The sequence below is a fragment of the Neovison vison genome, chromosome 4 (assembly GCF_020171115.1).
Source record: "Neovison vison isolate M4711 chromosome 4, ASM_NN_V1, whole genome shotgun sequence".
NCBI lineage: Eukaryota > Metazoa > Chordata > Mammalia > Carnivora > Mustelidae > Neogale > Neogale vison.
The window spans coordinates 39,164,583-39,308,761 of record NC_058094.1 but is presented as its reverse complement, the minus strand read 5'-3'; the positions used below and the strand labels follow the sequence as shown (position 1 = coordinate 39,308,761).

General features: G+C 40.0%; 1 protein-coding gene across 7 annotated transcripts; it reads left to right on the top strand.

The window, feature by feature from the left end:
• Positions 1–84,479: 84,479 nt before the first annotated feature.
• On the top strand, positions 84,480–143,851 carry MTDH (metadherin). Of its 7 annotated transcripts, XM_044245238.1 has the most exons (13): positions 84,494–85,186; positions 97,491–97,592; positions 111,428–111,512; positions 112,224–112,400; positions 113,796–113,861; positions 115,225–115,461; positions 118,038–118,124; positions 120,303–120,401; positions 126,509–126,633; positions 133,643–133,750; positions 137,231–137,368; positions 139,930–140,086; positions 140,738–143,851. In XM_044245238.1, the coding sequence occupies exons 1-13, from the start codon at positions 84,806–84,808 to the stop codon at positions 140,806–140,808; spliced, it is 1,833 nt and encodes a 610-aa protein (XP_044101173.1). In that variant the 5' UTR covers positions 84,494–84,805; the 3' UTR covers positions 140,809–143,851. The 7 variants fall into 7 exon arrangements, with proteins under 7 accessions (XP_044101177.1, XP_044101175.1, XP_044101173.1 ...); XM_044245242.1 differs by lacking the exon at positions 137,231–137,368 and having other exon boundaries at positions 84,480–85,186; XM_044245240.1 differs by lacking the exon at positions 113,796–113,861 and having other exon boundaries at positions 84,493–85,186.
• Positions 143,852–144,179: the final 328 nt, after the last annotated feature.

The window sequence follows — 144,179 nt, the reverse complement described above, 5'->3', positions numbered from 1 at the left end:
CTCGCCAGCATCTGTCATTTCCTGACTTGTTAATTTTAGTCATTCTGCCTGGTGTGAGGTGATATCTCATTGTGGTTTTGATTTGTATTTCCCTGATGCCAAGTGATATGGAGCACTTTTTCATGTGTCTGTTGGCCATCTGGATGTCTTCTTTGCAGAAATGTCTGTTCATTTCCTCTACTCATTTTTTGATTGGAAAAAATTTAGTTATTTTACTTAAATCCAATTAACATATAATGTATAATTGGCTTCAGAGGTGAAGTTCAGTGATTCATCAGTCTTACAGAACACCCAGTGCTCACTATATCACGTGCCCTCCTTAATGTCCATCACCCATGACCCCATCCCACCACCCTTCTCCCTTCTAGCAACCCTCAGTTTGTGTCCTATGCTAAAGAGTCTCTTATGGTTTGGTGATACTTTTCATATATACATTTTAAAGCAAAAGACCAAAAGTTGATTGTCTCCATTCTCCTTTCTTGTTTTTCAAAGCCTGGAATGTGTGATAAGCTTTAAAGTTTGAAAGGAAGGGATTCATGAGATCTCTTCCACCACTTCCCAATTTTCCTCACCTCCTGCATCTTGCCTCCTCCTGACCCCTACTGGCTCTCTTTCCTCCTTATTCTTTTTCTTTCTTTCTTTCTTTCTTTCTTTCTTTTTTTTTAAGAGAGAGAGAGTGCCAGTGAGCTGGGCAGGGGAAGGGTGGTGATGCGGAGGAGAGGAAGAGGAAGAGGGAGAGAAAGAATCTTAAACAGGCTCCACACCCAGCATGGAGCCCAATGCAAGGCTCGATCCCATGACCCTAAGATCATGACCTGAGCCAAAATCAAGAATCAGACGCTTAACTGACTGAGCCACTCAGGTACTCTTCCTCTTTATTCTTAAGTGGCTGGTGTCCTGAGATTACCAACTCATCCCATTTTCCTTTGACTTCTGTGGTTTTAGCATTAAAAATCCCACATCCTGGGTGCCTGGGTGACTCAGTGGGTTGGGCCTCTGCCTTCAGCTCAGATCATGATCCCAGGGTCCTGGGATCGAGCCCCGAGTCAGGCTCTCTGCTCAGCGGGGAGCCTGCTTCCCCCTCTCCCTCTGCCCGCCTCTCTGCCCACTTGTGCTCTCTATCTCTCTGTTGAATGAATAATAAAAAAAATTTTTTTTAAATCCCACATCCCTTGACACCTTTTTCCTACAACCCAGTCCCAGTCAAACTGGGACAATTTGTCATCCTTCTAATAAGAACTCCCCTTTAGGCTGGGAACATTCTGAAGACAATGGAACACTTCACTCACTTTCATGGTAGTTATTAGTGGAGTTATTAGTTGGAGGAGAATTTCCAAAGCCTTGATTTGAGTCTAGAAAGAAGAGCACAAATGTGCCAGGTGAAGAAGGCAGGAAAAGGGCATTCGAAGAAGGAACATCATATACAAAGGCATGGAGTTCACTCCCTCTGAGTGAAATGGAAGGCCAAAGAGCAGCAGGAGGACAGAAGTAGGGAAACAGAGAGATTTCTAATTCTGGAGACAGATTTTTTTTTCATTAACAAAATAGCAGATCACAGTCATATTCATCTGCAGCTCACAGTTGCTGAAAAAGAAACCCTTTTGCCTGCCAATTTAGATTAGCTGTGCTCTTGCTCCCATCCATCGCTGTGAATGATCAAGAGTTTGCAGAACTTTCTGCTATTCCCAAAGGAGAATATGGTCTGGATCCAGTCCTACCTATTATACTCATCCTGTGAGTTCCTACTGTTAACACGGATACATAGGAAATCTGATGTGACTAAACCCCACCATGGGCTGCTTGACATAGCAAAAGGCTAATTTATTTTCGACCTACTACTTGAGTGTAAACATCTGACTCAGAGCATCTTGCCTTCTCTCCAAGGACTCAAGCAGCTAAGTCGATGAAACACCTGAACATTATGCAGCAGAACTTGGATCCGTTTCTTCTCTCTTCCAACTCTTTGCTCTAAACAGCTGTTTTCCCTGCGGAAGCCTGACTTCATCAGCAGAACAACAACAGAGCCATCTATATATAACTGTGTTCTTAACTATGAAACTTCAGCGCATATGAAGTATGCTCCTACTCACCATGGCTTCCATAACCATCTTGATAATCAAGTAACGAACACAAGGGTTTCTTTGTGTCACCACAGTTCACCAAAATAACTACCTACCATCTTCCCCATATTGAATCGTGCTGGTTTTATGTGGTGGACGCCATTGGTTGCCTACCAAACACCCATCCTCCCCTCTTTTTTCTACTAGAACCATAATACTGCTCAGGTGTAACACAGCCAAGCGTCTCAGGGAAGATGACAGCACCCCCACACCACACCCTGCACACCCACACCCCCACTAGCAGCAATCCCACTGAGGGGGGCTGCCTCTCCTTTGCAGTGATTGGCCAGTGATAGCTGAGGAGAAGCAAGTCAGCTAGGAACTGTGTCTATTCTTTTTTTTTTTTTTAAGTTTTTATTTAAATTCCAGTTAGTTAACTGGGTCTTAATAAAGAGCCACTGAAAGCCCTTTTTAGGAGGCTCTGTGCAGCCATTTTGCTGACAGCCTGAAGCTCTGGCCACTGCTGATAGTGGAGAGACAAAGATGGAAGGAACCAGACACCAGATTGTAAGTTTCTGGCCAGTGCTCTTATTCTTTTTTTTTTTTTAAGATTTTATTTATTTGATAGACAAAGATTACAAGTGGGCAGAGAGGCAAGCAGAGAGAGAGAGGAAGAAGCAGGTTCCTCGCTGAGCAGAAAGCCCGATGCGGGGCTCGATCCCAGGACCCTGAGACCATGACCTGAGCTGAAGGCAGAGGTTTCAACCTACTAAGCCACCCAGGTGCCCCCAGTGCTCTTATTCTAAAGTACACTATTCCTAGACGCTTTCATGATGGATGATTCTTGGGGGGTGTTGGTAGTAGGAGGCAAATGTCTTAGACATTTTTTCCTGGAATGAATTTTTCCCAGAAATTTTCACAGGATTCACTCCTTCACTCATTTAGGTTTCTGTTGAAATATTACCCACTTCACAGAAACCACATTCCCTGAAAGAGAGACACCTGCCTCCCCGATGTTCTCCATCTCCTTATTCTGCTCTTCTGATTCATGGCAAGACTGATGTCTTACACTGTTTTACACTTTTATTTGTTTAATATCACTCTTTCCCCACTGGGATTTCAGCTTCATGGAGGCGTTTTGTTCACTAAAAAAATCTTCAGTAAAAGAAGCTGGCATATACTAGGTACCCCCTGCCATATATTTATTTAATAAGTCAGGCTTGAATCCTAAGGTCAAGAAATACTCAAATAAAAAAAAAAAAAGAAATACTCAAATAGCAATATTACTTTTAGCCAAAAAAGAACTTAATCCACGGGCTTACCAGAAACTGAAAGCAGGAACATCGTGGCCATTGCTACAAGTGACGTAGTTGCCTTTGGTTTTGAAGATGATGCATCGCCCATCCCTGACACCTTTGTCTAGGATCCAGTCCTAGGCCACTGACACACTCAGAAGCTAGAGACCCTGAAAAGACAGAAAGTGATCTAGGAAAACCAAAACTCACTACTTCTCGAAGTGAGTGCCTTTGGCCATATGCTGTCAGTTTGAAGAGCTTCCCTGACTCCTAGCCATCCTGCAGGGAAATTATAGAAACAAACACAGTTACAAAGCAATAAAAAAGGGGCACCTGGGTGGCTCAGTAGGTTAAGTCTCTGCCTTCAGCTCAGGTCATGATCTCAGGGTCCTGGGATCAAGCCCTGCATCAGGCTCTCTGCTCAGCAAGGAGCCTGCTTCCCTTCCTCTCTCTCTGCCTGCCTCTCTGCCTGCTTGTGATCTCTGTCTGTCAAATAAATAAATAAAACCTTTTTTTAAAAAAAAGCAATAAAAGGCTCTATCGAGAGATCCAATTCCTTTAAGTCATTCATTCTTTTACTCATATATCCCATTCATTCAGAAAATTTCCATGGAGGAAATACAAGATACCAGACACTCCTAAGCTAAAATTCTTTCTGGAATAAATAGTGTTTGCCTGGGAACCGAAAGAAAGTTATCCCCATTCTGCTGACTTATTTTTCCTACTGTGGGGAAAGAGACAATGACGTTTATCAAACAGTCTCACCTCTACCTCCCAGCAAATGGTTTTTATTTTAAGAATTTATCTATCTTGGGGCCAGAATATCTAAGTTACCCGAGTTGTGTGGGTAAGGTTAGGGGACATTAAGGCTTATTTCAGAGATGCAACTCCATTCCCCTACTTTGGCAACATTTTCCCAGTTACAATTTAATCCTCAGAATCTTTTAAGAACCTTCTAAGTGGTTTCTGTCACATCATGATATACTTGGGAAGATGATGTGAAAAGTTAAGAACTGGTGGCCTCCCAGATCATACTTTTAGAAGAAATATGAGGATTTAATGCACTGTAGCCATTCACTTAGGACCTAACAAGACACCAACCACGGTTCCATGCATTTAGAAAGAGTCCATTGATGACACCAGAGAAATTAGATGGTTAACTTCCGCAGTATTTTCTAAAGACCTTCAAGGAGGACTAATACCTTGAAAGATAAATGAGGGGGGAAAAAAGAAGGATTTGCCTGTGCTAAAATTTTGGCAAAGAAACAACTAGGATCTATCTCTGAACTCATTCAACCAGCCCGTTCTGTCTCATCCTCACCAAGGACTCCCTATATCTCCTTGGCATCTTGACCTCTTTCCAAGTATCTGTAGGACTTCCCTTCTTTCCCCAAGTGGGCCTGTTGTCACTAGGAAGTTGTCAACATGATGCATTGGTTTCCTTGGGCTGTTGTAACAAATTACAGCAAACTGGATGACTTAAAACAGCAGAAATTTATTCTCTCAAGTCTTAAAGACCAGAGTACGAAATGAAGGCCCCAGTAGGACCGCGTTCTCTTTGGAGCCTTGAGGGGAGAATCCTTCCTTGCTTTTCTAGGTTCTGGGGGTTGCCAGCAATCCTGGGCCTTCATTGGCTCAGAGCTGCATCTCTCCCATTTCTGCCTGGTTTTCACATGGTCCTCCTCCCTCTGTGTATCTCTGTGTCCAAACCTCCTTCTCCTTGTAAGGACAGGTCTTTAAAGTTAGGCCCATTCCAGTTTAGTGTGTGGCCTCATCTTAACTTGACTACATCTGTGAAGACCCTATTTCCAAATAAGGTCACATTCACAGGTACCAGGGCTTAGGACTCCAACATATCATTTTGGAGAACAGAGGTCAACCCACAAAAGTAACCCAAATCTGAACCTTTTAATCTGAGAAAATTCTACCAAATGGCATTATAACTTGAGCCAACACTTAGACTCTCTGCCCCGCCCCTGTGAAACTAGAAGAATTCCTGTTTTCCTCAAAAAACCTGTTGCAAATTATAATGAAACAATTTTCTTCCATCTTTCCCCCTTACTTCCTTCAATCCTTCCTTCCTTTTCTTCCCCTTCCTTCTCTCCCTCCTCTTTCTTTCCTTCATTTCTTCCCTTCCTTACTCTTTATAAATACTTAGGAGTACTTACTATGGGATACACCAATGTTGGTGCTATGGAAGATAGAAAGATAAAATGAGATCCCTACATTCAAAAAATCTGGACTTCGTAGGAAGATTCAACTGTACATAAGAATCGTAATGTAAGTAATCACCATAACAAGTCATAGACACACTGATGCAAAAATACGGAGAAATAGATCAACTCCTGCTGTGGAGAATCAAGCAAGACATAAGAGCTTGATCTTGAAAAATATCTAGGATTTGGATTTTCAGAGATTAAGAAAAAGAATTTCCAGTCGAGCTGGGTGAGCAGAGCTCCAGAGACAAGAAAACACAGGATGTATGTACATTTCTCAGTGTGTCAAGGACCCTTCGTGTGTCATTGCTACCAACACAATTCAGAAGTTTTTATGGAACAGAGATTGGAAGGAAAAGCACCAAAGAGCCAATTACCAGTGGTAATCTCTGGGAGGCAAAAATTTCCTTTGTCCTTTTATACCTTTTTCTAATGTCCTTGAAGCTCATGAATTATTTTTAATAAAGAAAAAATGTACTTTTTTCAAGAAAGATTTTCAGATCACATCAAAATAGTCATCAACAGAAAAAAAAAAAAATCATTCCAGATACAGAATAATTGACTGAGCCGACTTCAGTGACTCAGCCATGGCAGGGAGGAGGAGAATGACCAGGAAAAGCAGTTGATCAATCAGCTGGTCCCTGCAGACCCTGGCATTTCAGTCTGCACTTGAATGTAGAGTGAGCTAGGGTTTTTCCTTTAGGTAAGCAACGTCTGCCCTCTGCTGGTGATTCAAAAGTTACCAAAGGCAAGCGTGTATGTTCCTTTCCCATCTTCGTGAGACAAAGTGATACGAGATACGTAAAAATCATTTGGATCTCAGAGGCATTCATCTTGCACCTTTGGCCAGGTTTTCCAACTGATTTAAGCATGCTTCCTCATTAGAGAGAAAAATCTACTTGTTCACTTCCCCTTTGGGGCCAGTAGCAAAGCCTAACCTCAGGATGACTCCAAAGCATCTTGTCCCCAAGTCAGAGGAATCAATTGGCGGGAAGGCGGGTTTGGTCCAGGCTGCAGGGTAGGTGGGAGCAATCCCTGAACAGTATCTAGAGGTGGGGTTTGCACAAAGTCCATGCCCTAAAGGAATCAGAGGCCTCTCCTAATTCAAGAGAGCAGATGGTGGATTTTTTCTGAATCAGGCTGAACTGAGTGGTAACTTTAAACTGCAGTTTCTCAGCTTCAGCAGTATATAAACTTTCCAGACTAATTCCTGGTTATGGGACTATGCTGTGTGCTGTAGGATGCTTAGCAACCGTCCCTTGCCTCTGCCCACTAGATGCCAATAGCAACCCCGGGCAGGTTGTGACAACCAGATTATCTCCAGACAGTGAGTTGTCCCCCAGGCAGCCTGCAAAGAGAGGGAGAAAAGTTTTCCCCTGCTAAGAACAACTACCTCAGATTAGACCCAGCTTCTTTTCAAAACCTGGGTGTATGACCATCATTCCTATTACATGCAAACAATAAGGATGGTGAGGACGAAGCATCCGGAGTTCAAGAATGTCTCGTCATCTTCGGCCCAGCCCCTTACCTCCTAGGACTTGGTTTTATCAATGTAATATACTGTTACCATCAACTTTTAATTTGCCAGACTGTTACTTGGTTTGCTAACAGAAACTCACTAAGTTAGGCTAGCTGGCCTGTAGTGAGGACTGCGGGACAGACAAGTCAGAACTTGACCTTACTGTGCCAAGCATAAAGCCCTAGACAGTGTGCTTCTGGGACCAAGTGAATGCGGGCTCTTTGGAAAACGGCATTTTAAATAAGACTGAATAGAGGCCGACTACCCAATTCATCTGGCTGAGATTTTTTTTAAAACTTTGAAAACTTTTTTCTTCTCTTTTCTTTTTTTCCTTTCTTCCTTTTCTTTCTTTCTTTCTTTCATTTTCTTTCTTTCTTCCTTCCTTCCTTCCTTCTTTCCTTCTTTCTTTCTTTCCTTCCCTCTTTCCTTCTTTCTTTCTTTGTAATGCATTTGACGTCAAAATCTTTTTGGTGGCAAAACCTTCCCTGACATGAACAAGGTTACTTATAATCTTCATTGGTCCTACTGAGTGTGAATATTCACATTTTTCTGCACAAATTTTAATGTGTTTGGTCAAGAGGTACTTCCCCAGACTGTGCTGGGGAATTAAATTATATATGACATCACTTTACCTTTCTATACCCCAGTACAATCTGAAAGCCAAAATACATATGGCCCCAGGAGATTTGGATAAGGGACTGTAGACCTTGTATCCGCAAATTAGCAGGGAAATAAGCAACACAGAAGCTAACAGTTTCCCACCAGAAACATTAATTCTAATTTGTATCTTGTACTGTGCCCAGCAAAGCGTGAACTTCTCCTATGAGATCAATGGGGAAAGATGGCTATGTGAGATTGCACGTGAGATATGGGAGTTTGGGCCCTGAATCAGCAGAAGTTGCCCCGTCCAAAAACACTGCGCACTATTTTCATCCATCACCCAGGAAGGGAAGGGACAAAGCCTTTTCTCCAATGGACTCCTGGTCCAGAGGTGGCCCAGTGTCCCTCTGCGGCCACCAGCCACTCGAGTCTGTAAAAATCATCATTCAGATGATGCTGCTGTGCAACAACAACTCACCACCTCCTGAAAATGGTGTTTGCTTCAGGCTCCATGTAGCAGGGACTCACTTCAGCTCACCAAGGTGGCCAGCCCTGGAACATCCTGTCTTCATGCCCTTCTCACCCTGCAACCTCCTCCTCCGTCCTTGGGACCTAGGCTCTCCTCCAAGTGTGTGTGGGCATTGAAAGGGATGCTTTCATCTGTTGATCGATGTGCAAAAGATTTTATAGGGGACACAGATTAATCTGCTCAGAAAAGAAGAAGAGAAATTTATGGTAAATTCAGGATTCAAAACCCCTAAAGGGCTTTCGCTTTAAAAAATGTTTAGTTGAGGAGCACCTGAGTGGCTCACTTAAGCTTCTGTCTCCAACTCAGGTCATGATCCCAGGGTCCTGAGATGGAGCCCCAGGGCAGGCTCCTTGCTCCTCAGGGAGAAGCAGGCTGCTGAGCAGGGAGCCTGCTTCTGCCTCTGTCCCTCCCCTCTGCTTGTGCTGTCTCTCAAATAAATAAATAAAACCTTAAAAAAAGATGTGTTTTGTTTCGTTGAAACCAGAACCCGCTCTCTCACCCCCACCAGCTTCAATCTCTCAGCCTTCGAAGGACTCATTGCCTCCTTGACTCATGCTTTCCACTCATTTATTTGAAAATATATGCTGAATCGCTATTGTGTGCTAAATGCTATGCGGGGTGATGGGAATACACACATGCCTAAAACATGGCCCCTGCCTCAGAAAACTCATAGACCAAGAAGGGAGACATCCTTGGACAATGGGGTTAACCCCAAACACTTTGTGAACAAAAGTTGTTTTTCATTTCCCCTGTTTGTGAACTAAAAGTGTGTGGTCAGCAGCCTAGGGCCTGCAGGCAGCTGCACAGGCTTATAAATAAAGTTTTACTGGAACATCACCACACCCCTTTGCTGATGAGGGGCCTGTCACTGCTTGCTCACTAAAGCTGCAGATCGAGTTTGCTCTCAGCAGGCAACAGGCAGTGGATGACTCGCACAGCCTACACCATTGGCCATACGGCCCTTAAAGCAAATAGCTTCTCAATGCCCAACGTTGGGGATAGGTGGAGGGGTTGCCCAGAGGAAAGCTATGAGAGGAGATAAAAGGCAATTGCTGGCTCAAGGCCCTGACAAGCACAGCAAAATGGCGGTGTTTAAGTAGGCGTTTGGTTCAGGTGTGTATCACAGAAAATCCGATGTTAGACTTAAACTGAATAAAGGTTTCACTTCTCCCACATAAAAGAACTCAAGAGCCTGACAGTCCAAGACTGGCTTGATGGCTCCATCACCATCTGGGACCTGGTTTCCTTTTCCTTCCGCTCCGCGTCTTCTTTAGTGGGAGATTCCCCCCCCCCCAATGTTGTCTCATGATTCAGCATGGTTCCTGAAGCTCCAGCAAGTCCACCTACGTTTCAGACAAACAAAGAGTAGGACAAAGGAGTCTACCCCTGTCTAATTCAACTCCCTATCCTTCCATTTCCAAATCACTGCCCACCCCCCTAGCTACAAGGAAGATGGAAATGGAATCTTCACAGTTTCCCCACTGAATCATCATCACAGAAAGGTATATAGAGGTTAACACGTTCGTAGCTAGAATGCAAGAGCAAAATGGACATTCTGAACAATGCTCACATAGGAAATAGGAAAACCCCTTCCGTCTTCTTGCTATTCATATATTTGTTCATTTCTCAAATATTCTTGAGCCTCTACTATGTGCTAGACATTGTGCTTGCTACCGAAGTCTTCCGGTTTTCTTCTCTTCTTTCTTTTTTTTTTTTTTTATATTTGTCAAGGTTCTTTTTTATCTCAGAAAACACTGGGATGGATTTAAGGTGTCCTCTAAAGCAATAAATTTTTCCATGATTAATAGAGGTAGGTCATTTTCTTTCATGTAATATAAATGTGTAACTGCTACCAAATGATCTATGTCTTTAAACAGTATGTCTAAATCGTATGGGTGAAAGTGGCTTTGTGTTATTGTGAATATAAAGGGAATTTAAGCCTTATAAAAGCCCTCATATGCTGTAACTGTTTGTTTATGTTTTTCTCTCCCCCACCAGACTATCTATTCCTGACTGCAGGTGCTTACTAAATGTTTGATGAGGGAATGAAAGAATGATCTTTCAACCTTCTGGTTGAGGATTCTCTGCCTTTATAACTGAATTTAATGACTGTTTCCCGTTCTCTTGAGACAGACAACAGAGATGCAGATGATACTTAGGTATGTGCAGGGTTTTACAATTTAAGCCTCTCACATACATTAAAAAGTAATTTTAGGGCTTAGTGGGTTAAGCCTCTGCCTTCGACTCAGGTCATGATCTCAGGGTCCTGGGATCAAGGCCCGCATCGGGCTCCCTGCTCAGCAGGGAGGCTGCTTCCCCTCTCTCTCTGCCTGCTTCTCCGCCTACTTGTGATCTCTCTCTGTCTGTCAAACAAATAAATAAATAAAAATCTTTTTTTTAAAAAAAGGTAATTTTAAAGTTAGATCAATCCAAAAAATACACTTTGGTGTGTTAGGGAGTCCCCCTTTTACACTGAATGAAATTAGGAGAAGCTGTCTCCTTCCTTCTAACTGTTCCACTAGATATTAGTCTTTAAATGCAGGGTTTGAAAGTATACATTTTGGGTGGTAGAATTAGCAGCACTACCTGCTAAAACTGAAGAAAAATCAAGAGTTTAAACAGCATCAAAAGAAATGCAAGTTGTGACTTAGTAAAATTTTGTTGAACATAGAATATGTGAAGCAGTAGAATGCTCTCCTAAAAGAGGGACAAAATCATTACAAAAACAGTGGTTCCAAAGTTATTTCACTCATGAAGTGTGAGTTCCATATTCCTGCAGAAACACCTGCAGGAAAAATTTTGGGCCACCTGAGGGTGCTCCACCAAAATCCAGAGGAACTGCCTCAATGAGCTCTCTAGAGATCACTCAGATTTTTTAAGACTACTATGGGCCAGTCTCAAAGCTCTCGTGGTTTTTTGCCCCAACCAATTCTCTGTAAATTGTGCTCCAGGGAAAAGTACTGTATCTTCAGCTCTAGATTTCCAGGTCAGATCACCATTTCTTACAGACGGAGCTGCGTGAGTTCAGTATGGCCTCAGACTGGAGTTCTATGTCAGTTATAATCTTTTTGCAGTAGTGGGACCTGTCCTATTCTTGCATCTGCTCATGAATATAGAAATTTACATATGGTTAATTTATGTTTTCCACTTCTCTTAAGTACACTGATGATGAATAAATTAGAACAATATGAGAATATATGAGGCTGTAGCATTTAATTTAGCAATTAATAATTAAGATTAAGAGAACTGTTGTCATTTAGAAACACCAGGATTAATTCTTTTAATTACCATCTGGATTTCTTTTAAATTATCTGATTTGTTTAATCCTTGTTTACTTTCATTTAAAACCCTCAAATTTCCCTAATTTAGCACACCAGATACTCAGCTAATCGCCTTAGTAGAAAACAGAGCAAAAGATGAAGGAACTTAGCCCTGGAAGTGGTCTAGTGGAAAAAGCATGGAGGGTGGGAGAGACCTACTCTTCAATCCACATTAGCCCCCCCATTACCTGCAGGATCCTGGGCAAATCCTGGGACCTCCTGTCCTCCCTCAATTTCATTCCCTTCCTTTGTAAAATGAGAGAGTGTTGGAATGCAGCAGCAGATTTTACTTTTTATTTTTAAGGGAACCCATTCTTCTGTAATGAAGAAGAATATTTTATCAATGTCCTGGCTCTGGAGAGATGGAAAATGGGTTCCATTTGGTTTCACTCAAGCGCTGGAGGTTCCCCTTCCTCACTGCACCCCCTCTTCAGGTCTCCAGAAACTTGTCCCCCAATAATCTTGGGGATTGGACTCATGTATGTGAGACGAGTGTTCTGATCTAAGTTGTCCACGTGGAGTAAGACTCATGGGACGTGTCCCAGGTGTGCTCAGCTACCTGTTTCAGAAGCTAAATAGTGGACTAAGTGAGGGATTTATTTCTTTCACTTAACAAGAAAACTGAGTAGCAGGTAAGCCAGCCTGAGTGCGGCTGCCCAAGGACTGAGCTCCTACATCCCTGCTCTGCCCTCCTTAGCAAGGAGTCAGAGTGTTTGAATCAGAGCATCTCCAGGCATCCTCTCTCCATTTCAGGCAGGAAGGAGAAGGAAGGAGAGGGCAAAGAGTTCGTGCCAGCTGATTTTCTCCATTTTTATGAGTAAAGCAATGGTTTTCCTCGAAGCCACATCCAGTGGAACATGGAAGCCTTTCATTTACATCTCATTGACCAAAAACTGTCCACATGACCTTGAAGGAAGCCTAGGAATTTTTTATGAACACATGACCACCCTGAACCAAACTGGAGATATAAAAGCAAGGGGAAAGAAGCAAATGGAAACTAAGGAGGCTACTAGCTATATGTGCCACAGGAATGAGAAGGTACTAGAACAGAGATGGAGGTTCTCGTACTAGTCATGAGATGATACACAGATGGCTGTCTAAGTGGGAGTCTTCACCACACACCAAGAAATCCATTGCCAAACTCCTCCTTGTGGGGGACAGAGTGCTCACTCCGATGAATACTTGGCTTCCTCTGACATCCAACATAGGGGAACCATTCATCAGTTGCTTAGATGTTAGGGAGCTTAGCAGGCTCTAGATGCTGACTCTGGTCCCTCACCCACACCCCACTGGCCTCCTTTCCTATTCACTTCCCCCATATCTTTCCCTCTCTCCCATCTCTGAGAGTCTTTCCCAAGACAGGATCCTTTGCCTTTCCTCACTTCCCAAATCTCTATCCTACACACAGAAATTTGCCCCCCTCAGGAACCCAGGTTTTTGCCATTTACAACCCAAGAAAGCCTTCCCATTTTTTGTCCCTCTGGGTCATCTTTCTCCTAAGGGACATAAAATGCCATGATCACTGAATGGGTCAAGGACCCAGGGTACAATGAAATATCAGAAACAAAAACAACTTAAGTGTTAAAATATCATTCCTCTGCTCTTCATGTGAAATCTTACCCCAAAACCCAAAGTGTAAAATGGATAAAAACTAGAGCTAATATGGTTAAGGGGTGGATGGGACCTGGGAGGGCCTCAAGGCCCTCCTCATGAGGCCTGAGAGAAGTCAGTCAAGGAAGTTTGAAATTTTACCAAATTGTAAAATCTCTTCCATCTTGAATGTTCCACAGCTCAATTTTAAAGAGCAAACTTTCAATCTCTTTTCCCAGCACTTGGTAGTTCTGTGTGACAGATGGAGTAAATGATGATCTAGATGGATGTGGTTCCAGCCTTTCCTTTACTCTGACCAGACTTCTTGACCCATTTCTGGCTTTCCAACTTCCCCAAGCGGGGATTTGTGATGAAGAATGAACATGGAAGAATGAGAAGCAAGAGATGACAGATCAAAAAGTTAAACATAGAAATAATATATGACCCCCCCAAAAAAAGAAAGAAGAAATAATATATGAGCCAGCAATTCCATACCTAGGAATATACCCAAAAGAATTGAAAAGAGATACTCAGATGCACTTGTACATTCATGTTCACAACAACACTATTCACATTAGGTTAAAAAAAAAAGTTTAAAAAAATGTCCATCAACAGACAAATGGATAAACAAATTGTGGTGTAGACATACAATGGTATAGACATATAATTCAGGCATCAAAAGGAATAAAGTACTGATACATGCTGGATGAACCTTGTTTTCAAGGTTTCATGATCATTGGAAGAAACCAAACATGAAAGGTCACATATTGTGTGATATCATTGATATGAAATGTCAGAGCCAGTGAATCCAATGATACAGAAAGCAGGTGGATCAGTGGTGGCCAGGGGCTGGGGGAAAGGCAAAGGGGGAGTGACTGCTTCATAGACACAGGCTTTTATTGGGAGGGGGGGATGAAATGTTTTAGAACTAGAAGTCATGGCTGCAACACATTATGAAGTTATTAAATGCCACTAAGTTTTCTCTTTCAAGTGGTTAATTTTAGGTTTTGTAAACTTCACCTAAATTTTTTTAAAAGGAAAGAAGTAGCACCAGGGAGTATTCGCAGGGAGAGTGTTTGTGGGCTGTAGCTGACAGGAGGGAACACTTCTGGTGACTTATGTCCCCCGCCCCCCTAAGGGCCAAGGAGAGGACTCCAGCACAGTCGCAGTGAAGAACACAGGCTCTGGAACCAGGCTGCCTGCTTTTAAATCCCAACCCTGTGATGTACTCACCGTGACCCTGAGCCGTATCACCGTTTCCTCATCTGTAACAAGGAGATAATAATACCTAACTCCCAGAAGGTGTTAAAAGGGTGAATTAATTAATCCATATAGAACACCTAGAAGGGTGTGGGCCACCACAAGCCTTATGTGAATGTGACCCCATGTTCTTCCTCATTTTGGACTGATGAACCTGCTCCTTTGGCCAGACCATTTCAGAAATGAGCCATGTCATGTTGTGCTTTCTAAGTCATAGACCGATGTTTCCTTATTCTGTGATTTTTTTCTTAAATGCAAACTGTAAATAACATCACCTTCCAAAACAGCTGTTTAGATTCCTAGGGCTAATGTAACAAAGTAGCACAATCGGGTTGGCTTAGAAAAACAGAAATTGATTCTCTCAGAGTTCTAGAGGCTGGAAGGTAGAATCAAGGTGTCGGCAGGGCCATGTTCCCTCCAAAGTCTCTAGGGAATGATCTTTCCTCACTTCTTGCAGCTTCTGGTAGTCCCAGGCATCCTTGGCTTGTGACAGCATAACTCGATCTCCACCTGCCTCTTCATATGGCCAATTTCCTGTGTGTCTTCCCGTCAACATCCCTCTCTATGTGAGTCTGTGTCCAAATTCTCCTCTTCTTATAAGGCCCTGGGTAGGGTGAGCCTTACTCTAGTATGACTTCATCTTAACTAATTATGTCTGCAATGACACTATCTCCAAATAAGGTCATTCTGATGTTCTGACAGTTAGAACTTCAATATATTTCTTGGGGTACACAATTCAACCCCTAACTCATCATTATTGCTCTTCTAATGTGTTCATAAACTCCACTGCCACCCTTCTGTGATCCCTCCCAGGCCAGTGAGCTGCTGGAACAATCTTGAGGTACAAAAAGCTTTCCTCCTGTGACATATCTTGCATTTGATACGCTGCATTTTGTCCACTCTGTATAATAATTGGTCACATTTGATTCCTCCACTAGTCTATGAACTCCCTAAGTGTTGGCACTAGATCATATTCAACTCTGAAGAGTACTAAAAGAGCATGTAGTACTTGCATGGAGACTTCAACAGTTGAGGAAAGAAAGGAAGAAAGTAAAGTAGGAAAGCAAGATTCAAATGTCTAGGGCTCCACAGCCTCTACCTGTGACTGACACCAGGCCCTCAGGTCTCCATTCTCTGTTCCACCTCTTGTTTCTCCCACAGGGGCCCCCTTCTTTGCCTCCATCCAGGCTCTACTCTGAAACATCAGGAGCTACTCCAACCGCAGGCTGGAGGTAAGAATTCTCTGCGGTTCCTAAATGACATGAACCCTCTGACCACTACAACCAAATGTGTGATGGCCTTCAGGTCTCAGTACCCTCCCTGACAAAGCCAGGACATGGAGGACACTAGCCTTTCCATGATCACCAACAGTTCAACCTAATGCCCACATAAATCATAGTTGCCAAGATTTATGGAGAACTATGCCAGGTGATCATATTCCATTCTCTTCTCCTCGAACAGGTCAGCTCATTGTAAACTCATAGTAATCCAATGTGGTAGAAACTATTGCTAACTCTACTTTACCGATGAGGAAACTGAGACTTCAAGAAGTTAAATAACTTGGCCACAGTGACCATTAGTGTGGGGACCAGAATTTGACTCTAAGCAACCTAATGGCAGTTAAGACAAAAGTATCCCAAACGTGGAAGTAGCTGCCTTTTCTGTATCATCCTGGAACATGCTATAGACCCACGCCAGGATTCTCCTGTCCTCCAGGGTGTTGAACCCTAATGACTCAGTCTTTACTTTTGATTAGGGTCTTCTTCAACTTCACAAGGGTGCATGTTAACGTGTCCCAAGTTGAGGGTGACTCAAATGATCTATGGTCTGCAGCAATGCAAGGGGTTCCTCTCCAGTGGAAAAGCTCACTCCAAAGGTGACTGTTCTATTGTCCCCTAGGAATTTAGCCAGTTTCAAGCCAATGCAACAATCTTCTTTCAGCATTCTTGCTTTCAGTGACTAAAAATCCTCTCCTCTCCACCGTAATCCTTTGAACCAGGCTTACCATCCCTCCAGTTCCCTCATTACTGAGTTAATTAAATCTGTGATGTGTTCATTCAATACTAATATGAAAGTTACATTTTTAATTTATTGAAATTTTTGTCTGGCATACCAAAACCGATAAGCTTAACCACTAAACTAGAATGAATGAATGAATGAATGAGTTAAATTAGAAGATATATGTTGAACCTTAAAAAATTAAAAACAAATAATAAAATAATTTTAAAAATAAATTTTTTAAAAAGAGGATATATGCTGATGATGTTTAATAAGGGAGTACAAACCACAGTGAGAACCCACCAGTCCCTGAAAGAGTAATGAGTAAACTGGTACAAGAGAGTATTGTTACTCTACATGCTAATTCCTTGCAAAAACCGAATCTAGCATAGAACCACAGACGCTGCCCTGGGTTTCCTAGCTGTTGGTTACATTGGGAATTAGGTGAAACTGAGAAAGACCTCTGAGACCAAGATTGGAACTTATCAAAGCCAGCTACTCCCCCCAAGAGACTGAACTGGGTGTCTCTCAAAGTTTGTAACCTCCTGGGGATTCTGGAAAGGAAAAACAATTAATGTTTTTACCAGTAGCCTGGCTCAGCAAAAACTAAGAACCCCAATTAAAAACTGCTAACAGAAGTTAATAAATGAAATAACTACAATACGGTGCATGATGTTGTCGCTTGGAATATAAAAGGCGCTTAATAAACATTTAGCAAGTCAAAAATTTGATCCCCAATGTAGAGAAATCACTTCTGTGAAAAATAAAACCAAGTTGAACTAATTCCATTGAAGATATCTTTCAGAGCTATTAAAGTTATTTTCTTTATTTGGGGAAGGATTATGACACACATACTTAGTTCCAAGTCACTGCTAATAACTTGCTAATAGTGCTAATGGAGTTCTTAATTATATGGGAAAGACCATGAATGACCTATTTTTCAAGTGTTCAAAAATGGAAGGATACATTAAAAACCCATTGCATCTTCCTGTATTTCTTTTCTCGGGTGGTTATGGGTATTTATGGTTTCGATTTATGGAAGGATTCCACCAGTACACCTCTGGATAAGGAAGACTCGAGGCAATTTATAGGGATGACATGATAAAATATCGATAAGCTTCCTGAAATGAGCCATGGGTTAAGAACATACTTACTAATTGATTCAAGGCATTCTTCCAAGCGGTAGGGATACAGCAATAAACAAAATGCACAACATGTCTTGTCGTCTTGGAGTTCAGCTGCCAGTAGGGAAAAACAAGACATGAAAAAATAAAACAGAAATGTACCTTGGAAGACAGAGGGTGATGCATGCTATGGAGAAAAGTAGCACAGGAACAGGGAAGAGGGAATTCCAAATGGGAACCGGGGAAGGAGCTTGTGATTTAAAATAGGATGGTCAAGGATGGCCTCACCAAATGCGGTTAAGGACCTGAGAGAGAACATGATAACGTAGCTGGGGAAAGATCATTCTAAGAAAATAGCAGGGACAACAAGCATCTCGAGACAGGAACATGCCTGGTGTGTCTGAGGGACAGTAAGGAAGTTCCTGGGGCAAACGGCCTGAGTGAGACCAAAGTAGCAGGAGTTGGGGACTGAGTGGGAGGGTAGATTGGGTAGAGTTTGGGGTAGAGGACTGATCTGACCCACTGAGGTCTTCCCAGGATCACCTGGCCACTGGATGGAGAACAAATTGAAAGGGTCAGGGAAAAACAGGAAAATGCATTAAGAACTACTGCCTTGTGGTTGGAAGCTACTCTTCCCAATACCTTCACCTCCAAAGCTCAGGCCACTTCAAAATGCATCCAGCCTGCCGTACAATGTCACCTTGCAGTGATCAGTTTTAATCCCTGCTGTGTGAGAATATCAAAATGGAGAGATGAGGAAATGGAGCTGGACATAAGAGTATAGTTTTCCAGGAAATAAGAAAAAAATTAAATTGCAATCTGCATTTTTGACAGGGAAATTGAGTGGACTCAACTCGTCTTAGGAAGAAAAAAAGCTAATGTTAGTAAGTTAAAAATAACAATACAATCCAGAGTGTGCTGGAATAATTAGCCTTGAAAAGGGGTTGCCCCAGTGATCTCATTACATTTCCTCAGATGACTTTCCCAAGCAGTGGCAGGTGAGTAATAGGAAACTGCTGGGTGGCCAGGCACTATGGTCTTCTTTTAAAAACCTATAATTTAATGTTGAAATAAATGGCAGAGCCCCAAAACATCAAGATCAATTAGACAATAGTTAAAGAAAATGACTAGTGTCCTGTAAACAGCTCTCCTGGGATGTACCATCACTCTGTCTTTTCCTATAAGTCAAGACTACGAGCCGCTGGTATCCTTGGACACCTGCCAAATGCATATGGGGGGAGTTTCCTATACACTAAAATTGTACAACACTGTTGAGATTTTTTTTTTTCTTTTCAGTTTAGATGCAGAAGGTTTGTAGAGTGGTTTCCTGAACTGCACTTATGGAAGCCAAGACCCATGCTGGGAAGGCTAATGCTTTGTTGCAGGTCAGTGCTTTTTCCGCCCTGCCTGCTGACTTCTATGAACTGAAACAAAAACCAATTATTCTCCAAGATCAAACTCTTCAGATGCCTCAAGACCAGTTTTAATTTAGTTTTAGAATTATGGGCTGGCTTTATCCCTTGCTTGTTAGTGTCAGGTACAACCAAATTAAAAACATTGCCAAGCTATGGAAAGTTACTTAAATCTTTCTCTTATGACTGTTGCCTGTTTCCAACCATTATGAGCATTTTCTGGCTGGCCACAAACAATTCTTTTTAAATGGAATGCCCCGTGGCTCATTTTGAGCTATTTTTCTAACCCCCCCCCCTTTATTGACCTCTGTCCTTTTCTCTCATTCCCTTGGAAGGCTGAACCTCAATTCCACAAATACCTTAGAAATAAAAACTGATCCCATTTGGAATGATATCATGTCATTGAATTTATTCTCATATCCCATCATGACTTAAACAATTCTTGTTTGCTCTATAATATGATTAGAATACAGATGTGGCCATCTTCAACTTCTTGACATTCATAGTGATCAGAAGGGAGCACTCAAGTTGTACTATTCCCTCCTCATCCTAGCTGATCTGAACTTTGGCCCTGCCTGTGTTTCAGGATAAACCATCCTGCCATCTCTTAGGAGGTGGGCTGAACACTACCCAGCTAGTGTCTACAAGGAGTCACCAAATAGGATACTCCTCCCTGCCCATAACATCATATAACTCAACATCCCAACCTCAACTGACACTTTAGTGTTACTCAAGAATCTTCCTAATGTGTCCATTCATTAATTCAACTTATTTTACTGAGCACCTACTATATACAAAACATTGGGCCAGACACAAGAGAGTCAATGTCTTCTGACAGTTCCATCTTCTGTTCCTCCTGCAGCTATTTCTAACCTAGGCTGTTCTCCTAGAGCCTCCATCCACAACACTTCATTCATTCCTTTTAGCACTGACCTAGCCAATTTTAGAGAAGGACTCCCTCTACTTTCCACACCATCCTGACCTCTAAATACATATCAGTCCCTTATCTATCCTTCCTTCTCTTCTTCCCGCCTCAGTGGAAAAAGTATGACATGGTTCCACCAGTTTCTATTTCCTTAGGGGTCTTGCTTCATCAACTTTCCCTTCTCTCATCTTCATTTTTTTTCTTATTTTATTTTTTTATTAACATATAATATATTATTTGCTTCAGGGGTACAGGTCTGTGAATCATCAGTCTTACACATTTCACAGCACTCACCATAGCACATACCCTCCCCAGTGTCCATCACCCAGCCACAGTATCCCTCCCTCAACCCCCCAGGAACCCTCAGTTTATTTCCTGAGATTAAGAGTCTCTTGCGGTTTGTCTCCCTCCCCAGCCCCATCTTGTTTCATTTTTTCCCTCCCCACCCCACACACCATAGCCCTGCCTCTCAGGTTCCTCATATCAGGGAGATCATATGATAATTGTCTTTCTCTGATTGACTTATTTTGCTTATCATAATACCCTCTAGTTCCATCCATTTCGTTGCAAATAGCAAGATTTCATTTATTTTGATGGCTGCATATTATTCCAGGGTGTGTGTGTGTGTGTGTGTGTGTGTATCACCTTTTCTTTATCCATTCATTTGTTGATGGACATCTAGGTTCTTTACATAGTTTGGCTATTGTGGATATTCAGATCACTACATTTGTGTCTTTAGGGTAAATATGCAGGAGTGCAATTGCTGGGTCATAGGGTAGCTCTATTTTCAACTTTTTGAGGAACCTCCATGCGGTTTTCCAGAGTGACTGTACCAGCTTGCAATCCCACCAACAGTATAGGAGGGTTCCCCTTTCTCCGCATCCTTGCCAAATCTGTTGTTTCATGACTTGTTAATTTTAGCCATTCTGACTGGTGTGTGGTGGTATCTCACTGTGGTTTTGATTTGTATTTCCCTGTTGCCGAGTGATGTGGAGCACTTTTTCATGCGTCTGTTGGCCATCTGGATGTCTTCTTTGCAGAAATATCTGTCCATGTCCTCTGCCCATTTCTTGATTGGATTATTTGTTCTTTGGATGTTGAGTTTGATAAGTTCTTTAGAGATTTTGGATGCTAGCCCTTTATCTGATATGTCATTTGCTAATATCTTCTCCCATTCTGTCTGTTGTCTTTCAGTTTTGTTAACTGTTTCCTTTGCTGTGCAAAATCTTTTGATCTTGATGAAATCCTAATAGTTCATTTTTGCCCTTGTTTCCCTTGTCTTTGGCAATGTTTCTAGGAAGAAGTTGCTATGGCTGAGGTTGAAGAGGTTGCTGCCTGTGTTCTCCTCAAAGACTTTGATGGATTCCTGTCTCACATTGAGGTCTTTCATCCATTTTGAGTCTATTCTTGTGTGTGATGTAAGGAAATGGTCCAATTCCTTCATTTCATTCTTCTGCATGTGGCTGTCCAATTTTCCCAACATTATTTGTTGAAGAGACTGTCTTTTTTCCATTGGACATTCTTTCCTGCTTTGTCGAAGATGAGTTGGCCATAGAGTTGAGGGTCTAGTTCTGGGCCGTCTATTCTGTTCCATTGATCTATGTGTCTGTTTTTGTGCCAGTAACATACTGTCTTGATGATTGTAATAGAGCTTGAAGTCTGGAATAGTGATGCCACCAACTTTGGTTTTCCTTTTCAACATTACTCTGGCTGTTTGGGGTCTTTTCTCATTCCATATAGATTTTAGGATTATTTGTTCCAGTTCTTTGAAAAAACATCGATGGTATTTTGATAGGGATTGCATTAAATGTGTAGATTGCTTTAGGTAGCCTAGACATTTTCACAATATTTGTTGTACCAATCCATGAGCATGGAACGTTTTTCCACTTCTTTGTGTCTTCCTTAATTTCTTTCATGAGTATTTTATAGTTTTCTGAGTACAGATTCTTTGCCTCTTTGGTTAGGTTTATTCCTAAGTATTTTATGGTTTTGGGTGCAATTGTAAATGGGATTGACTCATTAATTTCTCTTTCTTCTGTCTTGCTGTTGGTGTATAGAAATGCAACTGATTCTGTGCATTGATTTTATAATCCTGACACTTTACTGAATTCTTATATGAGTTCTAGCAGTTTTGGGGTGGAGTCTTCTGGGTTTTCTACATAAAGTATCATATCATCTGCAAAGAGTGAGAGTTTGACTTCTTCTTTGCCAGTTCAGATGTCTTTTATTTATTTATTTATTTATTTATTTATTTATTTATTTTGCTGTCTGATTTCTGAGGCTAGAACATCTAGTATTGTGTTGAATAGCAGTGGTGATTAGTGGACATCTGTGTGGTGTTCCTGACCTTAGGGGGAAAGCTCTCAGTTTTTCCCCTCTCAGAATGATATTTGCTGTAGGTTTTTCATAGGTAGCCTTGATGATATTGAGGTATGTACCCTCTATCCCTACACTGTAAAGAGTTTTGATCAAGAAATGATATTGTACTTTGTCAAATGCTTTTTCAGCACCTATTGAGAGTATCATATGGCTCTTGTGCTTTCTTATATTAATGTATTGTATCATATTTTTTTAAGGATTTTATTTATTTATTTGATAGACAGAGATCACAAGTAGGCAGAGAGGCAGGCAGAGAGACAGGAGGAAGCAGGCTCCCTGCTGAGCAGAGAGTCCGATGCGGGGCTCGATCCCAGGACCCTGAGATCATGACCTAAGCTAAAGGCAGAGGTGTAACCCACTAAGCCACCCAGGCGCCCCTAATGTATTGTATCATATTGATTAACTTGCAGATGTCGTATCAAACTTGAAGCCCAGGAATAAATCCCACTTGGTCGTGGTGAATAATCCTTTTAATGTACTGTTGGATCCTATTGGCTAGTATTTTGGTGAGAATATTTGCAGCCATGTTCATCAAGGATATTGGTCTATAATTCTCCTTTTTGATGAGGTCTTTGTCTAGTTTTGGGATCAAGGTATTGCTGGCCTCATAATATGAGTTTGGAAGTTTTCCTTCCATTTCTATTTTTTGGAACAGTTTCAGGAGAATAGGAATTAATTCTTCTTTAAATGTTTGATAGAAGGGCGCCTCGGTGTCTCAGTGGGTTAAAGCCTCTGCCTTCAGCTCAGGTCATGATCCCAAGGTCCTGGGATCAAACCCCACATCGGGCTCTCTGCTCGGCAGGGAGCCTGCTTCCTCCTCTCTCTCTCTGCCTGCCTTTCTGCCTATTTGTGATCTCTGTCAAATAAATAAATAAATAAATAATCTTTAAATGTTTGGTAGAATTCCCCCGGGAAGCTGTCTGGCCCTGGGCTCTTGTTTTTTGGGAGATTTTTGATAACTGTTTCAATCACATACTGGTTATGGTTCTGTTCAGGTTTTCTTTCTTTCTGGTTCATTTTTAGTAGTTTGTATGTCTCTAGGAGTGCATCAATTTCTTCCAGATTGTCAAATTTGCTGGTATATAGTTGTTCATAATATGCTCTTGTAATTTTTTGTATTTCTTTGGTGTTGGTTGTGATCTCACCTCTTTCATTCATGATTTTAATAATTTGGGTCCTTTCTTTTGTCTTTTTGATAAGTCTGGCCAGGGGTTTACCAATCTTATTAATTCTTTCAAAGAACCAACTCCTAGTTTCATTGACTTGTTCTACTGTTCTTTTGGTTTCTATTTCATTGATTTTTGCTCTGATCTTTATCATTTCTCTTCTCCTGCTGGGTTTAGGTTTTCTTTGCTGTTCTTTCTCCAGCTCTTAGGTGTAGGGTTAGGTTGTGTACTTGAGACCTCTCTTGTTCCTTGAGAAAGGCTTGTATCACCATATATTTTCCTCTTAGGACTGTCTTTGCTGTATCCCACAGATTTTGAACTGTTGTGTTTTTGTTTTCACATGTTTCCATGAATTCTTTTAATTCTTCTTTAATTTCCTGGTTGACCCATTCATTCTTTAGTAGAATGCTGTTTAGCTTCCATGTATTTAAGTTCTTTCCAACTTTCTTCTTGTGATTTGAGTTCTGGCTTCCAGAACATTGTGGTCTGAAAATATGCAGGGAATAATCCGAATCTTTTGGTACTGTTTGAGACCTGATTTGTGATCCAGGATGTGATCTATTCTGGAGACTGTTCATGTGCACTAGAGAAGAATGTGTATTCTGTTGATTTGGGATGGAATATTCTGAATATATCTGTGATGCCCACCTGATCCAGTGTGTCATTTAAAGTCTTTATTTCCTTGTTGATCTTTTGCTTAGATGATCTGTCCATTTTGGTGAGAAGGATGTTAAAGTCCCCTACTATTACTGTATTATTGTTGATGTGTTTCTTTGATTTTGTTATTAATTGGTTTATATAATTTGCTGCTCCCATGTTGGGGCCTAGATATTTAAAATTGTTAGATCTTCTTGTTGGACAGACCCTTTAAGTATGATATGGCATCCTTCCTCATCTCTTATTATAGTCTTTGGCTTAAAATCTAATTTATCTGATATAAGGATTGCCACCCCAGCTTTCTTTTGACGTCCATTAGCATGGTAAATTGTTCTCCAGCCCCTCACATTAAATCTGGAGGTGTCTTTGGGTCTAAAATGGGTTTCTTACATACAGCATATTGATGGGTTTTGGTTTTTTATCCATTATTATGCCCTGTGTCTTTTGATTGGGACATTTAACGCATTTACATTCAGGGTAACTATTGAAAGATATGAATTTAGTGCATTGTGTTGCCTATAAGGTTGTAAGGTGACTGTTACTGTATATTGTCTCTGTTCCTTTTGAGTCTGTTACTTTTAGGCTCTCTTTGCTTAGAGGACCCTTTTCAACATTTCCTGTAGGGCTGGTTTGGTGTTTGCAAATTCCTTCAGTTTTTGTTTGTCCTGGAAGCTTTTTATCTCTCCTTCTATTTTCAATGACAGCCTAACTGGATATAATATTCTTGGCTGCATATTTTTCTCGTTTAGTGCTCTGAATATATCATGCCAGTCCTCTGGCCTGTCAGGTCTCTGTGGACAGGTCTACTGTCAATCTAATATTTCTATCGTTGTATGTTACACACCTCTTGTCCCAAGCTGCTTTCAGGATTTTCTGTTTGTCACTGAGACTTGTAAGTTTTACTATTAGATGAAAAGGTGTGGACCTATTTTTATTGATTTTGAGGGGGCTTCTCTGTGCTTTCTGGATTTTGATGCTTGTTCCCTTTGCCAAATTAGGGAAATTCTCTACTATAATTTGCTTCAATATACCTTCTGCCCCTCTCTCTTTCTTCTTCTGGGATCCCAATTATTCTAATATTATTTCATCTTGTGTTATCACTTATTTCTCGAATTCTCCCCTTGTGGTCCAGTAGTTATTTGTCTCTCTTTTGCTCAGCTTCTTTATTCTCTGTCATTTGGTCTTCTATATCACTAATTCTCTCTTCTACCTCATTTATCCTAGCAGTAAGAGCCTCCCTTTTTGATTGCCCCTCATTAATAGCTTTTTTTTATTTCAACTTGTTTAGATTTTGGTTCTTTTGTTTCTCCAAAAAGAGATTTTATTTCTCCAGAAAGAAATATACTAGATTCTCTACTATCTTCCAGCTAGCACCTTGATAATCATCATTCTGAACTCCAGTTCTGATGTATTACTGATGTCCGTATTGATTAGGTCCCTAACCGCTGGTACTGCCTCTTATTCTTCTTTTCTGTGATGAGTTTTTCCACCTTGTCATTTTATCCAAATAAGAATAGATGAATGAGAGAACAAAATACTAAAAGGGTAGCAATGACCCCAGAAAAATATACACTAACCAAATCAAAAGAGACCTGAATCTGGGGGAAAAAGAGGGGGAGAGAAAAAAATTGAATATATATATATATACATATATATATATATATATACATACATACATACATACATATATAGTAGACTGGTAGAACAAAGCCACACACTTGATTTTGGGTGTATTTTGGTCTGTTAGAAGAAACTACCTCCCAAAATTTTAAAGAAAAAAATATATATATACAAAAATAAGGGTAAACATGATGAAGGGATGGAATATGACTGTAAAGATGAAAATTTAAAAAAAAAAAAAGAATTGATAAGAAGTTGGTTGAAAAAAGAAAAAAAAAAAAGGAAAGAACGTGATCAGGCTGGAGACTAGAAAAAAGCCATGCACTAGATTTAGGGTATATTTTGATCTATTAGAAGAAATTGTATCCCAAAAAAAAATTTTTTTAAGATTTTATTTATTTATTTATTTATTTATTATTAGGCAGAGAGGCAGGCAGAGAGAGAGAAGGAAGCAGGCTCCCTGCTGAGCAGAGAGCCCGATGCGGGACTCGACCCCAGGACCCTGAGATCATGACCTGAGCCGAAGGCAGCGGCTTAACCCACTGAGCCACCCAGGCGCCCATCCCAAAATTTTAAAGAAAAAATACCGATATGTATACAAAAAATAATAAATACAATGAAGGGATAGAATATGACTATAACAATGAAAATTTTAAAAGATTTTTTTAAAGTGTTGATAAGATAAAATGTTTTAAAAACATTAAAATAGGAAAGAGGAAAATTTTTTAAATAGAATACAAAAAAATAAAATTTAAAATATTTAACTTTGAGGGGCACCTGTGTGACTCAGTGGATTAAATCCTCTGCCTTCAGCTCTGGTCATGATCCCAGGATCCTGGGATTGAGCCCCACATCAGGCTCTCTGCTCAGCAGGGAGCCTGTTCCCTCTCCCCCGACTGCCTCTCTATTTGTGATCTCTGTCTGTCAAATTAATAAATAAAATCTTTTAAAAAAAATTTAACTTCGAACGACTAAAGAATCATAGGGGGAAAGCCATGAATTCTATATGCTGTATTCCCAGAGCTCTAAAGTCTTGCAGTTCTCATTGATCAGTAAACTTGGTCTTGGCTGGATGTCCTTGCTGATCTTCTGGGGAAGAGGTCTGTTGCAGTTATTCTCAAATGTCTGCCCAAGGTGGAACTGCACCGCCCTTGCTGGGGCCAGGCTAAGCAATCTGCTGGCATTTGCTGTCAGTACCTTTTGTTCCCTGAACACTTTCTGTACAGTTTTGGAAGATGGGAATGAAAATTGCAGACTCCCAAGATCCAGCCTGGAGGAGCCAAGAGCTCAGGGCCCCACTTCTCAGTGCACCCTCAGAGACAAGCAGTCAATCCCTCCTGACTCCCTGGTCTCCAGCCATGCTCCCAGCTCACCCGGCCTGTGACCAAGCATTTCTCTCTCTGGTGCTCAGCCCCATTTGGAGCCCCCAAACCCAGCAGATTCCTGCTGCATGCTCCAGTGCTGCTCCTCCCAGAAAAGGAAGGAGAGCGTCTCCCCAGATCTGCCACCTGTGGTGTCCCAGCTCAAAGAGCAGTGGCCCAACTGTGCCTCAGATCACAGTTTAAGGTAACCTTGAGCTGAGAGCGCACTTCTCAGCTCCATCTCTGCAGCCAGCTTCCCTGCTCCAATACCTGGCAGCTCTGCTGCACTCAGATGCCCCCGATCCTTCTGTGACCTCACAGGACCTGAGACCACACTGTCCCCTCAAGGGCTCCACTATCCTCCCACCCCACCCCACTTAGCCTCTGGGGCGATGTCCTTCAGTGGAGCAGACTTCTAGAAGTTCCAATTTTGTGCTCTGCTGCTCCACTGCTTATTGGGAACCTGCCTCTCCCCGCGTGGTCTCTCTTCCCGTATATCGCCTCAGATTCACTTCTCCGCACTTCCTATCTTCCAGAAAGTGGTCGATTTTCTGTTCCTAGAATTGCTGCTCTCCTTCTCTTCAATCTCCTGTTGAGTTTGTAGGTTTTCAGAACGGTTTGATAACTACCTAGCCGAACTCCTAGGACCTGATGATATTTAGGTCTCCTCCTCCTCTGCCATCTTGCTCCTCCCCTTGCAGGTGTCTGTGGGTCTGTCCATAGGAATGTGGGCGGCAGGGGAGGGGGAGGGTGTGGGGGAGGGGGAGGGTGTGGGGGGAGGGTAGGGGCGGCCTGCAGGCAGCCCAGGCTAGATGGGGCAAGACACAGGGGAGGGAGGAAACGCAGCCAGAGGCCGGGGAGCAAAGGTAAGAAGAGCAGGAAAGGCACTGGGCAGGCAGCAGACCTCTCTTCTTCATCTTTATTCTCATCCTTCCTAGTGGTTCTTTGTCTCTGTCTCTCCATAGCCATGCCTCTAGAATGAGGAATCTACCCATTCTATTACCACTTCACCATCTCAGCAACAACAGTAACATAATTGGTTACCAAATATGAATCTATGCCCTAGGTTCCTTCATATGTGATCAAATACCTACTGTATATATTAACAAGACACCTCAAACCTCATATGCCAAAAACTGAACTCATGGACTTATCTAGACTATAATAGAGTTTGGGTCCCACCTCCAGCACTTACTGGCCAAATGACTCTGAGCAAGTTATTGAGCCATTTTGTCTTTCCATTTACTTGCTCATGAGCCTGAAGAAGTATGAAAAGTCTGAGATGTTATCTACTAACTTGCAAACAAGCAAGCTCATTTGCTTTCATTCCATGGATGCTGGTGGAAGATTAAAAAAACCCTGGGTCAGAGATGAAGGACAGTTTATTACTGACAACAATCATAGTAGCCAGAGTATCAGCATTTATTGCTCTGATTCCTGGAATCCTGTTTCCCACAGGGAGATGCAGAAAGGGCCAGATGGCATCTGCACATGCAGCCTGGTTACAGGAAAGCAACTCTGAATTTAGGGAAACTGCTTTTTGTTCCAAAGGGAGACGATACATCTCCCAAGGTCCTTTGCTTATATGTTCAATAAAATGCAGGCTATGTTGGTTATAGTAGCTAACCTATGAAGTGGTCATGAATATTGTGTTTAAAAAAAAAAAAAGAAAGAAAGAAAGCTTTTAGGATAAGACTAGGCACAGAGTAAGCCCTATTATTATTTCATAGCCCTATCTCGAAGTAGTTAAGTGGTTGAGGGTGTGCTTTTCCCCTCTGTAAGCCCATACCAAGCACAATAGGTCCCATACGGTAGTCGTAGGATGTCTGCTAATACTGGCTGTCAGATAATTGAAGATCTTGAAATATCATGGGACTATTTTATTATTTTATTATTCAGGCTAGATTAAGTGCTGTGATGGTAGAAATCTTAAATACTGACTCATCTTAGGTTTAACAAGTAAATTATGATATTAATGCTAATTGTGGAAGCTGTCAAGTTAACGTGAGCTGTGTAGAACAAAATCCACCTAATATCTTGCTCTTTAGAGATTTAATAATGTCTAAAGGGTTGTTTTATGTTCCAGGGAAACTACCTTTATTCTTTTAAATAAGGCATAGGTTAATGGGCAACTTCAACACCAACAATAACAAAAGTGCATTTGCTCTTATCATTTGTTTGACCTACAGCACAGTGAATCTCTGAGGAATCCCCTCAGAGTTCACAGGCTATTGTATTTTAACATGAAAATTGTCTAGTAAATAAAGATTTACTGGGTCTATTTTTGTGCCAAGCCCTACCTGAGGTGATAGGGATATGGTATGCAGAGAAAAAGGCCAACACCTTTCTAATCCTGGAGGATTCACATTCAGAAGGGAAAAGAAGCACCAAAAACTCAAACACAGTAATGTTGAAGGAGTTGATACCAATAAATAGCATTCTGAGCCAGTTAAGAAATAAGAAGAGCATCTGCATGTAGAGACCAAAATATTACTTTTAATACTGACACAACTGACACAGAGAGCTTGGCATTGGATGCAGGAGCCATGTGAGCTTTCAATGCCCAGTGCCCCTGGAGACTTATCCACAGAAGTCACAGAAGTGCTGGGACACCACAGGCAGAACTCCCCACACCATAAGCCCTTACTGTTTCTACAGGGCTGAACATGGGAACAAGTACTCTCAGCAGTCAGGCAGATCCCAAAAAGAGAAGGCAGTATAAGGGTCCCTGTTACTCCTGTCCTGTTCCTCCTCAGATTTACTTCTCAGACAACTGCTTCCCATTTGTAGGGAGGAGAAAGGAGTGAAGCAAAAACCCAGGAGTGTTGGGGGAAATGGCTTCCACCTGAAAGTCAGAAGAGCAGAGAAAAAGTGTTCCTCTTTAGCAATGAGTCAGTTACTTTGGGGAACAAGTAAAACTATGGAGAACATAACATAGGGCAATATAAGAAAGGGAAGTAGGGGAAGAACCTTCTCTACCTGGGATGTTCAGGGAAGGCCTCTCCAAGAACTGAGTTGGACTCAGCCAGCTGGGAGGACGTCTAAGCAAAAGGAGTGGCAAGGGCAAAGGCCCTGAGATAGGCATAAATTGGATGGAACCAGGGACAGAAGGAAGGCCAGGGAGCGTCACCTGTGTGGCTCAGTCATCTGAAGTTCTGACTCTTGGTTTCAGCTCAGGTCATGATCTCAGGGTCCTGGGATCAAGCCCCAAGTTGGGCTCTGCTCTCAGCTTAGAATCTGCTTGAGATTCTCGCTCTTCCCTTCTACCAATCCCTCTGCTCACATGTGAGCTCTCTGGCTCTCAATAAGAGAAGAAAAGGGAAAGGAAGGGAAAGGGAAGGGAGAGGAGGAAGAAAAGAAGAAAAAAGAAAGGAAAGCCAATGGGTTCAGAGTTGTGAGGTAAGATGAATAATGAATAATGCCTTCTGCCAGAGATGCCCATATCCTAATCCCTGAAATCTGTGAACATATTACCTTAATGGCAATAGGGACTTTGTAGGTGTGATTAATTGAAGGCTCTTGAACTAGGGAGAGTATCCTGAATGATCCAGCTGGGCCCAGTGTAATCACAGGAGTTCTTAGAAAAGGGAGGCAGAAGGGTGAGAGAGTCAGACAATGGAAAATGCCACCACACTGCTCACTTTGAAGATGGAATCATGGCCCAAGGAATATAAATGGCCTCTGGAAACTAGACAAAGCAGAGAAACAGATTCTTACTTGGAGCTGCTTCCAGCAAGAACGCGGCCCTGCCAGCACCTTGACTTTAGGACTTCTGACCTCCACAACTGTAGAATAGATGTGTATTGTTTGGGCCTCGAAACCTCATGGTAATTTGTTCCAGCAGCAACAGGAAACTAATACAGTCCACATGAACAAGGGCATTGTGCTAAAGGCCCAATTATGTAGGCCCTTTTAGGTCAGAATAGAGCTGGCTTTTATTCTGGTTGCTGTGGGAAGTCTTGGGAGTGTTAAGTAGAGGAATGATATTTTCTAGATTATGTGCTGGCCACTGTGGACACAAAGATGGCAGGCCAAAAGACCAGTTGAGAGGGTGTTACGATGGTCTAGAGGTCTTGAACCAGGGTTGTGACACGGGAGAGCAAGAATGACTCTAACAGACTGACTGAATTGTGAGGGAGAAAAAGAGAATCAAGCTGGTCTGCTTCCTGGCATGCACAACCACCTTAACTCCTTCAGGTTCCCCTCCTTGGGTCATGGACACCTCCTCCTGAAACCAGATCACTGGCCTGCCCAGCCCTGCCTCATGGCTTTTGCTTTGCTTCTGAAAATGCTCAATAATGTTTCAGTGCTGTTTCTAAAAATATTCTGTGGGAAAGTAGGTGTCCTTTTTAAGAAGTGTCATTTCACAAGCTGTAGATGAGTGGAGACAGCTCAAATATTAAGCGAAATGCTCTCCTATGAAAATTTAGCAAGATGTGAGAAGCTCGAGATGCAGTAGTGGCTGAGAACAGAAATGTTTCCCTCTTTTTAGAGAAAGTGGGAATTGAGTTCTTGTTGTTCAGGAAAATGAGCTTTTGTCATTGTCATAGTGAACGTGAGGTTCATTGTCTACTGTCTCCTTTTCTGCTTTAAAGAGATGTAGGGGAATCAGGTGGCAGGGAGTGCAGCAAACTTCCAAGGCAATAAGGAAGCTAGAAGGATAAACTGAGGCTCACCTTTCATTACCTGAGTAATGCCACATCCAGGTGGGAACGTGGGTGACTGGGAAAAGCAGAGGAGCCCCCAACTGGCCTGAGTCCCAGAAGTGTGAACCTTTGTCAGGAGGGCTCTGACTCCAAGATAAACCTTCAGAGTGAATAATAAAGATAAAGACTGGCTGTATTACCAAGGTTACTTGGAGTTGGGGGGGCTGGGAGGAGGCTTGCCTTCCAAGGAGATATTGCATTTTATTTTTTTATTTAAATTAAATTAATTAATATATAGTGTATTATTAGTTTCAGGGTTACTTTAAATCAGAACTCCTAGATTAAAGACTGAACTCAACTATTAGGAAAAGTACCCAATTGTACATAGGCATTTTCTTTTTTATGATGGATATATGTTGTGTAAGTAGAAGATCAGTAAGCATTTCTGCTTTCAGCCATGATGGACTAGGTTATACTCAACCAACTCTTTTACCAAAAACAACTAGAAAAGTTGGATAGAATTCACCATGCAGGGGCACCTGGGTGGTTCAGTCGTTAATCATCTGCCTTTAGCTCAGGGCATGATCCTGGGTCCGGGGATCCAGCCCCGCATCTGGCTACCTGCTTGATGGGAAGCCTGCTCCTCCCTTTCCCACTCCCTCCGCTTGTGTTCCCTCTCTCACTGTGAATCTCTCTGTCAAATAAATAAAATCTTAAAAAAAAAAAAAAGAAAGAAAGAATTCACCACGAATTTGTTTTAAGCTCCAAAACCATCAGGAATTGAGAGCCCACAATCCTTAGTTTATGTTTCTTCCAGAGGCAGATTCGAAGAGAATGATTTGAGTATAAGGAGGTGATTAGAGGAAACATTAGTAGGATAGTGGGGAAGTGAGACAAGGAAGGGAAGGCAGCCAAAAAAGAGCTCGTTATAACACAATTTGCCATTGTGGTTACCCAAAGCCTGAGTCCACAGCAGAAATCTGGTCTACCTCATGTCTCCAAGATCTCTTACCCAAACAGCAAGAGCACTGGGGTATGTATACTCCAACTGGACTTTTTCAGGCCTTTATGACCATAATACCCACAGCAGACAACAATATTACAAGAAAGAAAAATTATAGACCAACCTTTCTTATGAACATAGACACCAAAATCCAAAACAAAATATTAGTAACCACATCTAGCTCTAAGAGGATAATATATCACATCCAAGTTGGGTTTATTCCAAGAATACAAGACTGGTTTATATTTGAAAATCAATCCATGTAATTCATCCCACAGAACAGAGTAAAGGAGAAAATTATATAACCATTTATAAAAAATGTTATTTAATATTCAGTTTGGATATTTATTAAACATATTTTTATTTTGAAAAAGTGCAAAGAAAGTGCAATACTAAAAAGTGGAAAATTAATTTCCACTCGGCTAATTACCTGGCTTATTTAAAATCTTATACTTAGGCCAAATAACCAGGGCAGAAGAGAGGCTTACAGTAATTATAGGATCAGGTTTAAAGGGACTGGAGGAACCTTAAATGGGCATAGCTATATCAAGAGTAATGGTAATGATCATTAAAGAAAATATGTATATCTTATAAATCAGTGAGGAAAAACCAATTCTTCAGAGGTGGCAGGTTTGAAAAGATTGAAAGAAGGCAAGACTCAGGCCACATGTTGGTACACTTTCGATATAGGTTAAAATAGTGCTGTATATACATGAAGTCAGAAGATATAACTATAAAGGTTAGCATATAGAAGCAAGAGCCAGAAGATAAACCAACATATCAGCCCAAAGACAGAGATGACTACCTTAAGTAATGGTCCAAGTTAAGCCTTAGATGTGAATCTAGGGAGAGATAGGAAAGTGGAAAGTGAGTGGTTATTCCAGAAAAGCCAACTACATCAGTAGAAATTCAACAGGAATGACGTGAGTCTAGAAGAACCTCAACTCTAGTCGGTGGTCTGCAGGTAAAGGGCCATTCAAGCAACCAAGCCTCCAGGGAGAGGGCTAAGAGGCAGACACTGGTGCTGGAAAGATCCAGCATATTCACACATTCAGCAGTGTTTATTGAGGTCTACCATGTTGCAAGCCTGTTCCTTTCCCTCAGTAAGGGCAACATCTAGTGGGGAGAGGCAGGCAAAGAAAAACAACAAATCTGACATAACAGGGTAAATAAAAAGTTAGAGCAATACGAAATATACTGAATGAACACAAAAAGAGGCACCCACAACAATATTGAGTTGCACCACCCAATATGGTAGCCATTAAGCACATATGGCTACTTAAATTTATATTAATTAAAATTAACTAAAATTTAAAATTCACTCCCTTAACCACATTTCCAGTGCTCTAAAGCCATATGTGGCTAATGGCTACCATATGAGACAGTGTAAATACAGAATATTTCCACTGTTGCAGAATGTTCTACTGGACAGCGTTAAGTTCTAAGAATTCAGAGAAGGTTCTAGTGTTCTTTTTAAGTGACATATACTTAGGTATATTCCCAGCTGAAGGTTTAATATTTATGATATTTTTGGTTTATTGGACTTAAAGAGGTCTAAGGTTCAAAGTGATGCTTTGGTCCCAAGATCTGTCTGAGGATTCTGTAGATGTGAAATGCCACAGAATATAGAGAACCCAGAAGAAAAGAAGGTCACCACTGGGACCACTGAGGAGAAGTCCTTGCAAATGGGGGCAAGGTATGATTTACAAACCCTCAGAGTGCACTTAGCTACTCCCCCCTCCACCCCTGGCACTGGGGGGTTTGTGATTACACTATGGGGAGGAAGTCCCAGCAGAGGAGCAAGCTTAATGCCAAAGCAAGAGGCCACACTGTTCTATGTCCTTCTCCAACAATTTCCAACCATAAGTCTATAGGAAGAGAGGAGGCCGATTGGTTTAGGGTTTGAATTATGTGGGTGAATGATGGAGGGGTCAGTGGGCAGAGGAACTGGTAGAGCAGTTCAGGGGAAGATGCATGAAATGGCCAGTAGTGAATGAAGCATCAAGGGTCAGAAAAGTGGAGAAGAGGGGGAGACAGAGGCTGAATGGGAGGGAGGCCATGGGAAAGAGAAAATGACAGAGGTTTTTTGGGGCAGGGGGGAAGGGTAGAAAACCAAGGCTAAATATAGGAGCTGTTTCCAACAACAAACAATTGCAGATATGACCCAGGAAGCAGATGGCTACAAAGGACTAGAAGGGAAAGTCAGGGGAAGTTCAGGAGCAAGGCCAAGTTTGGGACAGGAAAGCTACAAGACCTCAAAATATCTCTGATTGTGCTGGGCTGCTTCTTTAACAGGAGGAGTAAGCTCCATTTCAGTCTCCAGTGAGTAGGGCAGGTGTGCTCCAGCTGACCAGTGAGTGGGTCACTCTGAGAAGGAGAGGGAGGCCCATCTGGATACCTGAGCCTCAAAGGGAAACGTCCTTTCACATGACAACAGGAAACCAGCAACCAAGGATTGGCCCGTGGAGTCAAGAGGAAGCCAGGAGTCCTCCCGCCCCCCCCCCACCACCACCAGTGGTCCTCAGGTGGGAGACGGTGAGGATGGCAGAAGCAGTCTCTTTGGACACTGAGCCAGATTTTCATGAGGACCAGGACTCGGAACAACAAGTCTGAAAACACATGAGATGTCAAAGAGTTTGCAAACGATGAATTAAACCCCATGAAGTGTGTGCCAGGAAGGAGGACCAGTGCGGGAGGATCCAGGGCTGAGCAGGCACAGAACAAGGAGATCGGGCAGGGAAGTCAAGAAAGCAGAGGTGCACCGCAGTGAGGGGAGGAGGTGGGTTTGGCTTTGATGGCGTTAAAGGACCACAGAGAAGAGAGACCCGGCTGCAAGTGACGGACAGGGCTGGGAATAGGACAAAAGCGACTGAAGCATCAGCCTGAAGCTCAGAATTTAAGGGGGTGCCCAAAACCCTCATTAACCAAAAATAAAACTTCAATGCAAATTTTTTTAATTTTTAATTTGAAATTTTTTTTTAATTTTTAGAAACGCCCCAGATCCAGATAGACTGAACACAGACCAATAACAATGAGGGTGGGCGGCTAACAAGAAAAGAACTCAACTCCTCAAAATCAGGGTTCCCAGACTGGGTTACCTAGGACAGAAACATGCCCTCAAGATGGGGCCACCAGGGTCAGGGCCTTGCCAACAGCAAGGTGACTTGATGCCAAGGTCAGGAGCTCAGGGCCCGAGAGTCCCTGTCCCGACTTCCCCAAGTGGCATCTGGGTTCAGGTGACGCAGAGAAGCTGCGGCTCTGGGTGTGGAGTGAAAGCAGCCAGAGGCTCCTGAAGAGAAGAGAAGATTTGGGCTGACCTGACCCAACCTCGTATGGGAAGCCACCAAGTGCCCTGTAAGACTGTCTCCGTTGGGTTGGAATCTCAGAATCCAAGTGTTGCTGTCCTCATTTCATAAACCCGCTCTGCAGTGCTGGCAGAGAATCCCATGAGGACTCAAGGACTCGCCACTTTCTCGAAGTTTGATGTTGGGCAGGTGACTGGGTTTCAGTTGCCTTTTCTGTCAAATGACATTGAGGATACCCATCGGGCCACCTGTTGTACCAGTGTCAGGATTGGCAGCATGTGATGTTCGTGAAAGAACCTGGCAAAAGGGAAGCTGCTCCGAAATTCCCAGAGGTCCTTATTTTTCTGTAAAGTATATTTATATCTGCCCTGCCCAAGTCAGCCCTCAAACTCACTCTGTCACTCATCCAGGAGGCAATTAAGAGCAGACCCTGTGCAAACAAAACCATACCAGCTGCTCTATTTGTTGGCTGATCTTTGGGTTTATAGAAGAAATGAGGAGTTTTGCAGCTCTGGGCCTCTGGTAGGAAATCCTTTCTCATTTCCCTCCCTTATTTCTTCAGTAGCCCCATGAGGAGTTGCCAGGCTGCGGGCAGATTCTGTCTGGGGTACACAGCTATGTCTTTCGAAGATGGTAATAGAATAATCGAATGTCCCTCATGAGCTTTATTTATCTAAATTAATATTTACAAATCCAACTCCCCTTTACCAAAGAAATCAACAGATAATCTACTCAGCTATCGAATCCAGAAGTTTGAACCCTGTGAAATAACACCACGAAAGAGCCCCAAGGAGAAGAGGTGGAAGGGAATACTGTGTGGCATGAATTCCTTTTTAACTGATTGTATACATTGCATGGTTTTTTTCCCACTGCCCTTCCATTCCTCATATTTGCTTGAGTCACAAGGAAAATACAAATCAGTTCTCATTTCTGAAGCTGCTTCTATTTTACCATATTGACATCCATTGACGGGCAAGAAATTTCCTGTTCAACTGATAAAATTCCAACCAAAAAATAGGAAATATGGTTGCCCTTTCTGCACCAAATAAAATGTATACCAGAGGTTGCTAATGTACAATGATGATGAATATTGGCTAACATTAACTGAGCACTTACTATGTCCCAAGCACTGTGCTAAGTGCTTTGCACGCTTTATTTTGTTTATTCAGTAGGGAAACACATTATAAAGATTTATTTATTTATTTATTTATTTATTTATTTATTTATTTTTCTGACAGACAGAGATCACAAATAGGCAGAGAGGCAGGCAGAGAGAGGTGGTGGGGGGTGGGGGGAGCAGGTTCCCTGCTGAGCAGAGAGCCCGGTGTGGGGCTCGATCCCAGGACACTGAGATCATGACTGAGCTGAAGGCAGAGGCTTAACCCACTGAGTCATCCAGGAGCCCCGGAAACCCATTATAAGTACTATTATGACCTACATTTTATAGATGAGGACAAAGGCTGTAGGGACACCCAATACCTTGTTGAGATGGTATAGGGAGACCCTCCCAGGCTTCCTGTGTTTCTGCCATCGCCCCTGCCACCTGGTCCCCTGGACTCAAACCTGCTTAAAGGCAGGGACTGTGCTCCGTTCACTGTTGTCCCTCGGAGTTTAACCCTGGCCTACCGTAAAAGAGACACCCACCAAATAACTCCCTCCATTTAACATGTCGCTCAAGTTAAAAACCTTGGAATCCTCCTTTGTTCCTCTCTTCCTATCACATCCCACATCCCATCCATTATTAGCAAAATCCCATCAGTTTGACCTTTAAACATATGCAGAATCTGACTACTTTTTGCCCCTTCCACCATCACCAACCTGATCCGAGCCACCGTTGCCTCTCCTGAATGACGACAACAGCCTCTGCTGGTCTCTGCACTTTCAGGCCTTGTCCTCACACTGATCCTGTAAAAACTTACAGCAGATGTTTTTATTAGCTATTTAAAACAGTCCAATAGCATCTTTTCTCAAAGGAAAAGCCCGGTGCCCAGAAGGACCCTCCAGGTTCCTATAACCAGTCTGTCATCTCCACCTCACACCTCTGCTCCAGCCACACTGGCCTTCTTGGTGTTTCTTAAACTTGCCATGTGTGCTTCTGCCTCAGGACCTTTGCACTACTCCTTTGCCTGGCATATCCAGCCTCAAATGTCTGCACTGTTCACTCTCTAAACCTCATTCAAGCCTTTAACCAAATGTCACCTTCTCAGTAATGCCCTCCCTAGACACGGTAGCAATTATTACAACCAGCCCACACCCTGCCTTTCCCAAAGCATTCTCTCTACTATTTCCCAAAGTCTGTCATCACCATATGCTATATAATGTACTTTTAAATTTTGGTATTGTCTGTGCCTTCATTCCTCTAGAGTGTAAGCTCCATTAGGGCAAAAATTTGTGTGTGTGTTTTTCATGGCAGTAATCCTAGCACAGAAGTAGGCACTCAGTAAAAACGTATGACATCACTGAACAAATAAATAAAGTGAACGAATGGATACTTTCCCAACTATACCCAATGTCTGATAGCACTTGGTGGCTAAGCCCTACTCTCCAGCTAACTGGGTCTGTCTTGAGAGCCCCCCACCCCAGGGGAATCAGGCTGCCTACTGGTCTCTGGTTCCCCAGCCTGATACTGAGCCCCAGAAGTGAAGCAATGTCCCCTTGCTGACAGTGGCTCCTCACAGATGCCCTCAGAAAGAGGGGCCCCAGCGCATCCCCCATGATCTTAGGACCTGGGTCTCCGGAGAGTCTTAGACATGCCGAAGTCTTGCCAAGAACATTCATGCTGTACTGAGGGAAACCCTCAGCGCCTGCCTGCCCCCTTTGGTGTTCCATAATACTTCAAGGAAGCTCATTAAGTGACCATTCCCTAGGTTAGCTCTCTCCAGCAGAGAAATGTTATAATCCCCATTTATTAATAGAAAGTTTGATTGGCTTAGAATCATATAATCACAGAATATTAAAAGTGGACCTTATAAATCAAGGGCTCTTAATCTTTATGTGTCCCAGAGCCCTTTAGAAGTCTAATGAAGCATAAAAACCCCTTCTGAGACTCATGCTTTTAACGGTATAATCGAAAAAAGCAGAATCACAGGGAAACCTAGGACATTAGTATGTAGCTATCAAGCTATTTCTAAAACTCGGTGAGGGGTGTGAAACAGTGTAAACATAATTAACATCACTAAATTGAACACTTAAAAATGGTTAAAAATGGCAACTTCTGTGTTCTATATTTTTAGCATGATAACAAAATACTGTGAATTCTGTGATGTAGTAATATGCATTAAGTAACAAGATCTAGCCATGAATCTCTTTACTATAATTTCAAAGCAGTAAAGGGGATAAGTGGTATTTGGAAATATCTATAACTCCCATCATGTGAAATGAAAATACCTGCGATTTCATTGATAAGAAAGTCACAGATAGGGGTGCCTGGGTGGCTCAGTGGGTTAAAGCCTCTGCCTTCGGCTCAGGTCGTGATCCCAGGATCCTGGGATCGAGCCCCGCATCGGGCTCTCTGCTCAGCAGGGAGCCTGCTTCCCCCTCTTTCTGTCTCTCTGCCTGCCTGCCTCTCTGCCTACTTGTGATCTCTGTCTGTCAAATAAATAAATAAAATCTTTAAAAAAAAAAAAAGAAGAAAGAAAGAAAGTCACAGATACTGCAAACAAGACTGTGGTTTATTGCTTCTGTTTATAAATGAGGGAAATACTAAATTTCAGTTAGAGGTTAGTGAAAAGAAAAACAGAATGAAAAATTCCTGTTGCATAGACCCTGTTGCTCTGCCTGTTCCCTTTCGAGATGAGAAGTCTCAGAAGTTTAAGTCCCAGGCCCCCAACTCCAGACAGGATGCTTAGTGTCGCAGGGCAGCTCTGGATAGAGGAGGACCTTGAAGTCTCGAGTCATTTTGTTTACGTTCAGGAAGGAGTCAAGTAAGGGGACGTTAGCTGTCTCTCTGTGCCCGTAAGGATCACCCTCAAAAACCTCTCTGCGTATTGATTCCACTACCGAGACCTAAGACATATTTTTGTCTTCGTATTTGAGTTTCCTCATGTGTAAACTGAGACCAGTAATCTGCGTTTACCACCCTGGGTTGTCATGGGTGTTACATGAAATAGTACATTTAAAGCTCCTCTCGGGGCACCTGGCATGCTGTTTAAGATGGATAAATCCGTATTAAATTCCTTCCTGGTACCTTGGCCCTCAGTTCTTTCTCATGCTAACAGGTAAGCTGTCCATTCAGCTAGGAGGATTCAAGGTCTGGGATTCTGGTAGAGGCAACTGCCTACACTTAGCAATTATATTGTATTTCACTAGAGGCTTGCTTTTACTACCGTGGCCTGACCTCCATGGCCTCCCTCCCCATCAAAGGAGGGGCTGCCGCAGACTCTGGGAAGAATGCCTTTGGAGGGGCGCCTGGATGGCTCAACCGGCTGAGCGTGGGGCTCTTGGTTTCAGCTAGGATCATGATCTCAGGGTCCTGGGATTGAGCCCACATGGGGCTCCAGGATGAGCAGGGAGTCTGCCTCTCTCCCTCTTTCTGCCCCTCTCCCCATCCATGCATGCACTCTCTCTAAAATAAATAAATCTTTCTTTAAAAAAAATGTATTTGGATTCTCATGGCTTTTTTTGTTGGGGAAGACAGAGGAAAACCCGAGTTGGGTAAGGGTGGCCACTCACGACTCTCGCCCAAGGGGCACACCCTGGACAGATGATCTCTCTCGTTCTGTCTTAATCAGCAGGTCACTGCAGAAGGGTCAGGGCAAATTAGACATGAGCCTGCCTCTGGAAATACTCAGTGTACTAAGGTGAAACTTTTACTGAATTCACAAAAAAAAAAACAAAACTAAGCCGACTAGATAAATTATCTGTGAAGGGGGAGAGCAGTAGATACCGGAAGTGTGTCCATTTTGCACCTGGTGAGATATGTGAAGGAGGCTCTGATGGGGACCCCGGCACTCAAGTAGTGGGTGGAGCATTCAGTGGGGACTTGGGGGCCCAACAGCACGAGGTAAGAGAGGGCCAGAGCCCCTTCTCTTCACAGCCTGCTCTTTCTTCCATCTACGCCACTTCCATCCTCCCACCTCCATCCTCTTCCCGATCCAGGACCACTGAATCCTGTGGCACCCCAGGCAAAGTGAAAATGTGAGATCAGAAATTGTTCAACAAAAATTACTGAAAATGTTCAAGATGGCAAAAGCAGAGCACTGAACCAAGCGCAGGGCCTTCGTGAGAGAGCCGTGGGACCAGGTGCCCCTTCATAGGGTCCCCCATGCACACAGCGCCCCCTGTCTCTCCCTCTCTGCCGGTGCCTCATTTCTCATGCATCTGCCTCTCTCTTGAAGATGACACTTCCCCCGATCTCCCCGATACGGACATTATTAGGACTCTAAACTCGAGGATGATTGGGCTGCAGAAGACCCTAGAGGCCAGGCACTCCGTTTTCCACCCCCAAGAAACCAAGGGGTTGGCTAAGGGATGACCACAGGGACATAAGGATTCCGCCTTGTTTTTCTGCCCTTTACTGCCCCTTTTCTGCCCTTTTTCTGCCCCTTACTACTCCCTTAAGGGAGGCCCTTACTCCTCGCTTTCAGCAAGTTTTCTAATTAAACCCATCTAGGGGTTCCTTTTGCCTCACTGCACCAGACTAAACAAAGAACTAAGGGAAAAGAAGACAAAGCCCGAAGATAAAAATAGTCTTAAACAATCAGTAAATTACCCTATTGAAACTCTTTCCCCTTAAGGTAGAATCAGGAGTTGCATAGTCGCCTTGAAAGAAAAAAAAAAAAGCATGCAATTACAATTCAGCTCTTGCAAAATTTTGTTTGGTCAACCAATATTTGTCAGACATTGTTGGGTGTGTTAATGATACAGCAATAAATAAGGCAAAGCTTCTGATCTTAAGGGCCCCTGGAGAAAGTCAGATTGTAGAACAAAAAAGTTCTACAAAAAGTTCAACAAAAACGTATTTTTTTAATAAAGCAGGCTATTAAACTGTGTATACCTGTGTCATTAATTTTTTTTTTAAAGATATTGCGATGAAATTCACCTAAGTCATCCCTAAAAAGTGATTTCACTGGCTAATAAAATTGTAGGTCCCTCTGTTTTTCTCAGATTTTAATGTAATTTTCATTCTTTTTTTTTTTTTAAAGATTTTATTTATTTATTTGAGAGAGAGAGACAGTGAGAGAGAGCATGAGCGAGGAGAAGGTCAGAGAGCGAAGCAGACTCCCCATGGAGCTGGGAGCCTGATGTGGGACTCGATCCCGGGACTCCAGGATCACGCCCTGAGCCGAAGGCAGTCGTCCAACCAACTGAGCCACCCAGGCGTCCCTGTAATTTTCATTCTTTATTGTATTTGTAATACATATTATATTTATGAGACAAAATTTTTTTGTTTTAAACTTTCTTATTTATATCACTAACAAACCATTCTCTGATTTTTGGCCATACCTTTGTTTATTTCTTTATTTTACTCATTCATTCATTTATATAATCAAGAAACATTATTATTTTCAAGCATACAACACAGTGATTCAACCTTCGTATACATTGCAAAATGATCACCTCAGTAAGTCTAGTTGCCATCTATCCTCGTGCAAAGTTAATACAATATTATCGACCATGTTCTCCCAGCTGCACATTACATCCCCATGACTTGTTTTAAAACTGAAAGTTTGGGGGCGCCTGGGTGGCTCAGTAGGTTAAGCCTCTGCCTTTGGCTCAGGTCATGATCCTGGGCTCCTGGGATCGAGCCCCGCATCGGACTCTCTGCTCAGTGGGGAGCTTGCTTCCCTTCCTCTCTCTCTGCCTGCCTCTCTGTCTACTTGTGATCTCTCTCTGTCAAATAAATAAATAAAAATCTTTAAAACAAAAAAACAAAAAACTGAAAGTTTGTACTTCTTGATCCCCTTCGTCCATTTTGCCCACACCCCCCAAAGGCCCCTCCTCTCTGGCAAACACCAATCTATTTCCTGTATTATGAGTCTGGTTTTGTTCTGTTTGATTTGTTTTTTAGATTCCACATATAAGTGAAATTGTATGTTAGTGAGACCAAAAAAAATAATGTTTATTTTGACAATGTATAGAGAGTTTTTATGACCACATTCGCTAAAGAAGTGATCTTAAATATGAATAAATTTTGATAATGACAGTATTATTATAATAGTGGAAAATGGGCAACATTTGTTTAAAATCCTTCCTGGAGTGTTCTTGAATGATCTCAAAATGCAGCTACTACAATTTAGAGATAGAACCACTAGGTGGCACTAGGGAATCTCTGACTTGTGAGTTCAACTCCAAGATTACTAGGCAAGTCTTCAGAGGCCAGTGCTGGTGGAAGGTCATTGAGAATCTTCCTCACAGTGAAGTCACAATGTTACTCCTCCCCAGCCCTGTAAAAAAAAAAAACAAAACAAAAAACCCACTTTTAAAAATAAGTCATCTTTTTAAAAGATTTTATTTATTTGACAGAGAGATCACAAGTAGAGAGGCAGGCAAAGAGAGAGGGGAAAGCAGGCTCCCCATTGAGCAGAGAGCCTGATGCGGAGCTCTGTCCCAGGACCCTGAGATCATGACCCAGGCCGAAGGCAGAGGCTTAAGCCACTGAGCCACCCAGGTGCCCTGAAATAAATCATTTTAAAAAGTAAAAGAGCAAAGATGTATGTACACAGTAGCAAAAAATGTGAAACAACCCAAAAGTCCATCTGAAGGGGGTTGGTTACATACATTTGATATTAATGGTGAAGATCTGCATTGACATGGAAAGATGTTCATTATAGATCATTTTTAAATGAAAAGAAAGCAGACTGCAGAGCACTAATATGAATGATAATTTGTTAAAAAAAAAAAACACATCTAGAGGGGTGCCTGGGTGGCTCAGTTGGTTGGGCATCTGCCTTTGGCTGGGATCTCTTGGGGTCCTGGGATGGAGCCCCACATTGGGTTCCCTGCTCGGTGGGGAGTCTGCTTCCTCTTCCTCTGTCCCTCCACCCCCACTCATGCTCTCTTGCTCTCTTTCTCAAATAAATACGTAACTTATCTTCTAAAAAATTATTTTAAATAGAAGCACATCTAGAGTCAGATGGTCTGGAGTCGAATCCCAGCTATTAGCTGTGTGATCCTGAGCAAGTTTCTCAGCCTCCTGGACTTCATTCGTCAAGTGGGAATGATAGTACTACCTCGCTGAATTTTTGTGAGGATGAAATTCAGCAGGACAGGGAAAGCCCTGAGAACAGGACCTGGCATATACTAAGCTCCTGGCAGGTGTTTGTGACTATTATTAATTACAGTGGTCCCACTGCCTTTTTACATGTCCATTATATCTATATGTGGACACAGGTATTTTCTAGAAGGATAAGTATCAAAATGTTACAATGGCTCTAATATCTGGGTAGTGAAATTATAGGTGATATTTTAATTAAAGCTCTCAATAGCTTGGGGGAAAAATTCTGATGGTGGCTCTCTATGCTCAAATACAAGAGATCTCAAATGACAACCTCCCATACCATATTTCTAAAACAAACTGAAAGTTTTTTTAATTTTTTTCATTTAGTAACAAATAAATCACTGTTTTAAAGTAGATGCTACAAGGTAACCCTCTAAAAATTTCCCATTCTTGTTTTACTAAAATTTGATCCCACCTTTCCTCTTATCAGAGCTTTTGTTGACAGTTTCTTCATACCCACTCTTTTTTTTTTTTTTTTTTTTAAGATTTTTTGGTAGGGGGGCACCTGGGTGGCTCAGTGGGTTAAGCCTCTGCCTTCGACTCAGCTCATGATCCCAGGGTCTGGGGATCAAGCCTTGCATCGGGCTCTTTGCTCGGCAGGGAGACTGCTTCCCTTCCTCTCTCTCTGCCTGCCTCTCTGCCTACTTGTGAGCTCGGTCTGTCAAATTAAAAAAAAAAACAAATAAATAAATAAATAAACTTTTTTTTTTTTTAAAGATCTTATTTATTTATTTGACAGACAGAGATCACAAGTAGGCAGAGAGGCAGGCAGAGAGAGAGAAGGGAAGCAGAGACCTGAGATCATGACCTAAGCCCAAGGCAGAAGAAGCTTTAACCCACTGAGCCACCCAGGCGCCCCACATACCTACTCTTAATTCTAGCTTGTCACTGTTGGGCACTCCCTTCCAGCCAGGATGACTCCAGAACCAGCAGCTACACTTCTTTCTTCTCTGCACCCCTTCCAGCCCTCCAGCTGGGCTACACAGGGTTCCTCCAGCTCTGTTCCTACTGCCTTTCTTCCTACCACAGGCCCCAAGCTACTCCTCATTTGAAAAGTCCCCCAATTAGGTTCCCGCCAGTCACACCATTTCTCCCCCCTTTTACCACCACTTCCCTTTTGGCTCCTTTTAGATAAAAAAAAAAAAAAAACTGCTCCTCCTCCTCCTTTGCCCGCCCATTCTTCAAACCACCTTCCTTTTTTTTCCTTTTTTCTTTTCTTTTTTTTTTTTTTGGTCTCTTTGCCTAGTGTCCTCATCCCAAGGACGAAGCACTTCTCAGCCCCTTGCCCCTTGGGGTTTTTTCTTGGCAACCTTGCCAATTCTTTCAAAACCCAAGATTAAAATGTCAAAACCCGGATGTACACCAGAACATTCTGTTTGAAGAATGAAGAGCAAATTAAACTGCTTTCATAACCACAATTTGTGGTACTGGCCTTCATTGCACACCACTCCATTGTTAACATAACACCTGATACTGGTGATTGAATTCGTTAGCGTCTTACCTCTAAGCCCACATCGTCCATACTAAGAACAACTAAATGGCCTTCAGAGAGTAGCGTCTCCATCTGAACCTTTAGAAGTCAGCTCATTCTTAGCCGCAAAGAGAAGTCCAAACTGAAGTTCGCTCCCTCTGATGATTCGAAAGGGCCCACATTTTGCTGACACAGAATATGACGCGGCAGATGGTGATTCTGGCATAAGGCAATTGTCTGCGGTGGCTTTGTGATTAAAGTGACCGGAAGCAACTACTACTACAATTTTTTTTTTATATGACGCAAAAAGCAGGTACAAAATTTAATTAACAAAAATGTATATTGCAGGTCAGATTATGGTACAATTTTGTAAAAAGAAAATGCAGTAAATAACTTCTGATTGTACTCTAATCAGCCTTAACAATTGTGACTGGTTTTATAAAATGATTTTAGAATCAGCTTTTTTTTTTTTTTTTTAGATTTTATTTATTTATTTGACAGACAGAGATCACAAGTAGGCAGAGCGGCAGGCAGAGAGAGAGGAGCAGAGAGCTGAGCAGAGAGCCTGATGCGGGGCTCAATCCCAGTACCCTGGGATCCTGACCAGAGCCGAAGGCAGAGACTTTAACCAACTGAGCCATCCAGGCACCCCTAAAATCAGCTTTACTGTGTTTCATGTTTAAATCAAAAATTTGTCTCAAGGTTCAAGGTTGCTTTGTCTTTAACTCAAAGCTCACTGGGTGTATTCATTCATCAAACATCAGCTCAGAACTGATGGCCACTGGGGCACCTAGCTGGCTCAGTGTGCCTTCGTAGGCCTTCAGCTCAGGTCATGCATGATCCCAGGGTCCTGGAATCAAGCCAAGATATCACATCGGGCTCCCTGCTTAGTGGGAAGCCTGCTTCTCTTTCTCCCCCTCCCCCTGCTTGTGTTCCCTCTCACTGGGTCTCTTTGCCAAATAAATAAATAAAATCTTTTAAAAATTAAAAAAAAAAAAAGAAGAACTAATGACCAGCATAGTGAGGGGAGCAGGGCAGGGAGAGGGAGGAGGAGGCTACAAAAGCAGAAGGCACAGTTTCCACTCTCAAGGACTTTATAATTTACTTAGAGAGCAAACTATGCACATAAAATAACTCATGGAAAAATTTGAAAGCAACACAATTAAGTGTAATGATGTTGGGGAGGTTTTTTTTTGTTTTTTTGTTTTTTTGGTTTTTTTTTTCCCAAGACCTTTAAACATGAGTCACCAGATAAAATACAAGACCACCAGTAAAATTTGAATTTCACAAACAACAGGTAATTTTTAGTTAAACATGGCCCATGCTAAAAAGAAGAGGAAAAGGCATCTGTTATTTGTCTGAAATTCAAGTTAAGCGGGCATCCTTTATTATTGTATTACTTCTTGCCAAGACTGGCAACACTGAACTTGAGGTATGTGGGCCACAGAGAGGATCCTAACAGAGTGCAGTTGGTCAGATAAGCTTCCTACAGAATGTGAGTTTTTAGCCAACTGCTGACGGAAGCAGTGGATGGAAACAGAAGACATTCCAAATGTGGGAAGTGCGTGCTCATGGCACTGAAATAGAGATGAGCAAGTAATTCCTGGTTAGGATGGTAACCAGATTAGCTTAGCAGAAAAGATAGTTTCAAGATGAACGAGAGGACTGAAAACCACTGGTGCAAGGGGGTCCATTTTTTTTTTTAATAACTTTATCTATTTATTTGACAGAGATCACAAGTAGGCAGAGAGGCAGGCAGAGAGGGGGGTGGAGGAAGTAGGCTCCCCTCTAAGAAGAGAACCCGATGCAGGGCTCGATCCCAGGACCCTGAGATCATGACCTGAGCTGAAGGCAGAGGCCTAACCCATTGAGCCACCCAGGTGCCCTGAGTGGATCCATTCTTAACTGGATTTTTTTCTATGGAGTTTGTTTAAAGAACAGTATTTATACTTCCCAATCAATGAGAACTTTTTTTTTTTTTAAACAGGGTTGTTACAATTTGCATTTTGCAGTTACATATCTCAAAGATCAAAAATGTCTTTGAATTACATACATATATATAACATGTATATTACATATTGCATATACATATTGCATATATTTAATATATATTAAATGTGGTTCATCAAGATTACTTTCCCTTAGGAAATGGCAGGGATTTATCTATTGGGCAGATTACCTAACTAGCACCGATCAGGCCATTCCTGAATGACTGGTTTAAGATTCCATTTCTGGGACAACCGAAACTATAATTAAGTCTCAGTTTGGTGACATGGAGCTTAGCATATATCATTCCATTTTGGACCTGTTTCCTTTTTTTAAACAGATCCCAGTGGCTTCCAAGAGTAGGATTTGGGGGTGGAGGGGGGTTGTTGTGTGAGGGTTAGCAGGGTAGAGGGAGGAGAGGGATGAGTCCTAAAGAGATCTGTATAATAAAAAGAGCAAGCTAGGGAGTAGACAGACTGGAGCCTGCAGTGTACTCATTGGTGTAGGGAAACAAGTCTGGGGAGAAGAGAAATATTGGAAAAAAACCTCTTGTCCTTCCACTTTCAAACATAAAATTCTTGTACCTATCAATTCCTTTTCTAAAAATCTATTAAAAGCTCTAGAATGGGGGCACATGGGTGGCTCAGTCAGTTAAGCGTCTGCCTTCAGCTCAGGTCATGATCCCAAGGTTCTGGGATCAAGCCCCACATTGGGCTCCCAGCTCAGCGGGAAGCCTGCTTCTCCCTCTACCACTTCCCCTGCTTGTGTTCCCTCTCTCGCTGTGTCCTTTTGTCAAATAAATAAATAAAATCTTTGGCGGGGCGGGGCAGGGGGGTGGTGGGGAGACAAGCTCCAGAATGTATGGTTAAGTGAAGAAAGCAAATTTAGAAAAGTTGTATACCATGCCGCAGCTTACATGAGAACAAAGAATACAAATATATTTGCTTTTACTAAATAAACATATATGAATGTATTTTCAAACAACAGAAGAACAACCACAAAGTAAAAATAACAATACCTACCTGGGGAAGTGGAAAATGAAATAAGGAGGAGAAGAAACAAACAGAAACTAGACTTCTTTTTTTTTTTTTGAAAGGTTTTTATTTATTTACAACAGAGAGATAGCGAGAGAAGGAACACAAGCACAGGGGAGCTGGAGAGGGAGAAGCAGGCTCCCTGCTGAGCAGGAAGCCCATATGGGGCTCGATCCCAGGACTCCAGGATCATGACCCGAGACGAAGCCAGACGCTTAACTAACTGAGCCACCCAGATGCCCCGAAACTAGACTTCTTAAGATGGGCCTTGTTTGGTAGATTTAACTTTGGGATTGTGTAGATGTTTAAATAATTCATAAGGCAAAGCAATCCTTAAAATCAAAAAATGAAAGGAAACAAATCAAAGTAAATGTGTATCCAGTTGGTGGCAAAACCACCCGAGAGGAACCATTCTAAGTGACTTAAAAACAGAGTGATTTCCTTGACATCCTCTGTGAGATGCAGCCTCCGGATAAGGATGAAAGAAGCTAGTGAAAAACAAAACAAAAACAAAAACAAAAAAACTCATAAGGAACTCTTTGAAATGTTGAAGTTTATACTGTTGGTATCTGAGATTGTCATGTGTATAACCTGAGATAAAGCAAATGAGTAAAAATCCTGTAGTCGTGAATTTGAAAATGATGCATTTTAGCTACAAAACCAAAATAAAAACTGTATTTCTTAATTTTGTCTGATGGAATGTTCTAGAAACAATGGCCAAAAACGTAGCAATGAGCACGGTAGTGCCCAAGTTGTGATCTTGAAATACTAGATCACGTAGTTGAAATACTACTTCCCTAAAAGAGATAAGGGGTTCTTATAAAGAACTAATTCTAGGGGCAGGAGAAATACAAGATGAGCTTGAACATTTTGTCATATCAGACGACAGAGAAGCTATCAAAGACTACAGAATCATATCAAAAGGACTCCGGAGACAATTTAAAGGGGCTCCCACTGACCAAAAATGAGCATCTATATGAACATACCATATAATTAATATTAATAATATAATTCATCAATATGAATTAGAACAGCAAAAAATTTAAATACATCAACTACATTTTTTTCATGATTTTATAAAGATAGTGAAGCAAAATTAAACTATTAATCACTATTGAAGGATATTAGTGAGACAACTTATTATTTGGAAAATTGATAAAGAGAGATAATCAAACATTTATCCTGCCTTTCCTATATAAACTGTACACTATGTAACCAAATAGTAATCCCGCTAAGAAATGAAGAGTGAATAACAGAATTAGAAGATCACTATTCTGCAACCCCGAATAAATTAATGGATCTAGGCATGCACCGTCATTGGCTGCTGACATTACAAAGAGAGACAACTAGACATCAGGTACCTCCAGATGGAAGGACGTGACCCACAAAGGGGTCCTGCTGAAAACTCAAAGCTGCTTCGGAGAAAGATCCAGCTACCTGTTCCCAAGAACCATAGGAGATGACGGGAAAATGCTACATAGTCTCAGTGAACCACTAGCAAAATTCAGATGACCATTTTTTCCCATATTGGCAAAAGGAAAAAAAACAAAGGTAGAATGAAAATAACTGGATTAAAAAGGATTTAAGACACATACTAATAATCACAATTATGGACTTTATTTGGATCCAGATTCAAACAAGTAAATGGATTTTTTTTTAATTGTGATCTTTATGAGAAAATTAGGAAAGTGAATGGTGGTTTGATAGTTGACATTACCATATTTTCATTAAGTTTAATATGTGACAGTGATATTATAGTTATTTAAAAACATGAGGCTTCTCTTTATCTTTTAGGTACATATACCAAGATATTTATGCTCAGAACATACAAAATCTGAGACTTGCTTCAAATGAAATCTGGGGAGAGATGTAAAATATAAAATTACTTCAGATTGGCCGTAAAGTAATCATCAGTGAAGCTGGGAAATGAGCACAGGAGGGGTTCATGCAGTTTCCTCTCTGTATTTTTACATATTTGAAATATTCTTTAATAAAAAGTTTTTTAAATCTATATTGCCCACCAATAAACAACTCTTATTTATTGAACACTTAATATGAGTTTTTTTATTTGACCCAGGCAACAACTTTGGGAGGTAGGTACTATTAGCGATAAGGAAACTGAGGCAAAGAGATTAACGAAGATATTGAAGATTCCACAGCCAAGACAAAGGTTCAAATTTACCATATTAACCACCATCCTGTAAGTGGGTTTTCTGCTTCATAATGGTGCTGAGTCCTGGGTCTGGGTTTACATGAACCGAAAACAGAGGCTGTCCTTGGGGACAGCTGACATCTGGGTATCAGTCATTAAAAAAAATGTTAAATCTCCAAAATACATAACCAGAGTCATTAGGGATAACAACAGCTTGTCTAAGCCATGTCAAGGAAAAATGCATCCCCACCTCTGTTGGTAATCAAAAGCCTATTTAAACCAATACATTATCCCCAGAAAAGTATTTACTGAGCTTTCAAGGAATGAAAAAGCAGGCATAACACTTATAGACAGGCAAAATGACTAATGGTCCTTAAGGGAGTATGAATTTGAATATGAAAATCTGAATGATGGAGAGCAGTAGCCTGTCCCTTAGATCCCCCGATGTCTGAAGGTTGGTCCATTTCCAGTAGCAATCAGAAGATGCCGGCAGTGGCCAGCTGGCCCACCTGGAAGACCATCTGGAGGACAGGGACATGCTGGCCACACACTGCCCGGGCTGATCCCAGCCCTGGCTTGTCTGTTCATTTTCACAGGACCTGCGGAACCGTGACGTGAGGTTAAAGAGGAGCGACACCACTCCAACTCACCCACAACTTCAAAGAAATTTAAGGGTCTCATCGAGATAGTAAAGAGGACTTTTCAGCAACAGAATGAGTCCAACTGAGTGACTTATTACCAAGTTTTTAAAAATTTGCCTGGAGAGCATCCCTGGTCTAATTTAAGGCCAGTATTATCTTTTCCCCCGAGTGTAACTCAGGAAAGCTATCTTTATCATTCTGCTTGTATCTAACAACCCAGACATTAAGTCTCTGACGTGAATATATAGCTTTGAGGTTGAGAACCGTTATCTCCCCTAAACCTTCTGTCCTGGGAGGAAATCGCTTTTTATACAGCAAGACACCAGCCTAATGCTTTACTCTTTTCTGAGAAACAATGATACAATATTCACAAGGATCCTTCAGACACCAGAGATAAAATACTTGATCATTAAAAAAAAAAGGTGAGTTTTAAATCTTACGAGATCTGAGGGAAAAGTGAGTGTGGAATAGATTTTCAATAGCCTTTTCCCCATCTTGAAAGATATACAACCAGAGTTGTTTTATCACACTGTTACTGAATTTCCAGGCTGTCACATGGTAATAAGAGGTTTTTTAAAATAAGAGGTCTTTTAAAAAGAGAGCGTAGAGAAAATTCAGAATCAATCACTGTTTAATGCAAATCCTCTGGTAAAGAATAAAAACCTTAGGGGGAAAAAACCCCCACATAGGCTCTCTTATAAGAGGCACCTGGGGGGCGCCTGGGTGGCTCAGTGGTTTAAGCCTCTGCCTTCGGCTCAGGTCATGATCTCGGGGTCCTAGGATCGAGCCCCATGTCGGGCTCTCTGCTCGGCAGGGAGACTGCTTCCCCCTTCTCTCTCTCTGCCTGCCTCTCTGCCTGCTTGTGATCTCTCTCTATCAAATAAATAATCTATAAAAAAAAAAAAAAAGGCACCTGGGTGGCTCAGTCATTAAGCGTCTGCTTTCTGCTGGTGTCATGATCCTAGATTCCTGGGATCGAGCCCCGCATCGGGCTCCCTGCTCCCCGGCATCGGGCTCCCTGCTCCACGGGAATCCTGGCTTCTCCCTCTCCCATTCCCCCTACTTGTGTTCCCTCTTTCGCTCCTCTTATGTGTCTCTCTGTCAAATAAATAAGTAAAGTCTTTAAAAAAATACAAAACCTAAATTAAAAATGAAAAAAAATTCTCTTATAATAAGATTATATATATTATCTTGTAACAAGATTATAGATCTATAATAAACCCCAAAAGGGTGTTAAAAAGAAAGAACAACAAAAATTGAGATAATATAGAGTAATATAAATGTAGGTAAATTAGGAAATCTAAAATTGTTGCAGTAGATTTTCCATTTTAATCATTTTTTCCACTACAGAGAATATGTCAGTATTTTGTATGCAGTCTGAGGAATAATAGCTGTTGAAATGCTCGAAGGAATAAAACAAAATTCATAGATACTGAGAGCAGACTGGTGCTTGTCAGAGGTGAGGGGTGGACGGTGGACAAATTGGGTGAAGAGAGTCAAAAGGTACAAACTTCCGGTTATAAAACAAGTCCTGGGGATATAATATACAGCATGGTGACTACAGCTAATAATACTGTATTGCATATTTGAAAGTTTCTGAGAGAGTAAATCTTAAAAGTTCTCATCACAAGAAAAAATATCGTAACTGTGTGGTGTGGGACGTAAACTGGGCTTACAGTGGTGATCATTTTGCAATATGTACGAATGCCAAGTCATTATGTTGTCACCTGAAACTAACATAACATTATGGCAATTATACGTCATGAAGGAAAAGACTAAAAATGCATAAAAGTAACACGGTGATGGAAACAGTCCACAGTAGGGATAAGCATGCAGGGCATCAATAAACATTTAAGTGACATTCCTGATCCTTTCCCTCTTTGATGAGCGGAAAAGAACACTGGGAAACATGAAGGCTGCTGAGGAGGGGCAGTAGGTCAACCTCAAAGGGCTAGAATTGGACCTTTGTTTATCACCTCACCTGGACTAATAGATGTTATGAGGGTGTTTTTGGGCCGATAGTCATTCACGCTTACACCATGGCTTGAGATAACACCGTGACAATGTTGTACAACATGCGTCTTTATTTATTAACGTAATCCATAATAAAAGAGTTTTGTCTCAGAAGATCCGTGAAGCACCAAGAGGGTTATTTGCAGTAGTTATGACAAATTACCACCTCACTAAAATGTATGTGCCCAGATTTTTGTTACATTTTCTCACATTACGTTGTAATTGTTTGTATACCTGTTGGCTTCACCAAGAGAAGAGATGCTATTTTATTTATGTTTCTCTATGTGACACACAGAAGTACTTACACACAGATGGGGCTTGAAAAAAGGGTTTTGGAATAATGGGGAAATGTCATTATATCCTTTTTGTGAGATGCTCAGACCCTTACTCCAGCTTGACTCCCCTTTCTGTAGCCCCAATGGTCCTCTATTCCTCTGTTCACAGGACTCTGTCTTACCTGGCAAACAACTCAAGACAAATGTTCAAGAGGCTTTCCAAACTGCTCTCATTTACTCAGTAAATGATAGCTTTGATAGCTGCCATCCACTGGATTCACTGTTTCCTGATCCATAGCTTTTCTAAAGCAGGTATAGTCCATCCGGTGGTGTACTGGGAAATGGTTAACAGCCAGGTCTCAGGGCAGAAAAGGAGGGGAGAGACCTGATGTGTAGCATTTGCCAATTTCTGTGGCATAAATATTCTCTCTGTGGCTGATTTCAAGCCACCAGTGTGACTTCACTGAGCTCAGAATTGAGAAGAAATGCACATAATGGGCTCTCACCACCAACTTCTGCTCACCGTTGGTTTTAGGACTCATCAGTAGGCCACCGTCATCAGCATGACCTTGGTGTTGGACAGAGCTGGAATCTCTCCCCAGCTCTAGCACTGGGTGACTTTGGACAACTTATTTAACCACTCTAAGCTTCCACTTCTTTTTCCATAAGCTGGAGAGAATAACAGTAGCTACCTTATAGTTCTTGAGTGTTGGAAAGTAGGTAATGTGTATAAAGTGCTCACCATCGTGACTAGCACATAGTAGGTGCTTGTATATTACAGACTGGTGTATTAGCTACTGGAGTGTCTGGGTGGTTCTGTCGGGTAAGGGTCAGACTTCTGTTTCAGCTCAGGTCATGATCTCAGTGTGTTAAGATCGAGCCCAGAGTTGAACTCTGCTGGGTGTGGACCTGCTTAAGATTCTCTCCCTCCCTGTACCCCTCCCCCCCTCCAAAAAAAATTATTAGCTACTATCATCATCATCATCGTCGTCATCATCATCATCATCATCTTTGTTAATCTCCCTTCAGTGCCACTATTCAATGCCTGGGTAGACGATCAGCACACCACCTTTCCCACCCACTTCTCCCGCCAGTTGTCCCAGGCAACCCCTTACCTACCTGGCTTATTGTACAATAAACGACCTCAGCATCAGCATACCAAAATCCTGTTCTATCTTTGTTATTCCACTTCAGACGAGTGGGAGCTGGGTCTGGTATATTTGCCATTGAGCATGAATAGGACCAATTTTCTTCAGTAACAGGGAAAGAGAAAGGGAACCTGTATTTGCTGAAGACATACTTTGACTCCCGTGCCATGTCTTAGTCTCAAGTCAGTGGATGAGAAAACTAAGGCTCAAAGAGGTTAAGGAACCTGCCCGAGGTCACATAGCTAGGGATACAAAGCTAGCGTTCTCTGCATTATACAATGTGTTAACCTCATCAAGAATGCCCAGATGGTAGGATGACAGACCAGGCACTGGCTGCCACGACTACCCATGTGCTGGCTAGCTGAGATTAAATTTAGTCTGCATGTAACTCAGTTACAGTGGCCTATAGAAGGATTCTTTTTCTCGGGTACCAGGAAGTCCAGAAGGAAGCAGACGATTCATTCATTCCGTATATTTTGCTTGCATGTCATTCCATATATTCCATTCTGATTCTCTGGATCATTTGCAGCTGGGGGTCTCCAGGTCACGAGGCCATCCTTGGTTGCAAAGAATCCAGAAAATTATGTCTCTCCAACTGGACACAGTAATGCTCTAACACCGCTGAGTCTTTACAATGAAGGAAAGAGGAGAGACTGAACGTGAAATAAGCAAGCAGAGGTCGTGACCTCCAGTGAGCCTCAGAGCAGCCCAGTTTTTCATGGTTGCAAGGGGAAAGCAGAAGTCTCAGAGAATCTTCAAATGGAAAGAAATTTGAGATCGTGCATCTAGTCTGATTTCCTGCCTAATGAAGAAGCCACGTCTACAGCTTCCCTCACAAATGGTCATCCAGCTTCTGTGAAATCAGACAACGTAAGCAGTGTCCAGATGCTTCATTCTTACATGCACAGAAACTGGGCCAGGAGCCCTAGCAACAAATTGCCTAGAGAACCTTGGTCAAGAGCCAGAAATGAAAAATATAAAAAACAACGCACGGTCCAAGTGGACAACGAAGGTGAATATTATGACCTGGGTGAGATAGTGCAGAGTTGAGTGAGTCCCAATCATGCAGTAAAAAGATTTCCATCTTCCTAAATCAGATGATTAAGAAGTTGAAAAAAAATTAAGGAAGGATGAAATCTAGAAGTTGTATGGGGGGGGGCATGATGAAAGACATTGACCTGCCCTTCACCCCCCACTCCATTGACACAGGTGACAGTCAGCTGTGAGAGGAAGTTCAGCAAGTTAACCTGTGGCTGTGGTAGAATCATCCTGGTGTGTAGCACTCAGGTCCTGACCTGATTCTCTAACTCATTATTATCCAACACAGTGGTTTTCAAAATGTGGTCCGGGAACTCCTGGGAGCATCTCAGACCCTTTCAATGGTCAACCTATTTTCATACTAATGCTAACAAATTATTGGCCTTTTTCTTTCCCATTCTCTCACTAATATAAAGTGGAATTTGCCAGGAAGGGCTCTGCAACATTGTAAAATAATACCATCTTAATTTTTTGAAGTTTCTTTTGTTTTAGAGAAAATAGGGTCTTCTCCCATAAAAATGTATTATTTATGTTAAAATGTAATGGGTTTAATATTGTTATTTTTAAATGAATCAATGAAAATATTTTTTAAATTTCTCAGATTTAACTTCTATCACTGTAAATGTCAATTGGTATAAGGGCATTAGCAAAAGCTTTCTGTGGTTCTCCCTAATTTTTAGAAGTATAAAAGGATCCTGACACCAGTAAGTGTGAGAACCACTGATCTTAATGCATAATCCAATTGCAGGTTGAGGGTTGAGAACCAGTAACCCCAGCCCAAATGAGGTGGTAAATCTGCTCAGGGGATAAGTGACCCTGACGTTAAAAGAAGAACAAGGATGGTAGAGTAACCAAACCCGTTATTATTTTGTGTGAGGTTTGGGAATACATTTTATAAACATCAAGAAAATCTTTGTGTGCTTAAATGTAAGGTGTTTGAAATGTTTAGGAGAATCTGACATATTACCTATAGAACCCTATGATTTATTGAAATTTTCATTTTTTTCCCTTATTTTAGAATGGGTAACTGCATTTGATTACATTCTTAAATAGTATTTAAACACTTAAGATATCCTACATTTAGAAATCTGTATTGTCTTAGTCCATTCAGGCTGCTAACCCAAAAATACCATGCACTGGATAGAGCAGAGACAACAAAATGTATTTCTCGCGGTTCTAGAGGCTGGGAAGTCCAGGATCAAGTCACCAGCAAGTTCAGCGTCCGGTGAAAGCCCACTTCCTGCTCATAGATAGCTATCTTGTTGCTGTGTCCTCACATGAAGAGGTAAGGGGTCTCTCTCTCTCTAGCCTCTTTCATTAAAGCACCCATCCCATTCATTCAATCCTATTCACCTAATCACCTAACAAAGGCCCAACTAATACCATCACCTTGGGATTTAGGATTCAACATAATGAGTTATGAGGGGGATACAAATAATCATTCCATAGCACGTGTATTAATTAAAATGTGTTCAGATTTACAAGAGTTGCTTAAGTGCCTAAAAGATTTTGCTTGATACAAAACTAACAAAAGAAAATGCCCCGCATTTGGGCTGTTTGAAATATTCACGTGTATATACAGTGGTTTATAAATTCCAAGATGCACATTTTTTTTCTCATTCTGATAAATCTGCAACCTGAGTGTGTCTTACAGTCAGTGGGATAAGATACTGTTGGCAGTGTTCTCCCTTCCATGGCAGAACATAAAATAATGGTGTATCTTACAACTGATGGCATCTTAGATTTGATGCTAGGATATTAACTTAAAACATTCAAGGAAACTCAATAAACTAGTTTTAATTAGGGGAGTTTAATCTGTTGAATTTATTAATTAATGGAACACTGATTTCAAAAGCAAACGAAAACAATTTTTCTTAACCTTTACAAAAATTCACAAGATTTATTAATAACAAGTTAGACATAGGGACTGAAGAAAAACAAATATTTCCTATTTATAATTCTAATTAACTGGACGTTAATTCCATGCAACAAATGTGGGCAGTCCTTTCCATGCACAATACCACAGTCAGATAATAAAAATACGTATATTGGTCTCTGCCTCCCAGTTCCTGGCACAGAGCTCCTAAAACTCTTGTAATTTCCTCTGTGATAAAAGCACTAGGAGCACCTCTTATAATATTTGGTCCCTGACTCCAGTTCCTGACACAGAGCTCCTGAAATCCTTGTAAATTCCTAAGCGATAAGAACACTAGGAGCATCTTTTGTTCTAATGAAGTGACCCTGGGCGGCTCCTGGATAGGGGCTGGTCACCAGAAAGACCAAGCCATGATTAGAAGCTTGAAATTTTCAGTTCTACTCCCCTACACACTTCTTAGTGAGAGGAGAAGGGCTGGAAATGGAGTTAATGACTGACGATGCTTCACTGATGGGGCCTCAATATATCACGAAAGTATGGGATTCAGCGAGCTTCTAGATTGGTGAACAAATCCATGTGCCAGGAGGGTGACACGCTCTAACTCCACGAGGACAGAATCCCCTGTGCTCGGGACACTCCCAGACTTTGCCTGATGTGTTTCGGCATCTGGCTGTTCATCTCCATCCATCATATTCCTTAATAAACTGGTAAATGGTAAGTTAAGCATTTCCCTGAGCTCTGTGAACTACTCTAGCAAATAGTCAAATCCAAGAAGGAGAAAGAGATCATGGAAACCTCAAGTTGTACCACACAGCAGAAGTTATGGGTGACCTGGGGACCATCTGAAGTGGGGAGCAGCACTGGGACTAAACAGTGGGAGCCGATGCTATTTCCAGGAAAATAATGCCAGAATTAAATTAAATTGCGAGACACCTAGCTGGTGTTACAGAGAATTGCTTGATGGGAGAAAGCCCCCACACATTGGTCATCAGAGGGTCAGAAGTAAAGTACTATGTGTGAGTAGTAAAGGAAACACAGAGGAAAAGGACTGTTTTTTTTTTTTCTAGTACAACTGCCCTTGGGGACAACCAAACACCACAAAATACAACAAACTCAAAGGACATCACAGGACGGCCTGCAGACTGAGAGTAAGAGTCTCCATCCAAAAGGTTAAAAAATATCTACCCTTGGCTTTATATTTACCTGAAATATTATAGCAGCAAGCAATTTACCTTTCTCAGTACTGAACTTCGAAGTCAGTCCACGGGTTAATTGTGATCAGCTATACACAATTTTTTTATGAACTTTTTTCCATAACAAAAATATTCTGTACAAGGAGTCCATCTGCCCCAGGTAATTTGTCATGGTACTTTCAGAGGTTGTCCTAAGAGAATTGTCATGGTAAGCGCTGCAAAGACAGAGGACAGTCATCTTACTAGAGGATACACTCTGACACTGGTAGTACCTGCCAAAATGATCAGTGTGGAAGTGAGTACACCTTGCAGAAAGTGTGTAAAACCCTCCACTTGTCCATGGTTCAGGTTACCTACCATTCAAGAAATAGACCTTGATTCCTTCCCCGTGCCCGTATTCGATCAGGAAACAAACTTCATTCTCCCCTTCCTGTGGCCTGACTGTGTGAGGGTGGCCATGACAATGGGAGCAGAGGAGGTGGGTGCGGACCCTTCCCATGAGCCCATCCCCATTCTCACCGCCACGCCCATATAGCCCCGCCTTTGTTCTCTCCTACAGAAGAGGGAAATATTGACAAATGCAAAACCTAATTGCCAGAGGCCTCTCTCTCTTGATTATTGCAGGATTTCATTTAAATAAAAGTCTGATTTTGCCTTTCTTTTTTCTTTTTTCTTTTTTTTAAGATTTTATTTATTTATTTAACAGGCAGAGATCACAAGTAGGCAGAGAGGCAGGCAGAGAGAGAGGAAGGGAAGCAGGCTCCCCGCTGAGCAGAGAGGCCAATGGGGGGCTAGATCCCAGGACTTTCGGATCCCAGGACTTGAAGCCTGAGGTGAAGGCAGAGGCTTAACCCACTGAGCCACCCAGGCACCCCTAGTTTTCCCTTTCTAAGCTAGCATCTTTTGTCAACAGCAAATTTTTGAAGAACAAATGCGGTCGGTGTAGGTGGAAATAGTAATTTACGAATTCTGCAGTTCTTTTTGCCGAGCCGCATCGCTGGTCTCCTGCCGGAGTACTAGTCCTTCCAACCAATGCCCATCAGACGCTCCTCCTCTAACCATCAGAGTAGACCCTGGGGGGTGCCCACGCAGTTTTTCTTAGAATGGCCTGCTCAGCCTCTAAGGCCAGTGTCAGAACCTCCCACAGTGCCTTCCCAGCGAATCAGCTGTTTCTTCTGGCTCTGTTTCAGTCCCAGTCTGTACTCTATTTAAAGGGCTGAAAGTTAAAACGGACCTAAAGAAATAGCTAGCAGGTGACAGCAGCTAAGCCCCTGAGGCTTTAAATAGAAGAAGGCACCGCCTCCGGAGACGCTTCCCTGTAGTGTACCTCCGTGGTCAAAGGGATCTTTCAGGAAAGTCACTCTGTTAATCACTGATGACTGCAAGGGAGTCCATGCTTGGTGGCAGCCAAATTAAGCAAACAGTGGGCAGCCCTGCCTCTGTTTGCCAGGAGACAGATTTCGGTCATTATCACCTATGGGAAAATGCCATTTGTTATGCCAGAGGAAAATGCATTGCTTTTCAAAACAAATGGGAGGAGTGTATCTACTGATCAATCATTACTTCATCTCACCCTGGGAATTGAAGTTCTGATACTAGATTCTTCACAAGAGACCTTAATTCCTCAAGAGTCGTCCAAAGGCAGAGCCAGACAAACCCCTAGGAGTGTGAAATAAGTTGAAAACTAAGGGGATTGACCGTCAAGTTTACCACCACCTAAAAACATACAGATTTTAAAATATTTTAAAACCCTGAACTGGCCTTGCAAACCCCAAACACAGCTGCATGCAAATCTGGCTCACATAGGCTGCCTTGCCTTGCCGGCTCTTAGGTTAGCAAGGAGATTATAAAAATCATCAAAGCCTTGGAAATGCTGCTGCTGGTTTGCTGGTTGTTTTGTTTGTTTTGTTTTGTTTTGTTTTGTTTTGTTTTATTGTGTGTGTGTGTGTGTGTGTGTGTGTGTGTGTGTTTAACTATGTGGTTTAATCTTTTTTTTTAAGATTTTATTTATTTATTTGACAGACAGAGGTCACAAGTAGGCAGAAAGGCAGGCAGAGAGAGGGGGAAGCAGGCTCCCCACCAAGAGAGAACCTGATGCGGGCCTCGATCCCAGGACCCTGAGATCATGACCTGAGCTGAAGGCAGAGACTTAACCCACTGAGCCACCCAGGCACCCCTGTGGTTTAATTTTAGATAGCATGAACTGACTCTGGGCTATGAAAGATGAAGTGATACAATTTTGTTATTTCTCCTACCTACACGTTTCCTGCTCTATTTTTCATCGCTTATATTTTTACTTTGCTAGGTTATAAATCATCATATTGTGTTCTACAATTGGGATACTCATAGTTATTTAATCTTTGTTCTTTTTTAAAAACGGATTCAGGGCTCATTTCTGATTCTTTTACCACTCCTAAATTCTTGATCTTCATTCATTTCTTTGGCAGAATTTTAAGGTCAAATGTGTTTTTGTTTTTTGGGATTTTTTTCCCCGCACAAAAGGCTCTCAGGTTTTGTATCTCTTATACACCAGATTCTAAACACTATTTTCCCTGTGTTTTCATATTTGAAAAAGCCTACTTGATGACTTTGTAACTAAACAAATTTTGACTGGGTCACACTTTCTCATCCTCAGAAGTTTGTAATAATTGTTCCATTGTGTTCTGGCTTTGAATTTTGCTTAAAAATCTAAGGCAACCCTAATTTTCCTCCTTATAGGTGACTTACTTTTTCTTCCTGAACAGCTAAAGATTTTTCTTATCCTTTAATTTCAATAACATAACCAAAATATGTCTGTATGTTTACTGCACTGTATCAATTTTTCTAGCATGGGGACTGCCTTTATAGCTAAAGATTTAGTTTATTAATTTCAGGGAAAGTTTCTTTTATTACATATCCAACTACTTTTCCTGTTCCATTTGTTGTCTATGTTGACTGATCTTTGTTCTCCATACTGACTGCCTTCTACATGTTTTCATTTCTTTGTCCCTTTTTCTCTGCATTAAGCTGATTATTACAAGCATTTCCTCCATTCCACTAATTTTATTTCCAACCACTGTCTCCCTTGTTCCTTGCTCTTTCTAAATAATTTACTAGATCTGTAATGGTGCTCTTTGGAGTCGCAACTACTTTTCTTAGCTCTGAAATTTCCTTGTTCATTTTATTCTGTTTTTTTATTATCTCATTTTAGGGCCTAAGTTTTATAGAGCAGTCTCATAGAGCTATTCTGTGCCTTAAAGCTCTCTCGGGGAATCTTATTTGCTTGGAGAAGCTACATTTTTATTATTTTAAAACACATTCTCCCCTTTAAAACATCTGCCTTTTTGTACCATATTCTTTCTTTCTTGTTCTCATTTTTCTTTTCCTCCTCCTATTTCTCCGTCTTGTCCTAAAGGGTTTTGCTTATCACCATGCCATTTCTTTTCATTTTTCATTAGATAGCTCTGTCCTGACTTCTTATTTGGTCTGATATAGTGCTTCCACTTTATCTAGGACCAGTCTGTCTGCCCCATTTGGAGCTAATTCAGTGTGTTGGAGAAGCTTTCAATCTGGTTATCCACGGAGGGCACCGTGGGAGGCATGTGAGTGAGGGAGGCATGTGAGTGAGGGCAGGCCCACAGTAGGTCAGGGGAACCTCTGATTTCCCCCTTTGAAGTCCAGTGAAGCAACTTGCCTCAGTGCCCACCCCAGCCAGCTGTGGGGATACCCCTCTCATTCATCCTAGCCCTCCCTCCACTCCCACTCAGGGACTTGGAAGATCAGAAGCCCTTGCCTTTTTTTTTTTTTTAAAGATTTTATTTATTTATTTATTTGACAGACAGAGATCACAAGTAGGCAGAAAGGCAGGCAGAGAGAGGGGAAAGCAGGATCCCTGCTGAGTAGAGAGCCCGAATTTGGGGGGGAAGGGTTCGATCCCAGAACCCTGGGATTATGACCTGAGCCAAAGGCAGAGGCTTTAACCCACTGAGCCACCCAGGTCCCCCCAGAAGCCCTTCCTGCCTCCGGCCAGGTCCCCCTAGGGAAAAGTAGAGTCAGCTACACAACTAAAGTAGCCACAGCTCCCTGCTCTCTCCCTCAGACTGCTTCTGTCCAAAGTGGATGACATTGATAAAAATGATCAGAGTTCTCAATATTCTCCTGGTGAGTGGGTGTGAAGAAAGGGGCAACAGCAAAACTGCTGTTACTTTCCTTAGCCATCACTTTTTGAAGTTTATGATGTAAAGTTGTTCTTCGTTCATTCATGAATTGTTGCTTTTTTTTTTTTTTTCACTGCTTCTGTTCATTTCATTAGATTTGAAGGAAGATTCTTTATTCAGGCTTTGTTTTGCCATTTGTATTTAGAGGTCACTTTGCCTTTTCGATTTTCTGATCTTACGAACTTATAATAATAGGCATATAGAAAACATTTGGAGAAATATTGCCACTCCGCTCCATAATTTGTTAAAAAGTAAAAATTGTTGGGGTGCCTGGGTGGCTTGTGGGTTAAGCCTCTGCCTTTGGCTCAGGTCATGGTCTCGGGGTCCTGGGATCGAGCCCCACATCAGGCTCTCTGTTCAGTAGGGAGGTGCCTTCCCCCTTTCTCTCTCTGCCTGCTTGTGCTCTCTCTGCTTACTTGTGATCTCTCTCTCTCTCTCTCTGTCTAATAAAAAATTATTTTTTAAAAAAAGTTAAAATTGTTAATGGGACTATTTATTATTCTTGGGTAGTTAAACATTCCTCAAAACTGCTACTACATGAGAGTGAAGAAGCCCAGTCTTCAGCTTCCAAATCCTAGAGCCACACATGCCTGTGTTCAAAATCTCAACTCAACCCCTCACCAGTTGTAGGATATTAAGCAAGTTCCCTAATGCCTTAGATCTCAGTGTCTTCATCTGTAAAAAGGGGATGATAATAATACCTACCTCATGAATTGTGAGGATGAAATGAAATCATGTCCAGTAAGTGTTTACCACAGTGCCTGGCACTGAACCCATCAACTGGCCATGCTATGTGTGCGGCTTCCCTTATCCATGATGCGGACCAGGCAACAGGAATTTTTAGAATTGAAAGGAACTTTAAAGGTTGTCTTATCCAAACCTCTAACATCAGAGAAGATAAATTGAGAACATGAGAAATGACATCAGAAATAATATGATACCTATTTCTCAATACACTAATACTAGGATTAGACCCTTGGTCATTGGTCATAGATGCTGACATGACTGTTCTGATCATGGGGAAGGTGTATCTCTCATTGTAAGTTATTAACGAGGGATCTGGTTGATCAAAACACACAAAATCGTTTCGGCAGGACCTGTGGCAACAGCCTAGGGCCTGTGACTCTGGCTGTGGTGCGCTTTCCCTTGTTGACAGTCTCTCTTCCATTATCGAAGAACGATCTTTAATCCCATAAAGGCTTATAAAAATATTTATACATGAAGAAATGTAGTTATTTTTAACTTGTTTGACTTAGATGAAGAGACATAATATCATTAAAGATCTGTACTATTCTAAGATACAGATCACATCGAGACACACTAAGCTCATAGTAAGAAAAAATTTAACCCAAATTCATAATTCATCATAACATATCTATTTAAAGATCACAGTATTGAAAATGCAGTGGCACGACTAGCTAAAAGAATGTATGAATCTTTGGAGGAAAAAATATTCCACTTACTAAACCACAGTGAATTGGACAACCATAATAATGTATGTTGCTTCCAATCCAGACATTCTAAGCCTAGAAGAAGTCAGAGCAGGTGCAGCCTTGGAGGATATGTTTCCCTAGATGAAATGTGTGTGCCACTCCTACTTTTCTGGTCCATAGTCACAAGGTACCCACCTCTGAACAAAGCAATTCCCAGACCCTGCCCTCCTTAGCTTGTCCCCTTCCCCCTAAACAGCCCCTGCCCAGTCAGACTGTAGAGTCAAAGACATACTTATTTAAACTTCTCTTACTCCCAATGTGGCAACCAGTTAATCAGATAAACAGGTCAGTTATGAATGATTATGAACTGAAGAAAACTAGACATGCAACATCCACTCCCTGGCCCTCCCAGAAATATAACGGACTGTGGCTTTCAGAGACGATGTCTTCACTACTATGGCTTAACCTGAAGGACTGCTTTCAGTGGTAGAGAATTCATGCCTCTAGAGCCAGAAGGAAGCTAAGACATCTCCTATTTGTTAGAGACCTTAAGGGCTGTGGTAGACTACTAAATGAAGTGTGAAATGGCTGGGGGACACTTGGAGGACTTCTCAAAGAACCCCACGCAGATGGTTATTTAGGCCTAGTCTGGTATGAAACACCTCAAGCCATAGTGGCTCTGGTGTCAAACAAGACGGCCACCCAGGTCATTCCCTCACCACAGGCTAAGGTTCCGAGGCTCTCAAATGGACCAGAGCAGAAAAGTATCATGTGACTCTTCTCCGTACGAAGGTGGGACCCCTGACCTTTCCTGTGATCTTTTTCTCCAGGACACTGGAGCCCAGGCTGGTGCACTGGCCTCTACGCTTCCTGACACTTCACTTGTTCTCAGGCTCAGCTCCTCTTCCCTTCCCCAGGCAGGCCCACAATGCCCTCCAGAACCCTGGCCAGGATACTAGAAAACACTGCTTCCCTCCAGAGCAGCTCTGGTTAAGATGGACCCTGATAATGCCTGATGACCAAGTCTTCCTTGTACACAAACTCAAAAGCACTAAGGCTCAATAGAGAAGCTTCATCTAGAAGGTCTTGACACCCACCACATTACACTCCTGACTGAAAACTTGGATGCTCAAGGCATCTAGCTTTCTCAGTAACATCGATTCTACCCTAAAACTTCCAAACAAGGGATCAGCCAGAAATATTCATGCAGATATGTTGCTCTTAGTTTTCATACAAAGTGTGTTATTCTAAATAAATTCAAAGGCCAAATTTTTTTTAAAGTCAAACAATAAACTTGCAAATTATAAGGAGAGCTTCCACTGCTGAGACCCACAAGTTTTATAACATGGTTTTTTATACTACATCTTTTAGACTTGGTTTTTGACAACATATTTTCAACATTTCCTAATGATGCATACCTTTACCCCAGTTTTTTCCTTCACAATTGAATCCACAGCCAGCCAGCTTAATCAAAGAGCATTTATTTGAGACTGAAGGGTCGCAAAGTTTGGCATGTCACAGCTGTCTTCCCATACTCCCTCTTAAGAGACAGAATCCCAAGTTTTGGCTGGGCCTCTTTCCCACCCTCCCTTGAAGCTAAATGTGGTTATATGACTAATTCCTGACCAATAGAATGTGAGCAGAAGTGACAATTTCTGAGTTGTGCTCCTTAAATGGAAAATGTGTCTTTTTAGTCTATCTCTTCTTCTGCTATCCTAGTGTCTGGACATGGTGGGAATCCACCTAAGAACAAGCAGATGGGGCTAATATTTAAGGGACATTGCAGGATAGAATCAATATTATGTGAGAAATCAGACTATTAAATGAAAATAAAGTTCTATATTGTTTAAATCTCTGTGGGTCCTTGTTAAAGCAGATTAATCTGTATCCTAATTGAAACACCCTACAGTTTCAATTTCAATTATATTACATTCAGAATATTATTCAATTATATGGAATGTTATATATTGAATATTGAATGAATATATTCGATTGAATATATTGAATATTATTCAATTATATTACATTTAGAATTTTTGGTTTTGGTGACTCATTGTTCTTTCATGTTCACTAATGGTTAAAAGTATGACAAAGAGCAATGAAACATTCAGAGAATTACACAAAGTTCTATACAAAGAAGGCTGATAATTTGCTAAAATTGATGGACATTGACATCATGTAATAGTTCAAAATGGTCATTTTATTGGCTGATTATAAAAGCTTATATCCAGGGCGCCTGAGTGGTTCAGTGGACTAAGTGACTGCCTTCGGCTCAGGCCATGATCACAGAGTCCTGGGATCGAGTCCCCTTTCCGCATCGGGCTCCCAACACAGTGGGGAGTATGCTTCTTCCTCTGACCTTCTCCCCTCTCGTGCTCTCTCTTACTCTCTCTTTCAAATAAATAAATATAATCTTTTTTAAAAGTCCATATCTAGGGAACAAACCCTATTCTAAAAGTTATGCACAGTGTTGTTTATTCATGAGGGCAATGAACACGGGCTGGTAGGGGTGTGCACCCTCATGTTTTACTCTTGGTGCAATTAGGGCAAAAGCCAGAAGAATGGGTTTCGATTATTCGAGATAAACAATTTCCTGTTGCTAAATCCTCTTAGCCCACGTAAACAAATTACTCTAATTCTATATTTAACAACCTGTTGAGTTTCAGTTGTGAAGTTGGCTAAGATTCCTTGGTTCAGAAGAGGTAACGGGCGTGTTCAAAACGTTTCTGATGTAAACTGAGGCTGTTGTAACTACCAGAAATTTCAGAAAGTAGATTGCTATTCGATACAGATTTCTACTCTCAAATACTCAGCTAGGGAACTAGGTGAGAAAGAAGGTTATGAGTAATTTCTATTAGAATTATGCAGACAAGGAAGGAAGCAGTCAGGAAAAGAGGAGTCATCTTAAAATAAAGAGCACTCAGGACTAGAAATTTTATTTCACTGTGATGCCCAGTATGACTATAATTCCTATTTCTATTGTGGCTACCACAAATAAAAGGCAGTAAAGGGAAAAGTAGTGTTAATAAAAAGAGAAGAAATGTGTGTTTCCAGTCTTTCTGATTCTCTTTGGGCTACCAAAATGGGTGAGAGTGCTAAGTCAGAAAATAGAAGCCATAAATGTTGCTGGAAGAGAAAGGAATCACATGGCCTTCAGGGAAACCTTAGGGGACATCTGGGAGAAGCTAGAACTTTCAGTTTCATAAACCGTGTGCAAGTCCTAAGAGGCAGCTCATTTCAAAATGAGGATTCATAATAATAAAGTCTCTCAATGCCTCTATTTTCAGTAATCGGATAATCATCACCACGTCACTTAATCACAGGATGTCAGTCATCTATGAGTCTTTCCTCCCTTTTGTCCCATCTTCTTACTGTCACTGCTTATTGTCACTCGTTGTCATCCTTTCACTTAATTTCCACCACCACTAAGTTCTCGCACTGTGTACCAGACCACTGAAACAGCCTCCCTTCCACCCTACTCTCTAGTCACTATGTTCATTAATTCATTATGGAACATTTCTACTAACAGGCACTGCTGTAAATGCTAAGGGTATCACAGTACACAAGCCAAACATTCTTCCAGCCCTCGTGAGGCTTATGTTCTAGCAAAGGAAGACAGCATATCAATTTTATGATATCAGATATCAATTTTATGATATCTTGTCCTCCAAGATTCTCTAGAACAATCCCAGATCTTTTGTGTTATGCACTGAATGTTTTATCCCCCAGCCCCCACCCCATTCCAAATTCGTATTTTGAAGCTCTAACCCCCAGTGTGACTGCATTTGGAGCTAGGGCCTTTAAGGGAGTAACCGAGGTTAAATGAGGTCATAAGGGTGACCAGGATTCTGTAGAACTGGTAGGTTTATAAAAAGAGGAAGGCAGCGCCTAGCTGGCTCACTTGGTAGAGTGTGCAACTCTTGATCTCAGGGTAGTGAGTTGAAACCCCACATTGAGCATAGAGCTTACATTAAATGAATGAATGAATAAATAAAGAATAAAAAGAGGAAGAGATCAGAGCTCTCTCTCCCTCCATTCACACAGAGACAAAAGGTCATGCAAAGACACAAGGAAAAGGCAGCCATCTACAAGCCAAGGAGAGAGGCCTCAAGACAAACCAACCATGCCAGCACCTTGATCAGAGACTTCCAGTCACCGGAACTGTGAGGAAATCAATTTCTGTTGTTTAAACCATCCAGCCTGTGGCATTCTTTTATGACAGCCTGAGCTGACCAAAAACATCCTATTACTCTTGTTCCCACCACACAGGCACTGATCTCAAATGCCAGTCCTCAGCTCCAGTTATGTAAAATTCTCCAAAGACACCCCATTTTTCTATCCTAAACCTTTGTTCATGTAACTCCTCATCATCACTCTACCCGACTGTTTTAATAAAGACTTCCTTATTTCTTAAGGCACAATCGTAGGCCAAGTTCATTAATCTCTCTCTTGGTTCTTCCTGCCAGTGACTGAAGTCTATTTGGAAGAAGCCATAACTCAAGCACTAATAGGAATTTCTTACTAATAGGAAAAAGAACATGGGGAACTAAAGAACCTGTAAAGGGCAGGAATCATAAAGTAATTGCCTCCTTGGGAAATTTGCATATGTCCATCCCTTTCACAAACATAGATTTCATTCGATGCCAATAGAAGAGTAAGAGGCTGATAACTGGCCAAAGTAGATACAGCCATGAAGTAGTATTTTAAAGTAATTAGGTATTCCCTCTTATAGCTTTTTGTTTTTATTTTTCCAAGAAAACATGTCATAACATATTTATCTGAAAAAGATTTGTTATTTATCAAAAGTATTCTTTTGGGGCGCCTGGGTGGCTCAGTGGGTGAAAGCCTCTGCCTTCAGCTCGGGTCATGATCTCAGGGTCCTGGGATTGACCCCCGCATCGGGCTCTCTGCTCGACAGGGAGCCTGCTTCCCTTCCTCTCTCCCTCTGCCTGCCTCTCCGCCTACTTGTGATCTCTGTCTGTCAAATAAATAAATAAAATTTTTTTTAAAAAATTAAAAAATAATGTATCCTTTCTTTAGTGAGCACAAGAGATTGGTACAGAAGTGGTTGAAGTTGTCACATATATTCACAACATGACTCCTCAGGATTAGGGGTCACGAGATGGACAAAAGGAATTTCTCCAAACAGCAGCCATACTTCATATTTGCAATTCACCTCCACCATATTCTAAGCTTTAACAAAACATACAAACACATACACACACTGACTTCAAATAAGTCATCAAATTGAGGACTTATTAGATGTAGTTCAGACCACATTGGAGTAATAAACTTACTAACTGCTCAAATTTTTTGTTTTATGGGTGTTGGAGTTTTCTTAGATTACAATATCGGTTCCTTTGTGAGCTTTTGAGTATCTGAGATGCCTCATTTACATAAACACTTTGGTCTTTCCCAGGAAGCGCACCTGCGCCTTTCTTTTCTGCTCAGCTACCGGAATAGCTATTCCTTTTTAAGGACACGAGGTCTTAAAGGAGGTTTGAAGTATTATTTTCTTTCTCTCTTCTAGCAGAGGCTACTTTTCACCTTCTAAATAAGTTTTCCTTTAGGTAATAAACGTTTCACAGGTTCAGAAATAAATCTTGAAATTTAACTCGAACTTTAGCAGCCACTGGCTATATTAATAAATGACATGGCCTGGCATATCTTCAAATTTAGTACTGGCATTATTCAGCAAAGTGGGCCTCAATGAAATATAACACTTAAATAAATATTATAACTCTTAGGAAGCATTTCCCAAGAAGGCATTTTAAATTTAAATTACACGGCCTAATATATATTACCCAGAAAATGATTATCTTCTTGGGAGAAATTTTTCTATGCATCAATAATAAGCTTCTTTCCAATTTTTAAAAGGCAAATAAAAACTTCTTTTAGGAAGAAGGAAGAGAAGAGGTTGGCTTCTCTGAACAGGTGCCTTCAGGGACCCCACTCATGTGTGAAGCCCAAACGTGTACCATATAAAATAGTTCACTCTGCTTCAGCTCTATGTGGTAGAGAGACAATGAATAATTTTGTGTGATTAGAGTGTGTGTCCATTCTTAGTCACGGTTCAGATTTTAAAAACTCAATGGCTTCTCGGAGCATATAGACGTAGCTATGCCATTCTGGGTCTATAATTTTTGACGTTGTTTATATGATGTGATGCACAATCATTCTGTAGGTTAAGCTTCAACAAAGCAAAAAAAAAAAGAACTTATTTTATTCTGATTAAAAGGATTATGTATGTTTGTATAAAATGTGCAAACAGTTCTAAAGATTATATAGAAAAAAGTAAGAATAGGGCACCTGGATGGCTCAGCTGGTTAACTGTCTGCCTTCAGTTCACACCATGATCCCAGAGGACCAGGATTCCAGCCCCACATCAGGCTCCCCCTGGGGCCGGGAGTCCACTTCTCCCTCTCTCTCTGCCCCTCCCCCTACTCCTTGTCTCTCTCTCACTCACTCTTTCTCTCAAATAAATAAAATCTTTTTAAAAAGGGGTGGGGGAGGGCCCCTGGGTGGCTCAGTGGGTTAAGCCGCTGCCTTCGGCTCAGGTCATGATCTCAGGGTCCTGGGATCGAGTCTCTGCTGAGCAGAGAGCCTGCTTCCTCCTCTCTCTCTCTGCCTGCCTCTCTGCCTATTTGTGATCTGTCTCTGTCAAATAAATAAATAAAATCTTTAAAAAAAAAAAAAAGGGGGGGTGGGGGAGAAACACCTAAAATCTCTAGTTCCTAAATATGACTGTTATAAACTATTATAAAGGTTTAGGGGGAATATATTTCCAGATGTCTTTCTATTCATGTATACACATACACACATTCTAAAATATTAATGACCTAACAGTAAGCATGCTATTTTACAGCCTGATTTTTTTCACTTAGCAGTGTGGCTTTCCATGTGAGTGGATAATTGATATGCATAGATATATGTCATATTCTTTAATGGCTGCACAATATTCCTATCCTTGTATATGTCACAATGTATTCAAATACTCCCTTTTGGGTTTTTTTCAAATTTTTTGAGAGAATAAACTACAAGGTAATAACTCTGTGATTTCACTCTTATGGATCCGTCCAATTATTTCTTTCAGACAATTTCCTAGCAATGAAGTCTGCTCGATCAAAAATATCTACCTTTGGGGGCGCCTGGGTGGCTCAGTGGGTTAAGCCGCTGCCTTCGGCTCAGGTCATGATCTCGGAGTCCTGGGATCGAGTCCCGCATCGGGCTCTCTGCTCGGCAGGGAGCCTGCTTCCCCCTCTCTCTCTGCCTGCCTCTCTGCCTACTTGTGATTTCTCTCTGTCGGGTAAATAAATAAAATCTTTAAAAAAAAAAATATCTACCTTTTGAGCTTTTGATTTTTCTTAAATCTATATTGCTGAATTGCCTTCAGGAACGTTGTACTCTTACCAACACTGTGTGAGAATATTTGTTCCCCTGAAGCCTTGCAAACACTGAGTTTTGTCCATCTTGTCCAACTTTGGCAATACAGTAAGCGTATTTGTTCTATTTCTGTGTAACAAACTACCATAAACTTAAATACTTAAAGCATACATTATCTCTCAGGGTCTGTGAACTGGGAGTTTGGTCACGGTTTCACTGGGTCTGCTAAGTTCCCTCACAATTTTCGCGGCAATCAAGGCATGGACCAGGGCTAGGATATCATCTGAGTCTTATCTGGGGTCTTACCATTCTGATAATGAAAGATTTGCTTCTAACTTCACTGTTTGAAGTTGTTGTGGTTGTTGGCAGGATTCAGATCCTTTTGGGTTGTTGGACTGAGGGCTGCGGTTTGCAGCTGTTGGCCAGAGGCTGCCCTCATTTCCTTGCCACACATGTCACTCCAGCATGGCAAACTGCTTCATCAAAACCATCAAAGGAGTAAGTCAGCTAGCTAGATGGAACTCAGAATCTTTTGTAATCTGATCACAGAAATGATATTTCATTGGGGTGCCTGGCTGGCTCAGTGGGTTAAGGTGCCTGGCTGGCTCAGTGGGTTAAGCGTCAGACTCATGATTTTGGCTCGGGTCATGATCTCAGGGTTGTGAGATTGAGCCCCTAGTCAGGCTCCATGCTGGATGTGGAGCTTGCTTGAGATTCTTTTCTCCATCTCCCTCTCCTTCTCCTCTATGAAAGAAAGAAAGAAAGAGAGAGAAGAAAAATGACATTTCCTCAATGTTGAGGTAGTCTACTGGTTCTTAGAAGCAAGTGATTTAAGGAGATGAGATTATACAAAGCCATAAATACCAGAAGACAGAGATCGTTAGGAACCATCTTGGAAGATGCCCACCACAGTCCACCCTCTGGTCCCCGATGATTCACATCACTTCCACATGCACAATACATCATCTTCCCTGAAGAGTTTCATTCCATTATAGCATCTGCTCAAGGAACAGAATCTCATCATCTAAATCAGGTCCAGCTACAGACGAACTCCTCAGCTGCAGTTCTGCTAGGTATATCTCCTGGAACACAATTGTTTTTAGTTTGGGGAGACTGTGAGAGAAGTTGTTTTCCTCCTAGGCACCTAATGTACAATGATGTGACAGTCACAGAAAAACAGGCATGGGCATTCCCAATCAGTGTGGGGAAAATGGCAGGTACAAAGTCACGGTCCAGAGCACTCAGAAATACATCTCAGCAAATGCTGAACGTTCTTTGAGGAAGCTTCAAGGTCTAATTCTCTGGGGTTCTTGGCTCCACCCTCTAGATTCTTGGTTCCGTATTCTGAATCTCTGTTTCTTTTCATAAAGGGTAGTATAAGTTTGCAGTATACATATTTTTCTCACCCTGCGTCCTGCCGATAGAATTTTGGAAGCCCAACACCTTCTTTTCATTTTGTACTCCTCTGTCCCAGTCAGTCCAAAGTGGCAGTGTTTTGGGTGATGTGATTTTCCTTTTTTTTTTTTTTTTTTTTTTAAGATTTTATTTATTTGACAGAGAGAGAAAAATCACAAGTAGGCAGAGAGAGAGGAGGAAGCAGGCTCCCCATGGAGCAGAGAGCTAGACGTGGGGCTCGATCCCAGGACCCTGGGATCATGACCTGAGCTGAAGGCAGAGGCTTTAACCCACTGAGCCATCCAGGCATCCCTAGGGTGATGTGATTTTCTTGTAAACTTGGTGGGTCAACTATGAATTTCACTGGGGTTGAGCCCATTGGACAAAAGCCAATCCAAAATCTCTTCTAGGTAAGACCTTCTCCACTTTGGGCTCCTGTTGATTTTGCTGAGGAAAAAATGCCCTTAAACTCCCTAAAAGGCCTGTGGGTTAATTGAGAGGTTTCTTTTTTTTTTTTTTTAAAGATTTTTTATTTATTTATTTGACAGAGAGAGATTACAAGTAGGCAGAGAGGCAGGCAGAGAGAGAGGAGGAAGCAGGCTCCCTGCTGAGCAGAGAGCCCGATGCAGGACTCGATCCCAGGACCCTGAGATCATGACCTGAGCCGAAGGCAGCGGCTTAACCCACTGAGCCACCCAGGCGCCCCAATTGAGAGGTTTCTTACAGCCTACCTTTAATCTCTTTCAAGCTCCTTTGTGTGACTGAATAGTCTTATCCTTTGATCTTTCTGAGGTTTTAACAAAAGATTGTATAGTCACACTCTCAGCTTTTTCTCTATGCCACTTTCCCAGTAAGGGCTCAGAAGCCATTCCTCTGCGTTAGCGTCTTTTTCCATCTGAAGAGGCTGAAATTTTTCAAAATCATCAAGTCCTGGCTTTTTTTTATTTCACAGTTTTTCTCTCATATTTCTCCTCTTGCATTTTACTGTAAATATTAAAAAGAAACCCAGTGGCACCTTCAACGTTTTCCTTGAAATTTTTCATGACTATATATCAAAGTTTATTCCTTAGCAACATTTAGCTAACTTTTCTACCATTACAAAACAAAGATGCCCCTTCCTCCAAAGACGTCCATTCCAGAAACACGCCCCTCATTTCCTTTTAAGCCTCACTGGCGTTATCTCTGAAGTCCATATTTCTTCTCACAAACTGGCCAATGCATTTGAGCTTTCTCTTTCATGCTCCTCATAATTTTTCCAGCTTCTGACCACTACTTAGTTTCAAAGCCACTCCCACATTTTCAGGTATTTATTACAAGGGTACTCCTCTACCAGGTACCCAAATACCACAATTAGTTATCTATGGCTATAAAACAACATTACCACAAATTTAATAACTTAAAACAATACCCATATATTATCTCACTGTTCCTGCAAAGTCAAAAATATGAATGCAGCTTAATTGGCTACTCTGCCTTGGTGCCCTTAGACTGGTATTGGTCAGGACTGGAGTCTTACCTGATACTCAACCAGGGAAGATTCTGATTCCAGATTCATGTGGTTGTTGGCAGGATTTAGTTCTTTCTGGTTTTTCAGACTAAGAGTCTTGCTTGCTTTCTTGGCGGCGGCTGGGAAGAGACCAAACTTTGTTTCTTGCCCCCTGGGAAGAGCTTCCTCAGGGAAGCTCACTTCACCAAACAAGCAAGCAAAGAGAAAATAGTATCTTCTAGCAAAATGGCAACTACATCTTATGTGATATAATCATCCTTTGCCATATTCTATTGGTTAGAAGAAAGTCACAGGTTTCTTCCATGTTCAAGGGGAAGAGATTGCACAAAGATATGAATAATACCAGGAGTCAAGATGACTTGGGGGGCATCCCAATATTTTTTCTTTCATCCACAAAATATTGATGCCTTCAATTGGGGATGTATCTATATTTGCCTTGTGTATAAATGGCTATTGGGTTTTTATTCACATTAACATGAGTATGGGGGCACCTGGTGGTTCAGTTAAGTGTCTGACTCTTGATTTCAGCTCAAGTGATGATCTCAAGGTGGTGAGATCCGCCCTCACTGTGCTCCATCCTGTGTATGAATCTTGCTTAAGATTCTCTCTTGCCCTCTCCCTCTGCCCCCACGCTCCCTACCCCCACCACCCACATGCATGCCCACATGCTCTTGATCTCTGTCTCTCAAAATAAATAAACAAAACTATGAGTATCAACTATTCTTTTAAATATGTCCTGAACATTGACTATGTGCTAGGCATTATACTAGGTACAGGTTGAAGTTCAATGATGAGCAAATCCGGACACAGTTCCTGTTCTCATGGAAATTATAGTCAGAGGGAGAGAAAAAATAATCCTATGAATAAGTGTGAAATTACAATTTTGACACAGGCTATGAAAATTTGTGGTACTTTGAAAATATGCAACATGAGGAAGTGACCTGATCTGGTGGTTAGGCACAGCCTGTGGGAGGATGTCTCATTTGAGGTACAAAGAATGAACAGGAATTAACTAGGGAAAGCCCTAAGGAAGAACAAATATAAAGGGCTTGTAAGAGAAGAAAGCATCAAGTGACTGAGGAATGAAAAGTATGATTAGAGCAAAGAAACAAAGAGTTACCTTCAAATTCTCATCTGTCCTTTAGACTCTACACCTATGTATTCACCTGCTTATTTGATATTCAGTTGGATATTTTATACTACTCAAATCAATGCCTATAAAACCACGCTACTGCTTTTGGCTTGCCAAGCTTAGTTCTTTCCCAGTATTCTCTAGTTCAGTGAATGGCACCGCCATCTGTCCAGCTGGAAGTGAGAAACCTAGGAGTCATTCCATCTTCCTCAACATCTCACCAAAATCTTAAGGACTTTATCACTAGCTACAGCAGAGTTCACCATAATCCAGATATACCATATTTTCTCATGTCCCAAGCCTTTACTTTCTCTGGTCTCCATGCTTAGAAATTCGTCTCCACCCCCTCCCTTCTCTTCTTAGCAACATCCTACTCATTCTTCAAGACTTAACCTAAACATACCACACTAACGTTCCGCTACCCCATGCAGAAGTAATCTCTCCCTCCTTGATGATACCAAACACTGTATATACCTCATCATCCCTGTTATAGGTTGAGTTCTCTGGGAAGCAGGCTTTAAGATAGATCAGCATAAAGGAAGTGCTCTTGGAAACAATGTCTGTGGAAGGGAGAGAAGGAAGTAGGACTGGGCAGAGGAAAAACTGAGCTGTCACACAGTGCTAGCAATTCTCAACCAAGCCTACGTGGTGCCCTGGGGCTGAGATGGTCCTTTAAAATTGTCCCACATTAGGGCAAGCAGGCCAGGCTATTGAGTGACTGGATATGGGCTATCCCTGGAAGGAGACATGACCTTGGCTGAAGAGGTTTTCCTCGTTAATCACCCCAAAAGTCTGACACCTAATGGATGTCTTCTGCTAATACTCTCAGAGTACAGAGTGGGGGAATAAGTCTCTCATTATTGAAGTGGCATCTAGGAGATGCCTTACAGCGTCCAGTCTAATACCCCTGCTCAAATCAACTTACTATAGCAATACTCTCTTGTATTAAGGCTATTTAATAAAGGGACCATCATATTCACTAGGTTCTGAGATTTCTGAGGACAGTATGTATTTCAGAGTTATGATTTCATGGAAGTACAGTGAAGAAATGATTAAAGAAATGGTTAAAGAAATGACCAAAAGATACTGATTAACCAAAACATGAGAGCCTAGTTGATGAAACCGAATGCCAATTTCTTCCTTCACACCAGGATTTCCCAACCACTTTTTAATTATCACCCCTTTAAGTGCCTTTTTAGATATTTTTCCCTAATCACCACCTATGAAATTTTAGTGCCACAAGTATATTGCATATCTGTGCATCTAGTATATTTTATCTGTATGTTATACATTTCTAAAAGTGTTTTTTGCCCTGAGAACCAGTAATTTTCTTTATTTTATTTTATTTCACAGAGATCACAAGTAGGCAGAGAGGCAGGCAGAGGGGGGGGTGGGAAACAGGCACCCTGCTGAGCAGAGAACCCTAAGCGGGGCTCGATTCCAGGACCCGGAGAGCATGACCTGAGCTAAAGGCAGAGGCTTAACGCACTGAGCCACCCAGGCGCCCCGAGTAATTTTCATCCCCACGGGAGCAACATTGGTCCATTAAGAATGCATGATTTAGATCAATAAATGTAACTGTTAAGAGGATCAGAGTAGGGGCATCTGGGTGGCTCAGTGGGTTAAGTCTCTACCTTCCACCCAGGTGATGATCTCAGGGTCCTGGGATCAAGCCCCGTGCTCTCTGCTCAGCGGGGAGCCTACTTCTCCCTCTCTCTCTCTGCCTGCCTCTCTGCCTACTTGTGAATACTGTCAAATAAATAAAATCTTTTAAAATAAGAAAAGAGGATCAAAGTACTTAAGTCTGCTCTTCAGCCCATTCTCTGTTATGTAGTAGAGTCTACATGAGAGGCCACATGGGTGTGCCATGCTGAGCATGGAATCAGTGCAAAGGTGGCTAAATGAACTTAGCAGCTCCTTGTTGAGGAGTTGATGGTCTGAGACCCTTTTCCCCATTCTAAGATGATAGAGACCCAAGAGTTGAGTTGTCAAGGGAGCCTCCATTATTCTGTACAAACTATTGCTTTAGTCATTTAGTTTTTGTCATTTGTATTTAATTACAAGGCATTTCTGACATATAAACAGTAGAAATTATATGAGACTCCTGTACCCATAATCTAGTTTGAGATAAAGCATTATAGATACATTGGTAGCCTCCTCCCCTCCTGTATACCTCACTCCAGTCTCGTTTCTCTCTCTCTCTCTCTCTCTCCTTGGGAATAACCACTATCCTGAATTTGGTGTTCATTATTCCCCTGCATCGTTTTACATTTTTATTTATAAACCTGCTTTTTAAACTTTATATACATGATATCAGAATGTAAATTTCCTTTGCCATGTTTATTGTGGCATGGCATTCCACTGAGCGAATCTTTTGTTAATCACATTCAGTCTTCTCTGCTTCCCTGGGCCACTCCATTCATGCCCAAACCAGTTTTTACCTTCATACAGATTCTTAGCATATCCTCTGATCTTTTAAAGAGACTTAGAAATATCCTGGCCCTTTCAGCAACACATTTATAAATTATTTTTCAGTTTGGGATACTTCTGTAGATAATTTCATTATTTACTAATTCTTACTGATTTATTTTGAGGATGATCCTTTCCTGACCATAGTTCCAAAGTCTTCACACACTCAACTGTAGTTTCCTGCTTTACCGTAAAATCACCCTTCTAGGTATATGATCCCGTGGCCCAGGAGTTTATAATGGTAATAGTCTATATATTTTTTTTAAGATTTTTATTTATTTGACAGACCAAGATCTCAAGTAGGCAGATAGAGAGGAGGAAGCAGGCTCCCCGCTGAGCAGAGAGCCAGAGGTGGGGCTCTATCCAAGGACCCTGGGATCATGACCTGAGCCAAAGGCAGAGGCTTTAACCCACTGAGCCACCCAGGCACCCCAGTAATAGTCTATATTTTGAAGACCCAAGGCTATATCTTTCTTTCATCAGCCCTCAAAGATAAGTTACTTGAGTGGAAGCTTCCTCTACTGTTATGGACTGAAGGTCCCTTCAATTCAAATGTTGAAGCTTAACCCCCAATGTGACTGTAATTGGAGATAGGGCTTTTAAAGAAATAATTGAAGGTTAAGTGAAGTTATAGCTAGGGCTCTGATCTGATTAGTATCCTTATAAGACAGGAGTTCACCAGCTTTTTACCCACCTCTTGGGAAATAGCAGGAAGGTGACCATCAGCAAGAGTCCTTACCAGAAACTGACCATGATGACACCTTGATCCTGGATTTCCAGCCTCCAGAATTGTGAGAAAACAAATCTTTGTTTTAGCTCCCTAGTCTATGGAATTTTATCACGGCAGCCTGAGCAGACAAACACATATTCTAATCCCAAGAACGAATCACACAGGATACTGAAAAAGAGGGGCAGCCAACGGGCCACAGCAATGGGAAGACTGCATTCTACCCTTGAGCTTGGCCATTCAGACTCTAGGGTTTGACATCCCTCTGAAGCCTCCTTTTTCTCTTCTGTGAAATGAGAGACTTAACTTTTTCGGGTCCCTTAAGACTTCCTAATTAAAAGGGTTAGATTACACATTGTGGGCTATGACTCAGGCAATTGCATTGCCAGGATTCTATCCTTAAGAAGTAATTATGGATAGTCACAGAGATTTAGTTATAAGCATGTTCATGCCAAAATTGCAATCAATAGGAAAAAAAAAACCTAAAAGACAATAAACCCTGTAATCTAACAATCCAACAATGATGTTAAATTACAGTAGAACCAGACAATAGAATAAGTGAATATTTATTATGCAAACCTATAGAAACTGCCTTTGTTAATAAACATCAAGTATAGGGACACCTATACTTCATTCAGTTAAGCATCTGACTCTTGATCTCAGTTCAGGTCTTTTTTTTTTTTTTTAAAGATTTTATTTATTTGACAGACAGAGATCACAAGTAGGTAGAGAGGCAGGCAGAGAGAGAGAGAGAGAGAGAGAGGTGGAAGCAGACTCCCTGCTGAGCAGAGAGCCCGATGCGGGGCTCGATCCCAGGACCCTGAGACTATGACCTGAGCCGAAAGCGGAGGCTTTAACCCACTGAGCCACCCAGGCGCCCCGTCAGCTCAGGTCTTGATCTCAGGGTCGGGAGTTCAAGCCCTGAACAGGGCTCCATACTGGGCATGGAGACTATTTTTAAAAAATAATAAACATCAAGGATATAGTATTGAGAAACCTTTTTAAAATCATAGATTGGCAAAAATTTTGTTAGATATTCCCTCACTCGGGTGCCTGGGTGGCTCGGTCAGTTAAATGTCTGCCTTTGGCTCAGGTCATCATCCTGGGGTCCTAGGATGAAGCCCCATGTGGGGCTCCCTGCTCAGTAGGGAGCCTGCTTCTCTCTCTCCCCCACCCCTCTCCATACTTGTGTTCTTTCTCTCAAATAAACAGTCTTAACAAAAGGAAAAAAGAAACCCCTTCAGTAAGCATGGAACATCCTACTCTTATAAGAATCTGAGCCATGCAGATCACTTTTTAAAAACTTCTTTGAACTGCTTTTTTGAGGTGTAGCAATTTAAACTACAATATTTAAAGTACACAACTTGTTAAGTTCTCGCATACATACATACCCATATAACCAACGCAACAATGAAGATAATGAACCTATCCATAACTCCCTGAAGTTTCCTGGTACCCCTTGGTAATCCCTCCCTCCCCCTTTCCCCAAGTAACTCTAGATTTACTAACACCATAGTTTGCATTTCCTAGTTTTATATAAATGGAATCATACTGTATGTATTTTTTTTTTTGGCCTGGTTACTTTCACTCAGCATAATTATGTTGACATTTGTCTATGTTGTTGCATGTGTTTATAATTCATTCCTTTTTCTTTCTGAGTGGTATTCCGTTGTATGAGTCACTTTGACACCTAGAAAAAGCAGTTTTTAGTTCCAACCCAGGTTTCAGGTTAAGAGTTTTCAGAAACATTTCACACTTACCTTAATATTGCCATTTCTGAGGAATTAGGGTTCTGCATCTACTTGGGCCAGGCCTGGTAACTCCTTACACAGTGTGCCTGCTTTGCTTAGAGTCTTTCAAAGCATTGCTTCGTTTAAGCTTTACATACACATCATTCTGCCACAAATTAATAAACCCAACTTTGTGTTACCAAAGGTGTGTTCCTGGTTTTAAATGGCCTTTATCAATGGACATCAATGTTTATGACCACATTAAGTGCAAAACGGTAAATAGCACATGACCTTATTTCTGTTTTTAAAATATAAATACTTGGGAGGGACGCCTGGGTGGCTCAGGGGGTTGAGCCTCTGCCTTCGGCTCAGGTTATGATCTCAGGGTCCTGGCATCTGGCTCTCTTCTCAGCGGGGAGCCTGCTTCCCCCTCTCTCTCTGCCTGCCTCTCTGCTTACTTGTGATCTCTGTCAAATAAATAAAATCTTTAAATAAATACATATATATATAAATACTTGGAAGGATGATTATATAGTTATATATGAAAAATGGTACTTGTATTATAAATACACTTTACCATATTTTTAAGGTTTTTTAAAAGGCATTTTTAGGGACAGTCAGGAAAAAAAAGGTGAAATTATTTTACATAATCAATACTTGCTAGGCTGCCAAAGGAACAGACACATTGTGTTACTACTACTGTATAATAGTTTAATTCATAAATCCATAGGTGTTATCCTAGAATGGGCAGTTGAACTTCTTAAGAAAGTAATCACTGGGGTGCCTGGGTGGCTCAGTGGGTTAAGCCGCTGCCTTCGGCTCAGGTCATGATCTCAGGGTCCTGGGATCGAGTCCCACATCGGGCTCTCTGCTCAGCAGGAAGCCTGCTTCCCTTCCTCTCTCTCTGCCTGCCTCTCTGCCTACTTGTGATCTCTCTCTCTCTCTCTCTGTCAAATAAATAAATAAATAAATCTTTAAAAAAAAAAAAAGAAAGAAAGAAAGTAATCATTTTTCCCATCTCTGGAAACAAAATGTTAAATGTGAGATTAAGGGGCGCCTGGGTGGCTCAGGGGTTTAAGCCTCTGCCTTCAGCTCAGGTCATGATCTCAGGGACCTGGGATCGAGCCCCGCATCGGGCTCTCTGCTCAGCAGGGAGCCTGCTTCCCTCTCTCTCTCTCTCTGCCTGCCTCTCTGTCTACTCGTGATCTCTCTCTGTGAAATAAATAAATAAAATATTAAAATAAATAAATAAATAAATGTGAGATTAAAAATCTAATTTCTGGGGCGCCTGGGTGGCTCAGTGGGTTAAGCCGCTGCCTTCAGCTCAGGTCATGATCTCAGGGTCCTGGGATCGAGTCCCGCATTGGGCTCTCTGCTCAGCGGGGAGCCTGCTTCCCTCTCTCTCTCTCTGCCTGCCTCTCCATCTACTTGTGATTTCTGTCTGTCAAATAAATAAATAAAATCTTTTTTTAAAAAAATCTAATTTCTTTTTTTTTTTTTTCTTCAGATTTTTTGGGGCACCTGGGTGGCTCAGTGGGTTAAAGCCTCTGCCTTCGGCTCAGGTCATGATCCCAGGATCCTGGGATCGAGCCCCACATCAAGATCTCTGCTCAGCGGGATGCCTGCTTCTCTTCCTCTTTCTCTCTGCCTGCCTCTCTGCCTATTTGTGATCTCTGTCTGTCAAGTAAATAAATTTTTTTAAAATAAGATTTTTTATTTATTTATCTGACAGAGATCACAGGTAGGCAGAGGAGGCAGGCAGAGAGAGAGAGAGAAGAAGAGAAGCAGGCTCCCTGCTGAGCAGAGAGCCTGATTCAGGGCTCCATCCCAGGACCCTGGGATCATGACCCAAGCCAAAGGCAGAGGCTTGAACCCACTGAGACACCCAGGTGCCCCATAAAAATCTAATTTCATAAATACAAATGGAATTCGGAAACTTTTAGGGCTAAAGAAGATCTAATGTCATCATCAAGTTTTTGGCCTTGTAACTTACATTGTCTTTAATTATAAGTCTATATAAAGCTTAGCAAGAGTAGTAGTTCGTTTTTACTATTTACAAAACTCTCTTCCACCCACTAATCAACATGCATTACAACACTACTGAAAGTAGGTCAAAATACTCTTTAATACATTTTGAGTATTAGGTGCTTATTGATCTTACCCTCTTTTCAAATCTTTGAGAAAGTCTGTACAATTGACCCTTGACAATTGACTCGTTTCAACTGCCTGGGTCCACCAACACGTGAATTTCTTTCAGTAAACACGGTACAGTACCCTAAATGTATTTTCCTTAAGATTTTTTAAAACATTTTTTCTCTAGTTTACAGTAAGAATGTAATACACAATACATATACAAAAATATGTTAGGTGACTGTTCCTGTTCTTGGTAAGACTTCCAGTCAACAATAGACTATTAAGTTTTGAGGAAGTCAAAAGTTACATTCCACTGTCCAGGAGACAGTGCCCCTAACCCCTGAGCTGTTCAAGGGTCAACAATATTTAGTCCACTTAAGATACTTGTTTACACGCTAATTATTTAATGATTAAACAGCTTCCTTACAGCAAAGTGGAAAGAAAACCTAAGGCACCCCGCAAACATCACCTTTGTAATCAAAATCCGAAAGGGCAATTCATTTCTTCCTAACTCTACCCAGAAATGGTCAATACAGATTCTAAAAATAGAATTTTTTCAAACTCCTTTTGTGGTCTTGAATGAAAGCTTAAAATAAAACAAGGACGCGTAAACACAGTCCAATGTGCTTCTTTTGTTATTTCTCATTAAAGCTACAAATTAGTAGGAAAATAGTGCCGCCCACGGGCTTCGCAAGTTTTGAATTCTGGGGAACACCCAGAGCAGGAGTGAATGAGCGAAATTGATGCGAACCGCCCCAGTCAGGCCAGCGAATGATAGGCACGCGGTGTGCTGGTTGGCCCTGAAGAGAAAAAGCCAGTTTGTGAATGAAACCTGGGGCTTGGAAGAGGAACGTCCGGCTTCATACTCGGTTAAGCCCACTCTGGAAGAACCTAGCGGTGTGACCCAGGGAGAAAACGCTGACTCCACCTACAGCACTCCCAGAAAAAGAATGGAGAAAACCTACACCTACTAGGGCGACTTTGACCTAAACACCCGCCCGACCCGCTTTCACGCTCTTCACCCTCTCCCCTCTCCCCCCCACCCCCGACTTCCTCGAAAGCCCCTCCCCTGGACTCATCCAAAGCGCCACGTCTCCTAACGCCGAAGCACCAGCTACCCCGCGGAGGCTTCCTGCCGTTAACCCCTCCCAGACTCCCGCCCCAGGTCTGCGATCCCCAGGCTCCGAGCCTCCCCTAGGCCACGATGGGTCAACGCCAACTGCAGGAGCCGCGCCCTCGACCCAACGGCTCCCGCCCCGCCGCGCCCCTCCCGGGCCCACGTGACACCCACGACCCGCCCATGGCGCCCACGTGACCCGCGGCCATCCCCGCGCGCGGCGTGGATCGCGGCCGGAGCCGCCATTGTTCCGCCGAGGGACGACAGCGGGGCCTGGCACTGGCGCCGAGACGCCGCTTAGCGGCCGCCACTGGAGACACTCCCTCCCGCCGCCCCCCTCCTCTTGGCGGCGGCGGAGCGAGGCTGACTAGGGGGACCTGGGAGCCCCCTCTCCTGGCGGCGGCAGCTGCCGATCCCCGGCTCCGGCGCGAGGGGCGGCCGCGATGCGCTCAGCCTGAGGCAGTCCGGCCCGGCCCTTCTTCGCCTCCCCTGACTCTTGTACAGCGTCCGTGCGCCCCGCCGTCATCCTGCGAGTCTCGCTGACGGAGGGAAGATGGCTGCACAGAGCTGGCAGGACGAGCTGGCCCGGCAGGCCGAGGAAGGCTCGGCTCGGCTGCGGGAAATGCTTTCGGTTGGCCTAGGCTTTCTGCGCACCGAGCTGGGCCTCGACCTGGGGCTGGAGCCGAAGCGGTACCCGGGCTGGGTGATTCTGGTGGGCACCGGCGCGCTGGGGCTGCTGCTGCTCGTCCTGCTCTGCTACGGCTGGGCCGCGGCTTGCGCCGGCGCCCGGAAAAAGCGGAGGAGCCCGCCCCGCAAGCGGGAGGAGGCGGCGGCAGTGCCGGCCTCGGCCCCTGACGATCTAGCCCTGTTGAAGAATCTCAGGAGCGAGGAGCAGAAGAAGAAGAACCGGAAGAAATTGCCCGAGAAGCCCAAAGTGAGTAGGGGTGGAGTGGCGGTAGACGAGGGGCCAGGGGCCGGCGTGGAAAGCCTCGAGAGAGCGGGAGGCCGACCCCGGCCGAGCCCCAGCCGCCCCCAGCCGCGAGTGGAAAAGGAAAGAGTGAGGTTAGTCCAGAGCTGGGACTCTGATCTCTCTAGCTAGAGGAGGTGATCGGTGGACACGTTACTGGGGAATCGTGGAGACTGGGGAAGTGTAGGACGGGTGGGGAAGACCAGCTTCGAGGAGGGAAGTTAGACGTCGTGGGGGTACGTTTAAATTGAAGCGCCCAGAGGTCAAGCAGCTTTCGGGGACCTGGACGGCCGGAATTACATACCAGCCCTTCTCGGGGCCTACCGGGTAGGCTGCGTGTGTGGAGAGTAATGGGACCTTAAGGTGGTGTTGGGAAGTTGTGGAAAGACTGCGCCTGGAAGACAGCGTCAAGTCACATGGAAACGGTAGCCAGTGGAGGAAATACGATGACCTAAAAAATCTGGGGCTTACGGAGGATTAAAAGTACCCAGGTCTAGACGCGCTTCCATTTTAGTTAGACTGTTTAAGGGAAATGGTTGCCCACTCCTGTTCTTGTGAATGTGGCCGATGGAGGCAAGGCAGGAGGGAGTCGGTTGCCGTATATACTTTGGGGTACGTGGCCCCATGAGAGAGAGCTCAGGCACATTCAGCGGTGTGAAACCGCATTCAGGTTTTGAAATAGAGTAAAAGGGGATGACAGAGCAGAATGGTGCAGTCTGAAAGAGAGATTTAGGCACCCATTTACCGGACCACGTGTGGAAATGAGAGCATCACATCCATTTTATCATGCCTTTCTCTTTTTTTTTTTTTTTTTTTTTATTGCCGTCTCCCCATGATATCTTTTATAGTTGTTGTTGTTTTTTTTTTAAACATAGTTGAGCAGAGTTTGGAGGATGTGCAGAATTAGAAACCGCTCTTAGCCCATTTTTATATACACTGAACTAAGTTCTTTGCTTTTCAGTACAATAAATGTAACCAAGGCCATACTTTGTGAAATGCACTGTGGTCTGTGTTGGGGAGTGGGAGGTACCCACACAGGAGTTGGAATCAATCCTGAAGACTAGTGTAGGAGACGGATTCATAAGCCATGCCTGTAGTACATAGACAGGTGCTGTAGGAGCGCAAGTGGTGTTCATGAGGTCTGGAATGTGGGAGACCAGTTCTGTTGAAGGGATTGGAAGAAGTGGGATTTGAGTTCAAACTAAAGCAATGAGAGTATTGTTGGTACCAGTACAAAGAATAAGTCAGTATTGGAGAAGTGACAGGTCATAGTGCATTATTAGACCTAGGTAAATGATCCCATTTTGTCTGCTGATTAAGAGGATGTAAGATACATACAAAATCTGGGCAAGGTACAGCTTTGTCAGTATGAAGTCTGCCTTAAGTTAGAAGAGGAAATAGAACTGATTTGGAACATATGTAATTAAATTTGTTGAGCACATCAAATGTTACCAGAAAGTAATGTATGGTGAACACAGAGAAATTGGCTTCAAAATAAGCAAAGAAGGTGATCTTGAAAAAAACCGCATATATTAGTAAGCCTAAACCCTGTGTGGATGAAGCAGGTTGTGAACATTGCAAAGCCCTGTTTGGGATGTCTGGAATTTCAGATAGACTTGAGTGCAGAGACAGGTGCCCCGGGATCCCATCTGAAGTGCATCATAACATTCAGATGACCTGTCTGAAGAAGGAACAGGCTTCTGTGAAACTTGTCCTGTGAAGAAGACTCATCAAACTTAGGACTTAATGCTTCTCTTTTTCGTTTTAGTTAAGGAATGGGGAAGTGAGTGAATAAATAAATCTAATATTAATCTTTGGGGAGTGGAGAATGGGATGACTGATCAAATGGTTGAATGTTAATTGGGTGAGAAAATATCTTTGCCTACTTCATGGTACAAATGTGTTAGAGAAGCTTGTCAACATTAACAAAATTCTAGTTTTCAAACTTTTTTTGACTGCAGCTTACAGTAAGAAACACATTTTACATTGTAGTACCTGTTTCCACCCTTCCCCTACACACATACCGAACCATTCTGTTTTTCTTTAATGATATTTGTGACCCATCAGATTGGCTTCACATTTCATTGCAAGGTATGACCCACAGAAAATTACTGCTCTATGGGATTGAAAAGTGAAAGTATCCATTTGTGCAGTACTCAAACGCTTCGCACTGTGCTAAGTATTTACTTGGAGAAAAGCAGCATACTACTTGCAAATCGAAGGCAGTAAAAAGGAATACAATATTCATATGTCTCATTGTGAAGGGGATACAAAAGTAAAAGCTCAGTTACTCACTCCCCAGGGAGCTTTTTATTCCAGTTGTGGAAAAAGATACACTAAAAAAAAAAAAAAATTAACAGTGCAGACCCATTATGGGCCCAGGATGCTGTGAACGGATTTATCATATAATCTGGCTTTGAATGTGAGTAGGAGCAAGGTAGTGGAAGAGGCTGAAGCAACAGAAAAGGCCCATTAGAGGAAGACTTACTCTGTCAGCCTGGTAGGAATGGAGACTAAAGTAAGGCATTTAACCTTGCTCTGTTTAGCTTGTCTTGTATATAAATTGAGAATCTTGAGTTAAAATACTGCAAAATTCCTCAAAATGTTATCTCTGACTACTTGCAATAGAGTTACTTAGAATGTTTATTAAAATTTATGGATTCCTGAGCACCAGAAAGATCTGATCAATTCAAGATCTCTGGAACAGAGTCCAGTGAATCTGCATTTTCAAGCTGCCTTGGTAAATCCTTGCTGTTAGTTTAAAAGTCACTCATTGGTGTAGGATCATAAGATCCACAGAGTAGGAGAGGTTTCTAAGTGGAATCGTGTTTAATCTTATAATCCGTCTCTTCATTACTACATCATTCTGATACACACTTTAGGATATACCTTACTCTGATCCAACTAAACTACTATGGGTTTGTGAAAGGATATTACATATTTACTTAAATATTTTATGTTCATCATTTTATCCCATGATTTTTAGTTCTCTGTGAAGCCATTTCAAATTTTGCAAGTCAAGTTTTTAAAATTTGTTTCTAATAACTTATTTTCATCTGTAGAATAGGTGTTATTTAGCTCTTTAATATCTCCCTATAAGGACTTTTTGACATTTTTATATCACTTTGGTTTTTGTCCCCTAATAATGTCCTGGCATAGGTTTTTTTAAGGTATGAATGCAGTTTATTTCCCTATTTAAAGTGGAGGGAGTGGCACTTTTCTCTGGGCTTATTTCTTGAGATTTTTGGAAATTATTGTTATGTAGATTCCATGACATGTAGTACAATGTGAGTATTAAATAGGCACTCAGTAAGTGTTTTTAACTTGAATTATTCTGAGCAGTGCTTTAGATAGATATGAGATCTCAGATAACTGGTCTTTAACAATCATTGTTTTGAATTTCAACTGGAAGCCTATAACCCAGGATCAACTTCAATAAAAATTTATTTCAGTGAAAAGATTATTTTTATATTAGTGTAGGATTTCTCATAAAGATTTGCTGTAGTGCAGTTGTTGATATCAGTAAGCTCAATGAATAGTGTTTTGTCTTGTTTACTGCTGTGTAACCTTGCATGGTGCTTGACACTCAATTAATAATTACAGAATGCATGAAGTAGTAAGATGTCCTGCCAGTGTATTTATACAACTCATTCCCATTCTTTATGCCTGGTAAACAGCCATCTGAGCCATCTTTTTATTTTTACAGTGGATGATGGCTGTGTTTGCTTCTTCAGACTGAAATTTTGTGAGGTCTTTCATTCTACAGCCAATAAATCATTCTAATAGTATGCCGTGTCTTTTGTAGTTCTTACTTCTGTTCCAGTTTCATTGCCATTGCCCTACTTTTGGACTTCATTACCTTTTGCTTCGACTATACTAACAGCATCCTAACTGGTTTTCCTGCTTCCTGTCTCTTTGTTGCCTTTCCTTTCTACCCACTCCTGCTAGTTAAATCTTTTAAAGACTAGCTCTGATCATGACTTTCATGTTCACACCTTGTCAGTTGTTTCCCCATCACATGTTGAGTAAAATCCAATCTATGAGGTGGTCATGATGTAACCCCATCTTAGATTTATCTCTTAACCATTATCCCAAATGCATTACCATTAGCTAGGCTGCCTTATCTCTTTATTCATACTATTTTGTTCCATTAGAAAGTCTGTCTTTCTGTATCTGTCAAGTTTCAACCTATCTTTCAAGGAAGGCCTAGCTGTGGTTCTCTCTCCACTATAAAGCCTTCTCTAGCTCCCCAGGTAGAGTTAGTCTCTCTTTTTTATATATCTATTTTGTATTTTATTATGATATCTAAAGACAACAGAGCATTGCCTAGGAATGTACCTGTAGGGCAACTGAGGTTTTTTCCCCAGCTCTGTGCAACGTCCTTGAGTGATCAGGGAAGCAAAATTGATTTGGGGATTAGAAATTAATTTTAGTGAGTAGGTGAACTTGCCAATAAGGAATCCCTGAATAATGGGGATCAACTTTGTACTAGTCTGTATCTGTAATTGGACCCTTCCTTTCACCTCCTCATATCTAGGTGTCTGCTTGACTTCTCCAGTTGGAAATCTGGCATTTGTCTCAAATTTTAACATCTCCAAAAGAATTCATGATTCCTTGCTTTCTCCCGGTCTTCCTCATTTCTGTAAATGGTAAATGACTGCCACCCATTCAGTTACTCAAGTCCCAAATCTAAGAATCATTCTCGATTCTTCCCTTTCTCTCACCTTGTATCTTCCCTACCTTACGTCTAATCTTTGAGCAAATACCATCCACTTTATCACCTAAGAGGTGTATTCAGTCTGACTACTTACTCTCAGTTCTGTTGTCTGGCTCCTTAGCTCACTTTTGTAGCAATAGCTTCTGCAGGCTGCCTCCAATCCTAAAGCTAACACTTGTCTAAAACCAACACTTCAGGGGCTTTTGCATTTTAAACCTCAACTTCTTTCATATGTGGCCCAGCACCTGCGTTTCTTTCTAAGTTGATTTTGAGTTAATTTCCTCTCATTATTACCTCTAGCTATAGTGAGCTTTTTTCAGTTCCGCAAATTCCTTCACCAATACCCAATGCCTGTATGTGAACTATTATTAACACTTCTGGAGTAATCTTTTCCCCCACTATTCTAATCAGCCCGTAGATCTTACCTTAAAACCCACCGTCCTAGATAATCATTTTCTGATCACCCTATTTGACATAGGCATCCCATTCTATTTTCTGTCTCAATTTTTGATATGTGGGTATTTTTTTAATTGTAAGTATCACAGTTTGCTTATTATTTACTTATCCAGTAATTTTGGGGGGGATCCTCTGCCTCCAGTGGGGAAAGCCTCGCTGGCCTCGAAATGCAGTGGCAAAAAGTGCCCAGCACATGTAAGAGCCTTTAATAATTATTTGTTGAACTGAATTCTGAACAGAGTAACTATAATGACATCTCACAGTTTAATTGGATAGTTTATTTGGCTAAATAAATTAATCTTTTAAGATACTCCAACAGAATTACTTTTTTTTTTTTTTCAAGATTTTATTTATTTCTTTGGCAGAGACCGATCACAAGTAGGCAGAGAGACAGGCAGAGAGAGGAGGAAGCAGGCTCCCTGCCAAGCAGAGAGCCCGATGCTGGGCATGATCCCAGGACCCTGAGATCATGACCTGAACCGAAGGCAGAGGCTTTAACCCACTGAGCCACCCAGGCGCCCCAACTTTTTTTTTATTCTTAAGTAGTGGTTTTGCTAGATCAATCCCCAGGTATTAGTAAAGGTAAATTATATCACTTGCCACCTACATTATAGGATTTTCTTCTTACCTCTGTTCACTAGTCCCCTTAGTTCTAAATACTAAAAGAACAGTCATTTGAAAATGAGTAAATAAAAATAATCATTCAGTGAAAAAAATCTCAAGTCATAGTTAAAACAAATATTCCCTATTGTAGAGAAAAGGAATCTTGAGGTTCATAAAGATTAAATAACTTATTCAAGGTGATAGAGCAAAGGAGTTTCAAAAGCTAAACAGTATCCTGATCGTTAGTCTACAAACTCAACTGTTATTTCTGCTGTACCTCTCAGGTTTTCCTAGCATGTTTGCATTCAGAGAACAAATCCAGTTTTCCCAGTGAATTACAACTCTGTGTATTTCTTTTAAAATTTAGTTTTAGAATCAGAAGTTTGTACTGAAAATTGTAACGACTTTTACCGAAGCTCCAGATTTTGGCTCCATTTGCTTGGTTGTATGACAGGGCTTTTTCATCTTGTCATTTTATCCTGCCAGAGGCCTAGTAGAAAAGACCTTTAATAGTTCTGCTTATCTTAGCTACCGAGAGCAGCAGTAAACCCTCTGAACACTTGGGGTTTCTTTTGCATTTGGACATTACTGATTGATGCCGTACTTCTCAAGTTCATGAAAGCTTTGACAGTATCTTTAAATTATTATTATTCAGGCAAACTCAAGAACTCTAAGTAAGGAATTGGTGTTATTTGACCAGTTTTAAAGTTTACTTTTTTCTCTCCAGCTATGCTAGTCGTTTTCAAACTATGCCACAGAATGCCAGTATTCCAGAGGGCATCCAGCAAGCTCTGAGAAAGTACATGGCTGTGTCTCTGCTGTATCATGTATAGTTCTTACCTCAGCACCCATCAGAAGTCAAACCTTAGAAACCAGTAATACTGTATTGAATTCTTCAGAAATCCTGTTAGTGTAATTTGGCCAGGTGACAGGTATGGAGAGTCCTCTTTCTATCCTGTGAACGTAGCTCTCAGCATGCCTGATGCAGTCAACAGGTAATCTGGAATTCCTGAAAAGAGTTGAGTCTTTGGCTAGCTGCTTAGAAAGCAAAAAGAATCTTTACCACTAAAGGAAATATCTCAGGATATACAGCAAGATTTTGCAAATTTGAATTATAGGCCATGTGTGTAAGATTATTCTCTCAGTTATTAAGAATTTAAAATTGGAGTTGAATTTATTTATTTATTTATTTATTTAAGATTTTATTTATTTATTTGACAGAGAGAGATCACAAGTAGGCAGAGAGGCAGGCAGAGAGAGAGAGGAGGAAGCAGGCTCCCTGCCAAGCAGAGAGCCCGATGTGGGACTCGATTCCAGGACCCTGAGACTATGACCTGAGCCGAAGGCAAAGGTTTAACCCACTGAGCCACCCAGGCGCCCTGGAGTTGAATTTAAAAATAATTTCGTAAGTTACTATGACTGAAGCTGTAGTTTATTGTGTATTTAGTGTATGTGATTGATACATTCACATTAGGCAGAGGAAAGACACAAAATTTGTGCTTTCAAGTAAATGACAAGGAATTGTTCTATCATGAATTTCTATCAGAACTCTTCAGACTAAAACTGACTGAGGCAAGGTCTTGTTCATCAGATAAGTTAATGTGTATAAAGCATCTGGCAAGGTACTTGGCACATGGCACATACTTGGAAATTACCAGTTATTGTCAGGCTATATTCTGGTCTAATCTGTCAGCTAAAGATGATGCACCTTGAATTTCTGTAACATCTTGCCTTTTATCTTCTTTAGGAAGGGTGTAATATATACACTTGTGCTTCTTGTATGTTCAGTATAACTTTAAGCCAAGAAAATTGAAATTCCAATGAAGTAGTAACTTCTCTAGGGTGGTACACATTGGAGAATTCAACTCTGGTTTCGGCTTGCCTTCAAAACCCCTACTGTTTGCCTTCAATGGGTGGGGTTAGAGAGATAGGGAGAAGGGGGTAGAGTATACCTTTTGTCTTGTATTTTAATATGTGATGTTACCTTCTTCCTTTGTTAGGTTCTAAGCTTTTTGAAGGCAGCTTTTGGGCCTCACTTACCTTTGTTTCAAGGTTTTAAGGGTTCTACATATTACTCTACTGTGTTCACTTACTGGATGTTGAGTGAATGAACAGAAGTGCATATGATACAATTTTCTTCTCTTAGAAAATGGTGAAACTATAAGCAGTTTTTTGGGTTTTTTTAAAGAAAGATAATATTACATTGCTGTCTCTAGAGCAAGTCTGGACTATTTCTGACCTCTGAGAGGATACATTTACTTATCATTTGTATTCTGTTAACTTCCCAAAAGAATTTGTGTCTGGAGTACTGAACACGTGTACTGTTTGTTGGCCCTCTTAACCACCAAGACCTAACATTTATTTTGAGCTCACTGGTTTGAAAAGTGACCTGAATGCTAGAACATGGGGATGGGGATTTGAGCCATCATAGCCGTGTTCTCTCCTTTATTGTCATTTTAATAAGAAACTTGTATAAGACAAGTACATACTTTTATTTTTTTAAATATTACAGATGATGAAATCCAGTGTTAAGTCAAGGAAAATGCTTATAACCACAAGGAGTAAATGCAGAGATCGAGTCTTGATCCCAGTTTTGTCCAGTTCCAAAGCCCATGGTCTTTTCATATTCCTTTTTTTTTTTTTTTTTTTGTAGTTGGTAGACTACCCTTCTAGTTTTTAAACTTAAGACGTTTCCAAGTAATGTGAAGTCATGGTTTTTATATTTTATGTCTAGAAATAAAATTTACATAGCTAAGTGAAAATGGGATTCTAAATGATTTCATTTTAAAAGTCAAATGTTAGACTTCATATATGCTTATCTTAGAGGTAGATTCTTTTGCAATTTAGAATCAGTTCCACAAATATGTGCGGCTGCTCAAATGGCGTGGATGTCTGTTCAGCAGATCTTCTTATTCTGAACTTCACCATGCCTGGAGGGCAAATTCCTCTCATTTGTCCTTGTTCCTGAGGTCCCTAGCCCAGTGCCTGGTACTTAAGTACTTAATAAACGTTTATGGAATTGTATGGACTTAATAATTCGAAGGTTGACTGACATGAAGAATTTTCTTTCCTTTAAATCAGGCATTATTAAATAAGAGACCCTATTCCTCTATGTGTCCCCCTTCTGCATTTTATTTTCTTGTCAGCTAGGTATTTTCATTCTGGTTTATCCCCACCCTTCCCAACACACACACACACAATGTTCTTTTTGAAAGAATCTGGCGTGGGAGTTGGGGAATATATAATAATAAGGCAGACACAGCGATGCCTACATGGAGTTTATCCTTGTACGAAATGATTATGTCATTCTTCTGTTACTGGTTGATTTTCTTCAGATTTGGAGGATGTTCTTGTCTAATTTAAAATATAGATTGTATGCTACATATGAAATTAACCTTGGTTGGCCCTGGAAGGAACCCTCAGAGTGTTCCAGAAAATTTTATACTAGCATGCAATAAGAGGCCCATGTAGTTGCTAATCTGTGGAAACACACCACATATATTAAGGCTTCGCGATGAGAGAAGATAATACTTCTGTGTAAAACCCAGATTGGCAGTCAGGTTGTATTTAAAGTGTTGGTTTGCATTTAGTTACTTTTCATGTGAGCAGATTTACGTGATACGCTTCCATTACTGGATTTGCTGATTTAAATATGGTCAACGATTTTCCAGGATGCAGCCTTCTCCAGCTAGTGGAGTAAGAGGACAGATTAGTGTTTCTGATGCGGAGAAGAGGCATAGCCACCATAGTGTATCCTTTTCTCCTGCTGCCCAAGAGCTCATTGACTCTATTCTTGGGAAAGGAGGCTTATTGTTTCATAATATCAGGCTTTTTGGGGGGCTTGTTGCTCCTGGTAGTAGAGAGAGCGATTTAAAGCCCAAGGGTTAGTGTAACATTGGGAAATCTGCATAGACTGAGGAACAGCTACAGTCACAGCCATTGCTTAAGTTTATTCTGTTGCAGAGAAGGAAGTAAAATTGGCACAGGTCTGCCATGTGGGACCAACCTCTCTGCATGGTGGTCATTTCAGAGTCTATGAAATGGAAACTGAGTGTTCCCTTTGTAAGTCACTGACAAAGGACTTCAGACTTCCTAGTTAAGAGAAAAGGTTGTTTCATCTTTCATTTGGGAAGCTGTATCAGCAATGTTTGCAGTTGATCTCAAAGCAATTGCATTGAACTTTTTGGGTATTCTTAACCACTTAATTTCTCACCTTTTAGCAGTTAATAGATAAGCTAAAATGAGTTAGTGTAGTCATTTACATGAGTAAAATGGAAGTGCTCTCTGAGTGACTTTGATGGAAAGTTTCCTGGAGGAATTAGTTAAGTGAAGTGTTTAGAAATGTAAGCTTGTGAGCTGCCAGTTAGAGGTGGGAAATTGGAGTTGGAGCTGCAAGATGGCTCAGGTGGCCTAAGGCTTGTATAGAAAGGTAAAGCCAACCATGGGAAATCAGAAAAGGTCTGGCTAAAGAGAATAGAACTAAGAACTAGCATATGAGAATTGACAAGTAAGATGGTGATACTAGAAAGTAGAAATAAACAGTTTAATATTCCTGTTGTTGTTGTTTTTAAGATTTTATTTATTTATTTGACATACAGAAATCACAAGTAGGCAGAGAGAGGAGAGGGGGAAGCAGGCTCCTTGCTGGGCAGAGAGCCCGCAAGATCATGACTGGACCCTGGGATCATGACGTGAGCTGAAGATAGAAGCTTTAACCCACTGAGCCACCCAGGTGCCCCTATTCCTGTTGTTGTTATGGCTCTAAGTCCAAATTCCTTTCAGGATTTTCTTACCTTTCTCTTTGTAGTACTCCTGCCCCTCCACCCCAAACATACACATATACATACACAGGAAGGCAGATTAGAGGAAGCAGCAGGAAAGTGACAAAACAGCACAGGAGAAAGAAAACTGAATGAAGAATGAGGAGACCTGGTTTTGGCATCTGACTTCAATAAGTTGCTTAAGAGCCAGCTGATTAAATTGGGATTAATTGGAAATTTCATTAGCTAAAAGACAGCTTTTGTTTCGGTTTTTCTGCCATAAATCTTTGGGAAGCCTACAAATTGGGTTTTAGAATATTAATGGTCTCTTTCTCTAACTGTATGTCCCTGATAATTTTGAACAAACTCAGGGAAAGTCAAGTTGTAGAAAATTGAACATTTGTGTTGTTTTCTTGAGTTTGGCTTGGCTATAGTGAGTAATCTGGTTGGTGGAAATCTGTTCTGTAAGAATGGGAAATAAGACAACTAAAACGAATGTATATTGATTTACTAACTCACTGGTGGAATATGAGGGGACTAGCCAAGTAAAAAGTAGTAGTAGGATCCATAAAGAAGAGGTTAAAATACAGATACCTGGACTCCATTCTAAATATATTTCTGGTGATAGAGCTCAGAAATGTTTTTTGGGGGAGTAGGTGGGGTTTAACCCCAAAAATGAGTGACTCTAATTAAAAGCCAGATTTGGAATTCACAGACTTAATCTTATTCACGGGCACCTCTAAGAACTATCATTATTTCAGAGGAGTGTCAAAGCTGAGGTAGCCTTTCTTAAGCTGTAGCCGTGGACTGGTAAATTTCTTAACCCCAGAACAGTAGATCCATTAGATAATTACAGTAATTAGAATTACAAGGGACATTAGAGATAATCTAATACAGAGGCCAACAAATTATGGTCCATGGACCAGATCTGGTCCTCTACCTGTGTTTTGTAAATAAAGCTTTATTGGAACATAGCCAAACTCATTCATTTATTCATCTATGTCTGCCTTTGTACTGCAGTAGCAGAGTTTTGTAGTTGCAGCAGAGACAGTGTGGCCCACAAAGCCTAAAATACTTCCTGTTCCTTTACTGACAAAGTGTGCCGAATACTGAGTAGAGCAGATCTGTCATTCTATATATGTAGAAATAAGATTCAAAGACAATGACTGAAACATTCGGAGATGACATAACTAATTGGCAGAGTGCAAGTACAGGTTAGTCCCTTGTTTTCCTGCTTTCAGTCCATTATTTTTTGTTGGACAGAAAATATATTGTGGTACAGAGTTTTGTTTGTAGGTTCATTATTTTTTTTTTTTTTAAGATTTTATTTATTTATTTGTCAGAGAGAGAGCGAGCACAGGCAGACAGAGAGGCAGGCAGAGGCAGAGGGAGAAGCAGGCTCCCTGCCGAGCAAGGAGCCCGATGTGGGACTCGATCCCAGGACGCTGGGATCATGACCTGAGCCGAAGGCAGCTGCTTAACCAGCTGAGCCACCCAGGCGTCCCTTTTTTTTTTTTTTTTTAAGATTTTATTTGTAGGTTCATTATTAATTCTATTATGAAACACAGTTACTATGAACAGTAGGCCAGGTCTTAGATAACATGGCTATACAGAAACCTTTTAGATTTGGGTCAGGGTAGAATTTGATTGTAGTATATTCTGTTTCCTGAGTATAAATCTTTGGTTTGACCTATCGAGAAGTTTGATAACAAGATTCTTTCTGTTGCCTGTGCAGCCTAATGGACGGACTGTTGAAGTGCCTGACGAGGAAGTTGTCCGAACTCCTCGAAGTATTACAACAAAGCAGCCCATAGAGGCAGATAAGAAAAATGAAAAGGTAAGCTTGAGAACATACAAAATTATATGCAAAGCTCTTAATAAAGAGAGTAACATATAAAAATGATGATTTCCTGTTTCACAAAAGTGTACGTATACTCCCCATTTAAGGACAACTGAAAATCTGAATTTGTCATAGCAGATAGGTGGCGCAGGTCTAAGTAAGTTGTTTTATTTTTTTACTTTTAAAAGGAAGGATATCACCAAGTATTTTAAACATGCTGTGGCATTATTAAATTCATTTTGCCAAAATAATTTACTCATGTGTTGAACATCTTTTATGAGTAAGATTCCACGTATGTAACATCCCTCTTATTTGAAAACCGAATTGCGTTAACTTTCTTAACAGTGCACTTCTAACATGAAGAGCTTACCAAAATGTTCTGTGGTGTTAAGGGTTGAAACAAATTTCTGTTCTGATGGAGATACAATTCTTATTAGGCAGTTTGACTTTGTTTAACAAAAGAGAATGTTCTATATTCATTATTATTATAATTAGTAAAAGGTTTAGATGTGCACTCTTAAGTTTTCAAATAAGACAACCTATCATACCCCATAAATGGTACATTCCTGGGATTTTATTCAGTTTTCAGATTTCAGTGTTAGAACTGACCCAATTTTTATTTGACTCAGTTTAGTTTGCAAGTAGGCAAAATATAAAAAACTGTTAATAGTGGGTTGTTCTGCTATGGGGGAGGAACTTTGATTTAAGTCCTTTTGGTATATTAATTACTTGTCCACCCCCTTCCCCTTTTAAAACCCTACACATGCATACTCCTTTTCAAGAAAGACAAAACAAAAAATATTCAGAGGTAGGCAAATGGTTTCTAGGAATTAGCATGCAACATTCCAGTCCTATAGAATAGTAGTATGAAATGGTTGCTGCAGTTTCTTAATGCTTGCAGTTTCAAAATGTCTAAAAAACTGGCAAGATCAATTCTCCCCTTTAACCCGATACAATTGGTCTAGGGCCATGATAGCTACAGGTAGGATGGCTTAAAATGAAGGATATTTGTAGAAAAGAGTTAAATTTATGCCTGATTTTGCCTTTGGCCGAAAAATAAATAGTAAGTGACTTATATTAGCAAATAAGGATACAGTTTCAGGAATGTGAATTTACAGAATGAGTAGTTCATATGTCTAATATGGATTTATACTTCTTCCATCTAAAGTTTCTTTATTTCTGGGTTTTCTCTCTACTAGTGAGTATTTTATGCTTGTTCTTGCTTCTAGTTCCTGAATTACCCTGAAAAATTTGTAGTTAGAATGATAGATGAACTACCATCCATTTCTGATTGATGAATCATATAGTGACTGGGTGTATGAGGATATAAAACTACAGTTTAGAGTTTATAATCATTCTGAAATTAGTGATAGAAAATGATTACAGCAATGGATATTTGTTAAGTATCTGTGATAGGGCAGACACTATGCAAGGTGAGGTATGTGTATGAGTATATTTATATGTATCTAGTAGAGACAAGTTACTGAGTACCCACTGGGTATACTTTTAAGACTTACAGAAAATTTATATGCTACTTTATGCTCACAAGAGCACTGAGGAGGTGGTATTATACCTATCTTACAAATAAGAAACCTGAGGCATAACTTAACCAAAGCTACTAAAAATAGTTCTATCTTCCACCCATCTGACTTCAAAGTCTGTGATTTTTACTGCTCTGTATGATTTCTGATCCTTTCATAAACTCTGCAAGGCTGATAAGGGCTCTGAGGCATGGAGGGATTTTACAGTTTCACTCATTTCATAGTTTGTGAAGTAGGATTTGAATCTAGCTCATTCTGGTGCCAAAGCCCGTGCACTTGTGAATCACTTGATGGTACCGCCTCCTTTCAGTTGCTGTTGCTTTTTTCAGGACAGAGCTTCTGCCTTTGGTTTGCTGCCTTTTCGATTTGACTTTTGGCATAATAGTAAATGCTGCAACTCGTGGCTAGTGTTTCTTTTTGCCATCTGCATCTTGGAATTTACGCTTTTTAACTTGTTTCAGTCCAAGAGACCTCATTTCAGTTAATTTTTTATGCTCTTGCACTGTGTATGTTTTTGTGTGTTTTAAACATATTTTTTAAGACTTTCTATTTTTTTGTAAGATGCTTGTCGTAGATCTACTTATAAACCTTTATATGCATTGTTGTGTATTTGTTTTCCTCTCAGAGCCGTATCTTGGGCAATTTGAGAGGTACAGTTTGCCTGTAGAATAATTGCCCTCTCAGCTGTGATATTGAATATCTTGCCCTGTCACTTGAGTAAACCTCACAGAGAAAAACATTGCTAAAAACCATATATGACAAGAGTTACAGACCTTCGTCTATAAAGCAAGTTAAAGTACAGTAGTTTTCTAGGTCTTTATTCAGCTGTGAAGGTCAGTGCTTCATTGATCCTGGTCTCTAGCAGAATCTGTACAGGACCATTAGCTAGGCTGAATGCGTTGTGCTACTAGATGCTGAAGGGAATAAGAAGAATGGAAGACATACTTAACCCTTAGAGAGATTGCAGTCTAGTTAGGAAATGCAAGCACAAGAAAAGATAGCAGGTAACAAGTCTCTGAGTGCCAGATATTCAGAGGAATAAGATTATCCTATTTGGGAGGCTAGAAAAGATTGATTTAATAGGACTTTCAAGGTTGGGGGTGGTATTTCAGTAACTGGAAGTGAGGAGGCCATTTCTGGCAGGTGAGAGGAACAAATGAACAACAATCACACACTTCAGCTGGAGCAAAAGAACATATTCAGACATACTCAACAGAAAGCCCTAGACAAGTTTGGTCAGGATAGGTGGGGGTATGATAAAAATAGATGTGTTCAGCTGGCAGCAACATTTGTGAAAACAAATCAGGCTTGCATCAGTGATTATGAGGGTCTGAATTAAGATAGAAGGTTAAAAGATTGTCAGTAAGAGAGACAATAAAAACAAAAATGTGTGAAATTTGGTCACTGTCAGGTTTTTCAGGACAAAGTCAGTGGAGTCCTCTGAAGTAGTAGTGTCACTCATTATAAGTAATAATAAGCTCTTGCATTTTATGATGCTACAATAATACAAATATTTGCACATCTCTTAATCCTGTTGAATAACTCTTGGTTGGGGATGGAGGAGAATATAATCATTTCTTCAAATCCGGCTCATTAAAGAGTTCAGTGGATTGCCCAGCAATACATAGCTAGTAAACAACGATCCCTCAATTTTGTGCAGGCAACATTTCTCAAAGTGTGGTTCATGGACCCCTGGGTATCAGGGACCTTTTGTGGGGTCCTGGAAGACAAAACTGTTTTCATAGTAATAGAGACATTATTTGCCTTTTTTGCTGTGTTGAATTTGCATTAATGGTACAAAAACAATAGCAGGTATTGCTAGCACAAATCATGACGGTGACACCAAACCACTAGTGGCTGATTCTTTATTGCAGTCCACTCACAATTAAAAAGAAAAAGAATGCTAGTTTCACTTAAGAGTATCCTTAAGCTGTAAAAATGATCATTATTAGTTTTATTAAATCATGACCTTTGCACACTTGCTTTTTAATTATTTTATATGATGAAATGGGAAGTATAAGTGTGCTGTGTAGTGAAGAACAGGGGTTGTCCTGAGGAAAAACACCCATACAGTTGAGCTACAGTCTGGACTAGTCACTTCATCCATTTTAACTTGAAAGAAGAGCTGATAGAGAGGCCATGGTGATTTAGACTTGGGTATTGGCAGACATTTTCTCAAAAACCGTCAAGATGATCCTGTCACTTCAAGGAAAACTACATTTATTATTTATTGCAAATGACACAATGATTTATTTCCAAGTGTAAATTAGAAATTTGGAAAAGTTGTATCTGCCACCACGAACTTGACAGCATCCCAGTGCCTAAAGACTTTCTGATGAGATCAGTTGTGATGTTAACAAATGTGGTTTTTAAAAATACTGTATATAATGGAATATTTTAACATTTTAGAAGATGTATGTAACTCACTGAACCCATATTTTCCAAATGACTGACGTTTGCATGTTACAAAGCAAGTGTAAAAGATTCATTCAAAGTGCAAGATAGACCAATAGAGTATGGGAAAGCTCATTGATACAGATTTCATGTTGCAACAATTTTTAAGAAACTACCACTTGAGAAGTTTTGGCGTAACATTTTTTCCTTCCTCTGCTTAAAGCTCCTCACAACTTCCCATTGCTTTTACTCCACAGCCTTGAACATACCCTAAAGGCCCTGCCCGTCTGTCATCCTACTCCTGAGCCTCCCTAAGCCCACACATGTTGGTTTTTTGTCTTTCTTTTTTGTTAAACAGCTTTATTCTGGATATACTGTAAAATTTATTTTTTTGAAAGTGTAAGATTTCAGTGTTTCTGCAGAGTTGTACAGCTCTCACCATGTAGTTTTTTAACTTCTTCCTCTTCCCAAAAAGAAATCTTCTGCTCATTACCAGTCATGCCTCATTTTTCCCTTTTCCCCTTAGCCCCAGCCCCTGTCGACCACAAATCTTTGGTGTAATAGCAAAGAAGAATGCAATTATCTGAAAAACCTCTGAAGACAATCCTTCTTTTTCCAATTACATTTCTATGTGTTTGTAGCCAGATTGTCTTCATATGCTTCAAATTGTTTATCACACAGTAAAATTAAATGCAAAAGCAGGTGTGCAGTCTGTCTTTTATGAAGCCAGACACTAAAGATACTTACAAATGTAAAGCATACCACTCTTCTCAGTAAAATGTTTTTGCTATTGTTCGTATAGGTGTAACTATACAATATGTAATTAGTCTATTATTGTTTTGAAATAATATATATCCAAATAATATCTCACTTTTAATTTATAATATGGTAGATATCAGTAGGTATTATCCACATAATCAAAGGCTCTTTGACATCCTCAGTCTGTTTTAAGAGTATCCTATATCCAAGACGTTTGAGAACCACTACTCTAGGAGTGATCAATGTTTAGAACCAAAGGCAAACTTGTTCCAAGGCATCATAGATTTTAAACAAGTGTAGGTATAGCAGCTCTTAGTAAAACAGAGAACACCAGCATGCCCAGTGAGCTTATATACATTTGTGTTTTACCTTCCATAATACATCTTAGAAACTAATTTAAAACCAGGGATTGGCAAACCATGACCTGTTTGCCATGTCTAGCTCTCTGCCTATTTTTGAAAGTTTATTGGAACATGCACCCATATTTATTTACTTATTTATTGTCAATGGCTGCTTTTGTACTGCCAGCAGCAAAGTTTAGTGGTTGTAACAGAGGCCTTATAGTCTGCAGAGCCTAAAATGTTAACTCCCTGACTTTTTTTTTTTTTTTTTTTAACTGAAGCCCTGTTTTAAACTCCTAATATAGTCTTTTGGGTTCATTAAAATGTTTTGTTATCTGGAATGCTTTGAGTCTGATTGTGTAGGTCTTGGACTCTTGACCTTTCAGGCTCCTTGGGCCACAAAATCTATAGCTTCGAGTCCTGGGTTCCCATCCAAGGAATTAGTTTCCAGTGTCCCCTTTAAGGTTACCACAGTATTTTCTGTAAAAGAGGGAATATCTTACCAGAGAAACCTCACTTCTGCTCCTAAACTCTGACAAATAGCAGAAATTTTTTGTCTAAACTCTGACGAATAGCAGAAATGAGATCAGAACCAGGAATTTCACACTAGCCCATCATTTTTTCATGATGCTATAGTTGTATGAAGCAAGAGCGGATTGAAATACAATAAAATAATGAATTTGGGTTTTGGGGTTTTTGTTTGTTTGTTTTTTAAGATTTTATTTATTTATTTGATAGACAAAGGTCACAAGTAGGCAGAGACCCTGGGATCATGACCCAGGCAGAGGCTAATTTAACCCACTGAGCCACCCAGGTGCCCCAATGAATTTGTTTTTTTGTTTTTTTGTTGTTGTTTTTGGTTTTTTTTTTTTATTTAAAGATTTTATTTATTTAATTGACAGAGAGAAATCACAAGTAGGCAGAGAGGCAGGCAGAGAGAGAGAGAGGGAAGCAGGCTCCCTGCTGAGCAGAGAGCCCAATGCGGGACTCGATCCCAGGACCCTGAGATCATGACCTGAGCCAAAGGCAATGGCTTAACCCACTGAGCCACCCAGGCGCCCAATTTGTTTTAAATGTAATAAGATTGTTGTGAAAATGGGGTCTCCAAGTGGAATTAATTTATTAGGCTATCGGAAATATGAGGCCCACATCTTGGAAAGAGTTTGGGGCTAGATAAAAGAGTTAAGATGGGGCGCCTGGGTGGCTCAGTGGGTTAAAGCCTCTGCCTTCGGCTCAGCTCATGATCCCAGGGCCGTGGGATCGAGCCCCGCATCGAGCCCCGCATCGGGCTCTCTGCTCAGCGGGGAGCCTGCTTCCCCTCTCTCTCTGCCTGCCTCTCTGTCTACTTGTGATTTCTGTCTGTCAAATAAATAAATAAATTATTTTTTTTTTTTTAAAAGAGTTAAGAAAGGCTTCTTGTAATTTTCTTTTTAAGATTCTGGGTTGACAGCCATACAACTTGTGTGGTGTGCCATAATTCATAAGCTCACACGAAACATATTTAAATAATTTAGTGGCTTAGATGATGGAATCAAGTGTACAGATATAATAGCCCAGAGGTTTTATTCTGGGGACAGTGAAAGTTGGGCAGACAGGGCCATAAGTAATCCAGTCTACTTTAAGGCTCTTCCATTGATTAACCAACTATTAATTGAATACCTTTTGTCTGCAAGATACATTATTCTAGGCACTAGGAATATAACGGTCAATAGAACAGATTAAAATGGGGTAAGGGGACAGTTAAAAAGAAGCAAATATATTATTTCGCGTCAGATGATGGTAAGTGCTGTGAAAGAAGATATAACTAAACAGGGTAAGGAGAAAGAGGTGAAGTGTAAGTGTGGGCACTTCTCTGCACCTGCAATCCTGTTTCTTCCTTACATTCAGGAAAATGCATTGGAATAGTAGTGAGTAAAATAGTCTTGGCTCTAGTTTAAATTACATTGCCTCCACCACCACCACCACCGCCAGGAAAGGGGGAACATCAGTTGCAATTCTCTCCACTTTTAAAAAGGTTTGTGACACTTTCTACAATTAATCTCATCCTTATATTGTGTCACAAGTTAGATTAAGAATTGCTGGTATAGCGGTGCCTGAGTGGCTCAGTGGGTTAAAGCCTCTGTCTTCAGCTCAGGTCATGATACCAGGGTCCTTGGATCTAGTCACATCTGGCTCTCTGCTCGGCAGGGAACCTGCTTCCCCCCTCTCTCTCTGCCTGCTGCTCTGCCTACTCATGATCTCTGTCAAATAAATAAATAAAATCTTTTAAAAAAAAAAGAATTGCTGGTATAGAAAAATTTAAGTAATACGCTCTTTGGACCATCCATCCTTTGCCATTTAACCATGCCCAGCTTATTTATATGTTTGAGACAACTGAGAAAAATAAATAGTGCTAAACACGGAGCAATGTAAAATAGGGACTTGCCATATTTGCTTAGGCAGAAAGTGGATGAAATTGATCTGAAGCAGTAGTTTTCAGATTTTTTAAGTGGCAGTCGTTGGAAGTTTTCAAAACAAATTTCACCAACCAAGAGGTTTTTAATTTTGTCAGGTATGTACATTTTTAAAACCACTGTCACCGGGGCGCCTGGGTGGCTCAGAGGGTTAAAGCCTCTGCCTTCGGCTCAGGTCATGATCTCAGAGTACTGGGATCGAGCCCCGCATCGGGCTCTCTGCTCTGTCAAATAAATAATAAATAAAATCTTTTTTAAAAAAAAAGTTCTATCAGTTTATGTTGTAGAGATGTTAGAAAAATCACACCCCTTTTAAAAAAATAAGTAATAAAACCACTGTCACCATTAACAAAAAAAAAAAAGGCAGTTTTGACACGGTGGAAAGAGAAAAAACAAAAATCTCGGAAAACAGAATAGTTTTTGCCATAAATTAGTGGAAAAGCTTTTTTTTTTTTCTTTAAAGATTTTATTTGTTTATTTGACAGAGACACAGGGAGAGAGGGAACACAAGCAAGGGCAGTGGGAGTGGGAGAAGGAGAAGCAGGCTTCCCCGTGAGCAGGGAGCCAGATGCAGGGTGGACCCCAGGACCCTGGGATCATGACCTGAGCTGAAGGCAGACACTTAAACGACTGAGCCACCCAGGCACCCCGAATTAGTGGAAAATCTTATATACTAGCCACTCATCCAGAGACCAAAGCATCATAGTATCCACTTACAACCTTTAGGAAATACTCAGCATTCCTCTTTTTCAGGCTTCATTTCCTTTATCAGTCCTGACTTTGTCAACTGTGGCTTTAGATAATTATAGAGCTTTTATGTTATGTTATGTCAGTTCACCAGAATTTTAAGGACCAGTATTTTCCAGACAATTAAGAAATTGAGTAAGGATTACATTTAGAATCTGGCTTCCTACCTTGGAAATAAAGTATCTTTTAAGTTAAAATTTGTACAGTATCTCTCTTAATAGTTTTTGTCTCCATACAAATACTAAATTAGACTCCCTAAGTTGAGTTGAATTGAACACTCCTTTTTTTTTTTTTTAAATACTTCACAATTCCTTAAACAAAATCTGCTAAGAAGCAGTTAGCCATTTCAGTATATCTACTTTTGCTGCCAATACATACCTTTTGCTGCTCTAATAAGTGTTCACTTTGGGTGTTGTACTAAAAATATTCGTTCATGTCAGGAAGGTAAAAGTAAAGGATGAGCTTATTTATGGAAGTCATTTTTTTGTCTTTTTTTTTTATAAGCAGCCTGTAATTTTTTGGTATTTTAAGTTCTGTGAATTCAGAAGCATATTACTTGTAGTCCTAGAACTACTTCAACATGAGCTTTTTAAGACCATTGTCTCCAAAGTGAAGTACACAGGAAAAGCCATTGGGATAAAGGAAGAAGATATTTAGACTTTCTATTTATACTTAGTTTTTTATTAAAACGAATTAATCTTTATTCGTATCAATGTAGTCATTGGCATCCTCATTTGGAATATTAGAGGGTAGTAAGATGCTACACGGGCCAGATCCTGAGAACAGGAAGCTGCAGTGGAAAGACTGCCCTCATTGGTTCTTTTCTCATAACATATTTTGACGGATTGCAGTTGATACGTGCTCAGCTCTGTGGGCTTCTTGATTGTGTCACCCAGCTTAAACTAGACTAACCTTCAGTGAACAGGCTGCAAAGAAGCTATAGATTGTAGTTGGTGATAATGCAAATAAACAATTAGATAAAATGAGCATTGCTTTTCCTACTAAGACCTCTGTCAACCACATCATCATGAGGTTAAGATGATTTAATCAGACCTGATAAGAAATTGGTCACAAAAAATTGAAATCATCAAGGAAGATTTTTGAAATAGAAACCTTGACCATGGGACGCCTGGGTGGCGCAGTTGGTTGGACGACTGCCTTCGGCTCAGGGCGTGATCCTGGAGTCCCGGGATCGAGTCCCACATCGGGCTCCCAGCTCCATGGGGAGTCTGCTTCGCTCTCTGACCTTCTCCCCTCTCATGCTCTCTCTCACTGTCTCTCTCTCTCAAATAAATAAATAAAATCTTTAAAAAAAAAAAAAGAAACCTTGACCATTTATACTGTGACTTAAGATTTTAGCTAATTATATTCTGAAACTGTCTCAATTAGCAGGTTATCTAAGCATTCCAAATGTGAAGATTGGACCTCTGCAGTTTTATTTATTTATTTTTAAGATTTATTTGTTTATTTGTTTATTTATTTGTCAGAGCGAGCAAGCACAAGCAGGTAGAGGGGCAGGCAGAGGCAGCGGAAGAAGCAGCTCCCTGCTGAACAAGGAGCCCAATGCGGGACTCGATCCCAGGATGCTGGGATCATGACCTGAGCTGAAGTCAGCCGCTTAGCCTAAGCCACCCAGGCGTCCCTCTGCAGTTTTTTAAAAAGATGATTGTTTATTCAGTACCCAGTCGGACAGAATTTTACTAAATATAGTTATGAATGCTTAGAAGCCACTCTTGAGGTTTCTGATTTAAAGAGGGAAAGACGTATGTGGAGAAACACTTGTTCTTTTCTGCCATGGTAAAATTCGTAGAAAACAGTATGACAGTCAACCAGAACACATTCTTTCATCAGCATATACTGTTGGGTGCAGCATAAAAATGTTGCTGGTGAATTAAGTAAATCAGTAGCAGAGCAAATTGCAAATTGGAAAAATGCACAGATGATTTTGACATTACACCTGGGGAACTTGGTATATTCTATTTCAATAATGAAATGCATAAAGAACTACTTTTGTGAGCAACTGAAGATTAAAAAATAACTACAAAGATACATTCTCAAGAAAAGATGACTTAATTTAAATTTTTTGGTGTGAAAAACTAAATAAAAGCCACTGATGGAGAGCCCCCATGAACTGAAGTTTAATTAAAAAAAATAAAATTTGGGGAGTAGGGAGATGAAGTTTTAGTTGTAGCACCATGCATGACATTCATTCACTACATTATTTCTAGAAATCTATGGTGGCAAAAAGAGGTATAAAGCCAGACTGTAAATTGGAAAATGAGGCAAGGTGGGAATTAACTTATAGTAAGGACAAGGTGGGAATCATTCTTTATTCTACAAAGAAGAGATTGATTGATTATATATGTCAAAATACTTTTATAAAGCTGACCAACTTAAAAAGCAAGCCACACATTTTTCTTTTACTAAAATTCAAGTGTTTCGAATATGTTGACCTTTTTGATAATGACAAATGGTTGTCTACTTAGCAGATCTTTTGTGGAAAAATTTGTAGTTAACCTGTCCCATCAGTGTTAAGAAAACTTTAATAAGATGTGTCAGAAAGTAGCTGACTTTTTTTTTTTTAAGAAATTCATGCAACGAAGGGTATTCTGAGACGTTTACATCATTGTGTGATTTTGTTATTAAAATTGTCTATTACTTGTGAAAATTATCATATCTGCATAATTTAACAGCTCAGGAGCAGTTTCTAACAAAAATAGCGTGGCAGCCCAGGTTTGGAGCATGCTTATCAAATCCCAACTCTGACGCTTAATAATTATGTGATCTTGGGGTTGGCTAGTTAACCACTCAGTGCCTCCCTTTTCTCATCTGTAAAGTGGGAATAATAGCATCTGCCTCAGAGGTCTTTTTTTTTTTTTTAAAGATTCAATACTTATTATTATTTTTTTTTAATTTGACAGACAGAGATCACAAATAGGCAGAGAGGCAGGCAGAGACAGAGGAGGAAGCAGACTCCTTGCTGAGCAGAGAGACTGATTCAGGGCTCGATCCCAGGACCCTGAGATCATGACCTGAGCTGAAGTCAGACACTTAACCCACTGAGCCATCCAGGCGCCCATTATAGAGTTATTTTGAGACTTAACTGGGATAATTAAAAAGATCTGTAAGTGATAGCAATACAATCACTTTTTTTTTAAGTTTAAGTGTTTTTAGTGAATCCATTTGTTAAAAATGCCAGAATAAAGTAGAACCATCAGATTCAATTACAGGAACAACTGGTACTGAGGAAGATTAAATTTTACTAGTTAAAATTCCACAAAAATCGTTGCCAACTTAAAAGATGAGGTGGAAGAATTAATGGCATGTTTTAGAAAGCATGGCCTTCATTTAAATGGATCTCTGTACCTTTGTCAGGTTTGAGGTTTAAGGTATTAAATGCATGAATTTAGAAGATTATTAAAAAATAATGAAGCGGAGACACTTCATAAGTTAGTTAAAGTTAACTAACTTAACTTTAGTTAGTTCCTGTAGGTCTGTACTGTCCAATGTAGTAACTACTTCCATGGATGGCTATTTAGCACTCTTTGTTATGCGGTTTTATCAGTAGTTTTTTATATTAATTACATTTTGAAATAGTATTTTGATAGTGTTGATTTACATATATTGTTAAAATTAATGTTACCTATTTCTTTTAGCTTTTTAACCTGTGTGCTAGAAAATTTTAAATTACAAGCATGACTCGCAGTATATTTCTTTTTTTTTTTTTTTAAGATTTTATTTATTTATTTGACAGAGAGAAAGATCACAAGTAGGCAGAGAGGCAGGCAGAGAGAGAGAGAGGAAGGTAAGCAGGCTCCCTGCTGAGCAGAGAGCCCGATGCGGGGTTCGATCCCAGGACCGTGGGATCATGACCTGAGCCGAAGGCAGAGGCTTAACCCACTGAGCCACCCAGGCGCCCCTCACAGTATATTTCTATTGGACAGTGCTGCTGTAGACCAGGGGTTGGCAAACTCTGGCCCCCGAAATCCAGCCAGGTACCTATTTTTGTAAATAAAATTTTGTTGGAACACAGTTATACCTATTCGATTATATATTGTATATGGCTACTTCTGTGCTATAGCAGCAGAGTTTCTCAGTTGCTACATGTAGAAATATGTATGCCTTGCATAGACTAAAATATTTACTATTTGATCCTTTATAGAAAAAGTTCGCTGACCCCTACTTTAGGCTGTAATTAACAAGTGCTCCATGTATTGTGTTTACTTAAGAGTGGCTGTGAGAGACAGACAGGAAGATGACTGCTGGTGATTGCAGGTGGGAAGAAGGTAGTGGAGAGTGACTAATAATAGGTACCAGGTTTCTTTTTCGGGATGATGAAAGCATTCTGGAATTAGATAATGATGATAATTGTATAACCTCAAATATACTAAAAACCACCAAATTGTATGCTTAAGAAGGATAAATACAGTATGTAGATGATATCTCAATTTTTATAAAGTGGATATGAGCCTGGTTTGGTAGGTGTAATAAAGCAGTACCCGAGATGTGTTACATGTTCATGAGACCATGCCAAGAAACAGGTACAAATCAACTATGGGAAATAAAAAACATGGTTTTGAATAGTTTATTATATACCCCTGTTGTCGAAGAATTTTTAATCACTGTTAAGAGCTGTCATTTATTGCTTAGTCAGACTATCATTTACTGCTTTACCCATGAAAAAGACTTACTGTCTAGATACAATCTTTTTTTGTGGTAAACTTAACTTCCAGATAGTGCACAATAATATATGTAGCCAGTCTCAACAAGTAGTTAAATGAGTGAATGCAAATTATAAATAAAGTCACTATTTCATAAATTTTAGTATTCTTCTCAAAGCACTAATCTAAGTATAGAAATCATGGCTTTATAAAGTTTTAATGAGCTCTTGAGAGGAGAAAATATTAGCAGAAGGGAATTGGAAGGCTATTTCAAAATATCTGTATCTTGCGTGTGTAAAGGTATTTTCTCTGATGAATTACTAACTATCTACCACATGCAAATCCTAGGTATTTTCACATTGCTCTGAAACCGACAAGATACTACCTTCTTTGTACAGTTGACTCGCTAATTTGCTATACAGTAGGGTATTCCAACAATGTGCTTTATGAAATCCAAAAACCAATAATCAGTGCATCATTTTCTTTCTAAACATTAACAGTAGGTCTTTATTTTATTGTTCTGAACACATTGTATTATAGGACCTTATTTATAATGTAAGTTAGGGCAGCATGTATCTAAGGGCACAGACTTTGGAGCCAGATAGACCTATTTCCTAATTTGACGCTACCATTTACTAACTCTTAATGTCACCCCAGGCAGCCTAAGTCTCCATTTCCTCATCTCTAAAATGGGAATAATACCTTCTGTAGTGAGTTTTTTTAGGGAATGAAGAAAATGAATGCAAAATACTTAGCATAGAGTAACCACTCAATAAATGGTAACCTCATATTACTATTGCCATTTAATGTTAAGTTTTTTAACCAAATATTAAATTTTTTGGTTGTCAGCATCATACATTTCATTATGTATCTTACTGACTCCTACCTTTTCAAAAACATAATGAAGTATTAAGTAACATTCTATTTTACTTTCAGTCAAAGAAAAATAAGAAGAAATCAAAGTCAGATGCTAAAGCAGTGCAAAACAGTTCACGCCATGATGGAAAGGAAGTTGATGAAGGTACTTGAGCAAGTGAAAGGACTATAGAAAAATTTTTAATCCTTTTTTACCATGGTACATTATATAAGAGCTGCATTTGTATCGCTTAATCTTGTATCTAGCTTTTCTCTTAATAATTACAGATTTTAATGTACAGATCTGTGACATTGTTAGAAAACACTTTCTTTTTTTTCTTTTTTTTCTTTTTTTTTAAATCTAAATTACTTAAGAATCTAATAGTGCTTTTCCTGAAGGGAACCACCTTGAGATTTAAGGTCTAGCTCACTGTGTTGGGCAGTTATTTTGTCTTTGTTTCTTTGATTTGGACTTTTCCCCCCTCTTGTTTTTAAATACACTATCCCTAGGAAGCCCTTTATTGTCATCACCAAATAAACCCACTTATTAGTAATTATTTATAACACTCTCCATTCTCTCCAGCAGGATAAAAAGACATACGGAATGACTTACATTTCTCATTTTTCCTAAATCATAGATGACAGTTGATAAAAATTACCAGAATAAATAATAATGGCAGTTAGCTGCCTAAAACAACATATTGGGACTAGAATAAATTCTTAGGATAAATTAATATAATCAGTACTCTGGGGTTTTAGCTTACTCTCTGAATTTATCATGATATCCTATGTGCCCTGCCCCATTTCCCCCCTCAAAACTACAACTTTTTGTCTTCCCCTTTACTGAATAACACTTTTTTTTCTGGGGCTATGTCAGGAGCCTGGGAAACTAAAATTAGTCACAGAGAGAAACGACAGCAGCGTAAACGTGATAAGGTGCAGACTGATTCTGGTTCATTGGATTCAACTATCCCTGGGATAGAAAATACCATCACAGTTACCACCGAGCAACTCACAACTGCATCATTTCCGGTTGGTTCCAAGAAGAATAAAGGTATATTGGTGGAACATAAGAGTCATACATCAAATCCAGTTCCTTTTAATCAGATGTACAAAATATCATTCTGTCAAAATTTGACTATTTTGAACTGCTTACATCACTGTGCTGATATACCCTTCTTCGTGAGAGCACTGTGGACCACATACTGGTTTACCTGATAACTAGCAGTGTTACTTGTTCCGTACTGCCCAATGAATGGCCTGCCGAATTAAAATTGCCTTTCTGCCTTGAGTCACATGAGAAAATAATGTTGCCTTTTTTTCTTGTGTGCGTTGCTTCACCCCAGCTCTTTTATATCTCCGTTTCTTTTAGTGGACAAGACATTTATTAAATAAAATTATTTGTCACCAATCCTGCATGTGGGATGCTTTCATTCCAAGATGAAGCAAGCATGTTCTGGATAGTGCAGGCTCTATCTGGACTTCTTATCACCCTGACTTTTTGAGAATGCCATAGGTGTTTGATAAAGCTGGAGTTGAGCTAATGTTCTTCCCAAGTATTTCAAGTGCTCACACTATCCAATACTGATGGCTTCTTAGCTAAAGCTCTTTACATTGCCATCTGCAGAGTGATACCGTTCAACTTGGGCATTGACTTTTCTTCCTTTACCTTTTTATTAATTGCCTCCTCACCCCGCATTTGTCTCCAGGCCACTTTCTTAGCCTTGTTATCTTTTACTTTTTTGCTTAAAGACTTGCTGGAATTTATTGCTTTGATATAGCAATGACTTCTATTTATGCTTTTTCACTGTTAAACATATTAGCCATGCTTTAGTGCTTCTTTCTGTTGGTGACCCTTTTTCACTGTCTTGTGCATGCCTTCCTTGCTAGGACAATCCTGTGTCGTACTGGTTTTTTGATACATTGTAATCATTAAATGCTTTTTAGTGTCAGAGAAATGGTATCTTTGTTACAGTATGTTTCTGTACCTTGCTGTACCCCTTGCCGTATTTCCTAAGTCCTGGTCCCAAATACTGGCAGTGTTCTTTTTAAGTTGGTTGTATTTGCTTCCAGGATTATTGAAAAGGCAGCTGGCATTGTTGAGAGGTGGCAAAGTTGAATCCAATTACAAAGCCCCAGTTCTCCAGTTCCTATCTAAAAGAATCTCATAAACATTACAGAACAGCAGACTCCACATATACTTGAATGATTTTCCAGGTCCTATATTGCCATTTTAGTTGACTAAGAATATGGTAACTATAGAACACAGTTCCTTAAGGACATGTCAAGTATGTTGTGAGTAACACTCTCTTCCAATATAAGAATTTAGCACTTGAAGAAATAATTTCTTAAAATTAATAAGTGAAAATAAATTTGTATGTTAACTCCTAATTTAATGTGCATAGTGGCCTATTTAGTATTAAATAAATTTTATTTCTATTTCAACCAGGTGATTCTCATCTAAATGTTCAAGTTAGCAACTTTAAGTCTGGAAAAGGAGATTCTACACTTCAGGGTGAGAGAAATTACATGTAACTTAAATTGAAGGCCCATCAGAATAGAAACTTATATACATGTCTCTTTCCTCACATGAATGATACAGAAGGAAAAAAAGGCTTAGAAATGATTTTTAATTACTAAAGTAACATAATCACAATCCAGAGATTTTGGAAAATGGATAAAAAGAAAAATCATTCCCACTTCTAACAGTCTTTGGTATGTTCTAGTTTCTCCCTCTCCCCATATGTAAAAACATTTTTTTAGTAATAGTTTATATGCTATTTTTATTCTTGCTTGCATTGTGTAAGCCAATAGAGAAAAGAAAGTTTTGGGGTGGGGGAGGACTTGGTTTCAATGTAGGCATTTATGGGATAAAATATTTTACCCCTGTTTATTAAGAAAAAAAAATCTTAAACCTATAATTGTTCAAATTGCATCCTTAATGATATCAAATATTTTACAATAAATGGGACTATAGTCTGAAGTTATACCATGCTTCACAATTAGAAAATACATTTTATTTACTCATTTATGGTAAAGATTGAATTAAGTAGAGTGGTATACCTTACCTAAAAACTAGAAGTGTGGTAGTAAAATATAAACTTGGAAATGAAAAAGCACCTTCTTGTTTCAGGCTTGTTTTAATCCTGTCAGCTTCCTTTCATTCCCATGGTTCTCAATCCTGGCTATACATTACAGTCATCTAGGAAGCTTTGAAAAACAACACACACACATACATACGTGTACCAGCATACAAATACTCTGATTTAATTTAATTTTATTTTTATTTTCTTAAAGAATCTCTGTGCCCAACATGGGTCTTGAACAACCCCAAGATTAAGAGTTACATGCTCTACCGACGAGCTAGCCAAGCACCCTTAGAGATTCTGATTTTAATTAGTCTGGGCTAAGGCTCCAGTGTCTACTTTTAAGAAGTTTTTCAGTTGATTTTAATGTGCAGCCAGGTTTCAGAATCACTGCCTTATACTTCATGTGTATGTATACGTGTGTGTATAAATATTTAAGAAAAGAACATGTAACTAAGGAGAAGTGCTCATAGTTTTAGTGGGTGAGTATTCTGAGTACAGCAAAATATGTGCTGTTTTCCTGTTTGCTCTTTTGAACTTTCTTTGAGCAAGTCATTCTGCTGTTGAAAGCATCAGTAATATATAAAGTTCAAGCCTACTCTTAGTTTTTAAATTAAAAGTCATTCATGGTGGTCATGTCACTTTTAAGAGTTTTCATTTTTATTTTTAAAGCTCAAGCTATCTAGAGGACAGTAGGGGATAAAAGGAGTGATAAATATAAACCAGGCAAGGAGAGAAATTTGAAAATATCTCAGTTTTATCAGTTTTTAACCTTCTTTTCTTTTCTTTAAGTTTCTTCAGGATTGAATGAAAACCTCACTGTAAATGGAGGAGGCTGGAATGAAAAGTCTGTAAAACTCTCCTCACAGATCAGTGCAGGTGAGGAGAAGTGGAACTCTGTTTCACCTGCCTCTGCAGGCAAGAGGAAAAGTGAGCCATCTGCCTGGGGCCAAGACACTGGAGATGCTAATGCAAATGGAAAAGACTGGGGAAGGAGTTGGAGTGACCGTTCAATATTTTCTGGCATTGGTAAGAAGTGTTGGAAAATTTTAAGTTCATTTACAGTTGCCTCTTTCTGGTACATTTTGAATTTTTGAGGAATGAAAAAAAAAAAACCCAGGAGTAGAAAATAGGAGTAAAGCTATACAGAACTAATAGTAATAACTAACTCATTCAAATCCTTCACATAGAGCAAAGTGGGAACTAAAAAAGTCAGTAGTAGCTTTATTTAGTATTCTGACATACTTTTTATCTGATTATCATCCAATTATCAGTATAACTAAGGGGGTATAATTGTATATTTTTGGTGATGTTATAAATGTAATTTGTGAGCAGACTTTTTAATTAATTTCAACAGTTCTTCTGTTGAGTTTAAATAAGAATAATAAAAGTAGTTTACAGCATCCACTTTTATACTGTTTCACAGTCTGCAAAATGCCTATTTATAATTAATTTTTCCTCTTTGGTTTTAAAGATACAACAGTAATTGAGAAGCTTCTTGTTAAGCTATCAAGTAAAAAGCAACTTAAATTCCAGTGTGTGTGTGTGTGTGTGTGTGTGTTTGTGTGTGTGTGTTACAGAAAAGTCCATGTTTAATATGGAAAACTAAAGAGAAGGAAAACCCCACTGTTCTCACACCACCCAGTGACAACCACTGTTTTTTTATTTTTTTAGTGGTCTTTTTTTCTCCATGTAGTTTTTTGGGTTTTGTTTTGTTTTTGTTTTGTTTTACATTATCTAAAATGGATATGCAATTTTATGTCCCCCCCCCGCCACACACACACATATACGCACACACACACACACACTTAATATAGTAACATAAACATTTTCCTATTTGTATTTTTATTTGAAAGCCCTATAATATATCATATAAGCATAGCATATAAATTATTCAACTATTCCCACATTATCAAAAAAATTTTTTCTGTTTTTTAACCATTATAAATAACATTGAATTGACTATATTTTGGGTTATTTCTTTAGCATAGAGTCTTAGGAGTGATGTTACTGGGTTTAAGGGACTGTAAACATACAGTGCTCTATGACATGTTGACAAAGTATTTTCTAAGAGAGTAGTTCTAATTTAGCATCAATTAGTGATGCTAAATTGTCAGCATCAATATGAGTGCCATTTATCATCTGCTGACCAAGACTGGGTATTCTTATTTAAAAATTCTTTTCTGACTTGATACAAAATACATAAATTGTTCTGGTTAACTTTTTAAAATCAGTAACGAGGTTGAATATTTTTCACAACTTTCTTGATCATTTCTATTTTATGAATTGTCTATTCATGTTCTTCGCCCATTTGTCTAACGGCCTCTTGTTTGTTGTTGTTGTTTTTTAATCAAGTTGTAATTCCTTGTACATTAAATGTACACTTTTTTTCTGTTGTGCTTGTTGCAAATACTTTTGTTTTAGTTCTTTTATTTGGGAGAGCAATAGACACTACAGGGTTTTTAGTGGTTAAGTGGAAAAAACTTTCTTCCAGCATTATTTGCTTTTCCCGTCACTTTTAAATCTAAGAAGACTCAAGTTGACTATTGTCCCCAAGAAGCCAACTCTAGATCTACTGACAATTATTTTTAAGTTTGTTCTTCCTTGGAATGTCCAGAAATTGTGTAGAAATACCAAAATTTGTTTGGAAGAAGACAGTCCCTAATTCCCAGCCTCATTTTCCATAGTGAAGAAAGCAGAAATGTCTGTGCTTTAAAGCACCCTTTCATATATTTAACAAAAGATCATCAGATTTTTATCAAGTAATGTTAAAAACTATGGCCTTTTCAGGTATTTGCAGTTTACTTATAAAAGCTACGTAGCATTTTCCTAATTAGGACATAAATTAGATGGTATTTGCTTGTGGTTACTACAGATAAAATTAAGCAGCAGGTTAGAGTTCCTGCCTGGGTGGATTTGTACCTTTGTTGAAATTGAAATGGAACTATATTAAATTGGGTTTATAGTGAATCTCTAAGAAAAGACTGGTGTGACTGGTCTCATGGATATATATATATTGCTTAAAATACTCATTTATGTTTGTAAGAAAGATCTTGAAAATGTTGAGGAAATAGTATAATACAGTGGAATGAGTGTGGACTAGTAGAAATGGGCCTATTTGGAATGAATCCCTGTTTTCCCACATAATAACTTTTAGGGAAATCAGGCTTAGTTTTTTAACCTGTATGAACCTCCTATTTTAATAGTTGTGAGGATTGGCTGTAATGAATGTCAAGTACCAAGTGCAGTGCCTGGCTCCAAATAGTAGCATAATTATGGTAAATAATAAGGTAGCTTGCTAAAGTGGAGAAAGACATAGGCTTTGGAAATTAGCTTAAGTTCCAGTCATGGGTCAGCTGTTTTTTGGCTGTCAGAAAGTACCTTAACTACTCTGAAATTGTGCCTAGCAGGCTTACACTAAGGATTAGTGTTTGGTATGAAGAGCTTGGCCTATAATAAACATCCAGTAAATAGAAGCTATTGCTGTATTATCCTAATTTCTAAGGTTATCTTTAAATATTATTATCATAGTTTAAATCTGTACGTATCTTTCAACTTTTCTTTTGCAAATTGAAGGTTCCAAGTGACGTTCTTTATTTTAACAGCTGCTTGGTCTAGTGTGGATAGGGGAATGAATACCTCTGAACAGAATTCTTCTTTTGCATCTCTCACACTTAACTCTGCTGTTTCTGGTATGTGAAAACAGTCTTTCATTTAGTTAACAAAAGAATTTCTGTTTAAATTCTTTTTAGCTCATGCTATTTGAAAAATAGTCAAGTACTGCTATCAACATAAATAATATATAAAGTAGCAGAGGCCTTAATAAAAGGGAAGAAAAGAAGACCTAAATTCTTAACTATAGGTGGCTTGGTTCCTTTCTCTTGTGAAGATAGTTAGATTCTGTGGCCTAACATTTCTGAAAGTTCTTTGGCACACAGACAAATAAAAATAGAAGGCCTTCCCTTCAGGCTCATGATACTTTTCTGTTACTAGCGTATTTCTACCATACTTCTGCTTGCAGTTTCTATTTTCCTTTACTCATCATGAGTTTATATGTAAGCCTTTTAGGTTATATAGACTCTCACATAGTAACTCTACTTAGAGTAGTTGATTTAGAATATACAGTGTTACTAATAATCTGTTATCATTTCAGCATTACTTAAATGGAGGTGCCTTTTATTAATCATAAAGAAGTCCAATGTACTTAACAAATACTACATAAATGTGGGAGGTGTTTAGCTTGTAACCTTTTGTTCACTGTGGAATTAATGGACCCAGTTTACTAATTAGGTAGCTCCACAGTGTCTGGAATCACTAGAATGAGAGGTCAGCAGACTTTTTCTCTAAGGGCACAGTAATAAGTATTTTAGGCTTTGTGGGCCCTGCTGTCTCTGCGGAACTACTTAGTTCTGATACTATAGCTGGAAGGCAGCCAGATAGAATACATGAACAGATGGCTGTGTCTGGTTTTGAAATACTATTCTTTTGATTTTTTTAAAGTCATTTGTAAATATAAAAACTGATCATGGCTCATGGGTCACACAAAAAGGGAGTGTTTGCATTTGGCCTGTGGGTCGTAGTTTGCCAACCCCTGCTCTCATAGACTATATTTCAGTTCCAGAGATAGGAATTAATTGCCTGTTCATTTGATGACTTGGCACAGCACAGATGCTCTTCTCTTCATATATTCAGGGAAAGAGAAAGCAGCATGGGCTACTAAGGAAATAGCAGTAGTGTTACCCTGGTGCTTATAGGCAGCTAATATGCTAATAATACATGTTTATAGGGTTATTCTACTTGTTTAAATTTATATTTAAAAATATGTAACTATTTTAAGTGTGTAACAAGCCATTATATTAGTGGAAGGCTGGTAAGATCATCTTTAACCAGGTGAAAACTTGTAAGTTAGAAAGGACTTTTATAAGAGGTCATAATTGTATATAAGTCTTTTATGGTAACTGGTTTTCTTAACCATTTCTTTGTATCAGTGGCTCTGAATCCAAAATGAGTATCAGAGTCTCCCAAGGATTCTAGTACATGTGGGAATTCTGATTCAGAAGGTCCGGGGTATAGGTATCCCTGAAGGAGAATCCCTGCTTTTATGTTTGCATTCTAAAATGAATTTATAACTGTAGAACAAGGATTTTTGACCTGGGTACCGATGAATTTCTGTGCCCCCAAAATTATCTGCAAAATTTTGTGTAAGTTCTGGACAGTAGTCCATCACAGCTTTCATCAGATTCTAAAGACTGTGTGACCCCATTCTCACCCCACCTCCTCCCCAAAAATGAAGACAGAAGGAAATTAGAAGATACTTAGAAGATAATAGTCTCTTCTCTTTAAGTGCACCTGAACTTAACTTGATCTCTAAACCACCAACTTCCCTTCCCTCTGTCTCACCTCTCTAGATAATCATGTTTCTTTAACTTTTTCTTAGGCAGAATGTTCCCGCAAACCCAGGTATTTTCTAGCTCTCTCTTTTAAGGTTCTCCCAGGTTATAGGCATATCCTGAAACATTCAGGATTTCTTTTATGCTTTTTTATTTTTCATTAAAAAAATAAAAACTTTTTTTCACCTTGAAATTTGTAGATTATCAGTTTAAAATAGGTATTATAAAAGACAAAATTTAGTGGATTGATACTAAGGACAATATATACTATCCAATCAGTTAATTCAATCAGGTGATTATCATGCTTAATCTGAAATTACCCTCAATTCTACTTTTCCTTAACTCTTTTTCTAATGTCTGAATTTTTTCTTTTAGGGGAAAAAAAAAATTTAAACTCCGTGTGCAAAGTATAGAACTATTGTTATAAAGCATCATTAGCAAATTCCATTTTTAATTTTATTGCATTCGTTTTCATTTAAGGGTCTACTGCTGAGCCAGTTTCTCATTCTACCACTTCTGATTATCAGTGGGATGTTAGCCGTAATCAACCCTATATCGATGATGAATGGTCTGGGTTAAGTATGTCCTTTTAAAATTATGTTTTTGTTTTTGTTTTTTCAGAATTTTCTTTCTAGCACCCTAAATTCATGCTTTATGTTTTAATTTTAATCCTAATTTTCACCTCTTAGGCCATAGTAATATAATTTAATACTAAGTGTGTTTACTACTTGAAAACTGATGATTGAATATCTGTAGAATTTAAATTTATACTTTTTTGTGATTGAGGCAATATTTAAACATGATGTTTTCTTATAGTTGCTCTGTAGTTTTTATTTTAAATTTTTTTGTTTTAAATGAATGTTCTGCTTCTCCTCTTAATTTTAGTCTAATAGAATGAATATAATATATAGGAATGGCTTTCAGTTTGTGAGGTATGCAAGTTTCGTATTATAAAATCATTTTCTTAGCCTGATTCCCACTGGAAGCTTAGGAAGGTTAAAGACAAGAGTTAGTTTTTTTGTTGTTTGTTTTTTGCTTTTTAAAGAGGAAGAGAAAAGAAGATGGTTTTTATGTTCAGAGAACTTAAGCCATCTTCACCTTAAAAAAAAAAAAAAAAAAACTAATAAGATTTTTTTCCCCTGCAACTTCAAACCTTAAAATGTACTCCTTTCTCAGAATTTTTACAGCCATCCTTTTATTTATTTAGCATTTATTTGTTACCTTGTGGACTTCTCCACTATTTGGTCAGCATGTGTGGGGGTAGAAATTCTTGAAGAATATCTTGTGTTTCTTCAAGTAGAGTTGAAATGAAACTCTCTAAAACTAGGAACTTCCCATTACTCCTGGAGCCTCAGTACCTAGTGCAGTGCTTTATAAAACACAGGTGTTCAGTAGTAATAATGATAAGAAAAGCAAATAGCTGACTGTACCAGGCACTGGTCTAAATCTTGTGCATTTTATTAGATTATTTTAATGGTTACAGCAGTTCTACGAGGTATCTGTGTTTTCCCCACACTTTCCAGATGAAGAAACTGAGGCAAAGGAAACTTACCTAACCCACACACAGCTAGTGGAGGAAATGGTATCAGACTTGGGTAGTCTGACACCAGAGTTCATGCTCGTAAAATCACCACATGGTCCAGCCTTAGTGATTATTGTAATCACGGAGGTAAACTTGCAATGCAGTACAAAAAAGTAGTCTGTAGACTACTTAGTCTCTACACATTCACTGAAGTACAATTCTTGCAGATTAAAGGAAGTGAGCTGGAAAGGGTAGATGAGGCCATAAAAAGCCTTGAATTGCTGGCTAAAGATTAGGGAAGTGGGGTTGGCGTGCTACCTGGGAAGGTATTTCCTACTTCTAGTCCTTACTTTAATACATAGTACCTCCTATGGCTTGGACTTCAGCACTTACCTTGGAATCTGGATAATTGAGCTGTAAGATGGAGCAAATAATCTGTCCTATCTACTTCTGTAGATCGTTGTGAGGTTTTAATGTGGTAATGAATGAACATCAAAGCTTTTTGCAGATTATACAGTACCATGTAAATCCCTAAGGTATTACAGGATGTGAAGATAACAATTATGGGGGAAAAAAGTCTGTACTTTGGGAAGAATGGTCAGCTCTGTGCAGAATAGAATTGAAGAGCAATTATAGGAATGCTAGAGAAGAGCAGCGAGGCAACTGGGGGCTGAGGCGAAGAACATCCAAGCCATCAGGGCTCTAGGTTTCCCTGCCTGCACAGAGTAACTCCACTTTTATCCATTTTAGAGTTCTTATGACATGGAAAACACGATTGGCTGCTAATATAAAAGACTGAAGAAAAAGCATGTATCCACAGGACACTACTGCAAATTAAAAGTATCAGAAACACCATCTTTCAGTGGTTAGGCTGTTGGAAGTCTTTTAAGTCCAAAGTCTCTGTTTTAACCTCATTTTTCTCTGTGAATTTTATTTTTTGTGTTATCATCTTTAATGTGGCTAATTTTGATACTCCATGAACTTAATTATTCCTTCTAAATTTACAAGATGCGTGACTCGGTATTTGAGATAACTAATCCACAGAGTATGTATATGTGTGTGTGTGTGAATGTACACACATACGCTAGCTTTACATATAATAGTGTGATCTGATTAAGATACTGACCATCTGGTTTGAGGCATAAACATCATTACCTGACAAAAAGGCATTGAATTTACCCAAATGCTTGAATATAAAGTTAAGATTCTAAACTACAGAAGATAACATTTTTTTTAATTCATTTTTTAAGATTTTATTTATTTATTTGACGGAGAGATAAAGAGCACAAGTAGGCAGAGCAGCAGGCAGAGGGAGAGGGAGAAGCAGGCTCTCCGCCGAGCAGGCAGCCCGACGTGGGTCTTGATCCCAGGACTCTGGGATCATGACCTGAGCCGAAGGCAGCCACTTAACCGACTGAACCACCCAGGTGCCCCAAGATAACATTTTTTTAAAGAGAATGTTGATCTTATTAGTTGTCTTGATCTTTGTAAAGGAACAACATCATCATAACCCCTGTAACAAGTCCGATTTTGATAGGATTTTGTTTTTGTTGGCACACCAGAACGAATGAATTTGCTGCAGCATAGTTAAGGGGTTGAGAGCAAGAGTTTTGAGGACCAACTGCTTGGGTTTGAATACTTAGCCTTTACCGTTAGACAGGTGCGTAGCGTGGTCATTGTATGCTTCAGTTTCACCATTTGTAAAAAGAATACTTCTTCTCCTACAGCTGTGAGGGAACTAAATGATAAAATATATATATAGCACCTAGAACACTGCCTGATTATACAGTAAATATTCAATCAGTGCTATGGTGCTATTGATATTCTTCTGGGGCAACATTTGTCTACTCAGTGGAGTAGTATTGTCTGAACACTGGAGTCTTTCTAACATAATTGTTTTGTTGAATTAAAGTTAATACTAAAATAAGTTATGACCAAAAACGACTGACAGCCATTTTTTTTAACTGAGATAAAATAAGTGATTAGCTATGAGATGCTTAAACCTAAAACATTAAAGTCCCTTACCATTTTGAAAAGACACTAATACAGCTATTTGAAAAGATACCTGCATACCAATGGGAGAGTTTTGAGAAATGAGAAGTTAATCTGTTTATAAATGAAGAAAACTATTCAGTGAATTAAACTATACTGCATAGTTTCCTTAAAGGAAAGTTTATTAGCATATTAGGCCCATGAATCTTAAGAATTATGTGTTTAGAAGTCTCCTGATGACAACTTTTATGTTAAGTGATCTCTTGATTTATAAAGTAGTTATATTTGATCCCAATTAATACAAAAACAAACAAACCTGAAATCAATAAACCTGGAAAAAAATCACCGTATACCTTTATAAAGCCAATAGAGATTTGTGCTTCTCTTAATGTTCTTATAGAAGTTAAACCATAGGTTGCTGTCATTTCCCAACGTTTTTGGTTATCTAAGCCTTTGAAAAAGTAATGTTATGAAATACTTTACTAGATATTTACCTGTTATCCCTCCACACCACCATGTTTATTAAGAAAATACTTTATGTTAGTGTATTGCCCACCCACCTATGTAAACTTTTTTCCTTATAAAAGAAAATAAAGTGTCATTTCCGGCCAGCAGCCTTAGAGACCTGGCTTATGGAGAGCAGTTTTCCAAATCTGGATTTCTTATTTGTAAGGTTTAAACAAAACCTGTGACGTTCAGGTCTCCTAACAGTATTCTTAATGAATGCTTAATGTAAGATGAGCAGTTGGTTCCAGATGTCTACTAGATGTCTCTATACATGTAAAAATGATTTCTGCGTTACGACACACCAAATGTATCTCACTGGGAGATTTATTGGGATTGTAAAAAATAAATTTTTCGGGGTGCCTGGGTGGCTTAGTCAAGCTTCTGCCTTTGGCTTGATTCGTGATCCTAGGGTTCTAGGTTTGAGCCCCACATTGGGCTCCCTGCTCTGCGGGAAGCCTGCTTCTCCCTCTTCCACTCCCCCTGCTGTGTTCCCTCTCTCACTGTGTCTTTCTCTGTCAAATAAATAAATGAAATCTTTAAAAAAAAAAAAAAAAGGAAAGAAATTCTTAGTTGTGTATGCCTGGTAGCTTAGAAACTGGCTCTCTTGTTAATGTCCTCAGTGCTACATACACGCGGCACCTACCATTCATTGAGCACATACTGCATTGCTAAAGCACTGCTTTAGGTTTATCTAGTATACTCTTCTCAGCCATCCTGTAGAGTTAAGTGTATAACCCACTAAGATAATGAAATTTGACCCATATCACATAGTTAGAAAGTGGTAGATCAATATTCAGATGTAGATCTGGTCGACTCCAAGCTCCATGCTCTTAACCCCTGTGTTAATACTGTGTAGTGCTGCCTGTGCATTCCTGCTCATGGTAGTAAAATTAGGAAGGGATTTCCTTTATTGTAACATACTTCATGGTTGTCATCACTTGTTCCATGTTTTTCCTCCACTAGACTATCAATTCTTATGTTTTCAGTCTCTCTCCATCCTCTACTGGTTTAGCCCTTCTTCTCCCTTTCCATACCCCTGTGACAGAAAGTCTCACTCTGTATGTAAATGTCTCTTGTACTTACCTATTTTCATCTCTGAATAGATAAGACCAGGAGCTCCATGTTGGGGGGGGTGAGGGAATATATTGTACTAATTTTTGTATGTCTAGTACCTACCCAGCTCAAGTTCTAGTATATATTAAGTGCTTAATAAGGTGAAATTTCTGTAATTCCACTATTAAGATATATCTCTTGTTACTATATTATTTTCTTCAATCTCTTTCTCATATAAATTTGGGATCATGTTTTAAAGACAATTTTGTCTATTTTTTTCTGTGCGCATTTTCTCAGGTCATTATATTCTTCCAAAACACAGGTTTTTAAAGCCTTCATGAGGTATCATAACACCTCCTGTTTAAATAAAAATATTAGAGTTCACATGAAGAAATAAGAATAGCAAAGAAAATAAGAATCAGGCAGATGTCATTCAAGTTACTAAAATGGAATACAGAGTTACATAAGGCACACCATCCCAAGAATATATCAGTGAAATAGGATAGAAATTCCAGAAACAGATTGAAGTGTATGTGAAAGAATTCAGTAGTTAATAAAAGTAGCATTTGACATTAATGGGAAAAGCTTGGATTTTTCCAAAAAAGCACTGCTGGAATTACTTGTTCTCCATTTAGAAATAGAGCTTAACTCCTATCATCTTTAAACCACTGGAAATGAAACCTGGCTGTAAGTAGTGATTGCAGAAAAAGATATGGAAGCATTTCTGAAATCCAGGGAGAGGAGAGAAGAATTGACTTTGAGAGCTGCTTAACCAGGATAAAGCCAAAGACTATTTTACCCTTTATAGAATAAGCAAGTGATAGCTTATAAAATTCTTTGTGTTCTAAAATGAAAGAAAGGAATCTAAAAGTCTGGAATAAAAATTTACTCTTGAGGGTAGATGATAGAAGCCCTGAATATGACTTTGAATATTTTGGAATTATAAAAGTAGCATTGAATAATCTGGAAAATGTAAGAAGGTACAGATTAAATATTAAAGTAAGAAGGGGTTACAGCCATTAAAAGTCATAAAGTAATTATTTCCCCAAAAATAGGAAATTTTTAGTAATAGAAATTACATATTCTGTCATGACTTGATGAATTCAAAGAAGAACCTAATCTTAAAAAGCTCCCAAAGAGGGGAGGAGGTATAGTGTAAAAGGACAGATGGGGGGCATAATTTTGGCACCGCTGTCAAAGATATGTACTGATACGTACCCTAGAAAATAAATCAAATACAAAAATGGAATGACCAAAGGGAAAAAATGACCAGGAACCAGACCAAGTTAGACATAAACAGTACAAAGAGACCAAACTCAGGTTGATCTCAAAGGAATTAGACAGAGTGAAATTAAATGGGTAATTCTTAAGTTTCCTAGAGTTTCTTGGGAATTCCATTTGATTAGCCATATGATGTGCCTAGCACAAGTGGGGCAAAGGTTTTTACTATCATATTATTGGGTTTTCTTCTAGCTCTTAAAATGTGCTTGGGAGAAGGAAGGAAGAACAATAGTTTAAAATTATAGCTTAGTTCAACATAAGGAATCTTAGTTTTTGCATTTTAGTTTTTGGCAGAAATGATAGATATCTAATTCATACTGTTAAATTTTAGATGGTCTGTCTTCTGCTGATCCCAGCTCTGATTGGAATGCACCAGCAGAAGAGTGGGGAAATTGGGTAGATGAAGAAAGAGCTTCACTTCTAAAGTCCCAGGAACCAATTCCTGATGATCAAAAAGTGAGTAAAGGCATTGGCGAGTATGTCTATTTCTCTGTGCACCCAACTATATTATAATTATTAGGGGTTACATTCTGTATTATAAATACATCCAGTGGTAGAATTGTTTCTGAGCCATTCTGATTTTATTTGCTTCAATCCTTATGCCTGCATGCCTTCTCTGTATCACTGTTTTCTCTTTCCACAAATTACTGAGGTTTCTGATACATGGAAAGCACTATTAGGCACTGATAAGAAAACACAGTTCCTCTCCTCATCAGAATTAATAATACATATTATAATATATCAGCTCTTAGTGTGTTTAGAGAAGAACAGATTGGTGGCCAGTGAAAGATTTAGGAAGGCTTCATAGCAACAGACAAGACTGAGAACAACATGAAAAAGCCATCAAGCCAGGAAAATAGTAAATCATTTAGTGGAGAGGTAAATAATACACATTTGTGGAATCAGTTGATGAAAGGTACGTTCCTTCTAGACTATACGTTCCTTAAAGAAAGGGACTGTGAAGTTTTTATTTTTGAGCTTTAGCAACATGCTTGGCACTCAGTAAATAAATAAAAGGAATGATACATACCTTGCCACATTTTTGTAAAATTCTATAAGTGATAACCTGTCGACAGCTTTTAAACTAGGAATAACCTAATTATCAGTAGGGTTAGGAAAATCTGGCTGGATGCAGTGGAAAGAAAGCTTGGGAAGCTATTTTGTACTATTTTGGGGTAAGTGTTAAAGACATAATTATATGAATCGGGTAGGAGAAAATGAACTAAATTGATAGCTTTGAAAAATAACTGAAAGTGATGTTTACTAGAGATGCAAAACTGCTGATCAGACTGCGACTGGTTGGCTATAGGAATAAGGGTGAAAAGTCAAAGAGTCTCTGAAGGGGCGCCTGGGCGGCTCAGTGGGTTAAGCCGCTGCCTTCGGCTCAGGTCATGATCTCGGGGTCCTGGGATCGAGTCCCACGTCAGGCTCTCTGCTCAGCAGGGAGCTTGCTTCCCTCTATCTCTCTCTCTGCCTGCCTCTCCATCTACTTGTGATCTCTCTCTGTCAAATAAATAAATAAAATCTTAAAAAAAAAAAAAGAGTCTCTGAAGATTCTAGGGCCGTTAGTATTCAACAAATACTAATTGAACATCTGCCATGAGTCAGGTATTAGTTAGTGGAGAAACATAAATAAGACACAGTTACTGCCTTCAAGGAGCCTACAGTCTGGCTAGCGGGGAGTGGAAGAAGACCAGCACATCAGCAGGTAAAAATCCTGTTACAATAGGTCTTGAGGGTTAGGGAATCACTTGGGAGTTTTAGCAAAAGCATCCTAGAGGTAAAAGCAAAATGTGAAACAAAGAATAGTCAGAAATTGAACTAGAGAGGGAGGTAGGGACCAGATGATAGAAGTTCTTGAATGTCATATTTAAAACCATGGATTTTGGTTTGAAGTGGCGGGGGGGTGGGAGGTTGGGGTACCAGGTGGTGGGTATTATAGCGGGCACAGCTTGCATGGAGCACTGGGTGTGGTGAAAAAATAATGAATACTGTTTTTCTGAAAATAAATAAATTGGAAAAAAAAAGTAAAAAAAAAATAATTAAAATAATGAATAATAATAGTAATAGTGATAATAAAATTCCTCCCAGGTTATTAAACAAAAAAATAAATAAATAAATAAAACCATGGATTTTATTCTATAAGTAATAAAAGGATTTAAGCTAAAGTGTTTTTTTCTAATGGGTTACACTGGCAGCCCATGTAGAAAAAGGAGTGGAGGCATATGTGAGAAAAGGCAGGAGGACCAGTTTAGAGGTTGCTTATTAGTCCATGGCAGTACTGGTAAGAATGGTACACGGAAAACAGAACAGACTTGAAAAATACATTGAAATAAAATCCACAGAACGTATGATTAGAATTGAATGTCATCAAAATCTCCTCAAAATGAAGAGTCATCAAAAAGACTTCCAAGGGGGCGCCTGGGTGGCTCAGTGGGTTAAGCCGCTGCCTTCGGCTCAGGTCATGATCTCAGGGTCCTGGGATCGAGTCCCGCATCGGGCTCTCTGCTCAGCAGGGAACCTGCTTCCCTCTCTCTCTCTGCCTGCCTCTCCGTCTACTTGTGATTTCTCTCTGTCAAATAAATAAAATCTTAAAAAAAAAGACTTCCAGGATTTTAGATTGGCTAACTGGGAAGGTGGAAGTAGTCCTCCCAACAGAAAAAATACAGGAGCAAAGGCTAGTTAATTGGGGGAAGGGTAGTTGGTTCCATTTAGGTATGTTAAATGCAGAGTGTTTTGTTGAAATGCCTAAGAGAAGTAGGTTTTGTGCCAGGTTAAAGCTCAGGGAAAAGATCTGTTGGGACATTATCAGTATCCAGTTATTAAATACTGTGAGAGTAGGTGAAATATTTAGGAAGAATCTGCGTACTTGAGAGAGCTGTGGGATGAGCATAGGGATCTGGGAAACTCCCAACATTTAAGGAGAAAAAAACCTATGAAAGAGACTGAGAGAAGAGAGTTCTGGGTCACAGAGACTGAGAGTCTTGCTCCCTGGTAATTAAGAGCAGTTTTATTAGAAATCTTGGACTAGGGATGCCTGGGTGGCTCAGTGGGTTAAGCTGCTGCCTTCAGCTCAGGTCATGAGGGTCCTGGGATCGAGTCCCACATCAGGCTCCTTGCTCAGCAGGGAGCCTGCCCCTCTCTCCGCCTCTGCCTGTTTGTGTGCTTTCTCTCTCTATCTTTCTGACAAATAAATAAATAAATAAATAAATAAATAAAATCTTTCTTAAAAAAAATAAATAAAAGAAATCTTGGACCAAAAACCATATTGCAGTAAGCTGAGTAAATGTTTAGGAAAGCATAGTGACAATTATAAGGTTTTTCTAAAGTAAGTTTGGATAGAAATGGAGGAGAGGTAGTGGATGAGAGCACACTGTAGTATCAGGAAGGGTTTTGTTGGGGGTATTTGTGTGGTTTGGTGTGGTTTGGTTTTAAAGATTTTATTTATTTATTTATTTGACAGAGAGAGAGATCACAAGTAGGCAGAGAGGCAGGCAGAGAGAGAGAGGGAAGCAGGCTCCCCGCTGAGCATAGAGCCCAATGTAGGGCTCGATCCCAGGACCCTGAGATCATGACTTGAGCCAAAGGCAGAGGCTTTAACCCACTGAGCCACTGTTCAGGCTCAGTGGGTTAAACACCCAGGCACCTGGTGTTTGTGGTTTAATGATAGAGATTTTAGTGCAGGGTCGGTAGACCTTTTGTTAAAATTCCATACAGTAGTGCAAAAGCAACCTTAGACAATATGGAAATGAAATTTATTTGCAAAAACTGACATCAGGCCAGATTTGTAGTTTGTCAACCCTGCTTTAACTTACTTGTAGACACAGAGGGAAAGGATCTAGAATAAAGTAAAGGTTAAACATTAATGGGAGATTTGGTTAATAGAGTAAGATCCTGACAGTAGAGGTAGGGGAAACTTGGACATGAGTGGATTTTGGGTTGGCCTTTAGTATAATAGAATGGTAGTACCTCTGATCTTTAGAGACCAGAGAAAGGAAGAGATAGAAATGAGATTTATTGGGGCACCTTGGTGGCTTAGTGGGTTAAAGCCTCTGCCTTTGGCTCAGGTCATGATCCCAGGGTCCTGGGATTGAGCCCCACATTGGGCTCTCTGCTCAGCGGGGAGCCTGCTTCTTCCTCTCTCTCTGCCTGCCTCTCTGCCTACTTGTGATCTCTGTCTATAAAATAAATAAATATAAAAAAACACTTAAAAAAAAAAAAGAAATGGGATTTATTACTAAGGGTGTAAATAAGTGTAGAGGGGGATGTGATAGGTAATGTGAAGGTTGAGGGGGTTAGGGAGAGAGAGGAATGAGTGGGTAGAGCATGGAGGGTTTTTAGAGCAGTTAAACTTCTCTGTATAGACACTGTAATGATGAATGCATGTCATTACACATTTTTCCCAAAGCTGTAGAATGTACAGCACCAAGAGTGAACCCTAGGGTAAACTCCAGAGGCTTTGAGTGATAATCGTGTGTCAGTGTAGACTCATCAGTTGTAACAAATGTACCACTCTGGGGAGGGATAGTGATAGTGGGAGAAGCTGCGCTTGTGTGGGGGTAGGGAGTATATGGAAATCTCTGCCTTCTGCTCAGTTTTGCCATGAACCTAAAATTGCTCTAAAAAATAAAGTCTGTTAGGAAAGAAAAGCTTCATGGTACAGTATCTTAACACACAGTAATCTTTCTGATATTTGTTGAATGCTTAGTGAATGTGCAACCAAAAATCTGTTTCTCTAATTAAAACTTCCTTATGCCCAATCATCAGAATTACAGAGTAGAATCAGTGAATGGAGTAAAGACTGTTACATATTATATCATTGCAGTTCTTTTTCTGAGAACATATTCAGAGATCGTCTTTCATTTTTCTTAGCAAAAATGGGGCACCATTTAAATGCCCATCAAGTAAAGGAATGGTGAAATAAAATGGGATAGGTTTGTACAGTCACATATTAGATGTTAAAAATCAATGAAATAAGTTACATTAATATCAACATGAATAGAATCTCAAAAACGTGAAATGATGCTCAGGTTTACAGAGAGGTGTACAGTATGATACCATTTGTATATTTTGTATGTGTGAACATGCAAGAATTTATAAAAAGAAATGAGTGGATGGACACACAAGAAGTTTATGGTAATGGTTTATTTCTAGGGGAGATGGTGTGGAAATGGGAATTGGGAAGGGGTGCAAAGAAATTTTAAGTTTATCAGTAATGTTTAATAATTTAAAATATATGTGGCAAAATGTCAGTTCTGTTGTGTGAGTTAAAATATGGTGTGGAATTGATTTCAGCCTTCTTCCCCATGGGCAAAAATAGTGTTTTGCCATAAGGAACTACATCTTACAATCGGTTGTTAATTGGCTGAGAAACAGACTGACCAGAGTCCTTGTGACCTGAATATTCCTTATAGGGTGCATTTTTTCACATGGTATTTTAATCATTATGAGCTTATGGTGAAACTTCTATGGAAGTTTCTCCACAACTGGCAACCAGCTTGTACTAAACATCTCTTAGCTAAGTTTATATAAGATTTTGTTTTTCCATCTGCTAGTAATTTCTGTGAACTATTTGGTGGTTCACAAGACCTCCAAAGTCATCCTAATGACTATGCTGCTGAGCAGAGAAATTGTAGTTATCCCATTATTTCGTCCTAGAAGGATAGTTTGGGAATCTTGGCTGTCATCTGTGCAGAAGAAACAAAAAGCATTTTTTTCATAGAAAAGTCCAACTATATGGTATGTGTAAAGGGCTGTAATGAATACTAATTAAACTGGTCTAATTCACTGCTTTTGTCATGTGGCGTGTTACTTTCAGTGCCTTTCCAGCTCAAGTTCAATTTTTTTAAATTAAGCCTTTTATTTTGAGATAACTGTAGAGTGACAGGCACTTGTGAAAAATGATACAGAGAGATCCCCTGTGCTCTTTATCCAGCGTCCCCCAGTTGGTAACATCTTGAAGAACTTCAGTACAGTATTAGAACTAGGATATTGACATTAATGCAATCAAGGTACAGAAAACATTCCCATTTTGCAAGGACCCCTCATGTTGTCCTTTTTTATAGCCACCCTTTCTTTCCTCCTGTCACCAACCCCCTGGTAACCCCTGGCAACCAGTAATCTGTTTCCATCTGTATAATTTTATCATTTCAGGAATGTTCTATGAATAGAATAATACAGCATGAAACCTTTTCATACTGTTATTTTTTTCACTCAGCATTATTTTCTAGACACTCATCTACACTGTTGTGTATCATGAGTTGGTTCTTTTTTTACTACTTTTTTTTTTTTTTTTTTTACTTTTTACACCTCGTTTAACCATTCTGTTGAAGGACATCAGGATTGTTCTTAGGTTGGGGCTATTGTGAATAAAGCTGCTGTATACATTTGTGTACACGTTTTGGTATGAACATAAGTGTTCATTTTTCTGGGATAAGTAGCTAGGAGTACAGTCCCTGGGTTGTGTAATAGCTGCATATTTAGTGCATTTAAAAACTGCCAAACTGTTTCCCAGAGTGGTGTATCCCTTCACATTCCTGTTTACAAAGAATGTGTGATCCTATTTCTCTAAATTCTTGCCAGCAGTTGTTGTCTCTGTTTTTTATTTGAGGTGTTGATAGGTGTGTAGTGAACTCATTGTGATTTTAATTTGCATTTCCTTAATGCCTGAATAGGTTGAACATCTTTCCATGTGCTCCTTTGCCACCTGTCTGTCCTCTTTTCATGAAATGTCTGTTATATCTTTTACACATTTTCTAATTGGATAGTTTACTCTTGAGTTTTGAGTGTTCTTTAGGTAGTCTTAGACAACAAGTCCTTCGTTGGATATATGGTTTGCAAATATTTTCTCCCATTTGGTAGCTTGTCAGTCTCTTAACAGGGTTAAATTCAGTTTTATTGCAAATAGTTCTGCATTTAAACTCTGAAATAAAACAGTCACTTATCCAATGAGTTTTTGTTTTGTTTTGTTTTTAAGATTTTATTTGTTTATTTGACAGAGATATCACAAGTAGGCAGAGAGACAGACAGAGAGAGAGGGAAGCAGGCTCCCCACTGAGCAGAGAGCCCGACGTGGGGCTCGATCCCAGGACCCTGAGATCATGACCTGAGCCAAAGGCAGAGGCTTAACCCAGGCAGGCTCCCCTGTCCAATGAGTTTTTAAAAACCAAGTCTTGCACAGCTCTCTAATTTACTGTGCAGGGAGGGATGAAAGATGTAAGGGAAAAAAGTGGTCTATCATAGACAATAAGAGAATGAAGTTCCATCTACTTTGTTCTTTTTAAATATGTAATTTTAGATTCATTTTATCATTTTATCATTAGATTCATAAGAATTATACAGTACTAATTCTTACTTAGTGTTTAGGAGATAAAGACTGAGCCTAATGAATGAAATTATGCCATAATTTGTGAATAAAGAAAACTAAACCAATTTGTTCACTTGAATACTTCGCTTTTAACATCAGGTTTCAGATGATGATAAAGAAAAGGGAGAGGGAGCTCTTCCAACTGGGAAATCGAAAAAGAAAAAAAAGAAAAAGAAGAAGCAAGGTGAAGATAACTCTCCTGCACAGGTATAGTATCAAAACAACAGATATCATTCGCTAAGTACCTACTGCTCAAATGTGAAAAGGTAATACATAGATACTAAGACTGTGTAGATGAAAGACACAATATAGAAGATAGGTTTACTTGTGTAGCATTCAGAAAGTCACAGAATGTTTTAAAGATTTTTTTTGTATCCTATTGTAATAACTGTATTGCTCTAAAAAAATCATACCAAAGGTGTAAACCCAAAAGTAATAAATTAAATTAGATGCATTTTGGTTTATATTAAGGTGAAATGGAAAAAAGGTACAATATTTATCACATACAGAAATGCCTTTTGAAAAACAAATTTAGCAAGTTAGAATTTTAGCTCAGTACAGCCATGTGGGTCACAAGTGGAGTGTCACTTACTCTGAGTTTGCGCTCCACTTTTAGCATCTTAGAATCTTCTGCTTGTTTGGCTTCTGACAGAAACTTCCAACGTATGTTACTCCTCCATTTTCCTTCCCTTTTTTTTCATGGCTCTCTACTATTCGGAAATTTTTTAAATTACAGTATAGATGGAAACAAAGCTATTTTAATTGCAAACATACTAGATTACTAGAAGTATGCATGGGTTTCTCTTTGAAAGCAGCATCACCATTACATTACAAATTAGGAAAATCTTATTCCTTACCTATAGCCATGTGGCTAGTTGTTTTTATTCCTTTAAATGTAGGAGATAGCCAGAATTCCTAGAGGATAGCCTACAGAATAGTTTTCCTATTTATTGTTCTCTTTGGGAAAAGTTGCTGCATAAGACTTTTTAAGGAAATACACAATTCATTTTTTTGTTGAGGGAAGCACAGCCCCTCGTAAGTGACACTAATCCGTTTTCAGACTAGTTGTTTCTCACGGTAGTAGTTGAGTGTTAAGGTTAACGTAACTGAGACCAATGGATGTGAAAATCTAAAACTATGTATATAATAAGGGCGCTGTCTGAGCTCTGTTTAGCCAAACTCTTCCTGGACTTCTGTGACTTAAATTACAGCCTTTACTAAGACTACTTTCTGGTTTGTGGATTAGGTGAGTTCCTTTTAAAAGCAATTTTGTGGGATAGATGTCATCTATATATTTCAGCTTACTGACAGAGGTCATTAACTTGTGGAAGTTCTTTCAGTATTCTGATACTCCTTTTTAAAATGTTTGATATGTCTTTAAAAATAACGGTGAGGGGTCACGTGGGTGGCTTAGTCATTAAGCGTCTGCCTTCGGCTTAGGTCATGATCCCAAAGTCCTGGGATGGAGCCCCACATCAGGCTCCCTGCTTCGCGAGGGGTCCACTTCTCCCTCTCCCACTCCCCCTACTTGTGTTCCCTCTCTCACTGTGTCTCTCTCTGTCTAAATAAAATAATAAAACCTTAAAAAAAGAACAGTGAATATGGGGCGCCTGAGTGGCACAGCTGGTTAAGCATCTGACTCTTGGTTTTGGCTTCTGTCATAATCTCAGGTCGAGAGATTGAGCTCTGCATCCGGCTCTCTGCCAAGTCTGCTTGGAAACTCTCTCTTCCTCTCCCCCCCGCTCTGTCTCCCTCTCCCTCTCTCTCTCTCTCTCTCTCTCGCTCTCTCTCAAATCAATAAATCTTTTAAATAAATAAATAACAGTAGATATACAGGCTTTGGAGTCAGATCTCCATTCAAATTTCAGTTTTGCCATTTACTAGTTGTTATTGTTCACTTGTTTTTCTTTGCACCAGTGGCTTAACTGTGGAGGTTGCTTAGAGAATTAAATGAGACATCATGAAATTCTGTTGTCAGGTTCATAGAACATAGTATCCTATCTGTAATACATTTGGGAATTTGTTCTTTTTAATTTTTATTTTACTTTTTTTAAGATTGTATTTATTTATTTGACAGAGAGAGAGTGATCACAGGCAGAGAGATAGGCTGGGGACGGTGCGGGGGTTGGCGAGCAGGTTCCCCGCTGAGCAGAGAGGCTGATGCAGGCCTAGAAACCTGGACCTTGAGATCATGACCCTAGCCGAAGGCAGAGGCTTAAACTGAGCCCCCAGGTGCCTGGGAATTTGTTCTTTTTAGTTGAGTATGCATGTTTGGTGGGCGTCTTTACTGTTCAAGTATAGCTTAGTTTAAAGCTAACTAATGTCCTCACATTAATTTTGTACAGATTGCAAATCTTACATATGTGCTTCCAGAGCTACTCATTCCATTTAAATTCACAATAAAATTTCCATTACTGTTTAAACCCACTACCATCCTGAAGAAGTTTTATAAACTACCAGTACTGGTTAAAGACTTTCAAGCTCATCCTAGCCAGTTGTTCATGTGTGTGTGTTGACTAAAGAACAATACAACGAGCAATGATGGTCCTGTTTAATATATTCTAGTTCATATTTGTTTCGCATACCTAAGCATGTAACATGCTTTATAATTGCTTTGTTGAAACTTAAGTCCGAAGGCCTTGGGACACCTGGGTGGCTAAGTAGATTAAGAGTCTGGCTGCAGCTCAGGTCATGATCCCAGGGTCCTGGGATGGGAGCCTGCTTCTCCCTCTCTCTCTGCCGCTCCCCCTGCTTGTGTTCTCTGTGTCTGTCTGTCTCTCTCTCTCTCTCCTTCTCTCTCTCTCGGTGTTAAATAAATAAGTAAAATATTTTAAAAAATAAAGTCTGAAGGCCTAAGAATGGAAATGGTAAAGCTTGAATAGGACCTTAGAAATTATCTAGGCACATTTTATTTTATAGTTGAGCGAAGAAATTAAGGTTCAGGGAAATGAAATGATTTGTCCTTGACAGTACACAGCTAGGCTACAGCAGCCTAGAACTGAAATGTACTTTCTGCTATGTCAGCCTCATTTATCTACAAATTATACTTATGTACAGATATTTTGTTCCTTGAAGAAGTCATTAAGCGAGGGCGCCTGGGTGGCTCAGTGGGTTAAGCCGCTGCCTTCGGCTCAGGTCATGATCTCAGGGTCCTGGGATCGAGTCCCACATCGGGCTCTCTGCTCAGCAGGGAGCCTGCTTCCCTCTCTCTCTCTGCCTGCCTCTCCATCTACTTGTGATCTCTCTCTGTCAAATAAATAAATAAAATCTTTAAAAAAAAAAAAAGTCATTAAGCGAAATGTTATTTCTAAAGTCTTAGTTCAAGTATCACCTAATTCACTGTATATTTTGTCTAAAAGAAAAAAATTCTCGTTTATTTTGTTTGAATTGGTTTAGTAAATTAGAATGGTTTACATTTGGGGATGGGAGTGTATTGTTTTTTAATTTCCAATTGATTTAAGTCCCTGGGGAGAGCAGGGATGATCACTGTTGTTCCAGATGTGCCTGTATATTTTAAATCTTTAAATGATTGTTGCTATATGCTCTGTTAAACTGTTTGGACAGTTACTGAAGTGAAATTAGTTTCTTGAAATATCTTCTGCACATTAATACTACAAACCAAATCGATTTTTAATTAGTAAAAAAAAGAGTGATTTATATCATATAATAGACTACTTTTCTCCGTAGGACACAGAATTAGAAAAAGAGATTAGAGAAGAGCTTCCAATGAATACCTCTAAAGTCCGTCCAAAACAGGAAAAGACTTTTTCTTTGAAGACCATAAGCACTAGTGATCCAGCTGAAGCACTCATCAAAAATAGCCAGGTGATTTTTTGGTATTTAAGGAATAAAATTTTGATGAGAATTGTGCCCTAACTCCTCTATTTTATCTGAGCGCTAAGTGCTAAGCATTGCTAATCACTAATAAAGTGCTGAGCATTTTAAATACACTAATTTAACCCTCATAACAACCCCATGAGAAAAGTAAGATCTATCATATAAATGAGGTTGGAGAACTTAAATAACTTGTCCCAAGCTGCGTAACTATCAGTGGTGAAACCAGAACTTCTAGACTGTATTTTCTCCTATTAAATACCTAAACATACAGGGGATAGATTGCTTAGAGAAAATGTCACTGGTTGCATTTTCCTGAAATCATCCTCTCAAATGTAACATTTGTTTAACAGGTTCTTGAAATATGTGCCATTGGTAAAAAATTTTGATGTGTCCGAAAGGACCATTTTACAAAAGGTCTAGGCCAGTGACACATAGTTCTTTAAAATCTAATTTCTAGGGGCGCCTGGGTGGCTCAGTGGGTTAAGCCACTGCCTTCGGCTCGGGTCGTGATCTCAGAGTCCTGGATCGAGTCCCGCATCGGGCTCTCCGCTCAGCAGGGAGCCTGCTTCCCTCTCTCTCTCTCTGCCTGCCTCACTACCTATGGTCTCTCTCTGTCAAATAAATAAATAAAGTCTTTGGGGGAAAAAAATCTAATTTCTAAAAAGGTAAATTGCATAGAAATCTATGAAATCCTGCTAGAGTTGCATGGTTCATTTATATGCTCATTCAAAAAAATGTAGAGAACCCACTACATGCCACACAGTAATTGAGATTTTGAGGATGTATCAGAGATCAAAGCAGATGAAAACAGTCTCTGCCTTTGTGGAGTGTACATATTTAATGAAACAGCTTCAGACCGGCACCTGAGTTACAGGGGCATCTGGCTGACTCAGTTGGTAAACCATATGACTCTTGATCTCGGGATTGTGAGTTCAAGCCCCACGGGGGGGTGTGGAGTTTACTTAAAAATAAAATCTTAAAAAATAATAATAATAAAAAGAACCTGAGTTCCTAAATGAAGTAATTGGTAACAGTCTTGTGCTAAAATAAAATCTTAACCATACTTCCTATTTGTTTTTTATGCTTTTAATTCCCTAAGAGAAGAGTTCCCTTTTGAGATGTAAGGATGAGGTCTCAATACATGCATAGGTTTAATTGTAGGGCTACAAAGAGTCATTTGACATTTTGATGTTTTATTTATCAAAGTAAGTCGTTTTCAGAAGCCATTTTATAAAGACTGTTTTGAGTCCTTCTGTGATTTAACATAGATTAAGTGAAAGAATAGAGGGGAGAATACTGGAAATAAATACTAAAACTTTTGGGTATGAAATAAATATAGAGAACACTAAGAAAGCTGAACCGAGCTAGACACATGGAGCTTCGGGGTACCTGAAATAGAAGGAAGGAATCCTTGTAATTACCTGCGTGCACACAGCTTCCTCCTCTCAGTTCCTTTTCCATTGAGCTTTCTTTACACCCAGAGAGCCTGAAGAACAAAGGGCAAGAGAAACATGACTTACCCTTGTTTACATATTCAATCATGATGATAAGTAAGGCTAAGGATGAATTGATCTCCTCTTCTGTTACTACCTGAAGGCACTCCAAAGACTAGAGTTTCCATCCTTACCTCTCCTGACCATGCATTCACAGGCCTCATGGAAGCCTTTCTGCTTCCAGGTTGGAGAGAAGAAGCAGAGCTTGAGAGTCTAGGCCCTCCACATTATGATTTCACTACCAGACTGGATCAAACTCTGAAAATCTGGACCCAAGTTTTACTGCTTCCTTTAATAGTAGTAGCCATAGTTTTGTCTGAGACCCATCACTTTCCATGGATAGGAAATGGAAGCAATTGCTGCCCTGTTTGAGTTTGCCTTACCTTTCTAAAAGCAGAGAAGGGGGACGCCTGGGTGGCTCAGTTGGTTAAGCGGCTGCCTTCGGCTCAGGTCATGATCCCAGCGTCCTGGGATCGAGTCCCACATCGGGCTCCTTGCTTGGCAGGGAGCCTGCCTCTCCCTCTGCCTCTGCCTGCCACTCTGTCTGCCTATGCTTGCTCTCGCTTCTCTCTCTATGACAAATAAATAAATAAAATCTTTAAAAAAAATAAATAAATAAAAGCAGAGAAGGAAGCATCATCTACTGGTAGTTCAGAAATTAGCTTTTTTTCTTTTTGTCTTCCACATGAAAAAGTTTTGAGGAATTAAAGAGTTGGTAAGAAGTGCACAAAACATTGAATCACTAAAATATATAAAATTGTTCTATTTGTAATGAAAAAGAAAAATGTAAAAGTTCATGAAAATGGAATTATTCATTCCTGTTTGAGATTCTGTAAACATTTTTAATTTTATAGTTTCATCCATTTTTATCGCAACCTACATTGATGGCTACTGTAGGTAATGATTTGTTTGTTTTTGCCACTAGAGGGCAGGCACGAGTTGTAGTGCTTCCGCTGGTGAATTTGGAAACCGTTTAGTGTTTACTTATTCCTGTGATACTTAATTTTATTTGAAACTTTTTACAAAAGAACTGAAGATAATATTATTCCAAAATAGCCTATCAAGACTCTTCCACCTGCTATTCCTACCGAGCCATCTGTTATTTTATCAAAAAGTGATTCTGACAAGAGCTCTTCCCAAGTGCCACCGATACTACAAGAGACAGATAAATCCAAGTCAAATACTAAGCAAAATAGTGTGCCTCCTTCACAGAGTAAGTAATCCTCACTTCTGGTTCTTTTGTATGTTTTTGTACTGTTTGTAAGCCTTAATATCTTAGGAGTCTGAAATATTTAGATTTCTGATCTTAGAAGTCTGATCGATTAGTAGTCCATCCTCCTTTGGCAAAGGCTGGATTCCCTGGAACCTTATGGACCTCAGCTGTGAGGGCCAGGGGACTGAAATCACTCTAAGCAAGAGGGGGTGGCCAGGGACAGAGATGGCAGAGGATTTGCTAGATCCTTTGTCCATCTGGTCCCTCCCTTTCTCCATGCGCATGTTCTTGGGACTGTGAATGGTTCTGTGCCCTTTTTTCCCCTCCTTTTCTCCCTTCAGCTACCTGCAGTGTCCAATTTGCCCATTTTTCATTTTCATTACTTAGATTGAGCCATATTAATGATGGGTTTTTTAGATCAAAACCAGTGAGATATCTTGCATGTGATAAACCAGTAGAATACATTGGGATTCAAAGGAAAAGAGAATGGCAGCCATAGAGTAATCTACAAAACATGTCTCTGGAACTTGAAAACTTAAAGGTTGAAGCATTCTTAGTGGATTTCAAAGCATGTTTTCATTGATGCTGCTTTTGTATTTTTGAGACATAATAGTATTTACTACTGTTTTTTCTTTGTTTTTGTCCTTTTAGCCAAGTCTGAAACTAGCTGGGAATCTCCCAAACAAATAAAAAAGAAGAAAAAAGCCAGACGGGAAACGTGAATATATTTTTCCTGAATTGGACATGTGTTTGCAAACACTGTCTGGAAGATTATGCTGTTTATGCAATAATTTGTGAACATGTACAGAGTTTTATATAAATTTAAACCAATTTTTAAAACAAAACTGTGAACACAACCACCGTAAAAATGGAATCAAAGGAAAGTTAATTTATGAAATTCAGAGGTCAGCAGAATATACTCCAGTGCTGGAAGACACTTGGGGAAAGTCTTTTCAATTGAACAAGAACGATCTTAATTTAAAAATACTATCCTGGTTTTACAGCAGTGCCCTGTTTACAACAGCTTGTGCCCTGTCTCATCTGCAGCTAAGGAATAAAGGATTCTGATTAGAGAGAGGGCTGCCTGCGGGTGCGTAGGCAGCATCTGCAATCTTATGCACGGAACTTAAACCATTTGAATCTGTTTTATGCTTAAATCAAAGTGCTTTGATCAAGTGCATAATCTGCCATATCTTTACATATATGTTGGTAGCGATTTGTATTAAAGGAATCACAAGTGCAAATAAAAGGTCATTTATCATTTGTTAACTAAACTCATGGTTTAGTTTACAATTTTTAAAAAGTTCTTAATTAAAACATTGAACATGCAGTTGATGCTTGTATGGCTTATGAGGTTATTTTTGATAGTCTTACATTACTTGAATTGTTCAAAGTTCAGTATATTTTAAATTAAGAAAGGTAAACTATATGTGTTTGTTTTATACTTTGAAGGTTCAGACTCACAAATAATGCTCTTGTTTAGAATTTGGAAACTTCCAGGCCAAGTCCAACTTAACATTTCTCCCTTTCCCTCGCAGTTTCTTTTTTCCAGCGTCAACTCTTCTCTTCATTGCTAATACTTCTTCGACTTTAAAAATGAAACCTTTCACAAATTAGTCATACAGACAGAACTTTGAGTATATGATGGAGAATGAAAAACTAGAGTCAGACAGCTTTAATTGACATTGTCAAGACCTCCAGTTATCAGGAATACATTTTTTTACTGCCTTAACCTATAGTGCGTAGAATATGCATCAATTTCTTGAGGGGGATTCGTGTTTTTATAAGAATTTTCATGTAATTATTGCAATTGTGGTCAAATAAGGAACGTTTTCTGCTTGAAACTATTGATTTAAATGACGTGTGAGATGTTTCACCATTTTCAGGCACTGTGTAATTCTATTGTAATAAACTGGCAGGTATCTTTGTAACTATAAATAGTGCATGCTCAGCCATGTACACTGTAAATAGCCTTTACCAAACGTGTTTGACAAGGACCATAATTAACATCACTTAGTGAATTGTGATAAAGAAAAAAAGCCATGATTTATTTGATGTGATTGGCTTGTTTTTACATGGCGCCAAGAATGAAACTGTTGAACAGCTGTAACCAATGGTACTGATCTGTCCATCCAATTCTGTCTTTATTAGATCTGATTGTGGTTTGATAGTATTGCATCATCACACTAGGAAAGCTGAAGAAACACAATGGTTTTAGTAACTGCTGAAGACTGGCCTTATTAACGGACAGCTTTCCTAACAAGTGATTAGTAACTTCTATCAGGTGTTACCATCTGTTTCAGGAACAGGGCAGTATGTTTACATGTCAGAAGTCTTGTTTCATTCTATGAGATTTCTAAATTGATTTGTTTAAATAAATTCAGCAAACGGATAGCATTGTGTTTATTTGCTTCAATATTGGGGTAAATAAGCTCAACTGCCAGGAATTCATTTCTTCAAATGACTTTATTCTGTGAGCTTTACGTAGATACTTCCTAACTAGATCCAAGGATTCCTGAAGTTGCCAGCACTTTGTCAAAGTGTCACAGAGGAGAATTTGAGAAGGAGTCTGTATAATTTTAGAATGTGCCAAAAGATCTATGCTCAGAAAAATCAGTTGAACTCTCTCAACTCTACCTCACCATTTCTTTGTCTTAGAATTTTGTTGGCTGTGTCAGACATTGGACTTCATTTCTCTGGCTTCGTATCTCCCCGACAGCCACCTACAGCGGGTGTTAGAGATGCTATCTCGTGAGGAGAGAGCTGGTGTGGAGATGGAGGAGGGCGTGGCCAAACGGGTGCATCCATGTGGAGTTGCCGCTGGCTCTCCTCTCCTGCTCCAGAGCGAGGACAAGAATTTTATGTTTTAAGAGATGGCAGCTATGAGTGATAAAAGGAATTTTCTTTCACGTGCATGAGATGAAAACTCTTGCACAATTAAAGTATCATTGTTCATTGCTCTTTACCTGTTCCAGATCTTTATATGGCATTAAATCAGTTTCTGGGTCTGAACACAGGAACTGTTCTCCATCGTCCACCTCAAAAGGCACCAAAATGAAGGTAGCGATTTAGGGAGGAGGGGGAAAGGGAGGATCCTATTGTCCTTTGGTGACTTACATTAGATGCTCCCCACACCATCAGTAGGAAGGTAACTGATCCCTTCAACCTGAAGGGGAACCTTGTACTGATTAGCAAAGGAGGCCTCCTCAGAGAACCTGCTTAGAAATCTCCCTAATCCTGACCTATCTCCGCATGCTTACTGAAAATCCTTCCCTATTCTGGAGCGGGGGTTTAGGATTTCTAGAATCCTACCTATGTACCCCAGACTGAGCAAAACAATAGTTGAGAGAGTCCAAAAAAAAAAAAAAAAAGTGTTGAAATAAAATGTTGTTAATGTAATTTACCATGTTTACTTTGTGCATGCATTTTGGGGGTGGGGGGAGCAGTGGAAATAATTTATCCAAATCTAATGGTATTATTTCACAAGCTAATCCAGTTTGTATTTGGGTTAAAAATAATTGAAGGGCAATATTTAACTACAGAGCTTAGTTTTTCTTAATTAAAAACAGTCTTCTATTAACGTGTGAAATATCTTTCAAAGTTGAGAATTTAGGTGTAAGATGTCTAAGAGATGTCTTAAGACTTTTCTGTAAACTCCTTGCACAAACTGGAATTACTTTCCAAAAGACTTAGGGAATGCAAATATGTTATTTGTAAAATGCATTGAGTATTGTAAATAAAAAAATCATTTCTGTTTTGTTTAAATTGCTCATTATAGTTCTCTTATGGGAAGGGACTTAAGTCATTTTGCATCTTAAGCTAGTCTAAAGGCAATTAGTTTGTGATGTTCTTGATGCTTCTTTCGAAAACCATAGATGCATTTGTAGGCTTTACCAGTGGGAAGTCATTTGGAGTTCAACACCTCGTACAATAGCCATTTGTGACGCATGATGTTCTCCGTGGGAACCTGCTTCCACTTGACGTCATCTTAGCAGCGGACAGAACCGCCACCAGGTGCAGTGTTTAACTTGCATCAGCTTTTTAGGTTAAAGAAATGAGACTCAAATCTGGCACTATTTATTAGTGTCCCCAA

Excerpts from the sequence above, each read along its gene's own strand:
- MTDH (XM_044245238.1), top strand. The coding sequence starts at position 84,806 with ATGGCTGCACAGAGCTGGCAGGACGAGCTGGCCCGGCAGGCCGAGGAA. Across the intron at positions 126,634-133,642 it reads CAATTCCTGATGATCAAAAA|GTTTCAGATGATGATAAAGA; the intron begins GTGAGTAAAGGC and ends TTTTAACATCAG. Across the intron at positions 140,087-140,737 it reads TAGTGTGCCTCCTTCACAGA|CCAAGTCTGAAACTAGCTGG; the intron begins GTAAGTAATCCT and ends TTGTCCTTTTAG.